Raw genomic sequence first — 144,179 nt, 5'->3', positions numbered from 1 at the left:
TTCAAACCCATATCTACTGATTTGGGCTGTATTTTGCTGCTTTAACATTTTTAGTACTTCCTTGAACTTCCTTGAAATAGTGATATTTTTTATCAGGTATTTATTGGTCTTCTTGTTCTTCAACTTCTTTTCCTTCATTTATTATAGCTTGCTTGCATCTGATCTTAGCATGTTGATCTTATTTTCCAATCTGATCTATTTTGGCAATGCATTGCTTGGCTTTTTTTGTTGTTAGTTTTGAATGCAATGTATTCAATTACAACTGCAGCTGTGTTATACATCAGTTGGTTTGTTTCTTGCAGTGAACTGGTATTATATTCAATATTACAGTATTGGCATAATACCTGTGCTGGCTGTTTTTTGTAACAAGCTTCAATGTAGACAATCTAATTCTGCTGTTTTGTGCTGTTATAGATGCTCAGTTATTTTTTATTTCAATTCTTCTTGTTTTTTAGTCAGAGAACTTTGCTGGTTTTGAGGAGAAGGTAGAGAAAAGGGTGCCTGGTTTGAGAATGAGAATGGCTCAATAGCAACGCTAGCTTCCTCTACTACCTCTACTGCCAACTCCCTCTGGTTTTTCTCTACTGTCTAAGCTACTTCTGGCAAGGTTTTAATTCCTTTGCTCTAAGTAGACCTTAGTACTTCTGTGAGTACTTTATTTTGTATAATGAATTGATATTGATCTACTAGCCTCTATTCTGTTATTTTTGATTTTGGATGTTGTTCTTTCCATTGTTTTCAGGTATCCTCTTCTCATTGGACTTCATTTGAAATAGCAAATCATAATTTCTTTCTTTTCAGTCTCTGTATTTTATTTATTCATCTATTTATTTCTTCAATTTCTATAGCCATCCAACTGACTTTGGGCGGCTTACAATTCTAACATTCTAAAACAATTAAAAACATTCAAATAGTAAAAACATCTACAAAATAAAATATTTGTAATGCGTAAGCAACTTTTTTGCTTACACAAATTTGGGTAGTTCAATTTATTTATTTATTTATTGGTTCGATTTATATGCCGCCCTTTTCCGGAGACTCAGGGTGGCTTACAATGCGTTAAGCAATAGCCTTCATACTTTTGTATATACCTGCTTAGTAGGGCTTTCGCCCCCCCCAAGCAGTGTTCTTTTTTATACAAAGTCAGCTTATTGCCCCCACAAACCGGGTCCTCATTTTACCTACCTCGAAAGGATGGAAGGCTGAGTCAACCTTGAGCCACATGAGATTTGAACTTGCAGTAATTGCAGGCAGCTGGTGTTACTTAACAGTGCTTTAGTCTGCTGCGCCACCAAGGCTCTTGGTGGCACAATCAACCAATCAACAGTCCCAAGCCCTGTAGCCCACTTGTCATCAAATATACAAGAACTCCAACACCTAGCATGGTCCCTGTTGACCTGGGCAATTACCCAATAGGTTTCTCTAAGTTACATCTCACTATATTGTGTATGGGAGACATACTCTTCATCGGACTCCTGTGATAAGGCCTGTCCAGCAAGGCTGAACTATTGCACAGCTCTCATATTCCTCAGAGCACACAAGCACCTACATTATGAATCATGATAGTGCAGTGGTTAGAATGTAGTATTGCAGGCTACTTCAGCTGATTGCCAGCTGCCACTAGTTCAGCAGTTCAATTCTTACTGGCTCAAGGTTGACTCAGTCTTCTATCCTTCTGAGGTGGGTAAAATGAGCACCCAGATTGTTGGGGGCAATATGCTGACTCTGTAAACCGCTTAGAGAGGGCTGTAAGGCACTGTGAAGTGGTATATAAGTCTAAGTGCTATTGCTATCAAGGTAGAGCCTCATTGGGGAGGGGGGGAGTTGTTGTTATTTCTTCATTCTGAAGCCAAAAAGAACTTCAGCTCTTAAAGAAAATGACTGAGTTAAGCAGCGGTAATTAAAAAAGACAGAGAAATTAAATACGCCTAGTTTCCTGTGGATTTTGGTTTCCTGCAGTTTTTCAAGAGGCAAATTTTAGAATAGTTTTTTGTGTGTCTACCACTTAATTATTTAATTCCGCCCTTACTATGATTGTATAATAACTGATTCTTTATTTTATCATGCAAGTTAGACCTTTAAAAAAAACTTTGATTTTTACCAATCACATAAAAACAAAAAACAAAAAACTATTCTGTACTGCAGAACCTTGAATTTCATTGGAAGATGATAATAAATGATAATAAATTTTATTTCCTTAGCATATGAAAGAATCAAACATTGCTGGAATCACTAAAGCTTGGTAGTATTTTTTACAAAAGTTGATTTGATTTTCTCTCTATCCTTAGCTTCCTGTGCGGATTTGATAATTTAACAGTTTTCTTTATGTATTCAGTTTCCCTATGTTTACTGAATGAATTTATGTGAGGTAAATAATAAAAAATATCAATCTGATTCAATTTCATGTACGACTTCTTTAAATAGAAATTTGATAGATAAATAAATATATTTATATATTTTATAAATATATAAAATATTATTTAATATATATTAAACATATATATATATATAAATATATATTTAGAACCCAATTTTTTCCTTTTAGATAAATGTTGCTATTCATCCCCAGGCACGTCACCTCAGAACTGAAGTACCTGAGAGCATCACTTGGTTTGATCTTGAGGGTACCTTTTCTCTCACAGATAGTGCTTGTTTAGTGGCTGCCTCATTTAGTCACTGTTCACAATTAGAATGATGATAAAAAGGTAACTTTATGACCAGGTCTTTAAAGCAAAGGAAAGCTGAAGTAAGATCATAAGCATAGTTGCTGTTTCATTTAGTCACTGATTTGCTTAACAGCCCAATTTTGTTCTCATTAATGGTTGCGAAATGAGGAGTATGTGCATTACATGAGAATTGTACTCAAAGACGTGTTCATCTTGATCCGGGTTCTCAAAAATGTATCCTCTAATATTATCCAACCTTTGCCTCAAGATTAGTTGGGCAGATTCTGCTCAGCGTTTACTTGGACTAGAATCTTTTTGATAGTGAAGATTCTACTGTGGAAATCTCTAAGAAATCTCTCTGTGCCACTGAATTTCAAACAACAACTTAAAATATGCTTTTTAATCCAGATGTTTGCAAGAATGAAACCGGGCTAGAACTTGATTTCCTTTTAACTTAACCTTGTTTTTAATTCTTTCACTGGCTTGTTTTGTGATTATACACAGAGGGGGGGGGACGTGGTACATTATTTTTGCCTTTGCTCTGTTCTCTGGTGCCCTCGTTATAAATGTAATGACCTCAAGAATAAAAAGTTATCTTCACTGTGGACAGCTCAAGTAGTCTTTATACTCCAAAATGCTCAGCTGACCTACAGGGGAAGGGCTAATCTGTCCAAAATAGTTACTTCCCATAAAGATTACTGTAATACACATTATATTTTAAGGGAATTGAGTGATTCCCGGTATGCCTCAGGACTGAGTTAAAGATACTAGCAATGATTTAAAGCCCTCAGATCCAGAGCTGAGCAACCTTTTTATTTGCAGTAGAAAGTCACATTTCCTTCAGAATAAGATGTGAGATTGATAAAATTGATGGCTGGAATTAAATAAACAGAGGGTGGGGGAATGACATTTCTGTTTTGCTCTTCTACTTGTTAATGGTCCTGTTTTTCCTATCACTGGGAATAGTACATTATGTGGACATATTAGAAGGAATCTTGCTATGATTCCAAGATTAAGGGATGGTATGCTCCTGCAGGCCAGACTGGGCTCAGTATTGATTTAATTAGAATGTCAAGTAAGTTTGTTTGTTTGTATAGCAATAACACTTAGACTTATAAACCACTTCCAGTGGTGGGTTCCTCCCATTTCGGCCCGGTTCTCCCGAGCCGGTAGCGGTGACGATATGACATCACCGAACCGGTGATGTCTGACTGGCCCTGCCCCCATATATTCTCTGCCTCCCAAATCCCAGCTGATCGGGAGGAAATGGGGATTTTGCAGTAACCTTCCCCTGGATTGTGGAGGGAATGGAGATTTTACAGTATCCTTCCCCTGGAGTGGGGTGGGAATGGAGATTTTACAGTAGCCTTCCCCTGCCATGCCCACCATGCCATGCCCACCATGCCATTCTCACCAAGCCACACCCACAGAATTGGTAGTAAAAAAATTTGAAACCCACCACTGCCTGAAGACTACCTAAATTTGTATTGGTTGCAGTTTTAAACTCCATTGTAGTAGTGTAGATGAGATTAGATGTATTTAAACAATAATATTAGCATTTAAATGTAAGATGTTTTTAATACTGTCATTTCATGGCTTTTCATTGTATGCTGTCCAGAGTAATGTTTTGTGGGATAGGCGGCCATATAAATATGATAACTAAATAAATAAAATTAATAAACAACTTTGAAATACTTAATATATTGGCAAGAATTAAATACAGGATAAATAGGGTATTTGGATTTTAGTTTTCAGTGGCATTTCCTCACCTTGTGCATGATTGGAGCTTTAGAGGACAGACTATCATATTTATAATATTATTGCTTCAGTGCTATTATGATTGTTATTATCATGCCTCAACTATCCTAATTTGTAGGTGAGCCGCCCCCAGCAATTTTTAAGGACAGCTTGAAGGAGCTAAAGCCTGCTCATAGAGTGAGATTTATCATTTGTTTCACTGGGGGAGGAAAGGTCAGGGAGAAAGAGGTTGGAAAAGTAGCTGTTTGACTTGTCTAAAAAAGGTCATTAGTGATTTTAGTAAGAGCATCTCTGTTGAAATGAAGTGTCTGAAACCCAACAGGAGAACCTCAGAGACACAGAAATTAGTTCAAGAGACCAGGAATAAATTCATCACGAGAAGACAAGAGCGGCTAATAGGACATAGTAACCCCGAGAATGACAGGAAAGGTTGAGAGAGTAAAGCAAAATTGCTCAGGTACTAGAAATATGTTAAAACCATTGGAGTAAGAAGTGTTAAAAAATTTTTGGTGTGGAAAATTTTCAGAGTCCTAGAAAAATTATCGTTTATCTCAAAGTTGGTATAATTTTGCTTTTCTACATTCACAAGCACAATAACAGTTGAAGTGAAGGTAACTTTTATGAAAGGCTGTTTTCTGGGGGTGAGATTGTTAGCTGTTCTCAAATAGACCTAGTTAGTTATATATTTAAGTCAATAATCAAAAACATGGTTATTCATTTCTTTTCATATTTGGCCATCACTTAAGCCTCTAAGTATCATGTGAGCTATGTGTAATGATGTAGTATGTAGAAAACATGTAGTATGTAGAAGACCTAGGTCATACCCTTCAGTTCCTCAGTCTAAATATGGCACCATGTTTCCTCAGAACCCCCAACTAACTGGACCACAGCACTGCTGAGCAAGTGGGCCCTGGAATGACAGTGATACATTACAGACCTCACGCTGGGCTCTTGACCCTCTTTTGCTAGCCCTATGATGGGTACAAGACTGAAAAATGAGCTTCCACTTACTTGTTTCTTTTTGCATCAAATCTGAATGTTACCAGAAACAATTATCTTGGGATCAAATAGAATGTAGAAAGTCAGGTATTCCCATCCAAATTTTAACCATGCTGTACTCTGCTTAGCTTCAGAGCCCAGACTAGTTGGCCAGGTGCTGCCACCTGCTGACTCTGTCTGGGTAGGGTATAGGTTAAAAACAAAAAATGCTAAGCGCCATCACAGAAAAGCAGGTGAAAGTACAAATATTTATCTTGCTCTTCTTACATGGAGAGTGGTTAGCAAAAATCTGTATTTATAATCCTCACAACAAGCATGTGAAACAATCTAGAATGTGAAAGAGTCTAGCCAAGTCCATTCTGAAGCTGAGTGGGGATTTGAATTAGAGATTCCCTCACTAAGAATCACATCATTATGCTGTACTGATTGCCTCATCCATTAATCAACAGTAGTTAAGTGCAGTACAGTTGTTTGACATTATAAATTTCAACTATATGCTGGCTTAACTGGTTCATCAATTCTTTACATAAAAAGTTTTAATGGCATTATAGAGTTTATGGGGATCTAACATTTACATCATCATCATTACTAATAATAATGCAGTCTATAGATATGCAAATGTGAACAAAATTCACTGAATATATTTGTATTCAGTGAATTTTGTATCACGCAGAAATGTGTCATGCAGCTTAATATGTTTTTTAATTGTTAAAATCATATTTACAGGAAAAATATTCTCTCTCTCTCTCTCTCCTTCCCTCCCTCTCCCCCCCCCACTCTTATCATCTATCTATTTTCCACTAGAGGTAAGAGGCTACATTCAGCCTTTTGGTAAAATTGTACTGTGATTTTATAAGCAATGAAGTGCACTATGTGTATTGAATATGAATATTTCATTATAATTATTAGGCAACTAGTAGCTGAGATAACAACATTGTTTTCTAAGCCAAAATTTTTCATTGAGTAGTTCACATCTTCCAAATAAATTGGAAAAAAATGCATATTACATGCATATTGCTATTTCATTTTATTATGTGTGGAAATGTTGCTGTAAGAAGATATTTAAATTATTTTCTAAGTAAGGAATCCTTGTATTCTCTGTACTTACAAAGACTTTAAATGCAATGATTTTTCTCTGTCTGTAATTGTCTCCTCTTCATGCACAAACTTCTAAGTACCCAGGCAGAAAAAAGTAAGTTTACTGCTTCTAACACAATGGCCCTCTTCACTTTTAGGTTTGGGGAGACCTGGGTGACCTACGAAAGTTAATTAGAAAGCTAACAAAGACTAAGGCAGAGTAGAATACATTGCCTTTCCTCCAGCCTAAAATGTCATCTATTAATTAGGGAAATCGTTAAGGTGGCCTTTATTGAATCCATTGAAAATTGGCAGTTGGCGGTCGACAGTTTTGATCAGATTTTCTTCTCCCCAATAAAGCTGCCTTTAATGATATGAAAAGCAGAAGATCTAAGGATGGTGTACTAGTAAAGAGAAGAAAAATGAGGAATGCAAAGGAGAACAGGGTGGGTTCTAGAAATATGTGTTTCAGTGACATTACAGTGAAACGGCCTCCAATTGTGAAGCCTTTGATTCTCAGGCTACATGGCATACCTTCTACATGATGTAATCTTTATTGAACCTCAAGTTTGAAGGAAAACTAGCTGTTGGATGTAAGGAGCCCTGGTTTTTGGTAATATGGTCTGTGTTGCTCATTTTTCCTGTTCTGAGCTCCTTGAATTCAATTCTGGAATATTGTTTTCAAGACAGTCCTTTAAAATTATCAACACACTGGTTCTGTTATTTCTTATTTCCTTTATTTATTATGTTGTTGTTGTTTTCTTGTTTTTTCTTTTGTTCAATGAACATTTTCAAAGCATTTTGTGATTATTCATTGAGAGTAATGATAATTTATAGTCCCACTCCATCATTTTGAAATAATGTTAGATTAACTGATTGATAAAGTAAGAGTTCCAATGGGACAATTGGAGCTTGAACAATGCTTCTGTTTACATGTTTGTTTTAATTAAATATTTTTCACCAAATTTTAACTGTATCTCTTACAGCCCTTAATACACTCAAAACTCTGATGGCATCTTCTTGTAATATAGTATACCAAAGTCCACTACATCCCTATTTGTCAAGCTGCACAGACCTCTTGTATCTAAGCAACTTTTCATCTGGGAAGGAGAAAAATGGAGGGTGTCACTTTGCAGGGAACATAATACAGGAAAAAAATTCTTCAGAGTTCCATGTTTACCTTGTAAGAATTGTGGCTCTAATCCTATGAAAGCTTTAAGTACTCAAAGACTGACCGATCAGACAGTATTTGAGTGTTTGTACAAGTGTACAACTTCATTTTCGGAATCTATGCCAAAATGTATTAGCAAATTAATTTTATTTTTCTGATTATGAAAATAACAATGATTGATAGCATGTCAAGACTGCAATGCTACTCACTTACTAGGAAGTATATCTCAGTCCCACTCAATTCAGTCTTTCTTACTTCTGAGTAGATATTTTTATTTTGTAATGTGGTTTCTTATATAAATGGAAGTTTAAATTTTGCACACCAAGGTAACAAAATTAATTCATTCAGTTTTATAGCCAATCTGTGAAATCATATGTATTTATCTACTTTCTTTACAATGAGTTTAATGACATTAACTTGGAACTCAAGACAACATATTGTACATAGGGGTTGCTTGTTATTTCATCCCAACAACAATTCTATCATTAAGGTTGCCCTGAAAGTGTATATCTGACAGAGTCTTTGTAAATCTGTGATGAAGTTGGACATAAATCTGGAACTCCTCAGTCCAAGTCCAGTGACTTTACAAAACTGAAATATTGCGGGCAGAGAAGAGAAGCTCTGCTTGTAAGATATGAAGCTATGAAAGATGTTTTATCTTTGCAACCATTTCAAAACTTCATCCCCTCCAAGTCAATGCAAAGTCAAAAGGAAAGAGAATTAAACTTTTATCTTGATTTAATATTGGGTGAAATGTTTTCTATTTCCATTATTCAAATTAATGTTTTATCTATTTAGGGATGCTTATATCAAACAATCCTTGAACTGAATCAACTTCACAAACCCTGTCATCTTTCATTCTAAAAATAATGATTGGTCCTTATCATCAAGGGCAATTGTTATACCCTAACCCAGTTTAATTGTGCATCCAAGTCCCTGAGAATGATTATTTAGTGATTCATTGTCGAAGTGTGATGCCAATCACAGCTGGAGCTTCTCTGGAGAAGAATTTGCTATCTGTGGATAAAATTGTTCTATGTACATGTTCATTCCTCTATATGTTTACTGTATTTTTTTTGTTTCTAGTAAACGTGTTCTTGAAAATTACAGTAAAATTTGACTTTACAAAGTCAATCTTTAGAACTGTGCAATTTTAAGAAATAAGTTATCTGAGTTTTAGTGTTTAATTTCAAATGATTTTAACAATAAAGCTATTTTTATTTGTATTGTCTTAATGTACTTATAAAACTATTCATCTGGGTTTGTCCTGCAAAGTTAACTACTATTCTTATGTTATTGAAATACTTATCTGCTGTCTTCCTACATATTTGCAAGTCTAAAAATTGCTTACAGCAGTTTTAAAAAACAGTTATATTCTGCAACAAATTAATATAAATAGTGTTATGTAAAACTAATATAAAAATGGAACAAAATCCATGTCTAGAAGGCTAATTAATATTATTAAGACATGTTTTAACAAGTGAGAAGAAATTAGATGGTGCCAAATGATCTTTTGAAAAAAAGAATTCTACAGTTATAGCAAAGTTCTATATAGTTTGGCAAATCTGAGTTTCCTATCTCCTATTTAATTACTAGTGATTTAAAAAGAAGTTTGAAAGTCCTGTCTGACATTATTATCTTGGCTGCAGAACAGAAAATCCTACATGAATTCCAGTTTCCAGCAGTATGCACTTGTGATAAATATTCATATCTACACACACACACACACACACACACACACACACACACACACACTTCCCCCCAGGCGGCAGTAATTGCAAATGCACATCTATTATATACCTTTATGAAAGTGTCATACATACCCTTCATAAAATGCAACAATGTACAAAAACACAATCATTAAGACAACACTATAGCTCTCTACCGTGCTTATCATTTATTCAATGTAGGAAAATACTTGTCCATTTTGTTTGTTTTCCCTTATTTGCCTTTGCTCATTTAATTTGGTATTCAAAGTCTTCATATAATGCAACATCTTATTTTTCACCTTGCTTTTTTGTTTTGTTTTGCTGGTTTGTTCTGTACAATGCACACTTCTCTATGAGATTTTTCTAATAGTTTTGTTCAGTGTTCCATGAAAAATTAACAGGATGAATAGTGAAGGAGTAAGTAAGCAGCACTTAAAAAGGTAGAAGAACCTCTCTATTAGCATGCATTGGTATGCTGGGTAATTTTAGATTTTTGGTTGAATTCTTTTATATGGAGCTCCATCTTTAGCTATAAGTACGCATTTGCTTAATTTACTTTAAACGTAGTAAAATATGCTAGCATTGCTAACTTTTGGTCCTTTCTAATTATTCTGCTGAGTGGACTTTGGACATGTACTTCAAAGTCTTGTCCTAACAATGCTATTGTTAGCAAGAATTAGCTCTTTGTTGGATTGATGTAGGACTTTGTCTTATCTTTGATATAATAATAATTCTACAACAATATAGCTGGATCTAAAATGTGAATACGTAGTTTCATGAGGTCATAATGTCAGGAGAAAGCTCACTGTCTATGGTCCAATATTATGGAGAGCTGGAGGAAAGATTCCTAATAGTTCCCCAAGAGATACAAACTATTCTACCGGTACATTGCATTCAAAATTGGATAATCTAGTGACAAAAGGTACTAATCCCACAAAGTAACTCTGAACCTGTCACAAGTTCCTATGACATACAGTAGCCCACTATACTTCGATTGTCTGACTTATTAAAAAGGCTCAACAAGAGAACAGTATACACTGCTTGGAGCTTCAGCTATATAAACTGGAATATGAATGCAATGAAAAACCAAAACCAATAGTTGATTTCGTTACTGGATATACATTCAGGTATTCAATGGAAAAAATATCAAGATTGTCTAAAAAAAATCAAATAAGAACATAAAATTCAAATTAAGGTAAATGTAATAAAAGCAAACATTGATTGCATTATCCAGAATTCATTACTGGAATGTTATTATTTGTTGTAATATATAAGATATTTATATGCTGTCCTAGATCCTTCAAAATATACATTTGGTTACTTATTGATTCCTACATACCATAATTGTTGGTCCAGATAAACTTTTATAAATTGACAAACTGAGCTGGGCTTCCCCAAACTACAGTATAAGAAGAGAAATCCAGTTTTGAAAAGAATAAATAGGTTGTACAAGGATTTCAGATCCGAGCAGGAAATTAATGCATTGATATTATTTTCTAATGGATTTTTTTATTGCAGGAAGGCAGGAGTTTGGGGAATATTTAGCTTCTATTTACAGAGCAGGTTTCAAGAAACAGCATTGCAAGGGTTTTGGTCAGCCCCTTGGCAATCTTGTTGGATAAACTTCAAGGTAAAAGCTTGTTTCCAGTGCTATTTAACACAAATTTAATATCAATATGATGTCACAAGTTGTGCATTTGGAGGGACATTCTAATGATATCCAGCTCTGTTTTTCTATAACAAGTGAAGCTGAAGTTGTTATATGCATGTCATAAACAAGTGTTTATATGTTGAAATCTAATAAAATGGAAACACATGGATAACTGTAGATGATTAAGTTGGTTAATTGCCCACTGCAACTGTATTTGCATTCTCCCTGAAGTTACAACGGAAGAATATTCCTCGATTAGTCATTTTGATTGGAAGAAGAAATTATAATTATTATAAATAATTATGTAAGAGCCTTGGTGGCGCAGCAGACTAAAGCACTGTTAAGTAACACCAGCTGCCTGCAATTACTGCAAGTTCAAATCTCACCAGGCTCAAAGTTGACTCAGCCTTCCATCCTTTCGAGGTAGGTAAAATGAGGACTCGGTTTGTGGGGGCAATAAGCTGACTTTGTACTGTATAAAAAAGAACACCGTTGGGGGGTGGGGCGAAAGCCCTACTAAGCAAGTATATACAAAATATATACAAAAGTATGAAGGTTATTGCTTAACGCATTGTAAGCTGCCTTGAGTCTCCGGAAAAGGGCGGCATATAAATCGAACCAATAAATAAATAAATTTCTGTAGCTTGGAGTGCCTACTACCAACCTAGGCTGTTGTTTCAGCTGTACTTATTTCCAGAACAAGGATTGTTTGGTCACCGTGATTCATATTGCTATTCTTCTTATTCGTTGACATTTCAGAATGCATAACTGAATTTAAACGATCTTTAGATGTAAAGTAGAACAAATTAGGCTCTAAGGGCTCAAGAAATAAAAAGATCCAACAATTCAAATAGATGAATTCACAGTAAGGCAGGGACTGTGCACTACAACCAAAAATTCAGTTGTTTCCAGGACTGACATTCTTCAGAAGTGGTAATTATGCCTTGTAGTGGTTGGGAGAACCAAGTCCTGAAAAGACTTGACCTTAAGATGTCTTAAGTCACTGCTACTGCTGCCAGGTCTTTAGCTACTGTTGGCTTTCATATGCATTGAGTTCTTCTCAAGAATCTAGAATGTCATAATGTATTTACATTGTACATGTGCAGATACACATGTTTTTATACACATGACCTTTCATAATTGACAAATTTATTTATCAAATTTATTGGCCGCCATCTTACCAAAGAGTAGCTCTGGAAATGTTGTCAATGCACAGATTTTCTAAGTGATGTCCAAGATTTTTTGGTATAGCATCTAGTGTGCTGGTCACCAATGGAACCACCATGGCCAGAATTCTATAAACTTTCAACTTTGATTTTCAGATCTTGATACTTTCTGATGTCCATTTATTTGTCTTCTATTATCCCCTGGATTTGCCACATCAATTATGCACATTTTCTTCTTTTCAAACACAGTTAAATTTGATGTGTTATGAGTCAAAATTATTATTATTATGGTTGTTACACAGTCAGCCAGATGTTTAGTTCTTCCCAAGGACCTGGAATCGACAGATGTTGGTTTTTTGATGGTTTTAAAGATATAGTCACAGGATGTAAGCTGTTCCAAGTAAAGCTACCATTTTAATTGATGGGTGGTGATTTTGTCACTGCTGTTGCTGTTCAAGTGGTGCTTGTTTTGGAATTGCACCCGATATGCCTATCACTATTGGTATTATGTTTGCTTTTTTTTTTTTTTTTGCTACAGTTGTTCTACTTCCATTTGCAGATATTTGTATTTTGTTATTTTCTCCACTTCTTTCTCTTCTATTCTGCTGTCTTCAGGTTCTTCAGTATCCACTATACAGACTTTGTCTTTCTTAAATTAAGTATGAGATGCTATGTGCCTTATCTGTTCGAATTCTAAAGTTCCAGAGCACGTTAGTTTCTTCTTTTTTTCTTTTTTCTTTTGGTCTATTTTGTGATCCACTAGAGTTCTTTCTTGCAGGCAAATGGTATTTTTTAGATATTCCAATGCATCATTGTTACTTTGTCAATAGTAACAATTGTTGATATTTGTTGTCATCTTCTGGCATCTTCTTGCAGCCGATAACTAGAGTGGTCCATTGTTTCTTCAGCTTCTTTGCAGAGGCATTTTATTATTTAACACACAATCTCAACAATCTCAAACCAACAAATAAAAACTTACGAACTTAAAAAAAATATAGGATTAGGTCAAGCCAATGTTGGTTACTTATAATGCCTATGAATTGCTTTGATTCCTCCTCTCCGATATATGCCGTATTTTTCGGAGTATAAGACGCACTGGAGTATAAGATGCACCTACCTTTTTTGGTGAGGAAAAGAAGAAAAAGAAATCTCCCTCTGCCTCTGAGCAATTTTGCCTCGTTGCAGCAAACAGCAGCCTGCTTTACTTTCATTTTCGTTTTCAGCATTGCTTGATTAGCACAAGGAAAAAAAATCTGCTCCAGCAATTTACCTCTTTGCAGCAAGCAGCAGAGCCCTGCGCAAAACAGCTGAGAGCAAATCAGCAGAGAGTCGGGAGGCCGATCCAATCAACTTGTGCTAATTAGGCTGTGCTGAAGGTGAAAGGAGCTGTTTTTTCTTGCTGTTTGCTTGCAAGGAGGTAACTGCTGCGAGGCAGAGGCTAAAGGGTGGGGGCCAGTGGGTGGGCAGGGCTACATTTGGTGTATAAGATGCACTTAAATTTTCACCCCCTTTTAGGGGGGAAAAAGGTGTGTCTTATACTCCAAAAATACAGTAAAATTTCTTTCTAAGCTTTAGTTAAACATTGCTGCTATTGAAGATCAATGTCTGCATTTCTTTGCCTTTTTGCACCAAAAATAGAGCTACAAGGATGTACTCTAGAAGATCATCAGCACAATTTAAATTGGATATTTTAATCTCTCCCTCCTTTTCATATACATACATACACATACGTACAAACATATATACTCAGATACAGATAACTCTTAAGATTTATTTAAGATTTAACAACCTGTTTTCAAGGAAATCCTCTTTTTTAAACTTAGAATTGGCTTATATATATAGTTTTCTAGTTCTCAGTCTTGTGTGTCTTCTGTTGAAACTGCACCTTTTCCAAGTGCTAATTTTAAAATGTTGTATGCCCATTCAAAAAACTTAAGTCTCTTTTCCCCCCAAAAAATGAGTTGTTGCCCTCAAATGTCCCAAAATGTATAATTTTGTGTTTCATTGCTTTGCTTTACTGTGTTTACATGTATACACATTCATGATTTAAAAAAGGTATAAATGAATTGAGGGTACATTTGGCAGCCTGTCATCTCCTCTAAAGTGTCTATAATTAGGAATTAATCAAAGCCAATGATGAAAATGAGTGAAATGTTTTGCTGATACTGCATGCTTGTCTAATCCTGCTCACTTTCACTACTGATGAGAGTATATTTGTCCAATAGTGCCAGCAGACTATTTTCTTCTACATCAACTTTCTTTCCATAAATCTGATTAGTCTTGTTTATTACTTTGACCAAATGTTAAGATAAATCACAAACTGTATATTATTGCTTATCTGGAATTAATATTCTTCTTTTCTAAAAGTAGTGATATGCAAGTAATCCTTTTCCTCTAATGCTAACAAGAATAAAAGATTAGTTCACACCAGGGATTGGATTGGTGGAATAAAAATATTGAATAATTTTATGAACTGCAGTCAGTAAGGAGTCAGATGTATTAACTGTAAGAATCTGAAGGACTAAATCATATAAAAATTGGACACACACTTATTCCTATGAAATAAAATCAATTTAATGTATTGAATTTTTTCTAGCAGCCTTTAGCGTTTATATTGCTATTGTTCCCATTTTTGACATTTCAGAATGCATAATTGAATTTAAAGGATCTTTAGATGTAATGTAGAATAAATTCGGTGTTGAGAAATGCACTGATTTTTACAATGAAAATGCAACTAAGCTCCTGTTTGGTTATTTGGACTATAGATAACAAGAGACTTGAAAAGTATGTTTATAATGCTGAATACATAGAAGGCTAACACAGCTTTCTAGAAAGGACGTGGAACTGGAAACTGTTTTGGCTATCAATATTTTACCTAAATCTTCATTCTTATCTTCCCAGGCCCTACTTTTCCATAGAAGGTGCCTGTTTCTCTCTGTTTAGTTAAGAGAAGAGAGAATGGCTGGGGAAGAGGAAGGGTGGGTGATGTAAGAGAAAGAGAGAGAGAGAGAGAGAGAGAGAGATTTTCTTTCACACGAGCCCTCAGAATTACAGTTCATGAACTATTCAGTAAACTGACCGGCCTGAACCTCCCCTTCAACGGCCTAATCTAAGGGGTGGATCTATGTGTTTTGTTGCTTGTCAAAAACAATCACTCCTCGGCCCATTACATTTACAGCACGTCGTCCTTTAATTGGTGTAACACACTGAGGACTGAAAGGAAGAAAGTCCTACAAAAGAGCCCGAGTGAATGAACCCTGACTCACACAAAAATACTCTTCAGAAGTTCAGAGCTGGGCACTAACAAGGAGGTAGAGAGTTAGCTAGAAAAGAGGTTAAGTTCAGAAATGTGCCACCTTGAAGATCCTCCCATCAAAGCCATGATAACATTGACAAGATGAAGGGGGGAAAAAGTTAATCATTCTTGGGCTTCGAAGATTTAACAAAGCAGAAGATGGGGGAAAAAAATCTCCTTGCCCCTCCATCCTCCCCCTATCTATTCATTTTGAAGGCATTTTTTTTCAAAAGTTCTGAGTGTTTCTGTGCTTTTTTCACTTCCATATATTTCCATTGCTGCTTTTATAGTCTGATTCTTCAGACTTCCTCTAATTAATAAATAGTTTATTCTTAACATTCTTAAAACTCACTTAAAATGTTTTGTTTTAAAAAATGGAAAGTGTCTGGAGCAGTCATTAAAAAATGGGACAGAAATTTAGAATGACTTTAAAGGCTAACTTTATAATGATGGAAAAGAAGAAGAAGGAGAAAACCGCTAAACTTGAGGGGAGAGACTGAGAAGAGAATAAATAGTAGGGGGTGGGGGTGGAGTGGAGTGGAGTGGAGAGAGAGAAAAAAATCGAGTCCTTTCTCTGACAACTTTGATTACTGTGATCTGCATGGAATAATTACAACATATCTTCTGTGTCACAAAGTTCCAAAGACTTTTCTCTTTCTGAACTCCCAGCCATTTCTTTGCTTAGTAGCTGTCAACGTATTGGTGAAAGGGAGGTGGTGCGGGGAAAGGATGGAGGAGATGGGAGAGTGGAGTTTTTTTTTAAAGCTTCAGTTCAGCGGAGCTGAAAAAGTCAGATTCCAGCATTCTCTTCATTTGTTGCTAATGTTCAAGGATAAGCGTCACTCTGGAAATTCCCTGTCAAATGAAATTGCTTTGCTTTTTTTAAAAAATAATTATGTATAAATTTATTTGTTATTTAAGGTGACAGATTCAAAGTTTGGGAAACAAGATAACCTATGATTAATGGCCAAAGATTGTCCTTAATGTATTTTTGCAGTTCTTCCTTGTGTATAGGATAAAATGAACTAATGAGGAATGTCAATGAATGCAGTCACATTTCAATGAAGTCAGTGGAGGATCAGGCCTAGTTAAAGACACAGAATTTGTAAGTAAGAGGCAATAATACGATGGAAGAGGGGATTTTCTATTTAGGGAGGATCAATGTGTTTTAGTGAAACTGTGCTCTTACTGGGGATAAAGTCAGCTTTCTCCCCCCTGCTTCTCAGCTTTAATGAACTTTGTCCAGCACTCTATTCCCAATCCAGATCTTTCTTTCTTTCTTTCTTTCTTTCTTTCTTTCTTTCTTTCTTTCTTTCTTTTTCTTTCTTTCCCTTATTTTGATGTAAATGACATCTTTTGGGTGGGTGCCTGTAACGATCCCTTGGACTGTTCTTTCATCCCCCCTCCCCTTTTGCTCTATTTTAATAAATTAATGCACCTTTCATTACTTCTCAAGCATCAAAATCTCAGCTTTGTGTTTTGCTGACTGACCCCCTCCTCCTTTTACTTTTGTGGGTGAGTTGTCCTCACACTAAAGCTGAGGGAATTTTTTTTTTTTTGAAAAAAAAAAATCAGTCCCTTAGTCCTACTCGGGTTTGTAATCCGTCAAAAAGCCGTTGATTGCTGCAAGCGTTACTTTTCATTAGGGAAACTTCGAAGCAATTTGAGAGAACCCTGCGCAATGAATACATTTACCCCCCAAAGCTCCCCCTCCTTCCCTTCATTCTTCGCCTGTACTTGATGAGTTTCTCTGGCACAAATCAGCCCTTACAGGCACAGAATGGGCAATCCCTTGATCCCCATCAATTGTCATCCAGAGTTTGGGCCACTTTGACCGCCAATAGTGGGGAAGTCAGAGCTAATCCTTAGAAGGAATCACGGGAAAAGAAAGGCAACAATAACCAAGTCAAGCGTAAAAAATGAAAGAGAAATCTCTATTATCACCCACTACATTTCCCAGCGATGTACTGAAAAAATCAGCTCGTTTGTCATTCGAGTCAGACACCCAGAGAAGAATATGGGGTCGTGGTGGGTTGGTAGACTCACACGACGTAAGGAGCAATATTTGAGAGCAAAAGGCCTCTTCATTTGCCAAATCCTCCTCACATCCGCCATAACCATTAAATACAGACTGACTTTATTCTGTATGAGAAGAGCAAGGAGGGGGAAAGGAGCCCTCCGCCACATATCTAGACACAAAAAGCCCAAACAGCTAGGCATAGGCAGGCGAGGCGGAAGAAAGCAGAAAGCTCGCAGCCTAATTGAATATCTGGCTCTGGATGGGCGCGAGAAACCGAGAGAGCGAGAGTGTGTGCCGTGGTACGTGGGTCGGTGTGACACGGCGTGCATGACTGGTATATCCTTTTGGGAAGAGACGTTGGGCGCTTCCTCCGAATAATGGCGGGGCAGGAGAGAAATTGCGGCAAAAAGCGCGGGAAAGTTTCGTGTGGGGGGCGGAGTAGGGGAGTGAGTGGAAGTGAGAGCGGAAAGTGCGTGGCCGATATTTTATTTCTGGAAAGGAAAGTTACATCCCGTAAGACGGAAAAAGATTGAAAGGAAAAGCGCGGGAAACTCTCTGTATCTCTCCCTCCCTGTCCCTCTCCCTCTCTCTGTCTCTCTCCCCCCCTCCCCCGGGAGAAAATAAGTTCAGAATGTGGTTCGTCAGAAAGTGCATTTCTGCACTGTATTAACAGCACGTGACTTGTGACAGAAAAGCTAAAGTTAGGGGGATGGATGTACATTTATTCATTCCTCTCAGGCAAGGCAAAAAAAAAAGCTATTCAGATATTCACTACTATTGCAAAGCCCCCAACTTTCTTCTCCCTTCCAATGGAATCAATGGCTCTGGGTGGCTGTGAGAGCCGTGGGCGTGTAAAGCTGCGTTTATGGCTGATAGAGACCCCTCAAAGCCGTTGACCTGTTCCCAGGAAGCAAGGCGAAATACTCAGTGGAAGAGAGTATTCCGCCACCATAAGGGGTGGTTGAAGCCCGGCCACGCCGTGCGGAAGAAATGAATAAGGGGGAAAAACAGCTTGAACCTTCAGGGACAAGAAGTATAAAAGCAGGAAGAGAGTGGGTCGTGAATTGGGGGTCGGGGAGAGGAGGCGTATTCGGGGAGGGGGGGAAGCAATCAAACTTATGGGTGTAGAAAGTTAGGGTGGTCGTCACTGAAGGTGGCTCCTAAACTTCAAAGGAATTTATGAATAAACTTCCTTGACTTTATTGGGTCTGTCTGTGGTATGGTTATCACTAAGCATGGATCTCACTGACTCTGGCTGCACACAGGCGTAATATGCGTGTAGGAAGGCGAGGATAATCTAGGAGTGGTTGGAGTGGACACTGGCCGTATTTGATGGAGACGCCATTTCTCCAGGAGACTTCGAGGGCGCCTTCCAAAGATTGTGCATCTGGGCCAAAAGCGAGGTCGAGCGTGTAACTTCGCCAAACCCCTTACAAACGAGGAAGGGGGTGATCTGGATTTTTCTTGCTAAATCAACGTCTCCTTATGCAGAGATGAAGATGAAGACTAAGACAGTAAAAACGTGCGGGGGGGGGGACACACTGAAGAATGCATTGGGCATAATACTGCATTCATGACCCAAATAAATAAATACTGTCGTTATCTTGCACGTTCCAACTTCCCCTTTTAAGCCTAGTGGGTCACTTGGAAGGCTGGGGGGGGGGGGGAGGGAAGGATTAGGGGGTCCCGAGGGGATCTACCTGCGCTCGCGCAGATTTTTATAGTTTATGAGAGGGAAAAGAGAAATGAATTGAGGGAGGGGGAGGGTAATTGGATAGCCCCTCCCCATGCTAGCAAATAAGTTCGGTGGGACCCAAAGAGAGGACTTTCTTCCAACCAGGACTGCCCTGGAAGCGCCTCTGGTGGGCGGGATCCCAGGGGCTCGCTCGCTCGCTCGCCTGGCCCTTCGCAGGGATGGCGGCAAGCGCTGCTTAGACTGCGAGCTGGAGGGGAGGGAAGCGGTCTCGCAATGGTAGAGAGACGGCAAACATTGCCGTTTTCCACGCTGACACCTACAATTAACTAGTCTAAGGGCGTGATTCCTTTGCTTCGCAGCCAAGCAAGGGGCGAAGTTAGCACTAAATAGCCGGCTGCCAAGCACTGGGGGTGAATGGTGGAGGTTGCGGGTGAGACAAGTAAACGGCTTTTAGAGCCTGGAAGAAAACCCCAGGCTGATTATCGTCCGTGTTTTTTGGCCATTGTCTCGGGCGGGGTGGGGGGGAGTGAGCTTGCCTCATCGGCCTCGTCAGAACCAAGGATTTTGCTTCTTTTGAGCGATGCCAAGTCCACAGCGCTTTGGGAAAATGAAGGCAGGGAGACCTTGGAAAACAGAGCACTGATTTCTATGGATTGATCTAACAGAAGCAAATAATATTGTTAACAGCATGAATAATTCTGCTACCAGTAAACTTCTGCTATGTTAGCTAGCACCTTTATTTTATGAGCCTACTGGCTGTAAATACACAAATTAGATATGAAAGGGAAAATGTTTTCAGGAAGCCTCGTCTTTTAAAGCTATTGGATACAACAATAAACGTGCAAACCTGCAAACGGGAGAAAAATACATTGAAACACCTACTACAAAATATTAATCCGTGGTAGACTTAAAATAGATATAACTCTAAAAGGACAAACCCTATTTAACTGTTGTACCTCTTAATTTTCAGTATGACTCTGGGCATAAGTATTTGCCCCTCACTGTTACTCTATAATATATGCCTTATGTATGCACATATTTATTATAATTGAAAAAAATGTGAAACTAGCTCTGATAAGAGCAAGTCCAATGCTGCCAAGTACTGCATGATACAACCATCTTGGCCAAAACAGACAGAAAAGAATACTATAAATAATTAGGCCCTTGCCTCCAGCATACAGGATTGGGACACCCACATTATACATGCCCCTGTCCAGGGAGGAGTTCTCTATATTGTGAAATGAATCATGTCCAAGCTCCAGACATCAGGGTTGTCTCCTGAACATGTAAATGTGTGATTTGGGATGAGTCAGAATTGTTGCAGAGGTCAAAGGCACCATTTCTTATTCATTCTGACTTATTTGGGATAAGATATGTCTATGGGCCAAAACTGACCATATCAAGCATATGCAAATATACTTAATCTCTTTAAAAATAGTGCCCTGAACATAATTTGGAGTGGCCAAAACTAATTGTTGGGAGAGGGAAATAAACCTCAAATCTTTTACTTATTATATGGTGTTATCCAACAATGTGTGTGATTTTCTTTTTGTGCAAACCAGATTCTTACAGGAAATCATTCTTTAACTTTAAGGGAGGAAATCCTGATTAAGAGATGCATGCATCCAAAGTTCACTTACGAACTTTACAGTTTACTTATATGACCTTACTTTAAAATTTTCACTATTTTTAATAGTAAGGACCTGGGAACTAGTACTTTTAAACTTGGTATCATGTATTAAAGAAAAATGCTGGGTTTTTTTAATCAGATTAACTATTGTTAATGTAAGATTGTGGCTTACTTTTTGCTTGATGAAGATTTTGGTAGGACTCAAAGGAAAGTATCCATCACTACTGCTGTGTGTATCCTCTGTGTCTGTGCAACATATAACCTTTTATTCACTTATTCTGTACCAAAAACATCGGTTTGCAATAGGCAAAGAGAATATAATGAAACTATTTTGAAATACAATTAATCTTTTGGCTTTGAAGTATGGCCAATACATTACATGGGGAAAAACAGTAAAGACATTTGGGCTTTTACAACTGTATCAAAACCAGCCCCACTCCTTTTCTCAGAATAATCAAACTCTAGCTGAGAAATTTCATTATTTTTCGACTCTCGCTAAACCCAAACTTCTGTTCCTGTATCCTGTTCTATCATAATACACAATATCTGGTAGCCTAACTGACACTGTTTGTTTTTAACAGCGAGAAGATGGCTGGGAGCCAGGCTTCGAGCTGCTCAGGAGTCATTTTTAGCAGCAAGGAAGTGGGAGTGGGTGGGAGGGAACGCTCCCCCCATTTTTTAGGAAGACAACCTTCACATCCCCTCACTCCTGGTAGGTGTTCTTGCTGCAGTTGAGCTGTCTCCTAGGTTGCTATTCGTCCAGGACAGGATAAAGCCCTGCTCCGAGGCAACCTTTCGCCGGCGCTGTCCTGATCCGGATTTACATAAAAGTGCGATCTTCGCATCCTCGCGGCTCTCCGAAGAGTGCTTGACGAGCACGGGAGGCACTCTGCAATCCCTAATTAGTGATTTTTGTCCTCTTGTTACTGGGCTCAGCATCTCATGCAAATGAACTCTTCAGCGCAGGCACCATCACCCTCTTCTTGCTCCAGAATTAACTGACTCTTATCTTTAATGATATGCTACTGAACTTCGCCGAGCCCGGCTAGCTTTTTATCTTGATTACTCTAATCAATAAGAAATGATAGAGTAGAATTATAAACTCTATTGGCTTTTTAAATGTTGCAGACAAGCCCTCTAGATAGAGGCGCTTCCTTTTCATTGTTATTTATTAACACGATCTTCAGCTAACTCGGGATGCAAATAGGAAAATGAACAAGGGGGGAATTATTACACGGGAGAGGTCCTCGTTGCCTCCTCCCCTTTCCTCTCCCTTGCACACGTAAATCTACCTGGTTTATTGGTGTCAAGCTGAGTGGGAGTGAGGCAGAAAACGGGGAAGTCAGGATAGGTGGGAGCAACAGAATGGGATCCAACCTTTTCCCTCTACTTCCTGACCCATCTCTCCAGATAATTGTCTTTGGCTGCTCACCAGATGTCAAACAACTCCATCTTGCCACAGTTATGCTGTTAAGTCACAGAATCTTCACTAGCTCTTGGTAGGGTACGCTAAAACACCCAAAATATCAACAAAAGCCAAGCCCAGTCAATTGATTATCTTCCAAATAGCAGATTGGCTGGATCTAACTTGATCCATCTGTAGAAGAAGCTAACAGAGGTTATTTGTTTCATCAATATTGGTTGATGAAAGTTTGCCTCAAGGTCAACATCACTCTTCTTTTTCCAAAACTGTCTTGATAATCATTATGACCCAGAATCTCCAAATTTCTGGTTTGTAGCAGCACCTGAAACAACAGATCCATTCCTTTATTAGCCATATGTCAAAACCAAGCCTTGGCCAAAAATTGAGAGGGGGAAATCACTGGCATGTGTGCCGCTAATTAAAACTGCTATTTGTTAACAATACAGAAAAGACCCCTGCTTTATTTATGTCAAAGCACAGTTCTCTGATATCCTTTACACATCTGGGAAAAATAGAGGAGGTGATGTAGAAAAGTGTATATGATTTCTGGCATATTCTGGCAGAATCAACTAAGTTATGATATTGTTAAAAAATAAAACTTGTAAAAACTAAAATACACCCTCCCCACACACAACTTCAAATTATGGTACAATAGGACAAATTCTACATTAAATGCAGATTTTTTAAATGTTAATCAGCCTTCACATTTTGTTTTTTGGCTGAGTATTCTAAAGCAAACATATGCAGAAGAGACAAATATATTTAAGTGCTATAATTACTATAAAAACACAAGTATCTTTACATCACAAGGTCTGAAATCAAACTCCTATGTTCACTTGCCTGGAAAGGGGGGGGGGTGTTAATTGAAGTTAATATGATTGACTCCCGAAGAAACATATAAGATCAGGCTGAAGGAGTTCTGTTATGGTAAATTCTTGGTTTGGTAAGACCTTTTCATGATATGCATGCTATAAGACATACAGATTTTGCTGCAAGAAACTAACTCACATAGTTGCAACTCTTTGGCAATTTCTGTAGCATTGCAGCTTGCTCATCCTGACTGCTTAACAATAGGCAGAAAGTTGTGCGGGTGAGAGCAGCACTCTTGAATGTGGGGGAGGAGGGATACGAAAGGCTTAATGTAGCCAAATCATGTAGAAATCTCTCCTCCTAGCAACATCCTCGTTATTAGGAATCAAGACTAAACTGCCAGAATTATTCTGGACTGGAAGTTATCAAGAGCCCACTAATTTCACATTAAAACCCATTGACTGCAACAGCGTGATTGAAGGGTTTTTAACAATTAACATAATCAGAAAATGAGCGGAGATAATTTTTATTCAACTCATTACTTTTTAATCATGTATTTCTTTTAATTAATATCGGCTCTGTGAAAATAATATATTTAAAAAAGATCTCCATTGCTGGTCCTGGCAGAAAGGATGAAATTAAGAACAAATGTCTCAGCCAATTCTAAATAGGAGTTGGTCAAAACAAGAGGCTGGATAGTGACCGACCTTGTCACCAAAGTCACATTGGTAGAGCTTACAAATCTAAGCGGGTTAAGCCTTAACTAAGTCCTACTGAGTTCAGAAGCCTTACCCATTGTATTTTGGAAATGTATTTAAGACGACAGCTTTAAAAGCAAACCATCTTTCCTAAAACCATAGATGAGATGCCAAAACGTTTCTGTGTAATTAGCTAAATCTCAGAAAAAGAATGAAGTGACATTTAATGAAAAGATTCTTTGTTAAAAAGATCCTAGAATTTATATGTTTTTATTTAGAGAGAAGGAGAGTTGGATCAGACAATTTACTAACAATCTGACCTCATTGCTAAAAGTGCAGTCCTATACATGGGGACTCAGATGTTTTATGGCATTCAGTGCAATCCAGTTGGTACAAGATTATATTCCAGTGTGAAATTTTCAAAGTCCTCACGTTCCTTCAAAGTGCTGGCAAATAATGTCTTCAGATAAACAAATTTTGAGATTACTTAAAGTGTGTTTTAGAGTGCTCTCACATTTTAGGGAACAGAGCAAGCATGTGGAATTCCTGTTCTGTCTTTGTAGAAAATTGTTCAAGCTTTTTTCAATCATGAAGGCTCTTTGAAAATTCTCCCTCCAAAAAGCACAATTCTGAACAATAAAAATCCTTCCATTTTAATCAATCCCAACAGCAATCCAATTAGATAAAAATGTTATCATCATCTTTCAAGTTACTATCAAGCAGAATTTTTCATGTATAATTTTGCATTGATTAACCAATTAATTCAATCAAATGCTAACATATGTACCATGAATTAGATTCTTGTCTTTTTTTATTTTCATCATATAAAGTCCAAATTAGGAAAACCTTTCTCTAAAAAGGAGCTTTGGAAGTTTTTTGTAGTTTGGGACCATCCAGATGGAAAGAAACAGAAAGAAAGAAAGAAAGAAAGAAAGAAAGAAAGAAAGAAAGAAAGAAAGAAAGAAAGAAAGAAAGAAAGAAAGATCTAACCAACTATCCTGCCTCGGCCAACCACAAACATAAACATTAGGACTTCAAAATTGTAAAAGAATGCTGTTCCTGATGTTATAAATGTTCTTTTCTAATAATTAAGTTTTGAATTTTGAGTAATTCATAAAACTGAACACCAAATAATTCCTTCTTATTGGAGCTTTTTGTGTGTGTGAGAGAGTAAAACAGACTATGTGGGTAACACATACAGAGTGAGTTTATCAAAGTGTATTAAAGCCCTTGTGCCACTGTGGTACAAAAGAGAAAGTCGACCTCTGGTGGAAAAAAATGGAAACGGATAATCTTATCTCAATTAAGGGCATCTATTCCTTGAATAGTTTTCATGTTTGAAGGAAAAAAAAATAGCAACCTATTATTTTCTGGAGATGATTCACAGAAGGAGAGAAGAAAATTAAGGCCTTTTTGGGAATTAAGTGAAAACTACATGTGAGTAAATGCAGGATCGCCTTGCCCTGTCTAAAATCAAAATGGACAATTCTCTTCCTGGATAAGACCTAGATTTTTAAAAAGCATTTTATGAGTAATTTGATTACATATTATGCTAAACTGTAATTATGCTGCAAATTATGAATAAAGCCAATATACAGCCTAAGGCCATTAAATCTTAACAATATTAATCTTTTGGGAAGTTAGGGTAAGGACTTCTAGCAAAGAGTCTCAGGATTATCACCTAAAAATAATTATCCCAGCAATAATATTGGTGTGTGTGTATGGGTGTTGTGAGGAAGGAAAGGAAATTGTCATAAAATTGATATATATTCTCAGCAATCATTTGTAAATCTAATTATTTACTGCTTTATAGTTAACAATGGAATTTCTGTAAACTCTATTAAATTGGGAGGATTACAGCCTACTGTATACTGTACAACTGAATGCTAACATACCTTAATGAATGATGTAATTAGGGAATGGACCTCATGTTCAGAAGGATGTTACCTGAGTTTTGAAGAGAATTTCAGTCTCACCAAAATACTAGTAAACAGGAGGTTGTGCTTCTGTATGCAATGTGTCATTAGGGGCTCAAAGTGCCTTTATATGTAGTTTCTATAATCTGTCATTAAATGGAGACAGTCTGGCTATATTGATATCCTGGTAACTTCTCAATTGGATTCTTGCAAAGAATTGGACAAGATAATGTATTTGAAAATATTCCCAGAAGTACAAATAGTGTAAAAGTTAAATGTTGTCAGATTCACATCTCAACATTTTGTTTTGGTTAATTTCCCATCTTTGATATGGAATCTAAGTACCTGAAGAAACACTGAGGTACTATATATATAGGGAGGAGGACAAGGCTTAAAAAACCCCACCAAAATAATGGATTCACTGATAAGTGGAACTATAAAAGTCTGTTACTAGTCAGGTTGAATCTCCTAAAACACTCCAGGTGTCTATCTTATTTTAGAGTTCCCAGTCTTGGATGTCCAGAATCTTCTCCCTTAAACCTCCAACCAGAAAATTAAATGGTAAAGATTTTGTTCTTTCCTTTCTCAAGGCCCAAAGTACCTAGGACAAAAGATTCTGAAATATCTTAAGAATGCAGGCAATAATCTAACTATGCATCCCTTTTTATGTATGTGTGCCTTTGAATAAGTTTTTGACTCTTGGCAATTACCTGGGCAAGTCTCTGCAGTTTTCTTGACAAGGTGTTTGGAAATGGTTTGTCTTTGCCTCCTTCCTAGGGCTGAGAAAGAGTGACTGGCTTTGTGCCTAAGATGCAACTAGACATCTGAGTTTCCCGTTTCTAGCCTGATGCTTTTAACTACTACATCAAACTGTCTCTCTGGGCAACCTTAATAAAGAATATAGATTTGATTAGTGAGAGTATCTCTAGATTAATCAGCTGAAAGTCAAGTTTGAATAAATTTACAAGGCTAAAATGTTTTTTTGCTCAATGCATTAGAAGTATGATACTTTTGTTACAAGAAGTAAGGCACCCAGAAAACTATTAATTTAGAATACAGTGGTTCAGATGAGTTGCAATACAACTTTTATATGACCTAATCAATAGCATTAAAGATGACAGATTATAGCAATTAAAATCCAACACAAGCTTATTGGGAGGTTGTAATATAATTTAGCTGTATTCACAAATCAAATTTAACCAAATGAAGTAAAGATCTAGTGGATCCTTATGGTTTATATCTCATGGTGCAATTGTTTATATTTCCTTGGGTTTTATGGAGTTCTAGAATGTCATGCAAATTCAGCCTGTTTAGTTAGTCTGCAGCAAGCTGCATTGGGAAAATCCAGAAAAAGGATTAATTCAATAATCAGTCTAAGCATGCTGTGTGACAGCTGCCCATGATCATGTGCCTTTGGCCATCTTGATGATTGTGGATTAATAGCTAGGAATTTTCACAAAACTGCTCCATGTCCATTTAATCCTAAAACAATAATTCTCGTGTAAATTCCTTATAACCTTCTGCAGACAAAAATGTGGCCTAAAGTCTTCAGAGGTAAAGAAAGATCAGAGAAGAATTTTGGGGAAGTGTTTTAATTTAAAAAGAGTGACAGATAAAACTTTCCAGCTGGTTAGCTAAAATTGGAATGAAGCCTTACAGGACTGCAGAATTCTCTGGAAACCTGAGTTTGCAGGCATGTGGACTAATTACAGAATGAATGCATGAAAATCTTTTCTTCTGCTATATTCTCTTTGTGTACTATAGCAAAACAGATGTTCAAGATAGGTGCTATGTTATAATAGTCTATTTAAAATAAACCACCCAAAAAACAAAACACACTGACAGCTCCAGGATTTTTCACTCACATATATACGTTATTGTATACACTGTAAATATAAAAGTCTTGTAATGAATTGTTAGAATTAAATCTTGCTATTTTAATTTTTAAAAATAGAAACAGGTCTATTCACATTTCTGCCATACAGTATAATGCTGAAATTGACTTTCAGATTAAACTGGCAATAAGATATTTTTCCTTTTTACTCCTGAAATCTCTGTGTTACATTTTATAGCTGTCTTCCACCAATGCCAACTTTTTCAAGTCGATTGGATGATTTCTGAAGAGTAAGAAAGGGGGAAAGTAACCATCCTTCCTTTCAAATGCTCCTGCACTTAAACGCCAACCATATTGTCTTCTCTATGGAATTAGAAATTATAAGATCAGTTCCTTCTTTAATTGATTTTATAAACAGTTAAGAAAGTTCGGGTATGTCAGATCTTTAGTGAAGCATGGTATACTTAACAGACTTTTCTATGCCCAGCTAAGAGAAACCATACATATTTTGTGAAAATAACTTCTTAAAATGAAAGTGATTGACATATCCAGTCTTATTTATGCCTGCTCAAAAATAAGATTCATTAGATTCACTTCCAAGTAAATGTTGCTGCTAGAGATTAACTAAAGGAACAATCTGATCTTTCATAAACAGAATATAGATCTAGATTTCACATTTAATAATGCTAAGCTTATTACATCCAATATGTCAAAAAGGTTCAACCATTAATGATGGGATGCCCAACTATTTTAGAACAGAAAATATTACTAATGTATACTTTTGAATAGTATACCAAGGGTCACACTTCAGAACTGAAGAGGGCCAAGCCAGAGCCTATATTTGATTTAATCTAACTCTAATTAAATTTTAGTTTTAAATAAACTAATAATTACCTCTAAGTTTACACTGAAATTTTTTATTTGCAATTCCCCTCCTAATGTTCAGCAATGTCATAAGAGGGCCCATGATGTTATTTTTCTAAGGGATCTCTTAAATCTGACATTAGTCCAAAAGCTTCAGGTAAGATTCATTCAGGTGTTTTTTACCTCCAAAAATTGTAATAATTGATCTACGACAATCACTTTTGCAATGATCTTTTAAAAATATTTACTCTTTCTAAATGTTTTTGGGTCTGATATAAATAATCACAGATCTCGGGAGAGAAAGCCCATTTTGCTTTCCTATCTCAATCTTGTCCTTAATGGAATCGTCATTTAATTAGTGCCTTAGATGCTTCTCAAAAATTGGAAGAGAAGCTGAAGTGAGCCACACTGGCTCTCCATCCAATATGTATCTCTCAAGTGACATGTCCCAGGAATTCCTAGTGGTGTGATTTGCTTAGATGAGTTAGTGAATGGCTATGAACATGATTCAGCCATGAGTGTTCTTGGGGACAACATTCATGCTTCAATGTTAGCAATATTGGGGTGAAAGATAGAATTCTTCCAGTAGTCTTGGGGTCAATCCTCATTTCCCCTCCAATTGCTAGTTAGGGAAGTCTAGCAAGAGGAGATTTATCTTAAGGAAAGAGGATTCACCAATGTTTAGACATGAACACAAACTGGCATCTCCATGCCAATTACTCTGGAAAATTTCATCTTGCCTGAATGCTGCTTGATGTTTTTAGTGTCATGAAATTTAGCCAAAATAAGGAGCATAACACTCAGAAGTATCATGTTTATTGCAATGAAGAGGGAACCCAAACAATGGGAAGGCAAAAATTATTGTTGAGATCTACAAAGACATGAAATTCTAGGGATCTGATTGCCTGGCCATTTTGAGAAATGTACCTTGGGCAGATTCTTGTCAATGTACCTTGGTCTATAGTTAGGCAAAACAGGGCCTTTCAGGAAGCAGCAGAGCTGAGTAAATTCATTGTGAAGGAGATGGAATGTTGAGATCATCAGCTGATGGAGGATGCAAGGTTCTGGTTTCTCTATATTGCAGTTTCCCTGTAAGGTTTGCCCTTTGATTGTAGTGTGAGCTGATGTACTGTAAGATGATGAGGCAGCTTCTATTATTTGGTTTAGATAGGATTGCAAGTGAGTTTTGTCTGGGGCAGGGAGGTTAATTTGGGTCTAAGGGGATTAGGAAAAGAGAGGGACAGACCCTGGTAATATCTATAAGATGGAGAGGGTGGGGGAGGAAGGGCTACAATCTCTATTTTGTTTGTTAGGTTTTTTTTTTCTTAGGGTACATCCTTTTCTAGTTTGTTTAAGTAGAGCAGAATGAGCATTCTACACTGTCAATTAAGCAAACAGAAAATGTTTGTCTTCACTTAGGAAACTCTAAGGAAACCTCAACCCAGGACTATCATGTCATTGGATCTTGGTTATTGTTGCTGAGCTAGGCTGAACTTCCTCCAAGGTACAACCTAATTTTCTCTTTTTGACTTGGATCACTTTTACACCAAGGAGCTATCTCCACTGGGACAAGGTTAATTGTCCCAGTGGTTAATGTTTCCTTTATTGTTGGGTAATACAGTCTGACAATCATAAATGTTTGCTTTTTATCCAGGACTTGGACAATTTCCTTCAGCATAAACTTGGGCTTACCTGTATTTTTAGCACACTGTTATCTTATTTTGTTACACCTATCAAACCCTGATTCAGATGTACTATGACAGTGATGCCTAACCTTTTTGCCATTGCGTGCCAAAAACGGGGGGGACGGGGGGTCATGGGCATACGTGCCCGCCCTGCCCCCCCGTGCATGTGCGCGTGACCCTCCTGCGCTCCCCCTGCTTTTGGCACGTGATGGCCCGGTGGGCCTGTTTTTTGCTCTCTCCAGGCTCCAGAGCCTCTCTAGGAGCCTGGGGAGGACGAAAATGGCCTTCCCCACCCTCCCCAGAGGCCCTCCGGAGGCTGGAAATGGCCCGTTTGCCGACTTCCTGTGGGACCGGAAGGCCCGTTTTTTGCTCTCCCCAGGCTCCAGAGCTTCTCTAGGAGTCAGGGAAGGGCGAAAATGGCCTCCCCCACTGAGGCCCTCTGGAGGTCCTCCAGAGGCCAAAAACGGCCTGTTTGCTAACTTCTGGAAGTCCCACTGATATGGCTCGCATGCCCACTGATATGGCTCCGCATGCCACCTGTGGCATGCGTGCCATAGGTTCGCCATCATGGCACTATGATATGGAGTTACTTGCATCTGATCCTATTCCAAGTAAATTCCAGTTTAATTTTAACTGCCATTAGATAATGAAATTATCCTCATGCAAAAAGCTGATTTCATGCAAAACTCATCTCTAGTTTGCAATTAATTTATTCAGCATTATCAATTGTTCATTTTAATTAGGATTCCAGGTGTTCTTCTGACTGGCTTTCTCAAACATAGGCTGTAATCTTAAAACTGCATGAACCAATACTATCCGTGTAAAGTCCCAGCATTGTCTCAGTTTTGCAATAGATAATCGGATAGAAAGGGGAACTGGGCTACTTCATTCTGTAGAGTCCAAAAATAGGGTTACAAAAATCTGGCCAGCACAGCATTAACATTCTGTATATTTCTTCGTTGCCATGTAGTGGTCATCCAGGTTTCTTTTTTAGCTCAGATCTGGTAACGATAACCCAAATTATGTTTGCTTTAACGTGAATGGGTTAAAACAAGGATAGGGAATATGTGGCCTTTTAGGTGGTAGCATTAAGTTCTTGTATGCATCTCCATCTTTTACAATACAAACAAGCAATATTCAGCCCGCTAAATATTTTTGAACTCCAACTCCTATTCTTTCTGGCTAATATGACACTGAGATAGAAAGTGCAGTTCAGTAACAACTGGAGGATCGTCTGTCATTTAAAGGCAAAGGCTTTTCTCTGTCCAGAGTCCAACTTTGGGGGGGGGGAGTGCTCATCTCCGGTTTTTAGCCGAGGAAGCCAGCATTGTCCGAAGATGCTTGTGGTCAGCATGACTACATGTCAAGGTGCACAGAACACTGTTACCTTCCACCGAAGTGGTACCTATTTACAGTGGTGGAATTCAATCAGTTTGCACCACTTCGGGAGAACCGGTTATTAACTTTCTGAACAGTTTGGCAAACTGGTTGTTGGAAGAAATCATTAGGGCACAGAATTGGTTGTTAAATTACTTGAATCCCACCACTGCCTATTTATCTACTTGCATTTGCATGCTTTCAAACCGCTAGGTTGGCAGGAGCTGGGACAAGTAACTGGAGCTCACCCTGTTGTGTGGTGCTTGAGTCTTGCACCCAGGCTGTCAGTTTTCCAGCTGACAAGCTCAGTGTCTTTAACTGCTGAGTCATCGTGTCCCCAGTTATCAGTCACTTAGCCCTTTCTGAAACAGCTATTCAACAATATCTAACTACCTTATATTATTGTTATGATTTAAGGTGGATAGCAAAATGTAGTTGTTTGCAAAAACAAAATGGCAGATTTAGATATGACTACCAACTTACTTTGGATAGTATACAAATCTACAGAACTAAAATATTTGAACTGAAGTATCATCTTTGAGAAGGGGGAAATTGCTTTTTTCCTATTTATAATGAAAAAGTCCTCAATAAAAGCTGGATTTTTCTTTGAAATATTTACATATAATGTTTTTTGTAAGCTATACACAATGAAAATGCCATTTTAATGCACCTGTTGGCTTTTTATTTTTTAGGAAAAAATAAAAGGATTTTTCTGTTCATGAAACCATAACAAGGAAAGAGTTCAGATATAATAAGCAATCCTACCATTTTGAAAAGATTCTTCTTGAAATAAGTTTATATTAAAGAAAATTTTACATCTGAGCAATTTAGAGGTATGTCATTTCTGAGGATTCTGAGAAGTTCCCGATTGCTTTACTTATATGGTTCTAATTAAATCATAATTGTGCTGTTCGCTACAAAATGAAAGAAAATGGTTATACTGAGTATCTTTTGTGACAATAGAATGAAATGATCCTTCCAAACAGACTAAAAAATAATGTTGGAAAAGGAATAAAGGAATGTGAGATTATGACTGACTCTTGAAAGTAAAAAAAGAATACTAGTCTTTGATCAATGTAAGTTTAAACAATAGTTTTAAACAATAATTTATGTTCAAAAACATACTTCTGAGTTATTTTTGAAAATGGTGCTATGGGGTCATCTACCATCTTACTTCCATAATCATGTAAGTAAGTATATTAGAAAAGATGCAGTTCATAACAATCACATGCTTTTAAGCAGATAAGATGTTGGTCATATAAATGCCCATCCTACAGTATGGTTGTACCCAGCAAAACTGCTTGAAGCATGCTTAAACTAGGAGAAAGAGACAACATGAATTTGGTGTCCTATTCTGATTGCGCTAAATTTAGATCCAAATATTTGCATCTTTTTCTAAAGCTTAACTAAATGGAAAATTAATATCAATGTCAATTATTCTATTTTCTAGCAAAATTGGATGAAACTATGCTAATTCCTCCTGAGGATATCATAGACAGAAGTGCAGGACTAACATGTTGGGATAACAGAAAATTGTTGGCTTCAGGAAGACTTTAAAAAGGGCAAATTTCAGCAATAGCAACAATTGGAAAACTTATTGCTGTGTCAGGCGCAACACTAGTTACAACAAAAACAAGGGTCAGTCCTCTCACCCCTTCTGTTCAACATTTATGTAAAACCGCTAGGTGAGATCATCCGTGGTTTTGGGGTGAGTGTTCATCAGTATGCTGATGACACACAATTATACATCTCCACCCCAGACCACCCCAATGATGCCCTTGCTGTGATGTCCCGTTGCCTGGAGGCCGTGCGGATCTGGATGGGGAGAAACAAGCTCAGACTCAACCCCTCCAAGACTGAGTGGCTGTGGCTTCCGGCGTCCCGGTATAGTCAGCTGGTACCATCACTGACAATAGGGGATGAGAACTTGCTCCCCACAGAGAGGGCCCGCAACTTGGGTGTCCTCCTGGATTCACGGTTATCTTTAGAAGATCATTTGACGGCCGTGGCCAGGGGTGCCTTTTATCAGGTTCGCCTGATCCGCCAGTTGCGTCCCTTTCTGGATCGGGACCCCTTGCGCACGGTCACTCATGCCCTAGTTACCTCCCGTATGGACTACTGTAATGCTCTCTACATGGGCCTCCCCTTGAAAAGCACCCGGAGGCTCCAACTGGTCCAGAACGTAGCCGCACGGGTGATTATGGGCGCAGCTCGTTACGCCCATGTAACACCTCTCCTACGCGAGCTGCACTGGCTCCCGGTGGTCTTCCGGGTGCGATTCAAGGTGTTAGTTATCACCTTTAAAGCGCTCCATGGCTTAGGACCTGGGTACCTACGAGACCGTCTTTTGTCACCAATAGCCTCCCACCGACCAGTTTGTTCTCACAGGGAGGGACTACTCAGGGTACCGTCAGTCAAATTATGTCGACTGGCGACTCCCAGGGGGAGGCCCTTCTCTGTGGGGGCTCCAACCCTTTGGAATGAACTGCCCCCGGAGATACGGAATATCCCTGATCTCCGTGCTTTCCGCCGTGCCCTCAAGACCCTGATGTTCCAACAGGCAGGGCTAAACATACAAACATGTGAATGATTTTTTAAATGTTATCTAATTCTGGGTTTTATTTAATTGACCAAACTAAGTAATAATTTTAATTAGCAATTTTATGATGTTTGTGTGTCTATATTTTTCTTGACTGTACACCGCCTTGAGTCCTACGGGAGAAAGGCGGTATAGAAATATAATAAATAAATAAATAAATAAATAAATAAATAAATAAATAAATAAATAAATACTGAGGAATGAGCACGTATTTTACCATAAAAAGTAACTGCTACCTCATCTAACAAGAGTTCATGAGACAGAGAAACAAATCCATGAGACAAAGAGACAAGTTTGCCCAGGATGTATACTAGTCTGTGATGCTAAGAAAACAGCTCTCATTACTTTGGAAGCTGATGGTAAGGATAGCCAAAGAAATGTTGAAAATTAAAGGTGTCATAGCTCCCATCTTTATCTGTCCAGATGGTATTGAAACATCTTGTGAAAAATTAGAATGGTAGTGGGATCATAAATAGAGGAACTACTCTGCAGTTGTGAAGAAAGTTTTTGCCAAAGGAATCTGGATTACATCCTACTGCTGCAAAATCAAGGGCAATGTCTATGGAGATTCTCAGTCATCCAGGTCATGGTTGTCCCAAAGGTGCTTTTTCAAGAGGCAAGTGTACTTTCTGGTTTTTTCTTGAAGACATTTTACTTCTCATCCAAGAAGCTTCTTCAGCTCTGACTGGATGGTGGGGAATGGAAGAATTTATACTCTTTGCAGACAGCTAGTTATTTGTATTCTTTTAGAGTTGTTGAGACCACCTGGAGACCACCTGGAGGTTTATCTGTGTCATCAGGGTCACCTGAATAGTGTAAATGGGTTCCTTATTGGAACTGTTGAAAGGACAGTGTTGTAGACTGCAGATAAATGATGTCGTATCCCTTCTGCTCTGTTGAGAGACGGCTGTTCAGTTTTAACATAGATGGCCTCTTTGACCCCTCTTTCAAACCAGCGATCCTCTGTCCAAAACGTGGATTGCTGTCTTCAGAAGAGTGGCCTTTGTCTTTTAAATGCAGGTGGACTGCTGAATTTAGTCCTAATGGGTTTGTTCTCTTATGTTGTGCAATGCATTTATGAAGTGGTTATTTTATTTCCCCAATGTACAGATCTGCACATGGCTCACTGCATTGTACTGGATATACCACGTTGCTCAGTTTGTGTCTGGGTGTTTTATCTTGGGGTGGACAAGCTTCTGCCTTAGTGTATTCTTGGGTTTGAAGTGTGCAATTTCAGTGAGCAAAGATGTGCCAACTCATTATCAGACACAGCATCCATTTGTGATCCTGTCATCCTCATTGTGTGTATCTGCTAATATATCATGTATCATGTTTGATACAGACTTGGAGAAAAATAAGAACCTCAACCAATACCGGTTCTACATGAACCAGAATAGATTTATACCAAAATAATGTATTTACCCAATAACAAGAATCGATTTGCTAAATTACAGTAAGATATTTGCTTTTATCTCCAGCTGCTGTCATTTATTTTCTGTATTCCATTACAAAATTCTTTTTTACTAACAATATTCTTAGTATTAATATGAGATCCTTAGATTCTCAATATATTTTTGAGCTTCCTGAAAGAGATCTGCATTTCAGAACCAGAGAGGAGGATAAAGAGCAATCTCTTTCTCACACATGCACACAGACAGCAGAACTCTGATCAGCCACATATTTTATACTGTTTGTTGTTTGGAAAGTCTGCGTAGAAAATATTAGCATCTTGTAATGTGAAGATCAGAAATACTAAGATGGTGCCCTACTTGATTGTTTGCAATATAAAAGAGATGTGAAGCTGTTGAATAGGACTTACCCTCTATAACATCTAATTTATTTCTCTCTTATCCACCAGAACTACTTATTAAATCTTGTCTCAGTTTTATTTTGAATTCTGTCAATCACATGTGAATTAGAATATAGATGTTACAACTAAAAATGATAAAGTACTTGCTTCAGCCTCTATAATGTTCCCACATATTTTGTATAGTAACAGAAGGCACCAAAGCAGGGTTCTACAAGTATCCTTTGCAAATTTTAAAAGAATTGGAAGACCTGGTATGACCATTTGATCATAGTCATTGGAATGGACTACTTGAAAACCTGACTCTTCAATAATAAGAATAAAAGCTGCACTAAGCTTTCATCGTGCAAAGTTGCTGTTCTGCAAAAGATCTATGGTCCTCCAACAGAGATTCATAGACTGATTTTGATCCATGGCTGGATCTGATGAAGAGATGGAAGTTCTTCCAAATCTGACCAATAGCCCCTGAAAGCCCCTGAATCCACAATGACGTACCTTGAAGTGTCTTGTAGAAGATATTTGAAGAAGTTTTTCACTGGAGCAATAGGGCTATTAAGATATATACTCTGGATCATGGTCATCACAATTAAGAGGAGGAGCTGAACACACATTAGTTATGGATAAAGATGCAGTTATAAGTTGGTAAAACTTAAGGCAAAACTGCAATGGGCATTAGCAGCTCGGAGATGGTGAATTCCAGTTTTTGTTTCTGAGGAAATGCTATCAAAATGGTTGCAGGCTTTTTCTTAACACCTGTCCAGATGTGTTTACTATCCTAGTACATCTTTCACAAATTGTAGCTATCAGGTGCATAAGAACAAAAAGAAACAGTTACATACCAATTGAAAAGTAAGGAGCAAGAATGAGAGAGAGAAAAAAAGAAACTATCTACTAAAGAAAACACTGTTTATTACACAGAATCTAAACTGCAGCTTTGTTTCTTACACCATTACAGCATCTTGCCAGAAAAGAAGCTTATTTCCCAGCTAGAAGGAATTGAGATAAACCGTGAGGCAAAGGAAGCAACAGGACATCAGGACAAACAATTGATGGCCTTATTAATGTGGAAAGTTGCATGGTTCTATGGCCCCTATTTACAGTTCAAACTGTTCAAAGACCGTGAAGGTAGCATTAGAGAGCCAGATAGCTTCTTGACCTGTCCTAGACACCTTTGTACCAGACCTTGTCATTTCATACCAAACATAACAGAGTGAATGACCACTGCAAATTGTAGCTTGCTGCCATATTGAATATATGCATACAAAATGATAAAAGCCCAAAGCATGGTGGGAACCGTTTGAAAATTACTAGTTGAAACCCATTGCTCATAGTTTCCAATATTCTCCAATGCCTTCCCTTTTCTCACTTCTCTCTCTTGTTAATGAAAAGCAAAATGATGAAGAGGAGAATCGATCTGTGAAAAGAAGTTGGGTTAAAAACTCTTTTCAGTTTTGAACCAAACAGATATATAAAGTTCCTTAAGATGCAAATATTCTGACAGCTGATTTTGTCAACTGCCCAAGAACCAAAAGAAAGCCATAGTGATCTCTGTGTGATCATTTGGAAGACAAGAACTACTTAGCAATAGCAGAAAACCAATACTCAAAGATTGATGAATAACATAAATAGTTTTCTAGGTGAGTATGTTTATAATTAGCATAACTATCCATTGAAAAAGGAAGTATATACCCAGAGGCAAAATTTGTGAATACTTCATGGTGTTCTAGAGGAAACCATAACAAAAATATTATAAAATGAGGATGGAATCACAAAGCTCACTAGAGGACATCTGATCCAGGTCATCCACCTCATTGCATGATATTTTGTTCAAGTCCCAGACCAGTGGCTGAACAGCCTATTGTATTATGTATGTAAAAAGGAATATATATGTGAATGAAGACTGTTAACAGAAATCCAATAAAATCTGTTACTTTATGCTGAACTTACATTAGTTACTGAATTTACTCATCTTAGTCCTGATCCCTAAGTACAGCTGCCCAAAGATGCTCAAGTTTGACCCATAGATTTCTGTTCTGTAACAATGGAAAGGAATTGAAAGGAAAGTAGATATTTTGTATTAGAATGCACACAGTGGAGATGGACTCCTATAGCTGTGCATTCTTAATTATAAAAAATTTGCAATAAAACCTCCTCACAGATTGTCTATGCATGATGCACAGAGGATTGACTGAGGAGATAAACTTTGATCAACAATCCGGTCCTCAAACAGAATGAGAAAATAACAAGTTATTAACTAATTGATATCAGCTTATTTCTGAAATAGTATAAATTTGAAAAAGTATAAAAAAATCTTACAGTACTGATAGCTTGCATGAGAATAGGTAATAATCCAAAACCTTCTGTTCTAAGCAGATGAAGCATAGCCCTAAAATATTTGTGTTTTGACACTCTTGTGTTATTCTTATTCTTTTCTTTAAATTAAATAAACCAATTAATTCCTTTGCATTACAAGAACAGAATTGTTAGAAATCTAAAAGGATTTTGCATTGGTATTTGGCAAATTTACATCAGAGATGCAACTTTTATATTTGGCAAAATATCTGTTGAGATACGTTTATTGAACAGATATTCCCATAATATCTTTTTTAAGGAAAATTTTAAGGGGACCCGGGAGGAAGGGAGGGGATTGTAAAAGTGGACCTGGGGGGGTCCAGATAGCGACTGCACGGGATGATGGGTTAATTAGCTGCAGCAGAGGGGTCGCGAAAGGAAATTTAACCGGGGGACAGGGGGACGATAGAAAGGGCTGTGTAATTGAAATCATGAGTGGGAGGGGCAGGTATGACGGGCGCAGGGGGTCATATCAAGTGTCGGGAGTGCGCACACGCTGTCTCCGAGCGATTGCGCACTCCGGCCCCCAATGCGTGACTCGTGTCCTGGGTTGTGTAGAGCCTCATGCCCAGGGTCTGCGGCTGATGTTATGTAATGCCAGGTCAGTGGTTAATAAGGCCTCCCTCATCTGTGATCTTATTTCGGAGGGGGGTGCAGACCTGGCAGGTATTACGGAGACCTGGTTGGGCCAAGAGGGGGGGGTCCCCCTCGTAGAGATGTGCCCGCCAGGTTTCCGTGCATTTCATCAGCCAAGGGCCCAGGGGAGGGGTGGGGGAGTGGCGGTGATCATTAGGGAGAGTCTTTATCCGAGGGAGACCACTGTTCCTCAGATAGCCGGATGTGAGTCCCTTTATGTGAAGTGGGGCCGTGGGGTGCAGATGGGTCTGCTGACTACGTACCTGGCTCCCTGCCACGTGGCAGCAACCCTGCCCGAGCTACTCGACGTCATTGCCGGGGTGGCAGTCGATACCCCCAGACTTATTGTCATGGGGGACTTCAACCTCCCATCCACAGGTGGGGCGTCAGAGGTGACTCGGGAGTTCATGGCTTCCATGACGGCCTTGGACCTGACCCAGTTAGTTCAAGGCCCCACTCACATAGGGGGACACACTCTGGACCTGATTTTTATCTCTGGTCAGTGGTTGAATGATCTTGGTAGAGGGGACCTAGACATCAAACCCTTGTCATGGACAGATCATTCGCTCCTTCACTTAGACTTTCCTACCGCTTTCCCCCGCCGCAGGGAGACGGAGCCAACCAGATGGTTCCGTCCCAGGCGCCTGATGGATCCCGAAAGGTTCCTGATGGAGCTTGGGCCGTTTCCTGAGACTCTAACACACGACTCGACTGAAGAACTGGTGGCCGCCTGGGAAAGGGCGGCCGCTGGAGCTTTGGACCGCGTCGTGCCTTTGCGGCCTCTGACCCGATGCCGATCTCAATTAGCTCCTTGGTTCTCTGAGGAGCTGAGAGAGATGAAGCGTCGGAAAAGACGCCTAGAGAGCATTTGGAGGACTAGTCAATCCGATTCTGACCGGACACTGGTGAGGTCTTATATCAAGACCTACCTAGTGGCGATAAAAGCGGCAAAATCTAACCATTTTTCCGCTCTTATCGCATCTGCAGAGAACCGCCCAGCTGCCCTGTTTAGGGTGACCCACTCCCTTCTTCGGGGGGGAGTACGGGAAGATCCCTTGCAGGGTCGTGCTGAGGATTTTGTGCAGTTCCTGCATGATAAAGTCGCTCGGATTCGGGATGGCTTGAACTCCGATTGGATGAGTCCACGGGAGGAGACCGGGGCAGGTCTTGAGAATGTTACCTGGGAGGAGTTTGATCCTGTGACTCCCGAGGATGTGGACAGAGTTCTGGGTAAGATTAGTGCCGCCACGTGTTTATTGGACCCGTGCCCCTCCTGGTTGGTACTGGCCTCCCGGGAGGTTACACGAGGCTGGCTCCAGGGGATTATAGGTGCTTCTCTGAGTGAAGGTGACTTTCCTGCCGCCTTGAAAGAGGCGGTGGTGAGGCCCCTCCTCAAGAAGCCTTCCCTGGACCCGGCTGAATTAGCTAACTATCGTCCAGTCTCCAACCTTCGTTTTGTGGCGAAGGTTGTTGAGAGCGTGGTGGCACGACAACTTTCCCAACACCTGGATGAAGCTATCTATCTAGACCCGTACCAGTCGGGCTTCAGGCGGGGGTACAGCACAGAAACGGCATTGGTCGCGTTGGTGGATGATCTCTGGAGGGCTCGGGACAGGGGTTGCTCCTCTGTCCTAGTCCTATTAGATCTCTCAGCGGCTTTTGATACCATCGACCATGGTATCATGCTGCAGCGGTTGAGGGGGTTAGGAATAGGGGGCACCGTTTTGCGGTGGTTCTCCTCCTTCCTCTCCGACCGCTCGCAGTTTGTGTTGGCAGGGGGACAGAGGTCGACCTCGAGGCGTCTCACATGGGGGGTGCCGCAAGGGTCAGTCCTCTCGCCCCTCCTGTTCAATATTTATGTGAAGCCGCTGGGTGAGATCATCCGTGGTTTTGGGGTGAAGTGCCATCTGTACGCTGATGATACTCAGCTGTACATCTCCACCCCAGACCACCCCAACGATGCCCTTGATGTGATGTCTCGCTGCCTGGAGGCCGTGCGGGTCTGGATGGGGAAGAACTTGCTCAGACTCAACCCCTCCAAGACCGAGTGGCTGTGGCTTCCGGCGCCCCGATATAGTCAGCAGGTGCCATCGCTAACTATTGGGGGTGAATCTCTGCCCCCCACAGAGAGGGCTCGCAATCTGGGTGTCCTTCTGGATGCACGGCTGTCTTTAGAAGAGCATATGACGGCCGTGGCCAGGGGGGCCTTTTATCAGGTTCGCCTGATTCACCAGTTGCAGCCCTTTCTGGATCGGGAAGCCCTACGCACGGTCACTCATGCCCTTGTTACTTCCCGGTTGGACTATTGTAATGCTCTCTACATGGGGCTCCCCTTGAAGAGCACTCGGAGGCTCCAACTGGTCCAGAATGCAGCCGCGCGGGTGGTCATGGGCGCAACTCGTTGTGCCCATGTGACACCCCTCCTGCGCGAGCTGCACTGGCTCCCAGTGGTCTTCCGGGTGCGATTCAAGGTGCTGGTTACCACCTTTAAAGCACTCCATGGCATAGGACCCGGGTACCTCCGAGACCGTCTTCTGCCACCAATAGCCTCCCACCGACCAGTCCGTTCCCACAGGGAGGGTCTCCTCAGGGTGCCGTCAACCAAGTTATGTCGACTGGCGACGCCCAGAGGGAGGGCCTTCTCTGTGGGAGCCCCAGCCCTGTGGAACGAACTGCCCCCGGAAATTCGTAAGATCTCCGACCTCCGGGCGTTTCGCTGCGCACTGAAGACCCTGTTGTTCCGCCAGGCCGGACTAACAACACAATAGTTTTTAAATTGGGATATTTAAATTTATTGGGGTTTTAAATCTGAGCCACTTATTTAATTATTTTAAATTTTATATTGTTGTTTTCTTTGTGTTTTTAAACAGGCTGTACACCGCCCTGAGTCCTTCGGGAGAAGGGCGGTATAGAAATAAAATTATTATTATTATTATTATTATAAATAAATGAAACATCTTCAAGGTGTCTGAAGATGCTCTTTTAGCCCAACTTTTCTACAATAAACCCTATTCATTCTTTAAATTCCAAGCAGGTAGAAAACAATTAACTATGTTAGATTTGCTTTTATTTTGTTTTAATTGTTTTCATGTTCCCTTGCTTTTCCCTTACACAATAGTCTTATTTGTATACATTAGGTAGGTTCACTTTGCTTTAATAAGCAATGATGTTGTTTATATAATTTTGACTTAGATGAAATATGTAAAGCAGACATAAGTTGATTACAAATCTCTTTCTCTCTCATACAAACACTCCTAGTTTAGTATTAAACTTGAATTCAGCTCCTGACATTTGGCTTCACCATTTAAATTTATGTAATTTCTCACAGTTTTCCTAATTTTTCTAACCCCTTAAAATAATTCAGAACCCACTTCACTTACAGTAGCAACCCACTTAAGGTCTCACTTTTTGGATTCTTAGAATAGAGTGAATCACAAACTAGTCAACCAAATTTTAGTCTAAGGAGTTGTGAGAAACCAGCCAAATGGGCAGCTTATAGTTCAGTGTATATGGAAATCCAAAAAAAAACCACCCCGGAGTAAATATTTCTGAATTAATAACCTAAGCATGCTATGCAGATGTAGACATTCTTAGCATTGTGTGTGGTATTCCTATGTTGCATTAAGATATAACATGGTTTATTTGGTTTTGGATTAGCAGCATGCTTTTTAAACTCAGCAGTGGTTGAACAAACAATGGCTTAGCCTAAAATATATCTGGCATGACTGAGTTCAGTTTACTATTCTACTTTGATTTTAGTATATGTTGTTCATATCCAGCCATTGATTTATGGCTCAGAAAATCGGACAATTAAACAAGCCATATAGGAAGTTACACGATCCCAAACCAGCGGGTCTAAAATGCACTTATCAGGCTTGATGTAAGCTTACAACAAGTGGGATTTATTTATCACTAAATATTCCAAAACACGCATGACATTAACTAAAGAATAAGCAATAACAGGAAAATAAAAGCATGGAAGTTTATATTCATATACTGGATAATTGGTGACATTTATAATGTACTAAATGTAAAAAAAAAAAAAAAAAAAAGTAAATCCATGTGGCGAAACTGATTTCGCTTCATAAATGCCAGTTTGAAAACACTAGCGCGAGCCAGTACGAACAAAAATCGGTTGATAGGTTAGACTCCGCCCCCAATAAACGGGCGGGTGACATCCCGGCCCCTAGAACGTCAAATCCTCGGGAGCCAATGAAACGCCGCGCTGGGCCCAGCGCCCGACCGTAATGCTGTAGTTCTTCAGCCGCACGTGATAATGTTCCTCAGTGGCAGCCGCGGAACTAGGAAGCGGACGGTTTCTTTGTCGTCTTCCTCGGCAGCTATGGGCTCGGCCACTCTTCTGCTGATGCTGCCCGGCGTCTTGCTGGGCCTATGTGCCGGAGAGAGCCTCATCCCCGGCCGACATTTGTGGTTTGGAAGACCTAGTGGTTTGGAAGACCTAGTTTTGGGAGGCCGGCACCCCGCTTGGCCCTGGGCCCTGGAGGACCTGTCTTCGCTCGAATCGGGGTTCTTAGGGGTTCTGCAGGAGCCGCAGCTGGATCCAGAGTGCAAGGAGCTCTTGAATGCCTTCGCCAATAGCAGCCTAAGATTGGCTAGCTGCTTAATCCAGAGCGCCCGGCCTGTGACGCTCTGCCAGAACTGCTATCGCCAATTCGGGGAAGTCATGCAGCAGTTCGAAAACATCGAGGTGCGTGGATCGGGTTCCTTAAAACACTGGGCTCAAGCGGTAGACTCTTTCAGTTTCTCCCGGAACATGGAAGCAGTCCCACTACTGTCCCGCAAGTACTGCTGTTGAAGCAATAAAAGATTCTTGTGGTGCCTTGTAACATTTGTTGCTTTTGTGGATTGCTGTTGCATCCAATGAAGTGGGGGGTGGGGGGCTCTACTTATCTATGTTGATTAGACTCTACCGTATAAAGGGTCTCCAAGGCTAGTTGTGCAGCTGCCACCGAGAATCGTGGCAGTCTTTGGGAAATTATAATTTGATTTGTTTGTTTTGGAGGCTAATGCTTGGGATAACACCGTGTGCTTTGTCTAAAAACACTGCCTATGGGGTTTTCAAAATTGTAGTGGTGGAACGTTTTCATCTGGGGGGGTGGGGAGGCTCGTCCCTTATTACTGTGGAATAAAACCTGGAGCCTGCTTCCTGTGGCTGATGGGAGAGGGAACTCGTGAAACAAGTGGGAGCTACAGTCAACCTATATAGCCTACCTTAGAGTAGAGAGGTTCTTTCTGGGATGCAAATTAAGAGTTTGCTTTCCTTGTCAGTGGGATTGCTCATAAGCATCTCTATCTTTGCAGCAAGGAGAACTAGTTGGCGTTATCTTTTGATAATATGTCTGGGCAGTGGTCAAGTTGTGCAGATTGATGCTTGGATAGTCAATTTCTTTCCCCTCCTCAGCAAGTGACAGCATCTGGCTGAAGTTGGCTGATCTGCAAAGATGAGCAGTGTCAGGCCTGCTTAGTAATTGGATAGGTAGGAGGACATCAGAGGAGACTAGGCTACATTTGGAAGATGAAAAATACAATGACCAACCTCTTCCTCATCGTGCCAAAATGCCCTGTGCCCATATAAGCATATAAGTCACTGGGAATGTGACTGAAAGGATAATTTGTTTAGGTAAACTTTGAATTTGCCATTTTCCATATTCATATAAAATAGGCAAAGGCTTGCAATGATCTATCCACATGTTTATTCTCTGGCTTACAAATCCCAGACAGGCACAAAAAACTCAATTACTGAATCCTTCATGGATTATCATGCAGGGTATTCAGTCTGGTGTCTACAAACTCTGAAAAATTAGAAATAAATCAACTGACCTAAAGGCTTGACTGAATCTGAAAAAAAAATCACATTGTCACTTTAAATTAAATTCAAAGGATAGAAGTATGCGGTCCATCATATGATTTTTTTCACATGTTAAAATGACAGAAATAGAAAATATGCAAGAACTGATTGGAATGGAATGTTCTCTTGCATTGCAGCTTGTAAATAGAGTTAATCAAATTGATGCAAATGCTTTTATTAATCAAGGATGGCTCAACTTCTCTTCCACTTACAGACCTGGTCTGGGTCGAGGTGACTTTCTAAAACAGATTTGGGAATTGTGTGGGAATTGGATGAAAGAGAATTCATTTGTATGAGTGGACCCACTTGGGCATTGATGAATTTTATCTCAGAATATTTTCATCAGCAAAATGTTTTCAGAACATCTCTTTGTTTATAGAAAAAAAATCACAAAAATATTTTCAAAATGTATGGATTTGATATCCAAGTTACAAGAATGTCCCAAATGTGCTTTTTCAAGAGGTAGCTGGACTTTCTTGTTCCAGTTGCCTCTTGAAAATACAGCTTTGAGACAATCATGACCTGGATGACTGAGAATCTCCATAGACATTAAGTTACAAGAATGTAGATATCTGGTGAAATAAATGATCTCTCAGCTTGTCATTTATATATTATAAAAAGACAAAGATATCTAGTGGAGAAACTTAACAGATGTTCTCAGCAACTGGTGGACTTCCTTTGAGAGAGCTGTTTCAGTTTCTGAACAATTTAATTGGGAAAAGATGCCAGGGCATCTTTTATGCCATTTATTTGGATAGTACATGTATGTCCCAATTTTATTAGGAAGATAACATGTTTACAATGCAACACTATATTTACTCAGAAATAATGATTTCTAACTCAGTGGGGCCTTCTCCAGTGGAAAGCTAGTTTATATAGGTTTGTAGCTTTAAAATGCAATCCTACAATACCATAGGTAATATATACTTGATTTCTGGATCTGCTAGCAAATGATTTCTATATGTGTATTTTCTCCTTTCAGAATACTACTAAGACTAACCGATGTGCCCAAAGTCTCTTGATGTCAGACAGGCTGCAGATGGTTGCGCTTGTGAACAAGTTTTTTAATGACACATGGATAAAAGCTAGCTGTTCAAGTATGTACTCTTTTTGTCTGCTTTCTTGTCTATATTTGAATATTCAAGATGAATAAAAGACAGTATATATTTTTCTACTTTTTAAAAGCTATTTATGAAGATAATACATAACACCTCAATATGCATGCTTCTTCTCTGGTATTAGTTTCAATATAAGAGATAATGGTTCCGAGAGCTAAGTAATTGTGTGTTCATTGTTCTCAATTTCTACAAATCCTGATTGGGTTCATATACTTCTGCCCTGGATAAGCATATTACAATTTATTTATTTGAGCCCATAGAACACACACAGAATAGTTTATAATTCACAGCAGCTGAGTTTATACAATATACTAAGCTAAAGCCAACCAAACATTGTAGCAAAACCAAAGTATAATAAAGATCTTATTTCTGGAATGAGATGTGAGGAATGGACCAGGTGAAGAGGTGCAGGTGAACAGAGAACATGGCAATCCACCATGCTTATATGATAAGTCTGTGTTTCTTTTGATGGAATGGCATATCCTTTTTAATGAGGTGTATAGTATGTGCTGGATTAGTCATACCTGTATTGCTTTTATTAGTTAAATGAACTGATTGATATTTTTGTTACATATTCATGTATTGCTTTTATTAGTTAAATGAACTGATTGATATTTTTGTTACATATTCAGCGACACTGTGTATTTCTCAATTGTTACTTTCATTCTATTCATTAAAATAGGAAGGGAAATTACAAGAGATGATGATGATTGAGGAAATATCTAAAATAATGTGCTGTTCATCATTGTTTAAAACCCTTAAGCTTGCATCATGTGTGTATACACACATACACACAGTATATATGTATACATATGTAGATACATAGAATATGTGTGTAGGAAAAGTGAGAAAAAAGGGGAAATACAGTATTTTACATAAATGTTTTGATAAACGTGTATGTCGGGTGTCAAACTCATGTCATCACGGGGTTGTCACGTGATTTATCGGGACTTTTCCCCCCTTCTCTAAACTGGGTGTGGGCGTTGCCAGCGCATGATGCATCTGGGCCATAGGCCATGAGTTTGACAATCCTGATGTATGTGTATGGGCTTTATTGATGTTTATACATTATGTTCACTGCCTAGAGTTTGTAGGGTGGACCCATAGATTTGAGAAATAAATAGGACAATTAATGCATGTGGTTAAGGTATGAGGTAGGAAATCATGAGACTATGAGTTCTAGTTCTGCCTAAGGCAGGGGTCCTCAAACTATGGCCCGGGGGCCAGATACGACCCCCCAAAGCCATTAATCTGGCCGCGCAGGACCATGAGGCTGCCCCGCCCACATCACCCTGCCTACCCGCTGGCCTCCACCTGCCTTCTGGAGGCCGGGGAGGCCGAAAATGAGATGCACGGAGGCCTCTGGAGGCCAAAAATGGGCCTGTTTTTTGCCTCCCCGGCCTCCAGAGAGAGAGAGAGAGGGAGACACACACACACACACACACAAACAGAAGTCCCTCATAAACACCCCAAGGCAGCCATATCCCTTCACTAACCTGCTTTCCACCCTCAGGAGTATAACAAATTAAAGTTTAATTTGTGTGTATTGTTTGGACTGCTGAATTGGCCACGCCCACCCAGTCACATGACCACCTAGCCATGCCCACCCAGCTGGTCCAGCCCCCAAACAATCTGAGGGACCGTGAATTGGCCCCCTGTTTAAAAAGTTTGAGGACCCCTGGCCTAAGGCATGAAAGCCAGCTGGATGACTTTAGGGTTCTCTGTCTCAGCTCACCTCGCCTCACTGGGTTGTTGTGGGGAAAATAGGAGGAAGGAGTATAGGTATGTTCATTGCCTTGAGTTGTTTATAAATATAATAAAGGCAGAATATAAAAATAATAAATATTGAACAGCCATGTAAACAATTTCAATGTATCATAATCAGCAACAGATAGTCTGCATCTGTAAGCAACTTGTTCATAAATTGCAAGTTGAATTAATTGCATGAAGCTTAATTATTTCTTGGTTCTTAATGCATGATTGTGTCAATATTTGTGGACTTGTTCCAGCAATTCAGTGCTGTCTAGAGAAATAGTGATATCCAAGAAAATACATTTTTACTGATACATACATGTAAATAGCTGTGTACAAAAGTTAGCAGGCTACAGCCCTGTTGTTTCAATTTATCACAAGAATGTTGGATAGCCACACAATTGACATAGAGTTGATGCACGTGATCATTATTTATTTAAATTTCTAAGGCTGTTAGGCCATAATAATTTGAAAAACAATTCAAAACAATATAACACCTAGGAAAAAAATGATGCCTGTAGAAACAATAAAATCCACATGTTGAATTCAAAACATGCCCATAAGAGGCCCACCTCATATACTAGTCCAGGGCCTGAGGAACAGCCAATTTTTGAGAGCCTATTTAAACAAGTTCAGGTAGGGGCCATACAGAACACTATGGGAGATACTATTCTCAAGGACAAGCACTGCAACAGCATATTTGTGTCTGAGTGTTCCTTTGGACATTGGATGTGAATATCCTTCTAGAATCTGTTTGTGTTAGCCCTTTATTTTCTTGTTGTAGCTTATAATAGTAGAATCTTGAAAGCCTGCCAGAGTTTTCCTCTGTCTCTCATATATCTCTTATATCATAAAGAATCAAGGTGGAGTTGAGTCTCTCTCTCTCTCTCTCTCTCTCATGCTCCCGTCTTTTATCATATTATGATGTTGTTTACATTCTCTCCTATCTTTTAAGGATTCTGCTAATTGCTCTTGCATCCTCTTCATTTTTATCCCTGCATTCTTCTACAGTTTGTGCTCTTCAGCTGCCAAAATGATGTTAAGTAAAATGTTCTAATGAACATACTTGACATGGAAGCTGATTTGAAAATCACCTTAAATTGTGTGTGTGTGTTTTAGATAAATAATGGCTAATTTTGCCAAGCAAATATACTGCCTTTTTTACTTGTACTTAACACAGACTTGTAAAGGTAAATTATAGCTCAGTGGTGTGTTGTGACAAGAATGACACATGGCTTGGCACAGCTGAAAGGAATATTCAGAAGCCATGTTTAATATTAAACAACTATCGATGATCCTAACTGTAGTTTGCAGTTGCCTTATTTCTAGAAGTCATAGTTGAGATTAAACCTCTATTCAAGAATTGGACACGACACTGAACTTCATTATTTTTGTAACAAAAAGTAAACTGCAACCTCCATAGTGGCACTAATGAAAAAGAGGAGAGAAAATAGCATCCAGGCACAAGGCTTGTTGGTATAAAATGGTGAAGGTTCATTCTCTGAACTTATGGGTTGGTTTCTGAACATTTCGTTACCAGGCTAGGTAACCTCTTCAGTAGAGTTTAGGGAATGCCAGTGTCCGTATTCTTCTGTTTATAGGGGCTTCAGGTGTGGGTGTGTCAAGGGTCTTGTGATGGGTCGTGTGTGTGTGTGTGTGTGTGTCATTCTATTACATATATCATATTATATTTAAATTGATACTCTCCTTATCACTACATGGCACTCAAAGTCAGTCTTACTCAGGAACAATTTATCAAAATATATATGTGAAAGAATAACTCATGAATGAAGGCAAATATATGTGTCCCAGGATAATGTTGCAGGATCCAATCTGGGTCAGTCACTGCAATTAGAGATATAGTCTTCCGAGCTTTTGGACTTGTGCTGGAGCCCATCCTCAGGGAACTTCTCTCCACCGGAACGTGTGCTTTGGGCTATTCCATGCATAGTATTTATATGGTGCCTGGTTCTCTGTGGCCTCTAGCTGTTGATTGGGTACTGTTGACCGACCATTAAGTCATTGGCTGTTGTTTCCTTGTGCTGCCTAGTCCTAGCCCAAAGCTTTAAGTGCCTTCAGTTGAATCAGTATAGAGGCCCCCTTCAGATCTTTACAATTCAGATGACATTCTAAGGGGACAAGGAAATAAAGCTTTTTGTGTATGAAAGAATAACTTTTTAAAAAATGGAACACTTTTTGAAGATGCCTTAAATGATAGTTACAATATCTTAAGCTAGTAGTGGACAATTTGATACTACACAGATTATCTGAGTGTGACTCCCACAGTCTTGCTATTACTCATGCCAATTGAGGCTGATGAGATTTGGATATTAAAGCATCTGGTATTTTAGCCCTCATTTGTTTCCTCTCTATGCTCATCTTTACACAGTGTTGCTTTATGGAACCACACAAAGCCACTCTGAGTTGTCTCAAAATCTACTTATGAGATCACTTTCTAATTTCATCCAATTGGATAATTTCAGATAGTATAAGGACTACTAGTTAATGTCTATATCAGTTTTAAGAGAAAATATAGATCATATGACAGAAGCCTGATACTGGGATGCCTTGTTAAGCCTATCCATTTATGTTCTCTTTGATGATTTTAAATATTCTCATCCTTCTCAATCTCACTGCTGCCTCTGATTCAACTGAGATTCTCTCCTCCCCTATTTTCCTTTGTTTCTAAACTTCTGCAATCCTAACTTCAGCAAGAAATTGTTCCACATGCTTAATCTATTCTTTTACAGACTGGGTTCACATGTATTTGGCAAAAGGCAGTTTGTTTCATTGTGGCATAGCATGTTATCCATGTAAACAGTGCATATTTTATAATCCATAATTAAACAAATCATGGATTAATGTGATTTATGAATTTATTGGATATTTCTGTCTCTCCTTCTCCTCCCCACCCCAAGAGCCTGTTGTTTCCTGTGCTTGTTTAGTGTCACTTATTTTGTGATGATACACATTCTATATCTACCCCTTCACCTTTGGAAATCGAAAACTGATTGTTTGGATGCCTCTTCCTATCCAAACATTTTTCCTTCCAAGCTGCCTTTTCCTTCACTGCTGTTACTCTCTGATAACATCAATATTACCTAGTCACCCCTACATTTCTGTATATTGTCAAATTATGATACTTTTCCTCTGTTAGTAAAAGAACAAACTTTTCCTTAAGTGAAAACTGTTGTCTGTGTCCTGGTCCCTCTACTCCCCCAGTTTTATCCCCATGTTCACTTAAAGCCATCTTGTACTCTACTATAATTTTCCTCATCTTTCTGATTAGCAACTCTACAATTTCCTTCAGTTTATTGTTTTTCTTTTCTGTAAGGTCACTTCTCTCATATTCTTTTGCTCCCTGTTATATCTGGTATAAACCCAGACCAAGCCAACAACCCTTATTCCTGCTAAGCTTCTATTCAAAACTCAGAATTTCTACCATTTCCCCCTATTTCTTTTATCCTATTGTCAGATTGAGCATCTTATTGCTTAATTTGGTAGTATTTGACAACAAACCTGCCTTGCAAAGTTTCCAAGAATTTACAACACCTTTATTTTGGAAGATATTTTTTGGGCCATTTTTGGGGCAAAAGATCTAAGGTCTTGACTTGTTACCAGGATACCAGCCTAGCCTCTCTTTTTTCCTCTTTCCCCTCCTCTTTCCTCCTAGCATCATCTTAGTGGAGGAAGAGTGCACTTAATGGGCAAGGATATTTCCCCTACTCTCAGTTCCTGGAGTGTATGGGATCTATTTTAGACCCTCTCTTTTTGGGGTGTTTTTTTTTTTTTTTTTGCGCTTTACAGAATTTCAGCAGCATACCATCAGAGAACTGTATAAAGAAGGGAGAGCTGTAAAAAGAAGGGGACTGCACCTGATGATGTAGTGTCACTGATTGTGAATGCCTTAGTGCAGCATTTGTCATCCTTTTCATTGCAGGTTCATAGATTATACTGTTTTACTTATATGACTGTAAATTTAAAAGTAGAATAGCTATCTGTAAAATAAATAAGCCTTTATCTAAAACAGCCTTTTGGAAGTGGATACTGGCAATTTATTAATGCTTTTGACTCTTCTTTCATAGATTGTTTAAAGAAGAAGAACGAAGGCTTATCGGCTGGTACAGTGACGTTCCTGGCCTTATACAATGAATCAATGGCATGCTTTAAACAGAACCTCCAGGTACTTAATATTGTTTATTAAGGGTATAGTTGAGCCCTCTAATTGTGTAGTGAATTTTCCCCTTTTTTTTCAGACCAAGGCGCTGCAAATATAATTTACCAACTCTTACACAGTTTAAGCAGATAAAACAATTATCTTTAAAATGCAGGTGTTCACTACTGAGAACAAAATGCATTCTAATTAATGTTCACCTCTATTTCATATGCAATTATGGCGCTGTTTTGGTTTCACAATAGTTGATAATTATATAGGAAGAGTCGTATAATCTCTTCATATAGTAAATCACTTTTTACATTATTCTAGGCCTTGCCACCTTCTGATGTAACTATATGGGTCATCTGGTATGTTATCATAGTATAAGTTTAGTCATGAGTTATTTAAAAAGTTGGTTTTTCACATATAGTATCTGCTATTAAAATCTTTCTAAATCTAGTATCACTATAAAGTTGGAAAGATGTGGCCAACGTCTAGGATATGATCCAGCCATGTTCAGAACTACTATGCCTTCATTATTCAAAACGTCAGACTTGTGTATGCCATGATGTAATTTATATCATCAGAGTGTTTACTGTTATGAAGGATGATAAAATTATAACCAGAAGCTTAAAATAGTCACTGTCGAAATTCAATTCATTTGTAATTTGCAAAGTATCTATCACTGCTCTGCTTTGGTTGTTATGTTTAGAACAGGAATCATATTCCTATTACTATACTAATGCTATGCTATGCTATTGCTATTGCTATTGCTATTGCTATTCTATTCTATTCTATTCTATTCTATTCTATTCTATTCTATTCTATTCTATTCTATTCTATTCTATTCTACCTGGCTTCCCTGAAAATAAGACATCCTCTGATAATAAGCCCAATCGGGCTTTTGAGCGCATGCGCTAAAATAAGTCTCCCCCCAAAAATAAGCCCTCCTCAAAAATATTTAAACACAGAGCAGGAAATCAAGTAACATGGCAAGAGGAGCCCCAACTTGCTACACGCACCCCAAAAATAATAAGACCTCTCCAAAAATAAGGCCAAGCGCTTATTTCAGGGTTCAAAAAATATAAGTCTTATTTTTGGGAAAACACGGTATACCATACCACACCATACCATAATTGAACTATAATGTGAGTGTTTTATTTATTCACAAAAATGAAATTTTTTTGGAACATTCTTTTTTCCTATTATATAGAAAAGTTGAATACCTATGAACTATTAGAGAAAGCAAAATAGAAGAACAGTTAGAGTCAGTGGAATTGTATAAGATTTTTTTTCATTACTGAAGAATGACTGACACAGATGAATTAAATGAAACATTGGGTAGAATCAGAATGAATTATGAGAAAACTCAGCTAAGAAGATTCTGAATTATAATAAAAGAAAGAAAAAAGTTATCGGGATAGGTATAGAATTAAAAAAAGTGGAACTGCATATAGAAACCTCTGTTCCCCATGTTTCCTTCTATGTGGAGGAACCCCCCCCCCACAGCCCTATACATATTTGCAGGAGGCACCTCAGTGTAATCTGCTGAAATTGCTTAAAAAACTCATTGTGATTGGGCACTTTTACCTTCAGGAGAAAGTGCAAATCTTTAAGTGCCTTCAGTTGAATGAGTATAGAGGCCCCCTTCAGATCTTTATACTTCAGATGCAACAAATTAACATTCTCTTAAGAGGACAAGGAAATAAGGCTTCTGTTTGTGAACACTGCCTGCTTTGCATATTTATTTTAAACACAGGGGTGAATTTACTCAATCTTCTATAATCTGTATACTCTATGGATAAATTGGAAATTCTCTGGTAATTTGGGATTTTTTGCTGATTTATTTCAAATAATATGACCGCCCATCTCAAATTCATGACTAACAAAATTTAAAATTAAAATTAAAATACCATCAGTAGCTGATTGTAGCTACAAAACCATCAACAACAATTAACCCAGTTACCGCATGGGCTTCACCCCATACCAATGACAGAACCATGTCTTTAAGGCTTTACAAAAAACAAGTTGGGTGGGGACTAATCCTGTCTCCAGGGGGCTGGTATTTCAAAGGACTGATACCATGAAAGAAAAGTCAGTTTTCTTGTATACTGCCAGATAATGTTCCCTGGTAAAGTCCCTCTGCTGCTGGACTTTATAGAACAGATAGACATAATTGGGAAAAAGCAGTCCCTCAAAGAACTCAGCCTCATGCCTTGAAGGGTTTTATAGGTTATTACTAACACCTTGAATTCAACCTGGACAAATACTGGTAACTAGTACAGCCCATGAAGCTGGGGTGTAACATGCTCTGATTGAAAAGTGCACATGCTGCTGGATTCTGCACCGAGTGTAGTTTCCACATAAAATGCATTGCTGTAGTCCATCTGAGAAGTGACCATAGCATGAGGGACTATGAGCAGGGTCTCTTGGTCAAGGAATGAACATAACTGGCACACAACACAAAATTATGCAGAGTTCCTTCTGGCCACAGCTATTACTTGTTCTGTGAACAGGAGCTCCAGTTGAACTGGAAGATCCCCAAAATGCACACAGGGTCTGTTAGGGCAGACAAATACTGACATTTTGCCATCCTTACCACCACAGACAAGGTCTTTAGTGGCACTAATTCATGCAGAGTTGAGTTCACTCTTTGTTGCCCTTCAGTAGCACTTTAATTTTCTTTCATCTCCCTCAAGACCTCTGTAAACCAAAGGAAATTGTGAGAACCGCAGGAGGAGAGAGTCCACACGGGCCTGGTCTGATCCAAAGCTCCACTACCCTCTCATTCTTGGATATAAGGAGGGCCTTGTTTGGTCCATGTAGCAGACTATCAAGAGCAACCCAAAGTTCCATTAGTTGCCTGGGATGGATTAGCCAAATAAATCCAGCCTTCCTGTGCTGGGGGATAGTGCCAGAAAACTCCATGGTTACCAGAGAATGATTTAACCATTAGGGGAGGAGCAACAGAAAGCTCCCTCAATTCCAGACTATGCTGCCACTGCTCTGACAAAGATCAGATCAGGTTGGGACCTGGGTGATCCAAAACTTTGCTCTTACTAGAAGTGTCCCAGGCAAGAATATATAACCTTGTAATGTTGTTTTTTGAAGATTGTGTATATTTAAATACATCCTCTGTATTATCCTTGATAATGAATAATGTAGTACTTTTCTGTTCATGTTTGTCTTTTTCTTCTGTTTTTCATATTGATCAGATATCAAATGTTAAAATGTGCTGTTGTGGTGGTGTTCTGCTATACCAAAACAAAGTACTGATTGTTGATGTAACAGTCATTAACATAACTGTTTTGCATTGATGTGAGAATAGTCAGGAGCTATTGAATAATGAGCATTGTCAGCAGGAGGTAAATGAAAAGAATAGCGGAAGTTGGACAAGAATGGATGTACTGACAGCTTGAAAACATATTAATTATTTTCACCCAACATCCTAGTTACTGCATTTTGGCAGCATTTATCTTTCACATCACATACTGCAATTTCTTCGTAACTCATACTTTTAAGTTATAAAATAACTCCATACCTCTGAGTATGATCCCTCTGGAATCAAATCCCTCTGGAATCAGCTGCCCCCAGAGATAAGGAGAATCCAAGACCTCGGTGCCTTTTGCCGTGCCCTTAAAACCTTCTTTTTCCAGCAAGCCGGGCTGGCCTAACACTTTTTAAAATGTTTTTAATTGTTTGTTATTGTTTTTAATCATGGGGCCAAATTTATATATATCTTTTTAATTGTATTTTAATGTTTGTAGTTTATGCTTTTACTTGGCTGTTCACCGCCCTGAGTCCTCAGGGGGAAGGGCGGTATACAAATTTAAAAATAAATAAATAAATAAAAAATATCTTCCTGAATTACTGGTGTGACAACTTGCCTCTCCTTAACTATTAAAATCATGTGCCTGTTAGTTTTAGAGGAAGGAGCAATCATGAGCTCAGAATTATGTGTCTTTGTGTATCTGTGTGCATGCATGGCCCTGCTTGCCTTCAAGTCCCTATTGACAAGTCCCTTTTCTTGCCAATGTTTTTGGAAGTGTTTTGTCATTGCCTTCTTCCTAGGGCTAAGGGGAAGTGATTGGCTCAAGACCACACAGCTGGCTTTGGGCCTAAGGCAGGATTAGATTAGTTTCCTGTTTCTAGCCTGGGGCCTTAACTACGGTACTACACCAAACTGGATCCATTAGTTCAGGAGTTTCCTATAAAAGGATGGTTATTACATCACAAGAATAACAATAATATAACGATATGAATATTCACTGAGAGTTTTAGTTAGACTTTCAGGTGAGATCCTGAGACTGATAAATCTTGGCCATAGTGAATGTTTGCTTAGATTTGCTCTATAAAATATTTATTAATGACATTGTATCATAAAGAATAACTAAACCAGGAAGCTTAAGGAACCCATCCATCTAAATCTTTATTTGTATTTTTTGCAGTGTTTCTTCAGTAGAAAATAGAGGTAGTCCTCAACTAACAACCATTAATTCAGCAACCATTTGAAGTCACAACAGCACTGAAAAAAATTATTTACAATTGGTCCTCACGTTTATGATTGTCGCAACATCCTTATGGTCACATGATCAAAATTTGAGTGTTGGCAAATGGCATATATTTATGACTATTGCACCGTCCTGGGGGTTATGTGATCGCCATTTGCAACCTTTCATGTTGGCTTCTGACAAGCAGTCAATGAGGGAATGACCATATGCTTCACTTAATAGCTGTGATTCACTTAACTGTGGCAAAAAGGTCATAAAATTAGGCATCCACCTTGCTTAGCAATGGAAATTTTAGTTGCTATTGTAGTACAAGTTGAAGACTGACTGTAGGAGTTTCTATTTTATCTTGCAATTGTTTTTTTGATAATTGTGGCAGTCTTTGGATTCAAACTCATTTTGAATTTTCTAACCTATTATTTAAAAAAATAATTATACTTCAAACTCATCTTGAATTTTCTAATCTATTCTTAAAAAAAATATTTTCTTGGTTTATACTGTATGGCCAGGAAGGTAACCTGCTACCAAGTAACTACTCAGTGGTCTGCAAGAACTGCAATGTTACATATAAAAACTTGAGTTCCCACTACAGTAAGATGCAGAGGAGTGAGCAGCATGAGGAATCTGGAGAACAGTTTCATTTGTGCATTGATATAGAGGATGCAGTAAGTCTTACTTTCTATTTTGTTTTCTGTATACTATCTACTCATTTGTATCACACCTCAATATACTCTAATGTCTCAAGTTGGCTTTTGTCCAATTTAGTTACTTCATTATTACTAATCTCATAAGAAAGATTAATTGTAGATAAAATTCCAGTGCAGTAAAACAGAATATAGAATTGATAAAACCATAGCATAGTGTCATTGTCTTTTGTGCCTTTTGGGAAAATACAGCTTTTTAAATAACACAATAATAAGGGTAGTTCCTGATAAAGGAAGCATTTTAATGTAGGTTGATAGTTTATATAGGAATCTGAAATGACTTGATGGCACTTAATCAATTCTACATATATTGGTAATAATTTAAATAAACCTAGTTCAGGCATTTTGGCACTTTCCAAAGCTAAATAGCTGAAAACCCACCAGTGTTTCATCTAACAATAAAAACATCTTTTTCTGGCTGTCCAGTTTTGTATTTTCGCCTCTTGAATATGCAGTCTCTGTTTACCCCACTGGCTGGTTTCTCAAAGGATCAATTGAGAGGGATGTCTTTTGCGCATATACTCTGATGTGTTAGCAGTGATGAGGCACATTGCTTAGGTCCCATCAGCCACTTACAGTACATTAACCTTCTGTTGTACTTCTGTGGACATTCTTCTGACATTTTCTTAATTTGGCTCCACTGTTTTGTTTTAAGACTTTCTTAAAGACACATGAATTTGGCATCTTCTATATAGCAACCAAATAAGCAGATGCTCTTATTACTGTATGAAATGATTGGATTGTGGTTAATGCAAATTCAAATGTTGAACTATGAAGAACACCTTAATAAAGCACTTGGCTGCTACATTTAAAGCTTTTCAGGCTGGATATTTTAAAATATACGTGAAAACCCATGAGATTGCTAAATTTGCAAGTGCCATTAAGGATGGCCTGATAATTATAAAAACCATGTTGCATCTTATCCAGGGAGGCAGGATTTGTACCCAGTAAAAGCTAGACATATTGATCCTTATTCAATGCAGAACTTTGCAATTTACTCAAATATTGATGATTCCTCAGATTTATTTTTTATTTTTTACAATTGTATCCTTCTAGATGAACATCACACAAAGGCTGTGGAGCACAACTTTTAATTGTTCTGTCCCCTGCACAGATACAGTGCCAGTGATTGCAGTTTCTTTGTTCATTTTCTTTCTACCACTTGTTTTCTACTTGAGTACCTTCCTTCACTCAAAGCAGAAAAAACGTGTCCTGATTCTGGGTAAGTAAAATCACCCCATCTTTATGGTTTCTATTTGGATTTAAATAAAAAAAGGTTACAATACTGAAAGTGGTATTTGCACCTAAATGGCATGATGCCCAGTGTTGGGTGCTTTGGAATTTGGGACTCTGTTCACAATCTGATTAGAATAATCTGGTTTGGAAGTCGATAAGGCATCATTTGATTCTGTCCCACTGTTGCACTCTTTGAGTGACTAAACAAGTTTTAACTGTCTTTATCAAGCCCTTCTGAGTCAAAGGTGGCAATCCAGATGGAACGAATCAGACAATTGGATGATTTTCTCCTATCTTTTTTTTAAAGTAGTAAGGATAGTCAGCTTACTATCTACAGTTAACTCTTTCTGAACAACACACCTAACATATTGTTGAACATCTGTGATTAGCAATATCATATTCAGTATTCTAGTCAACTATTTATTTATAAAACTATTTGGCTGCCATTATTTAAATAAATGATGTGAAGAAGCCTCTCTTCATAGTATGGTGAAGTTACTGTATATAGGAATAACTGTCTCATACAATTCAACTGAACAGGTGAAACTCGAAAAATTAGAATATCGTGCAAAAGTTCATTTATTTCAGTAATGCAACTTAAAAGGTGAAACTAATATATGAGATAGACTCGTTACATGCAAAGTGAGATAGTTCAAGCCTTGATTTGTCATAATTTTGATGATTATGGCTTACAGCTCATGAAAACCCCAAATTCACAATCTCAGAAAATTAGAATATTGTGAAAAGGTTCAATATTCTAGGCTCAAAGTGTCACATTCTAATCTAAGATAATTAAGCCATAACACCTGCAAAGGGTTCCTGAGCCTTTAAATGGTCTCTCAGTCTGGTTCAGTAGGAATCACAATCATGGGAAAGACTGCTGACCTGACAGTTGTGCAGAAAACCATCATTGACACCCTCCATAAGGAGGGAAAGCCTCAAAAGGTAATTGCAAAAGAAGTTGGATGTTCCCAAAGTGCTGTATCAAAGCACATTAATAGAAAGTTATGTAGAAGGGAAAAGTGTGGAAGAAAAAGGTGCACAAGCAGCAGGGATGACCGCAGCCTGGAGACGATTGTCAGGAAAAGGCCATTCAAAAGTGTTGGGGACTTTGACAAGGAGTGGACTGAGGCTGGAATCAGTGCATCAAGAGCCACCACACACAGACGGATACTGGACATGGGCTTCAAATGTCATATTCCTCTTGTCAAGCCGTTCCTGAACAACAAACAATGTCAGAAGCGTCTTACCTGGGCTAAAGACAAAAAGAACTGGTCTGTTGCTCAGTGGTCCAAAGTCCTCTTTTCTGATGAGAGCAACTTTTGCATCTCATTTGGAAACCAAGAACCCAGAGTCTGGAGGAAGAATGGAGAGGCACACACTGCAAGATGCTTGAAGTCCAGTGTGAAGTTTCCACAGTCTGTGTTGATTTGGGGAGCCATGTCATCTGCTGGTGTTGGTCCACTTTGCTTCATTAAGTCCAGGGTCAACGCAACCGTCTACAGGAGATTTTGGAGCACTTCATGCTTCCTTCTGCAGATGAGCTTTATGGGGATGCTGACTTCATTTTCCAGCAGGACTTGGCACCTGCCCACACTGCCAAAAGTACCAAAACCTGGTTCAGTGACCATGGGATTACTATGCTTGAATGGCCAGCAAACTCGCCTGACCTGAACCCCATAGAGAATCTATGGGGTATTGCCAAGAGAAAGATGAGAGACATGAGACCGAACAATGCAGAAGAGCTGAAGGCCGCTATTGAAGTATCCTGGTCTTCCATAACACCTCAGCAGTGCCACAGGCTGGTAGCATCCATGCCACGCCGCATTGAGGCAGTAATTGATGCAAAAGGGACCCAAACCAAGTACTGAGTACATATGCATGCTTATACTTTTCAGAGGTCCGATATTGTTCTATGTACAATCCTTGTTTTATTGATTTCATGAGATTGTGAATTTGGGGTTTTCATGAGCTGTAACCAATAATCATCAAAATTATGACAAATCAAGGCTTGAACTATCTCGCTTTGCATGTAATGAGTCTATCTCATATATTAGTTTCACCTTTTAAGTTGCATTACTAAAATAAATGAACTTTTGCACAATATTCTAATTTTTTGAGTTTCACCTGTATATGTTGGCTGTTTTGGTACTCAGAATAATTTGACAGTTGATAAAAATGAACAAATAAACATGTTGCCCAGTTAAAGTAGTGGTCCATCTTGTCATTTGAAAAAAAAAAAAGGATTCAGTTTTCATTTAAGCATGGACAGCAATTATCTCATTTTCAGATTAGTAATTTTGTGTATTCCTGGTTCAACTCTTTAATGTGATTTCCCAAGTTTAAATGGTGGCCAAAAGTATTTTTGCTCCTGGAAATTAGACCAGACCACAATGACATAGGCCTTTGTATTCTGTTGTATTCTGTTTGGAGTTTGGAGCATTCTAGATATTACTGCTTATTGAAGAACTTTAGGTAGTTCATAACATTGGCCACATCATTAACTAGAAACTGTAATAGATAGCATGTGATAGCCTTGTTAATGTCAACTTTTGATCTATTTCTGGCACACTTAAGACTGATAGCCATGATCTATGAAATCTTGCATGACTTGAGGTCTATTACATTAAAAGGTTACTTTCCACCCTTTGAACTTGTCTAAATTTTAAGATCTGTTGCAAAACCCCTTTTCCCTCTCTTGCCATGGGAAAATGAGGAAAGGTATTCTCAATAGCTCCTCATCAGCTTTGGACCTCTTTGCACTGATTGGCCAGACTAATTCTCTGTCCAACTCTAAAAGTATTTAAACCAAGGTTGTTTTTCTGATTGATTTGTAACTATAATTTGGGATTTTTTGCATTATCACTATTTTTTATATTCATTGTGAGAAAGTATGAGGTCTCACAATGCTGTTGTACAATGATGCAAATTTAATTGGTAATTCGATGATATCATAACACATATACTAACACTATGACTTGTTCCAGATGCATCTCCATTCAAATTATGTTGATAGTGACTTGGATTTCTTGCATGAATATGCTATGAACTGTTTTTGTGTGATTTTATGCTTTTCTTCTCTTTCTAGGTAAGCGAATCGACTCAAATGCCAGCTTTGCGAACATCCAAGATAAATCCAACTGAGCTTTGGGATGCAATGGGATATTAATTTGATTGCTCTGAAGACAATTATAATTTAACTTTACATTATGCTGTAAAAGACTCTGTGTCTCAGATAGGGGTATGCACTATTGTGCAATAGTTCTTGGGGATGATATGATCTCCAGAGACGAAAAAGAAACTATATTCCCTCCTTCAATCCTTGAACTCTTGTCTTACTTCCTGATTGGTAAAGTTTTTATACTTTATATAATGGATTAATAACACTTACTTCCATGTGTGATGCACTTACATGAACATTCCTTTCTAATTCTTACCTGAATGCTGATTTATTTAAAAGTTATCATTATTGAAAAATGAAAAAAAAAATGAAAAAAATGAATTCAATGGCTTAATATTTATCAGCAGACAAATCTTAATGTTTAGTCTACATTACTACTAAAAATGCTCATAGAAATAAGCTTTGAATTTTATATACTATATTGCAGGCAATAAAAGTGACTATTAGAATTGTAATAATTACGGAAAAATGTCATGTCTTGATATTTCTAGTGTAGTATACTTGAATAAGTTCTTATCTCTATTGACTGGTTAAAAGCAAGATTAAACTAATGGAAACTCTGTTACTTAATTATTCTCTACCCCTAAAAGTATTTTTTATGAAGTGGCTTTTTATGTAAGGGTACATAGTATATTTATTAGAATTTACAGACAGTATTTTATTGCATTTGCTTTGGAAAAGTTATCCAAACTAAAACAAAGAAAAAAAAAGCTGAACAGGTTGTGGGGGAAATTGGGTTAAGAGAATAGAAAGAATTAACATGTACATTATAGGGAAAAGTTATTTATTTGGTAGAATAGTTTCATAGTATTTAAATAACAAAGTATATTGATAGATTTGTCTATCATTTTTTAAAGAAGTAAATATGAAGACAATTGCTGGCTCTTGGTGTCTGTTTGCAGAAGAACTTAATGATTTAACAAAAAGTACATTTAGAATGCATTCTTGGGGTTTCTGGGAGGCCATAGAAATACTGCACATTTCTCTCTCTGCAGGTGGAGAAGAAACTGCTAAAATAGTGTTTTCTTAAATAGTGTGGAATAGTCCTCAGCTGAAGTTGCCTTGTCCAGCAGTAACAAAAAAAGAAGGCATTGGGGAAAAGTCAAGGGTGTCATTGAACAAGATTTAGCTGGGCTCATACATCATATTGAACTGTGATTCTTTTAAATAATACTTTGTTCAGGAAACCAAAATTGACTTGGTTTACATAACATGTTATACCAGGGTGAAGAATCCAATCCCACATTACCTCATTTGAGGATTGGCTAAAATTTTGGGAACCATTTTTGGAGAGATTAAAGGTATCCTTAAAAATTCTAAATCCCCTGTAATAAACCATTGTTTCCATTTTGGGTGAATAAGCCTTCTTAATCATTGCTCTTGGTGCTGGAATAAGTGAAGAACTTCTGAAGCTAGTGTAGTTATTATCCATCTCTTTAGATCTAATGAAAAACAAGATTAAAAGTAGGGGTTTTGTTTAAAAGAAAATTTCCTATTTCCTCCCCATATCTATATCTGCTGAATACAACATAAGAATAATTTGCATATGGGTTATGCAGTATATTCAGGAAGGCAGTTGTTTAATCAGTTATTTCTGCGCAAGAAGGCAAAAGTTGTTGTATGGCACTCCTAAATAGTTTGCAGAATCTCTTTTTAAGTAGCTTGGTGGAAGCAACAGTAGGTTACTGTTGGAAAAGTAAGGGCTTAATACCAAACAGTTTCTAATGAATGAAAAAGGCATTGGGTGTCGGGTGGGATTGAGGAATATATCCAATTATGAAATGTCATTGTTTCATCCTAAAACTAAATTTTTCCATCTGAATCACAATTGGCTCATGATACTTGTTTTTTTTTTAATTTGATTTATATGCCGCCCTTCTCCGAAGACTCAGGGTGGCTTACAATGTGTTAAGCAGTAGCCTTCATACTTTTGTAGATTTTATACAAAGTCAGCTTATTGCCTCCACAATCTGGGTCCTCATTTTACCTACCTTAGAAAGAATGGAAGGCTGAGTCAACCTTGAGCCTGGTGAGATTTGAACTTGCAGTAATTGCAGGCAGCTGATGTTAATAACATGCTTTAGTCTGCTGCGCTACCAGGGCTCTGTATAGTGCAGATTTGGAAAAATCTGCACTGTATTGTTCAGTGCAGATTTGGAAAAAGTTGGGGTGTTAAGCCATTCTTAATCAAATGAACTGCTCTGATTGATGCTGAGTTGCTGGCTATATTTTAATGAGATACACACACACTTATGACTGCATAATAGTATTAGTGACAAGCTAATTATATTTGATCAGCAGGGCTAAGCTGATTTGAAATAAAAATATGCTGACTTCAAGAGAGTTCTGGATTTGCGCCAGAATTACAAAATTGAGCAGGTAATGATTGTAGAACATGACCTATATGTTGGATGAAATAATAAAAATAAGAGCAGATGCAGCATAGGTCCTGAAAAAGATTTGTATGTCACTGTTACAGTAATCTGCCTATTAGCATGTTACCTTTTATATTTTAAGATAGCTATTTTTCTATTCAGATTTCAAGACATGTAGATTTAGCCATGTCCTGCCCTTTAATAGCATTACATTGATTTGATGGGGAATGGTTCAAAGCAATCTTTTATTTATGTTGTGAGAGATTTTGTGCATAGAAAGGCACAGAATGACAGATTGGCTTATTAGCATTGGGTTTTTAAAGACATTTGCACTAAATATGTCTGAAAGTCACTACTCTCTTGGATGGTGGCTAAGCACTTTTCACAAAAGGTGTTTTGATAGAGTTGGTTTCATTATTTTCTTAGTTTTTGAGCCAAATGGAAATAACTTTCTATTGTTTTTCTGTATAAATGTAAAAAAGGAGAGACCTGTTATTTTTAAACTTGAAGATAGCTGTTTTATGATACAATCATGTATTTTTCATATTGTTTAAAATTGTCCATGATATATACATATCTTGTTAATGGATTTTCCTTTGTCTTTGGTTTTAATTTTAAACTTAATGTACATGTAAAACTTCTCCAATAAACAGCCAGAAAAAGTGTAATAAAGGCATGTTCTTTACAATTACTTTGAATTTTAGATTAACTGTATTTAATTTACTGAGAGGATGGCTGTTAAAAAATAATATATATCGGTATATTTTTATCCGTGACAAAAAGATTCTGTCCCAATAGTGGGTGTCAGAACTTCTACCTATATAATGCAACATTTCATTTCTTGTACGAACAGTGACCAAGTGTGTCATTATATACAGAAAAACATAATATACAGTATATGCAGAATGTCATTAGATATAGAAAAACAAGATGGATTCCTTGTTTTGTTGTGTACAGCACCATCAGTCCAACATGAGTATTCTTGCTTGGGATGATGTGAGTTGTAGTCCAGCATGTCTGCAGGACGAAAAGTTAAGAAAGACTGATAAGATGTTTTAGGGCATCCAAAATCTGGTTCTATTCATTTTTCTCAAATTGATTTTAATTCCATTAGCCATAAAACATGCTAATCTCTCCGTATATTTCTGTGAAGGTAGTTCATATATTATACAATTAAGTTCAGTCTAATTGTGAAGTATGAATGCATTTGATATGTACCAGTTGCGCTGTTGTAAATTTTCTGGTAGCGTGCATGTGTAAAAATGTCAAGGTAGTAAAGCATGCTTGCCATTGTACCATTGACACAAGGAGACTATTCCTCTTCTGTGTAATACATTTAAACTTTTGAGATGCACATGATAATATCATTGGCTTAGATAATATGTTGGTGTAATTGGTAAATGGTTATTTTGCACACAAAACAAATGTATACAAATATATCTGCTGGGAAATGCTCTTTCCAGTAGTGGAGAAAGTCAACATCCACTGGAACTTTCCTTCTAGAGAAAGGCAACAGTAATTTTTTTAAAATTCCTCTTCATTCCTGTCCCAGTAACATTCCTCATCCACAATTCTGGAGACGTATCAAATTAAAAAATGTTTTTGGGAGCATGGAGAACCACTGGGTGAAAATAAATGATCTAAATTCTCTCTGCCCTCACATTAGACTAGTGGAGTAACTCACGTGATTTCATTCTGTGCAGCTCTGGATCAGCCCCCTTTATTTATAGTTGGACCTACTTTATCAAATATTTTTGATAAAAATCTAGAGATTGTCTTTCTGGACACATTTAAATTGAAATGTATCCTAGTGCTTATCTAACAACTAGTGGAGTATAGCATAATACTTCTAACAAATGGGCTCATATTTCATGCTGGGCTAAGTCATTATGCATTATGCATTAACCATAATATGTGACTTTGGACATTGTTCTTGTACTCATTAGGAGACCAAAAGTCTGTAGACTGCAAGAAAATGGGAGAAAATAGGGTGTCCACAATTCATAGCCTAGTCAAAATAATACCATTTACTCTGAAAATACTCTTCCTGATTAAATTGCTTTTGCAGTGCTTCATTCTTGTGGAATGCAGTCCTAACCATTTTCAGGGATTACAGATGTCCCTCTATTTATGAACAGGTTATGTTCTGAGATGCTGTTCGTAAGTCCGTTTTGTCCATAGGTAAGTCCAAACAAACATTAAAATCACTCGTGCCGAATTCCAGTTATTCACAATTGCTGCCGTACACACCACATTCAGTCACTAAACAACTAAACAGGGAACAATATGCAAGCAAAAGTCAGGAGAAGGTGGGAAAGGGTTAGTTTATAGTGCACCTTCTGACTTCCAGGATCTATGTTGGCATTGCAGGCAGGTTTGTTCTTATTGGTGATAAAAATTCAAACATAAAAGTTTGTAAACAGAATGTCTGTAGACTTAGAAGCCTTCAAAGAATAGATTGACTTATCAATTTTTACTCATTTAAATAGTTTTAATGAGTTTTTAAAATTAAAATGTTTAATGTTTACATTCATTGAATCTACAGCAAGTTTTAATATAAATAAATTGCCCTAAACTATTGCCAAATGGTCACAACCCCAGGTTATCCTTGTCCATTTATTAAGAATAATGTGCTAATAATTTTGAGAAGAAACAAAAGAAAAATTGAGCCTAGTTACAGTTTGATCTCAACATTCCTTTAATTTTTAGAAAATTCTGATTTTTATTGAACTATTTTATCTGAGAGATACAGGGAAATAATGGAACAATTCTTGTTCCATAAGGTTTATAACTGGCATCCTTTCTTTGTATCTAGGGTTCTAATAGCCTCTGAACATGAAAGAAATGGATAGTGTAAAGGATGGGTCTTTCTTTTTTAAAAAAATACATTATGCTTTAAATATTGTTTTTAATGAATTGACACATTGTATGTGAGAGCAATTTGTCCTTCATGTTTGATGCCTAATGTATAACCATATGGCTTCAGAAGAGACTTAATGGTATGTCTGCCTCTTATGGTCTCCTTAATCAAGTGCTCTGATTTATTTCCTCTTTCTAATTCCATTCCTTATAAAAAGAGAGGGAAGCTATGAAGTACCATTTCTGTTTTGCACCAATTATGCTCTTCACATGGAGTATTATGTTTTTTAGAGAAATGTTTAGGAGATCATTGCACGTAAATGTGACAATTTTATCAACTGCTTAAAGATACTTATTTGAAATGAAATGGTTGACTCTTAGTATCTAACTTTGTTGCCTTGGATCCCTCTGTGGATAACCAAGTTTAACTCAGGTAACTTTGACACAGCTGCTTTCGGGATCACTAGAAGTAATTCACTTCACCAGTGCTTATAGTATCTGCATTTATTTTCCCATATTATTGTATCTTCATTTTTAAATGCTGAAAATATGTTGTTGGGTTCAGACTGGGTTCATGTATGACTGCTAATGTGATTTCTTGAATATTATGGAACTTGTGGCAAATACAGGTAGTCCTTGATTTATAGCCATTCATTTAGTTAAGAGTCCTGTCAATCCCAATCAAAGGCTATGCTATAGGTCAGTGATGGGTAACCTTTTTGCCATCGCATGCCAGGAGCGGGGGGAGCGCGGAGGGGGAGTGTTGCACGTGTGCTCACACCCATAATTCTATGCACCCGCCTCCGCACATGCGCGCACAACCGGTCCCACCGGAAGTTGGCAAATGGGCCATTTTTGGTCTCCGGAGGGCCTCCTGGGGGGGTGGGGAAGGCCATTTTCACCCTCCCCAGACTCCTAGAAAGGCCCTGGAGCCTGGGAAAGAGACCCCCCCCCGAGGCCCCCCTGAGGCCCCCCCCGAGGCCCTCTGGAGGCAGGAAACAGCCTGTTTCCCTACTTCTGGTAGGCCCAGAAGGCCCGAAAATCAGTACGCACCAGAACTGAACTTGCGTGCCCACCGATATGGCTACGTGTGCCACCTCTGGCACATGTGCCACAGGTTCGCCATCATGGCTATAGATGTAGAGCAGAATTTTAGGGCTTTGTGAGAAATTTAGACAGTCATCCCCACCAATGCTTGCTGGAGTGTTCTTTGGGGAATTGGTTGCTTGAGGAAGTATATTATGTTAGCAGAAGATATTTTACTTATAGCTTCCTCAAGTCTGGGGAAGGACTTGAAAATGATTGATATTTTCTTGGTACCTTTTCTTCTCAGAAGAAAAAATCCTTGGCATCTGAAGATGATCAGAGAGCAGGTGAAAGCCAAGATCTTTTGTACTTTTTAGAGCAGTGTTTCTAAACCTTAGCAACTTCTAAGATGTGAGGATTTTAATTCCCAGAATTCCCCAGCCAACTTTCTGGGAGTTGAAGTCCTCACATCTGAAGGTTGCTAAGTTTGAAAAGGACTGCTTTAGAGAGTAACTGCAAGCCAGTGTAGAACATGACAGATAAATAATGGGACAGGAAATGGCAGCTTCCTTATTGTTTTGTCTTGGATTTTGTACAACCTTTTAGCGTTTAGATATGGATACTCAGAAGACAAACCTGTATTTTGCTGATGCTTTACAAATTTGTAGAGATATAAGCAAACTTTCCTGTTCTATCTTTACTTGACCAACATTCCTTTCTCAATTCTGGAGCTCAAGTTGTCTAATTCATGATATTTAAGCCTCCTCTGTATTGTTTTGAGCTGGGTATTCTTTCACTGATGTCAAATCTGCTTATCCTCTTAACTCTTAACCCTCTTAATGTGCAAAATACTGAGAGGTTTTTGCAGAGGCAAGGCAGCAGTATTATCTAAATTTAATTTGATTATTCTGTTTCCTATCACCCTTCTTTCTTTTTAAGCCCTTATACTTCATAAAAGTATATATGTGTGCATTGTAGTCTCAGCTATGACAATAGATTAAAAAAGGACTGGATTCTCCTTGTTCTGCATGAAAGCACAAAATTCTTTCTTCGCCTCCGGTCCTCCTAATGACCTCCATTAATTTGTATAATCTTTTACTGGTGATTGACTGACATTCTTTATTTAGTGGTGGTTAACATTTGTCTCCACGTTTTTGAATAAAGTCTTTAGACCACTTGTGACCAAATTGCCGAACATCATCTATCCTAGAAATAAAAGTTGCATTGCTCAGTTGCAGAATGGCTGCATACTGAAAATGTGACGTATTGACCCATAAGTAAGCTGTTTCCTTAATTTACTGCTATTGATTAGATGTCTTGAACAATCTTTAATTCATCTGTATTTAATGTTAGGAGTAAATTCTTTAAATACATAATACTAACAGGGCTGTACACCTGTCTTTTCCTGAGCTTGCATAGCAATTTCAAGAGAGCACTGTGCAATCCCAAGAAAAAAATGCAGCAATTGTGGAAAGATCCTGTGTGTGTTTCCCTGCATGCTCCAAAATCCCATTTTGTCTTGCACTTAAAATACTTCACAGACCTAAATAATAGTGAACCAGCATATGACTGTTGCAGCTTTATATATATTAGGATCAACTGACACAGACAAGTACGGTAGCTACAATCTTTCTACTACTACACACACAGACGCACCCACCCACCCCATGTATGTGATATAGATAGATATAGCTTTCAGGTCGGTATTAATTCCAGACAATTGAGGTCCCTGTAGTTTTAATATTAAATATTTAAGTAATAATAGATACTCTTTTCAAAATCTCACATAGGAAACATTGCTGAGTAATTGAGGAACTTCTCATATCTAAGTGACTGGAAAAGATGTTTTTACACAGAAGGAAATTCTCTTTATTCATATATAACAAAATGTAAAAAATGGGAAGAGGAAATGCAAGCGTTATCTTAAAACAGTCTTACCCAAGCAGTTCCAGAAAACTGTTCTGTCCTGAAAACTTTTAGAAGATTGGGCACCAGGCATTTCTGTCCTTCTGGGCTTCAGGACTACCCACCAGACAATGGTATTTTTAAAATATTAAAATAACATGGAAAGAAATTCTGTTTCACAAAAATACATATTTTTGGGGCAAATATACTTAACCTTTGAAATCTTTCTTTAAGCTCATCAAAAAGAATTTGATTTGCAAATAGGTTACGACATTCCTCTTCGAAAATTGAGCTTTGGATGAGACTTAAACGCAGGTGATAAGGGGATTCACTATTCATGACTCCAAATAAAGTGTGTATGAACTAATAAGAAAAAAAAAGGCCTTATTGCAGCTTTTTATTCCAGTGCTTGCATATTGGGTAACTCAGTGTGACTCTGATTCACCAGTATTCATAGATGTGTGTTACTGCAAACATTTTAAAGAGGCTTCTTTATTGAACAGTTAACTGACACTGAAATATGCTCCCTACCACTTCTAAACTTTAAGAAACAAGAAAGTTTAGCTTCTAGCTCTCTCTCTCTTTTTAATTTTTATTGAAAATTATTAAAAATTATAGAAAAAAAATATAGCAATATCTATAGAATTGCAGAGAGTGATATAATACATATAGAGTTTTAAAGCATCAATTTTCGCCTAGAAATAGTACAAACCTCCATTAAACCAAAACATCAGAAAAAGAAAAGATTATCCAGAAGAAGGAATTCTCAGCTGCCATGCAATATTCCTATAAATATTTACCCACAGTAACACTAAGATTATTATTTTACATTCTTCCTAAGATTTCTTTTTTGCAGCCAAGCATACCACCGGTCCCAACTCATATATAGCCCCGATTCTTGTCTATCTCGCAGAAGTCTGGTAAGCTTGTCTGCCTCTGCACAGTCCATGATCTTTGCGGTTAACATAGCCTCCGATGGGATATTTTTGGATTTCCATTCTTGCGCAAACGAGATCCTGGCTGCAATGATGATGTGGAGAGCGAGATACCAATTAGATTTGTTTAAGTTCTCTGGTTTCATGCCTAGTAAAAATGTTTCTGGGTTCAATTTTATCCTACATCCTATGATTTCTAAAATCCATTTTTGAATTCTGGTCCAATATTCTCTTACTCGGGAACAGGTCCACCAGATATGAAAATAAGTTCCCATAGCGGCGTTACATTTCCAACAAACTTCTAGCTTTCTTCTTTGGGCAGAATAGTTACACTTTTATAAGTTTCACATCTCAGAACTAACAAGGCCTTGGGCAATATCAAGAGCATTGATATGAATTTAGTGGGGCCCCAGGAAGTTCTTGTCATCTAACTTGCTAATGACAGGGTCAGGTTTTATAGCAGAAGGTCCAACCTTGGCAACTTTTTTTTTTTAATTTTAAAACAAAACTTTATTCATTCTTAAAAAACATTTAAAACATACAAGTTTCTCTTAATCAAAAACAAGTACACAACTTCACCTACTGACTAATTTCTATTATTATATATACATATACACACACACAGTGACTTATTTCCTTTTCTATCCATCTGACAGTGCTGTTTTTAATTGAATTGATTTCTTCTGGATTTCATCTTTACCCATTCCCCCTCCTCTGGTTTATCCACTGGTACCATCTATTCCATATTATAAAATATTTTGAGTCTTCCTTGTCCTGTAACTCTAAAGTTAAATTTGTCCATTTCTGCGCATATATAGATTTTTTGTATTAGCTCCTGGTCGGTTGGCAAACGATCTATTTTCCAGAGTTGTGCTAACGCTAGTCTAGCCACTGTAATTATGTGAAGTATTAAATATTTTATATTGTTTCTAATATTCTTTTTAATTATGCCTAATAAAAAGACTTCGGGTTCTAATTCAATTTTGTAATCTGTTATTTCTACTATCCATGTTTTTATTTTGTTCCAATATTTCTTAATTTCTGGGCAAAGCCACCAAGCATGGTAAAAAGTTCCCTGTGTTTTTTTACATATCCAACAGGCTGGATTTACGTTTGGGTACATTTTTGCTAACCTTGCGGGGGCCAGATACCATCGGTACCACATCTTATAGTGATTTTCTTTATAAGCTACCGATTTTGTCATGCTGTAATTGTTTTCCCATGCTCTTTCCCATTCTTCTAACTGTATACTGTGCCCGATGTTCCTCGCCCACGCTATCATCTGCCCTTTAACCAATTCTTCTGCCAAATCATATTCAAGTAAGTATTTATAAATTTTTGAAATTAACTTCCCTTCTTTAGATTCTAGTAATTTGTCCAATCGATTTTGTTTTAAGTCTATTCCTCCCTCCTCTTGGTCCTTTCTATATCTTATCTTTATTTGTGAATAGGGCCACCAGGCTATTACTATTCCTTGTTCTTTAAGTTCTTCCCTAGTTTTCAATTTTCCCTGTACATCTACTATTTCTCTGTATCTTCACATTTTTTGTTTTGATAATATATTGGGGTGAGTTATTGCTTCTATCGTTGATAGCCAGCCGGGAATTTTCATGTAGTGTTTGCATTTGATTTGTTGCCATGTGTTGATTAAAGATTTCCTGATAGTGTGGTTGTTGAAATGTTTGTATATTTTATTTCCAGAGCTCCATATAAAGGCATGCCATCCCTTCATTAAGTCATGTCCTTCCAGATTTAACAGTCTTTGGTTATCCAGGATTATCCATTCTTTGATCCATAATAGGCTTGCAGCCTTATAGTATTTTTCCTATGCCGGGAACCCAAATCGGCCTCTAATTTTGTCGTTTTGTAATATATTTAATTTTATTTTTGATTTTTTTCCCCTCCCACACAAATTTTGTAATTATTTTGTCCAAATTATCAAAAAATTTCTTATCTAATTTTATTGGAATTGTTTGGAATAAATAAAGGAATCTTGGAAGTATGTTTGATTCTATCGCTGCTATTCTCCCCAACAAGGACAGTTTTAATTTCCCCCATTTATCTAAGTCCTCTTTTATTTTCTGGACTAAAGGTTCATAATTATCTTCTTTTATTGTTGCAGTTCTAGCCGTCAAATTTATCCCTAAATATTTCACTTTTTAAACTGCCTGTAATCCTGAATCTTTTACTAATTTCTCTACTTGTTTTGTTGTCATATTTTTTGTTATCATTTTTGTCTTTTCTTTATTAATTTTTAGGCCTGCTACCTTTCCAAATTTTTCAATCTCTTTTATTAATTTCGGGGTTGTTTCTATTGAATCTTCTATGAAGAAAACAAGGTCGTCCGCAAAAGCTTGGACCTTGTAATCCTTTCTCTTAATCTTTACCGGCTGGGCAATTCTGGGAGTTGAAGTTCACAGGTCTTAAAGTTGCCAAGGTTGGACATACCTGCTCTATAATCATGTAACTTCAAAACAGATATCTAAAGAGATTATGGGAAACTCAGACAAAAACACTAGAGTGCTACAGGAGGAATAAATGTATATGATGGTACATAACAATTATTTGTTTCTCAAAGCATTATGCTTGAACACCTGCAGAGTTATTTTTAAAAATGCTTTATTCCATGCAATGCAAAACATGGAAGAGATTAAATATAAAGAGAACCTTTTGCTCTCATCTACTAAGGAATCAGATCAATGGCTTTTTTTCAATGCCTTTTCTCAGAAGCACATAAAAAGTCACGGGCTGGGAATAAGAGGTGTTATAGGACCAAACGGTGCCATTATTATGATCAGGTGCTACAATATTGCTGTCAATGAACTGAACCTTAGATCCTAATTAGCTTTTCAAATGTAAGGAGAGGTTTATATCAACACAGTAAATACAGTGCTAATTTAGAAATAGCTCTGGGCAAAAAACTGGGTAGCAAACTAAGCTGCATCCCCAACTTGGAAAAATTTGAATCAGAGAAGGTAGAATCTTACCTATAGATTTAATCCTCACAAAATTATCTTTGTTTATACCTTCAAAAGAATAGACTATCTTTAAAGAGCAATCATTGTCAGGCATATTTTCAGAGGGGAAAAGATTTTGTCTGGAAAGGATAAGGGCAGGGGTGAAATCCAGCAGGTTCTGACAGGTTCTGGAGAACCGTTAGCGGAAATTTTGAGTAGTTTGGAGAACTGCCAAATATCACCTCTGGCTGGCCCCAGAGTGGGGTGGGAGTGGAGATTTTGCAGTCTCCTTCCCCTGGAGTGGGGTGGGAATGGAGATTTTGCAGTATCCTTTCCCTTCCATGCCCACCAAGCCACACCATGCCCACCAAGCCACGCCCACAGAACCAGTAGTAAAAAAAAATTGGATTTCACCACTGGATAAGGGGTTATCTATTCTCCCCACTTTTATCCCATGTATAGTTTGTTCTCAAAGGATTGATTGTATATGGATGTTCTCTGGCACATAGTTTTTCCCCTGCCCATTTAATATTCACAAATGGAGTTTGGGGAGGGGGTGGTCACAAACAAAACATGGCTGACACAAAGAGGTTCACATCTATTCTATTCTATGGCTCCGAGTCCTCTGCTACCTGAATTCCTTGAACTTGAACTTGACTCTTCTTGAGCAAATCGATGATTTTCAATCTGCCCAGAATTACTCTTCTCATTTCCTTGAATGCTTCTTTCTCTTCATCTGCAGAAGAACCTGAATAAAACACAGTAAGTCACAAAACACATACTGTTTTATAAAATTTATAGTTTTCCTGTTCCAAGAATCATCAATTTCCTTGGCCAGAAACTCATACTGCTTCCACATACCATATTACAGTGAGCAGTTTTGTAAAAATTAAAGAGTATGGATATGAGAGAATTAGTGGATCCAGAAGAACTCATAAAGAGTCTGTTGTTAAAATAAGAGATGCTGGGTACCAGCGAAACAAGAGTTGGAGTTCTGGAGGAGAATATTCTGGAAATCAGCCAAAATAAAATATGCTGGAAATCAGCCAAACAATAGTTGGAGGCTGGGAGGAGACTATGCTGGAAATCAGCCAAATAATAGTTGGAGGTACGGAGGAGATTATGCTGGAAATCAGCCAAACAATAGTTGGAGGTATGGAGATTATGCTAGAAATCAGCCAAAATAACAATATGCTGGAAATCAGCCAAACAATAGTTGGAGGTATGGAGGAGAGTATGCTGGAAATCAGCCAAATAATAGTAGGAGATATTTTAAAAGATGTAATGGGAAATTGTGAATGGAGCTTGTTAAAAAAATGTAAGCGATTGTACCTATCTATAACCGGATCGATATGTTTTATGTTTATGTTTGGAAAAATAAAAAATATTTTTTTAAAAAAGAGTCTGTTGTAGTGGAAAGTTGTAAGTTATAAGTAGTCCTCTGTAAATGGTACCTGTTTCTGGGATGCAGCCACGTGGCCTACGGATGCCAAGGGAAGGAGGGGCAGTCTTTCTTCCCTAATGCAATGTCCGAAGCTTTTCAGAGATCTTTAAAAGGTAAGTGCACAATGGGGTTGGGGGGACTGAGTAGGGGTCTGCAGGATCTGGTGGGGTGGGAAGCAGGGTCCAAGACTTGTGGGGAGCTGGTGGCATGGGTTGTGGGGGAAAATAAGTGGGGTTGGTGGGGCTGTAGCATTCCTTCAGTCAGTCGTAAGGGCAAATGACCACAAGGAATGCTGCAGCGAATGTAACTTTGAAACCAGGTTGTAAGTAGCCATCCGTTGCAACTTTGAGCAGTTGCTAAGCGGCCAGTCATAAGTTGACAACTACTTGATGAAACCATTTCTTTCATTATTTGATCTATCTGAGCTCTTTCAATTCTGTAGGGAATATCTGAAAAAGCAACTGCTTTTCTCTTCTCCCACACATTCCAGTTCTCAGTTCAGCATCTGGAAAGGAGCAAGATGAGGAGGGCAAGTTATTTTTCACATGGAACACGGAGATAATTTGGGCATTGCAAGTTCTGTGTCAATTTTTTTGGCGGGGGTGAGTTGCGTTTGATCTGGTAAATGCATTGAAACATTTAAGTTATTTGTCGCTAGCTATGACAAATCTGTAGAATCATAAACCTTGGAAGATTGCAAATGCTTTATATTTTTGATGATTTCTTTTCAAAGAAAAACACGCCAAAGCAAGGAAAGGTCCTCTGGATCTAACTGTCCTAACAATTGGGGGTAAATTGTTTCAAATTCAGGTAGTTAAAAAACAATGCAGGGCATGGACTAGAAAAATTATTACTTTGAGCTGTTAAGAGTTATTGGAATAAGCTGTTAAGTAATTTGTAATCTATATCGATACGTGTATTTCACTACAAATGTCCCATTACAAAAGTTAAGAAAAAATATCTCAGATATGCAGTACTTAAGAATATTTAAAAGCAAAGTTGCATGCAGTTTTTAAGATAATGCATCCTGAAGACAAATATCCTATAGAAATAGGTAGATCTAAAGGTTATTCTGGGACTTTATTTGCAGCTAATAGGATTTTATGCATTAATTTCTACAAATTATGTCACCTTAAATGACATTTTCCTAGCACGGTGCCAACGTAAAGTACAAATCTCATCTTCCCCAATTGGCATAGCCGTATGTCTCCTGTCTGGGAATGGAAGGGAAGCCAGCATTTGGAGGCATAAAGAAAAGTTCATTATGTTGATCTTCCTGCAGCAGTTTATAACCTATACTCAATATGAATTTCAATCTAAGATAGCAAGAGAATTGGGTTACAAAGATAAAAAAAATGGACAGCAAAGGGATACAGAAAACCCACTCTCTGCTGCCATCTATGGGTTGTTCTGATAGCCCAATATACAGTACAGCGAAGCAGTGACAGCCACACAAGTATTTTGAGTTAATTATGTGGGTTCAGAAATTATGTTAGTCCCGTGATTTTCTTAACCACAGTTTACCAGATTAAGCCATAAATATGTCTAAGCATGGTTTACAGATCTCAGTGGATGGGTACTTCTAACCTATGGGAAGCCATCCACTTCCAGAAGAATGAAATATTTTGAGAAATATTAAAAAAGGCAGAATATTATATTTCCCTAAAGGAGAAATATGTTTTTAAAGGCAGAAAACAGCCCCCAAGTCTTTCTTAATAGCCCCAGCAGGACTGGGCCAGCCTATCTACAAGACAAAAGGCCTTCAACTCCAGGGTGATGGGATTAAGGCATGACCGTCCAGGACATAATAGGATTAATCCACTAGCAGCAGAGCTCACTACATTGCACAATCTCCTAAGAACATTGCATCAGAGTTCAAACTTCAACCAAACCTGAGAGCTGAGACAACCTACAGAGGTATGACACCTACAACAGCCAATAGAATACATGTTCTTGCACAGAAACAGGAAGTTCAAGTGCAAAGTCCAAGAAAAGGTATAACCCTCCCCCCCCTTAACTCCATGTGGTCAGCTACCCAGAATCACATGTGCTTGGTGGTTCTGCTTCACCATTAAACCATCTTTCCAATCAGCCTCCATCAGTGGTTGGTTTCAAAAATTTTTACTACCGGTTCTGTGGGCGTGGCTTGGTGGGCGTGACAGGGGAAGGATACTGTAAAATCTCCATTCCCACCCCACACCAGGGGAAGGTTACTGCAAAATCCCCATTTCCTCCTGATCAGCTGGGACTTTGGAAGAAGGGAATAGATGGGGCGGGGCCAGTCAGAATTTTTACTACCGGTTCTCCAAACTACTTAAAATGTCCGCTACTGGTTCTCCAGAACTGGTCAGAACCTGCTGAAACCCACCTCTGGCCTCCATGTTTCCAGTGTCTTTTTCCCGCCTTGGAACTGAACCAGATGGATAGTTCTTCCAACAAACCTAAACTAAAATCAAACATATTATGGCTTAATGTGATGTGTAAACCAAGCTTCACAGTAACTCTCACTTAATGCCAAACAACTGATCTAGCACATGCCATTCATTATACAATGGGAGGTGTATCCTGTTTTATTTTTTGTTCTCTCCTCTGTCACATCTGATTTTATTGTTGTGTTTCATTCTTTCTCTTGCTGGAATATTTTCTTTCCCAAAGAAAGTCATCTGGCACGATTATTTTGCTCCTTCCTTTTTCCTTAGGGCCAGTGATGGGCGCCTGTGGTTTCAGTCTAGCAAAAGCGTGCCCTGTCACAAAAGAGATTCTTCAGCTGAGAAAGATGGTTCTTCATCTTAAAGCCCTCAGCTGCTCATTGAAAGAGGTTCTGCCATGTGATCTTGTGACTGGACAGGAGGATGCCATCAACAGCTGACCTATCACAAGACCTAAAGGGGGAAAAGTCAAAGCAAGGCTAATTTGTTAGTGCACAGCTTCCTGCTCTTGATGTCTGGAAACATTCTGACTAATACAACAGAATGTTCTTGTAATCTGCCATAATACCATAAGCTAGAGGCCCGCAGACTTTGACCTCTCACAGGTATAATAATAAACTCTTTTCTTCAGCAGCACATGTTTTCTTGGTGGGGGATTTCTGTTTCCTCTAAAAATATATCCAAAGCATATGTTTTACCCAGAAACAAAGCATTTTATTCATTAGAGGAATCCTATAATCAGATTTCCTTTTAGGAGTCAGTGAAGGAAGAATGAAGGAGTTGGTATTGTTATCATACTGTAACAGTTCAGCTCCCTAATCTGAAGATTCTATTAAAATTATAGCAAAATTGTTCTCTAATGTACTTCAGATTAAAGGCTTTGTTAAACATATTTGATACACATGCTTTTTAAAATCCAGGTCTTTATGACTCAGGTATAAAATGCTCACAAACACATACTGCCACTACACTCTTCCTTTTTTTGCATCACCAACACTGTGCAAAATGCTGCAGGGAAATAATTAGTAAAGGTCCCTGTCCATGAGATAAGGAGAAGAAAATACAGTACTGTATAACTCAATCTAATTTCTACCAATACCATACCCTCAACATCTCCATAAGTTGCTTCTATCACATCCATACATCTCCTCATATATTATTTTTTTGGTTCTGAAATGTCTCACCCTTCTCTTTGGAGAATCTCATTAGCTCCTCAGTTATCCTTGACCCATTGACTCTTCCTTCATCGGTTTTGCAAATCACTCACCTATTCTCTCTATATGACAAAACCGCACCAATGCACTTTTTATACCAGTCACTCTCTTTTGTATTAAATCTGCATTAATTTAGCACTCATTCATTTTATCTGCCTAGAGTAGCCCCATGTCAAGATAGGCTGCAAAAATTTAATATTTTTTTTTAATTTATCACATGCAAACTAAAAAAGTAACTCATTCCAACTATATTTATCTTAGTTTTTGGCCCTCTTGATATACCCAACTCTCACTTCCATGAAACGGAATGGGCAAAAACACAATTCTATACATACTAATTTTTACTTCTTTCAACATTCATTCCTCATGATATATAAATGCTGTTCGTTATTTTGCACTTGTATGTCTTAAAATTTCTCCATACATGTTTCCCCTTTTAGTAAATATTCTACAAGATGTACATATTTCTTTTATCTACCCCACCACCCCATTTAGTTATAGGTTGCAATTGTTCATTTCATTTTCCTTGTCAGATAACCAGTGGCCTTTGATACTTTCAGAGCCATGCTCTTTGTTGCAACATACAATCTATCTAACATTTGCTGGAAATAATCCAAGTCCTCAGTCTACAACACAGCATCATATGCATATAAATGTACTTTCTTAAACAACCATAAGCCTCCTCGGAGGCAAATGACAAAAAGCATGTCATTATGTCATGACACAAATCCAGTGAATTAGCTAATTCAGTCTAGTTTGGTACAAAAATGTGAAGTTTCCATTATTATGTCACTGTATGCATGTTATTATTTTTGCATTCTCTTGTCTAGCTGTGCTATCTATGTAAACAAGGCACCACAAACATAATCAAAAGCACCCTTTATACATTTATTCATAAATACATTAAACAACCAAAGAAAATCACGTATTCTTGTCTTATGTCCCGCTCAATATTGACCCATATGTAAGGCATTCCATTTATTATCATGCATGGTTTACTTACATATTGCTCATTGCATTCAACAATCAATCTTCAACTATACACATACACAGCCTCACATTCATACATTACCTCCTGCAGAACAAAACCTGGTTTGTACACCCTCTGCACAACAAACATTGCATTTCTGAAATTGTACTCATTCTCACACTTTGTACCGTTTTGAACAACATTCTGCCAAACAAGCTCCCAGGTATGTTTAGCAAACTAACACTCCCCCATCCCCCCCACTATAATTGTTGTGTTCCTCTTTCTATTTGTATAGAGAACAATAGCTTTCTTTCAGTCGTGACGCACAGATGCAGTCTCCATACATATTTAACAAGTTACACAATCACTCCATAAGCAAACTACATCCATATTTGAATTGATCCAGATGCACTAGCTACATCTGAAACCTTACAGATTTTTTTTTTGATGTTTTACAACATTTATGTCTTCTTCTTTAGTCATTTTTGTTGGGTATTAATCTTTCCAGAGTTTGCTTCAATTCCGTTCTTCAATACATCACTAGAAGGCCAATACAAACTCCAAAACCATTTAGCATTGCCTCATTTTTCCCTCTCAAAACATTTATCACCCTTAATATGTATCCCATTCACTTTGCTGGAGGTTCCTTTTTTTAGCCCTCTTCACCTGACTTTCCCAACAACATTTGATTTCCATTATTATGCATTTTTCCACCTCTTCTAATTCTTCCATGCTCTTTGACCACATTTCTCTCTATTATGTACTACTAGTATGTTTCACCCTCAATGAATATATATTTGTCATCCATAGTCTTTTCAAGTTATCAGTTATGAAGTCTTCTATTTCAGGTTTTCATAATTCTACCCATTTCTCTCTACCCATTCTATAACAGTGGTTCTCAACCTGTGGTCTATGGACCCCTGGGGGCTGTGATGTTGTCACAATGGGTCCATGAAGGCTTGAAAAAATGTTATGATTTAAATTTTGAGTTAAGTCTTTGGAAGCCCTGACCATGTTCCGTGGCCACAAAAGGTATTTAAAGGGGCTCTGTGATGAAGAAAAGGTTGAGAACCACTGCTCTATAACATTACTTTATTTTTTCCACCTGTTTGAAAACACCTTCTACACCTTCTTTTCTTATATCAACCTTCCATCCATCCTGTTAGGAGATTAATCTACTTTCTAACGCTTGTATCTCTTCCCACAGTGTTTTACTTTTCTTCCAGATTGTTTCACTTTTTTTCTGACTGCTCCACATTTAAAACATCTTTTGAAGATACAAATTTTTGTGGAACAGCTTCAATCTTGAAAGACATAACAAGCTTGGTTAACATTTACTTATTCTTAATACCTCATGCTACTACACAAGAGTTACTTCATGTAGATTAAATGTAATGCTAATTGAACTCTTACTGATTCTATCCTTATTGCAATGAAATTATAAGCCTTGCCTCCTTATTATTTAACTTCTAGGTTAATTGTATTGTTCAGACTCTGTCAAATAATATATTACATCCCAAAGGGCTGGCACACAGGCCCATCCCTATATTACTATATGCTACTAAGATACGTTTCATACTTTCTGAGCTACAACTCAGTCTTTCAGTCATAATTAAACCTACATCTTCATTTCCCTGCATGTGTTGATCGAGTCCACTGTATAAGATCCGGCCAACTTCATTCAGATCTATTATACTTGAGTCCATTTTTTAAAGTTTCACAGGTATATAATGCACTTATTTTTCTAAAAAATAAAACCCATTAATTAATTCATGCTTATCAACATTTATTCCTTTACATTCCAAATCACAATTTGGTATATGCCATAGTTTTTACCAGATGATATTGTGAATACTGGCTTCTATTGCCCAGCATGGCTTTGGTCGATGGGGACTTTCGCAGTGTTTTACTATTTACTACGTAGGTACAAAATGTTTTGCTTACTAAGATAGAAAAGGTGTGGCCTAGTTTGTGCCCATGTCAGATCAAATCAAAACTTTATTGAAGTCATTGACTAGAAAACCAACATCAGATCCAATACAAGAAATACTAATAAACTAATATTAAAAGGCTCAACTACTTCCATACATGAACAAGGTTAACTCTTGTTAACTCAAAATTTTTCTACAGCTTAGGCAACTTTAGGATTTTATCAGCTGTAATTTACGGCACATTAAATTTTTCAGTACAACTTGGAAGATTTTTAAAAAGTTGTATAAAAGGCCCACTCTAGAAAAAAAAACATATTCCATGGATTCAATGATACTTGATCTACGTGAGTACTGCGCCTTTGCAATCCTGGGATGTTTTAGAAGCTGCCTTCCAAGATGCCCCAATGGAGAGCTTTAAAGCAAGCCCTGGAAAAGGCCCATCTATAATTGGAGCATGTAACTGAGTACAAATGTTTTGCAGGTGTGAACAAAACCTCTGTATTTCTCTTAATGGTTGGGAGATCTTTTTCCTATGGCTTAACTTGTTTTGTAACTCTATATCTCCAATCTGTTCTCTAATTATTTCTTGGCCCTGCTTGTGCCACGACATGCTGCATTTGGTGTAAGGGCTGTGCAAGTAAGGACTGGCACATTTCAGCAATAACCAAAACCCAGTTTTACTCCATGCATACTCATGCTATTTTATGTAAGTCACGATTGCTCAGTGGAGACTACCCTGTATGTCAACATATTTGCCACTATCACGACATGTTGTTGTCAAAATCACATATACTTGCAGCATATCAAGACACAGTGTGTGTGCATACATGCCCTATGCATGCCACTAATGTGAAGAATTTTAACCTTTAGATGGAAGAGAAATGTGATTCTTTTCTCCTTAGTAAATCCACTGGTATTTTTCCTCAGAAATATGCCTCATATTTGACAGTTCATTATGTTGACTGATTATTGTATACAATTTGAGAAAACCTCAACAAATATTTGGAATTACTTAAATTATATAAAACTCATAAGCACTCCTAAAATAAACATACTTATGTATATTTTCTCCCCCCAAATATTGTAGTAGTATGTTTATTTTCATTATTTTAAAATAGAATATCTCACTGACTGTAGTCGGTAAGATATCCCTTTACCATGTTTATCCTTTAGCACATTTCAGAAGATTTTGATAAGTTATTTTCTAAACAATTCAAAACTCTCCCATGACTGCAGCTGGCCATTTCTTGGCAAATAGAACACACCAAGTGTCTACTAATACAACTTTCCTCAATCTCATAACTCAAAAGTTTGAAATGACAGCCTTCAGAATCTTCAGTCTGGCAGGAGTTTCTCAGTTGGGAATTCTGGCACTTGTCTTAGCCTGTCTGTGGAGCAAAGACTGGGAATGGTCAGACTCAAGTGTTTAAGTAAGGATTAAGTTCTTCATGAATTAATAGACTTTTTTTGACAACAACATAGAAATGGATTGTTCTTGTTTTCTTCTTGGTTGTGTCTTCATTTTCCAGTTCTAGCCTATAGTCCTTTAGAGAAGACATAGCAACCAGTAGTGGGTTTTATTTAGCTTCGCTACTGGTTTGGAACTGTGAGTGCGTGTGCTCGCTCGCTTCACTTGCACGCAGTACTTTGCACATGGGTAGAGCATCCATGATGACATCTGGGCAGGTGGTCGGAGCCTCCCGCCCCCGCTGCTACCAGTTTGCCCAAACCAGGGCGAACTAGTAGAAACCCACCACTGATAGCAACCCCATAACAATCCATATACAAGGCAGATGCTAATTCCCCAGTGCTATTAATCACTGATTGGTGCTTTCTTATATTTTCCATGCAGTTTTACAGATGCAACGTAACAATTTATAGAAGGAAAAAAGAATCTGTAAAAGAGGTATTTATACAGTATGTCCTTAAATGCTTGGAAGCATCAATTCCTTTGTAACTACAGTATAATGCCATTAGCAGGTTTTCAATACAGTCTATGTATTGTCCATTTTTAGAGATAGAAAAGTTAAAAAGGAGCTGGTTTTGTTTCTTACAGTACACAAAGAACAAACCAAAAAAGATATTTTATTTACTGTAATAAGTCATGATCCTATTTGGATACAAATGGCAAAAAAGTCAAAGGAAAACATGAAATACAGCTTTTTCTATGAGAATGGTGTGTATCATGGAAACAAGTTTGGCAATTCTGAGTGTACTGATGTGATGATCTATTTGCATAAAGACTCAAGCATAAAATAAAACAGCACTAATATTACTTTTTGGAGAAATATAAGCATTTAAATAAGTATTCATTGCTGATTTAGAGAAAGGAAACTTCTTTGACCTTCCTGACAACAGCAATGGCATTAAGAATGTAGTTAGGCTGCCATCTGCTGATCACAAAGAGTTTCTGAAAATCTGAAATACAGAAGCAAGACTGATGCTGGACAATTAGTCAAAATACTTCTGCTTTAGTCAATGTACAATGTAGTCCCTAAAAGATTGCCCTCTTTTCACTACATTCATTGGGAATTTATATCCTAGCACTATAAGCAGTATAATTCCTTCTTGGACCACCTACAATATGTGGAAGAAAGCAAATATTAGAGAAGGAGGTGTAAGAAAGCCAGCAGTGTGAAAGAAAGATTCAACAAAATTTGGCTCTAAATCCTAATGCCATCATAACAAATGTCTCCTGCAATAATGCTTCCCTTAACAAACATTTTACCCTAACTATTAATGCATGACAACCCTAGATTCATGTGCCTTCCATTGCGCTGGGATTGATAACAATCTGACAATAACAATGCTTACTGGAAAAGATTTAGACAGTCTTGAACAATGGATTGAAACACCCAAGGTGAAATTGAATAGAAAGAGACCTAAACTCCTACATCTGGGAAGACAAAAAAAAAAAAAGTGTGTGTGGGTGTGTGTGTGGGTGAGTGGGAGAGACAAATAAAGTATATGGAGAATGAAACAGATCCAGGTGTTATAGTAATCACAAGTAAAACACAAGCTAATAGTGCAATGCAACCAGGGGTGAAATCTGAATTTTTTTTTATTTTTTATTTTACTTTTAAAAGCATTTTTTCTACAATTTCTTTGGCTGAAGAGGTTGCAGAAAAAAAATGCTTTTAGAAGCCTCTGACGATCCCAGCTGAGCTGCGTGATCATCAGAGGCTTTTTTTTTTACTTTTAAAAGCATTTTTTCTGCCGAAGAGGTTGTAGAAAAAATGCTTTTAAAAGTAAAAAAAACAGCTTCTGATGATCTCGCGGCTCAACTGGGCATGGGGTGGGGGGACACAGGAATTTTTGCTACCGGTTCTCCGAACCACCTGCCGCCATCGCTACCAGATTGGGTGATCCAGTCCGAACCGGGAGCATTTCACCCCTGAATGCAACCATTAAAAGCAAATACTAGTTTAGGATGCATTAACAGGAGTCTGAAGTCCAGACCGCAGAAAATAATTGGTACACTCTAGTCCACATTGATCAGATCCCATTTCAAGTAATATTTAGTTCTGGGAATAGCATCTGAAAAGAACATTATTGAACAAGAATTAAGTTCATAGGAGGGTTACCAAAATGGAGATGTAGCCAAAAAATCCTATATTCACTATGCTGCTCCGAAGAGAGGAAAAGATAGCGATAGCAAAGACTGTGAAGATGTCTCCTTCACTGCCCCCAGCACAGAGAAGTAGATATTATCCCAAAGACAGATCTTCCTAATGGTTCTGGTAATAGAACATTCTTAACCTAATCCAATTTCTCACTGATATATTCTTACTGGTAATGTAATTATACTGGTCAGAAGATACGCCTCAAGAAATAGAGTTCTATTCTTCCATCTACTGATCCCTGAGAGAAGACTGTCAAAGCTTCATGGGTCTTCATCCTCTTCCAGTTTTTCAGGCAAATAGATATTATTTGGCCACCTCAGCCAAACTTTGGGACTACATTTTGTGCTGCCAAGCCTTATAATGAATTTGATAACAAATAGAATTGCTTTTCAGTTCTCTATTCTAGCTCCCCGCACCCCAAGGATTAGTTATGTAAAGCAGATTGGGTTCAGATGCTCCCATGGTACAATCACCAGATAGAATTAAATTTAATTAAATAATTTAAGCTTATCCATGACATGCTGTTTCGGCTTAAATTTAATGTCTTTGGAAGTTAGTTGACTTGGTCAATTGCCCATTTTCGGATGCTTCCAAGTTCCACAACATACTAAGCATACCTCATTTATTTAGTTAAGGTTGCTATGGAAAAAGCCAATAAATTTCCATATTCCCTGTTAACTTCCTGGGGATTGTGTGTTAGTTACAGATAATGCAGTTTTCTTTCTCAATGACAAAGACTAAGCAAATTGTGCTCTCCTTCGGTTTCATTTCTTCATACGGACATGGATTCAGTCATTGTGCTAAACAATGCTGTAGTTATTTTGGTTGTGACATAGCATGTTGTATAATGCATCCTTTCAGTGGTGGCTTATTCAGTAAATCATGGTTCATCAAATCACAGTTTTAATACAGTTAACGAAGTAGTAGAAACTAAAGATGCTAAGTGTGGGAAAGCAAGACCAGGACCTTCCAATTTTTGCAAACAAATAAAAAACAGTGTTCACTCTAACTTTGTACAAGTAGTAGTTATGGTATTGGTTCGAAACAAACTTGAAGCTTCAAAGAATCCTGAACTGTATTCAAAACAGTTGTCAGAGCTGAAGAAGCTTCTTGGATGAGAAGCGAAACACCTTCAAAGAAAATCTAGTTGCCTCTTGAAAAAGCACTTTTGGGTGTAGTCAAAACAAGCTTGCAAAACAATTGGTGAGGACAGAAAAAACTGCCTTGGAAAATGTAAGAAATGACTTTTTCAAAGCCTAGATTTTAAGAGAGCTGAGTTTCTAGATTTATAATGTTACTCTGAGTAGCTGATCAACTGTTTGGCCAAGTTGTGGAGAACTTCTGGTACAAACAAGGTTCAGCTGTATCCTGCTGTTTTCTCCTGGAGGAAAAAAGGATGGCTAGAACTACAGGAAAGGGGCATGCCAAACTAGGATGAAGTGTCTAATAAGTGCTAGGCTTACCCCGTCCCCTACTTGTCACTTGACGCTCACAGGTGCATCAGATTTTCATTGCCTTGACATTCCTGCAGGTTATTTTAAAACCAGATTGGCTAAGAAGAACTTAAGCCTGTCTCACAGAAGGGCTGAGGTCAAAATAAAGCCAATTTTATGGGGATACAATGCAATTAAAAAATGCCAGGGCATGTTTGTATTGTGATTAGAGTGAAATCACAATAGACTGCCAGCACAATTAATTAATATTTTACATAGACTGCCCAACAGATGCTGGGAAATTACAGATAATCCACTCACAAATAATTTGGAACTGTAACAGTTTAGAAACAGAGTCACAATTTCCAGTTTGTCAGCTGGCCTAGAAAGTAGTATATTCAACCTTGTTTCCTCAGCAGTTCCCTTTCTCTTAACAAGCAATCTTTGGAATCAAAAGAACAAAATGGAAACAATGAAATGGAGATTTTTCAGATTACATTGTTAAAACAGGGCTTGCTTGTGGCTTAATACATTATACAATCTAGCCAGAATGGTTGGTAAACCAGTAAACCATGTTTACAGCTTAATATGTATATACTGTAAACCCAATCAAGCAGTCTGTGAGATTGATATGTGATTGATGTGGACTAATATAATTGATGTGGTCAGCTAATACATAAATAAATAAAAATAATAGGTACTACTGTGAGAAACCAGCCTTTGTAGTTTCTTAATGACACATTGTGCAAACCTAAACAACTGGTTGCAGCAAATAGACACAGAAGGAATTTGTCTCCGGTGCATAAGCTCTTAGTGTACATACAAGCAACAAGTGATAAATCATGATCATAATCATACAATCATAAAAGATAAGATAGGACACTCAGTGATAGTCGTAAGATACTAAATAAAAGCAATCAACACAAATCATAAGATACAAATGTGTTATTAAAACAGATCCAGAACTGATTCAATTGCAGAACATTTTCACGCTGGCAAGTGGTAAAAATACCTAGAAATTTCCAAAGAATACCAGAGCTCGACTAGAGGGGGAAAATAATCTCACAAACAGGCAGACCACTTCTTAACAAGGAAGCTGCAAGTTTGGAAGGAAACTTAATTTTTTTTTAAAAAAAAAACCCCACACCTTCTCCACCCACTACTATGACGTCACCTGAAAGCAGTCACACCTGCTTGGGCGTTCTTTCGAACTCTCCCGCCGGACCCTTTCCCCCCCCCCACCTCCGCCAGCCAATCGGGCGAAGAGAAAACCCGTCGGCTCATCCAATCCTACTCGGGACCGGCCGAGGACCCGGAAGCGCCCCTTGCCGCTGAGACGTCACAATGGTTGCGATGGCGCTTGCGCAGTGACACGTCGCCTTCCTTGTGAGGAGTGTGTCGGCTTTGCCGGAGGCGAGCGGGAGGGGGCGGGGCAACAAAAGCGTGAACTGGCGCCGAGAGCGGCCGGCGGGGCGGGCGGGTGAGCGAGCCAGCGAAGGGTGCTTGCTCTTCCCGCTCCTCCTCCCTCCTCCTCCTCCTCCCTCCTCATTCTCGCGGGATCCTTGCAAGAGGCGGCCGCTGGGGCCGCTTGAAGGAGCGAGCACGCAAGCCGAGCGGGGGGGCGGGGCGTGCGGGCAGCCATGGCCGGGCAGCAGTTCCAGTACGATGACAGCGGCAACACTTTCTTCTACTTCCTCACCAGCTTCGTAGCCCTCATCGTTATCCCCGCCACCTACTACCTGTGGCCGCGGGACCAGCACGCCGGTGAGTACCTCCGCCCACGGATCTCGGCTTTTCCCTTCGAGCGGTGGCGGTGGCGGCAGGCCCCGGAGCCCTCAGGCTTGCCTCCCCTTTTCGGTTCTCCCTTCCTCTAGCCTAGCCTAGCCTAGCCGGGCCTCGAGAAAGGGACGCCGGGTGGGGGGTTTCCCCTTAACCGCCTCCCCGCGGAGCATTGCAGGGCCTTCGCTTCTCTTCCCCCGCCACCCACCCTACCCCGGTCCTGGGTTCTCCTTCCCGGTCCGAGCAGGTGGGAAATCCCAGGTTAGTTAGAGGAGTTGTGGCTCGGCTTGGAGTAACGCCTTGCAGGTCTTTCTCTCCTACTGTTTGTGCCGTGGAGGAAGCGGTTGGGTGAGTTCTTGGTGGTTAATTCAGCCCCTGATTCTCAGGTTAAGTGTATCTATTGTTCAAAACGTTCTTAACGATCTGTCTCATCCTGGGCACCTTTTTTTTTTTGTTGGAACTATTATTATTATTAATAAAAACAAGGACAAATAGGCTGAAAAACAGCTTCTGTCCCAGGGCAATAACCATACTGAATTCTACGGTGTATATATATATATAAGAGCCTTGGTAGCGCAGCAGACTAAAGCACTGTTAAGTAACACCAGCTGCCTGCAATTACTGCAAGTTCAAATCTCACCAGGCTCAAGGTTGACTCAGCCTTCCATCTTTTCGAGGTTGGTAAAATGAGGACCCGGTTTGTGGGGGCAATAAGCTGACTTTGTATAAAAAAGAACACCGCTTATTGGGGGGGGGGCAAAAGCCCTACTAAGCAGGTATATACAAAAGTATGAAGGCTATTGCTTAACACATTGTAAGCTGCCCTGAGTCTCCGGAAAAGGGCGGCATATAAATCGAACCAATAAATAAATATAGTGCAGGGAGTCTCCAACCTTGGCAACTGTAAGACTTGTGGACTTCAACTCCCAGAATTCATCAGCCAGCAAAGCTCCAAAGGTTGGAGACCTCTGGTAGAGTGCAATATAATAATAACTTTATTGTCATTGTATGTGTATACACAGTATACTCATACAACGAAATTCACTTAACACCCAAAGACCAGGTCCAACACACAACAATCCCCAAACACACTTCCACCCAGCACAAATTCCCTACCCCTAAACCACCCAAACATCCACACAACAGACCAAGCAATGCTGTCCAACAGCTCACTGATGATGGCCCTTTAGTTCATTGTTAAGTGCAAATATATAGCTCTGGGATAAAAACTATTCAGAAAACATGTGGTCCGAGTTTTAATTGTTGTGTATTTATTTATTTATTCGATTTATATGCCACTCTTTTCCAGAGACTCAAGGAGGTTTACAATGCGTTAAGCAATAGCCTTCATACTTTTGTATATACCTGCTTAGTAGGGCTTTCGCTCCCCCCCTAAGCGGTGTTCTTTTTTATACAAAGTCAGCTTATTGCCCCCACAAACTGGGTCCACATTTTACCTACCTCGAAAGGATGGAAGGCTGAGTCAACCTTGAGCCTGGTGAGATTTGAACTTGCAGTAATTGCAGGCAGCTGGTGTTACTTAACAGTGTTTTAGTCTGCTGCGCCACCAAGGCTCTTCTGCCAGAAGGCAACAGTCCATTGGGTTTTCAATTTCAATTATATAGTATGTAAAGGATGTATGTTTGTGTTTTTATTTTTGTAGTTATAATGTACACTAAAGACGGCATTTAATTTCGTTGTACCATGTGCAATGACAATAAAGTAAACTATATAAACCATTGAGGGATGGAAAGAGCAGGAACTACACCTGAGATTAATCCCACAATGTAAAGAGGCTTGTACAGGTAGTCCTCGACTTGCAACAATTCCTCCAGCGAATGTTGGAAGTTATACCGGGGCTAAAAAAGTGACTCATGACCATTCTTTCACAGTGATGACCATTCTTTCACAGTCATGGCCCTTGCAGCATCCCCATGGTCACCGTGATTTACATTTGGATGCTTGACAACTGACTCACCTGTATGATGGGTTGCGGTGTTTCCGGAGTCGTGTGATTTCCCCCTTTTGCGACCACCTGACAAGCAACGTCAGTGGGGAAGCCAGATTCACATAACAGTTGTTTTATTCATGTAACAACTCCAGCGATTCACATAAAAAATGTGGCAAGAAAAGTCGTAAAATGGGGCCAAGCTCACTTAACAAATTTCTCACTTAGCAACATAAATTTTGGGCTCAGTTGTGATCATAAGTCGAGGACAACCTGTACTTCCTCTTGCTCTCTGCAGAAATCCCAACAGGTGATTGTTAGTCTCTAGTTGCTCCATGGATGCTTAACATCTCTTGCTACCTTGTAGTTCTTTCTAACATTTAGCTAGAATCTTCTCTTCATTTCAGTCCATTGACTCTTGCCGTGTTTTCCATCGCAACACAGAACAGGCTTGTCCCATTTGCACATGACCTCCTTTTAGGTATTTGTAGATCATTATCATGATTCTCTTTAATCTCTTTTGCCAACTCAGCGTGTCTAGTTCCTTGGAGAGCTTAATTTCCAGACTCTTTAACACCTTGATAGCTTTCTTCTGAATTTTCCCCAGCTTTATCCTGCAAAGAAAAGAAAACTCTAATCTGAGTGCTGTCTGACTAGTGTCGAATGCCATAAACTGGACATAATCTAATACATTTCTTGCTCATTTTCAGCTGGTAGTCGCCCTTAGACCATTTTCACACAAATTGCCATCATCAAGCATCCCCAGTCCTGTATCTATGCACTTGATTTTTCATACCTAAGTACAAGGCCTTCCACATGTCACAATTTATCATTACCTGCTAGGTAATATCCCCACTGGGTTGGAGATATTACCTTGTTTTATGGTTTTAATTCAGAAATATAACACATTTCCCTAGCTTGGTACCTTGCAAAGAGTAAGGCCATGCATTACTACTTGTTACAGAAAATAGAAGTGTATCTGAATGAAAAAAGAACATGGATGTATGTGCATTGAACAGGTTATATGCCAACTTTTCCCAATGAAGTACAAAAGTAATTCTGACTAGGGTTGATGGCTCTGTATTGATAATGGAAAGCAGGCATCAGTGTGAAGATTATAAACTTTGTCTAGGTCACAGTGTATACTTTTTGTTTGAAGGGGAATTACTAGATTTTATGTTGAAAGGAAAAAGTTTGTATTATTGATTTTAAGTATTACAGAGCAAAAATATTAATTAAATGACCACAACTTGAAAGCATAAGGTTGTAGTCATAGTAATCTAGACAATTTGGTGTTTTTTTTCTCAATGATTTTTATAGAATAGCATTTGGATATCAAGCTTTCTTCCAGTGTAGCTTTTGTACATACAGAAAAGCATCTGCGATATGTATTGGAATCTCAAGTAAGTGGGGCATATCTTGTCCCTGCCATGGCACCCCAATGTTCAGCTGACCATATAATTTGTTTTTGAATGATATTGTAAATGAGATGCATTCTTTCAATATTATTTTTCCTTACTTTCCGTCATAATGAAAAGAAATAGATGCATTTGTCAGTGTTTATAATGTGCAGTTATTTATATCTCTCATTGCGAGATAATTCTGTAAATTCTTGGGGATGAGTGGATTTAGTACCTATCAGATATTTTATGTTTGACATTTTGTCTTAGTGTAAAAGTAGAATGGATATTTGGGAATAAAGAATTTAGTATTTCTAGATCACACACAGGATGATTTTATAAAATTCTTTTATTTCCTAATACATGAAAATTATTTTGTAGAATTTTTCCCTTAATATGTAAGAAAAACATGTTTTTCTTGTATAAAGTTTAAAGTGATTATTGCATTGAGGTAATATGAAGTAGTTATACATTTAAAACATTTTGTCATATCCAGCTTTTTAATATCAGCACCAAGAATATTAAAAAATGATCTTATTCCCAAATATTGTCTGAATTATAATCTCTTTTATCTTTTAACACTGCATTTGATACCATTAGTACAGCTCTCGGTACTGTTTATCTGTTTTTACAGTGTTTTAAATGGTATAACTGTTGATGAGATTGCAACAATTTTTATATAAAATTATTTCTGGGTTTAATAAATGTGATCTGAGTTTTAAGAGGCCTCATTTATTCCTGCCTATCTTAAAAATGTTACTCTTGGGTCTGAACAGGATTTATTATTTTGAATACATATACCACTTCTATTTTGATATCTTAGCCTTATTTTTGCATGCAGATTCCATCCCTTAATTTGCTGTGAAAAGTTGGTTACTATGTAATTTTTGAACAATTATATAATGAGCTGAACATAACAAATCAACTAGCAAAAGGTAATCAAGCATTTACAGTATTTACAGAAGTTATCTAACAAACCTGGCCCCAAGCTGCTGAATCTTTTAAAGACAACTAGGCAACCCAATTGGGTCATTCTTTCAGGGATATTTGCTCATGAGATTCTTCTGTGCCTTTAACAGTGACACAATTTTTAATGTATTGCCTTCACTGGAAAAATTGCGATACATTCAGAGATGTATCCACCTTGAAAATAGCCCATGTTGAATTGTATAGCACAATCAAACATCAGCACAGGAAATATGTTATGACATTTTGTATGATGTCATTAACTGTTTTATTATAATTTTTATGTCATAAAATGATTTATAAAATTTGCTAAGTTTCAGTTCTGCAGGAGTCATGGGTCCTGAATTTGGGATGCATTCTATAAATTAGCCCATTTCAGGTACCTTGGTTTAAAAATTGTTGCCCGGTGATACATGATTTTGCTCAGCTAAAGATTCTGGGAATGAGAATTTTAGTAGTATATAGATAGCTAAATGAGCACCTTGAAAGGTTTAGAAATATAGTAGAATCAGTGTGGAGCCAGTTTGGTGTAGTGGTCAAAGCATTAGGTTAGAAACTGGGAGACTCTGAATTCTAGTCGTTTCGTAGGTAGAAAGCAAGTTAGATAACTTTGGGCCAATCATTTTCTTTCAGCCCTAGGAAGGATGCAATGGCAAACCACCTCTGGAAAATCTTGCCAAGAAAACTACAGAAACTTATTCAGGCAGTTTCTGAGAATTGGACACTACTGAATAATCATAATAAAAAAAGTCAGTGCAAATAAGGAAGCAGTACAGTTGCATGCTTCATAAGACTTTTTGAAAATTGCACTTTTCAAACATTATTTGAGCACTGGACAAAGTGAAGTTCAGCAATTTAACTTACATTCAGTTAAGACATGCATAGTCATAATTAGATTTGTCTGCAATAGATATAGTTGGTAAAATAGAAAAATCTGTGCAAAACTATGCCTAGTGTACCTACTGTAAAGTTACGTCTATGTACATATCCAAATAGCTCCTTTCAAGAATAATTATGCCTACCATCTTGCTGAAAGGTGACTCTATCTTTGTATTAGGATGGGTAGTGGCAGTGGCAAGAATGTCCCAGATAAAACAGATGATGCCTTGTTGTTGTAGCTAGCTATTAATGGTCAACCTTCAAATTAGAATTTGTATTTCTGTGTAGTTTGCATATTCTTTGAAAACAGATGTGGTCAGACATTTGAGATTGAATTTAGATGGAGATATATATTACAAATGCAGATGCTATATGTTCCATATTTATAGTTCAGTATTTAAACAAATTTTTATTAACCTAATTCAGAAATAACCATCTGATCAGAGGATCTGAAGGCTATATCTCTAAACCTCATGTCCATACTTAGAATAATCTGTCATAAATTAACCATAGTTGTTTAAAACACATTAGATATATAGTAGATTCTTATTCTTAATCCTTACAGTAAGTCATATTTCCTTGAATTCGATTTAATCTCTGCTCCTCTCCACAAGAACATTTTGTCTCACATATAAAAGAAGAAATGTTGCACTCGTAAAATCCAGGGACGTTTATTAATACTGAATCAGAGTTTGTTACAGCCAAAGTAGTCCATGTTCTGCCTTCCTGTTTAAATGATTGTAGTAGTTAAAATAAAGTAGCTCTCTGTTTTACTGGTAAAATGACCAGAGTTTTCAAAATTTTATTGTTTGCTTAGTAAGACATAAAAGATTAATGTACACACACTAAATTATAGTTTAATGTGTTATATGGAATCTATTTGGCATGTGGTTCTTTAATTTTTGAGGTTCAACCTTTGAAATAAATAGTATACAGTATTTATTATAAATTGCATCGTAAGAAAGAAACTTAACGCACAGTTCTGTGTATGCTTATCTATGAATAAGGTTCACTAAACACTGTGGGATTGTTACAAATTGAGATGATGCAAGATTAAGTAGTACCACAATACCACAATAACGGTCTAAATTTCAATAGAGGACTGTTTGCTTTTCCCCTGATATTTGTAGGTTCTTACTTCATGTTAGAGAGTGAATTTGTTAAAATATTCTTAACAAAGAAAGTTTGGCCCCAGTAAAAAAATAAAACTGTTGCATATTCAGAACTAATTCCCATTTGTTTCTTATTCCCTTTTCTTTAAAAAAAAATCTGAAAAATAATTTCTCTAAAGTTTCTATAAAGAATGTACTTCCCCAGTCTTATTGATGCTGAATAAAATCTAGGTATTTTTTTTTTTTTTTTACTATAAAAAGAATAGCTTGTTGGCAGTATAATTTAGTTGGCAGAGTGTTTGACTTGCACGTAGTATTTTGCTGGTTTGGGATTTTTGAAAAAAAGTATAAACTGTGGCTTGTAAATTTGAATGTAGAAGCCATATTATATTGTAGTGGGTAAACCATAATGGTGTTGCAGAAGCTATGGATCCTGGTGAGTCAGCTCTCCATCTCTCTTCCCACACCCTCATTTTAGGAGCAGAATTTCTGTTAAATGTTAAACATGTTAAGTTTTGGAGAGCTGTAACTTATAGACCAAATGTTGTAGTGCCTTTCTGTGAATAGATTACATTGTAGTACATTGATTAGAGTTTCGATCTAATCAATTCACTAACAAACAAAGGGGAATGGTAGTTTTCACAGATGCCTTGCATCTTTCATAGTATTCTGAATGATCCTCCAACTTTTGGACCTGGAGTACAGGCTATATAGAGGAGGAATTGCTAAAAATCACTTTTCCATTCATGGAGATAGGTCTACTAAGTCCCTTATCTGAACAGAAGGATACAATCTTAATACCCACTAAATTCTAACAGACAATGTTAATTGTCAGTGTTGCAACGCAGTCAATACAGGTAGTCCTCAAGTTAACGACCACAATTGAGCCCAAAATTTATGTTGCTAAGTGAAACATTAGTTAAGTGAGTTTTGTCCCATTTTATGACTTTTCTTGCCACAGTTGTTAGTGAATCATTGCATTTGTTAAGTCAGTAACATAGTTGTTAAGTGAATCTGTCTTCCCCATTGACTTTGTCAGAAGGTTGCAAAAGCTGATCACATGACCCCCAGGTCATTGCAACCATCATAAATGTGAACTGGTTGCTAAGCACTTGAATTTTGATCATGTGACCCCAGGGATGCTGCAACAGTTGTAAGTGCGAAAAATGGCCATAAGTCACTTTTTTCAATGCCGTTGTAACTTTGAACTGTCACTAAAGGAACTGTTGTAAGTCAAGGACTACCTGTATTGAGTGGAAGGTATATGTTGCCCAATGTTGCTACTGCCAAGCCAACATCACCTCTGTATAGTCGTCTTTTTTTTTGGTAACTTTTAAAATATTTGTGTTAGCAGGTGTATCACCAGGCTAACCTGGTTTGAAAGCTAAGTTGAGTTGTGCCTGGTTAATACATAGATGGGATTTTTACCTTGTATTATGATTATGACTACTGACAAGTAAAAAAGGAGGTTTGGGAAGCTAGTTCAGAAAATAGATGGTTCATATTCTGTTCATTTGTATAGTAGAAGGTAAATGATGCTGGGGGGAAAGATGAAATACTTGCCTCTACAGCAAGGGTGTCAAACTCAGTTTCATTGAGGGCTGCATCAGGATTGTGTTTGACCTCGGGGGCCAGGGTGGGCATGGCCAGCATGACATCACTTGTGTCGGCGAGAGCCTGTGATGGCCCGAGTGCTGTGCCAGTGAAAACAGGCTCCTGAGCTCCGTTTTCAGCTGGGACAGCCTCCTGCAACCTTCTGCCAGTGAAAACGGATTTTTTTGGGGGGGGGGGTACGGATAGCCCTCACAAGCTCCATTTTCGCTGGCAAAGGAACTGTGAGCCGGTTCTTTGCTATTTCCAAGGCGGCCCCGTGGGGCAGATCTAAGCATTCCGCAGGCCGAATCAGGCCCCTGGGCCTTGACTTTGACACCCCTGCTCTACAGGTAGTATTGCGAAGTTTTTCCTTTAAGATTTGAACAGTTTGAAGAAGAAAGCCTAATGTGTAAGATACTTTATTTTTATTAAATAGTAAAATTATCTTCCCCAGAGCAAATTCGTTTAAAGAATTTAAGAAAAGTTTATGGAAGATGCCTGTGGTATCGATTGCGATTGTTAAAGCCCCAGCAGAATATAATTCCTACAGTAAAGTAAGTATAATTGGTTTCTATTTTATGGGGATTTTTAAAAGAATTTTAATAAAAGCAGATTATTTCAACATTATAAAATGTTTAGAAAAATGATAAGATCAGCATTTTACCAATAACTCCTAGGAGATGTTAATGAAGTTTTAATTGTAAAGAAATTGAAAATGATTCCAAAGTCATGGATTGAATTTCAGGTAATGAAAGAATCTATTGAGAATCCAAAATGCAGTTGTTTGGGATTCACAGTTCTTCCTGCTTTGGGGGAAAAAGAGAGATGTGTCGTCTGTGATGCAGTGTTTTTAAAAATTATATTGTGGAAACCCTAGAATTCTTTATAGGCTGAGGATTCCTCAGTGGGAAGTGGGAAACTTCACTGAACAACAACAAAAAGCCAACCCACCAAGCAGTTTACCTTATGGAGAATTGTTGAGTATACAGGTAGCCTTGACTTACAACCGTTAATTTAGTGACCATTCAAAGTTACAACAGAATTGAAAAAAAGGATATGACTGGTTTTCACACTTATGCTTTGCAGCATCCCCATAATCAAGTGCTCAAAATTCGGGCACTTGGCAACTGGCCTCCCAGGGTCATGTGATCATCATTTGTAAACTTCTGACAAGCAGAATCAATGGGGGAAGCCAGATTCACTTAAAAACTGAATGATTCATTTAACAACTACAGTGATAAAATGAGGTGCAACTTGTTTAACTTCCTTTCTTCCTTAGGAACAGAAATTTTGGGCTCAGTTAAGGTTGTAAGTTTAGGACTACCTGTATGGTTTTATTATTTAAGACTCATCAATTAAGCTGAGTGCCCATTACAAATACTGGATGGGGCTGTAGAATATTGGCAGAAAGCAGTTGACATACTTGTATACTGTAATTTCTTTGGTTTTGAGAGATGGCTAGAGATTATTTTGGTTACTGTTTCCTCTGATGTTAACTCTTCTTTAAATGTACCTGGATATTTTGATTGCATACGATTTCTTTCTAAAAATTTAACTATTTAAAATTGATTTCTCTTTCACTTTCAATTTTACAGAAAAGGTGTGTTGCTTGCTGGATGGGCACTCTTTTTGTTTCTTGCTTACAAAGTGTCCAAAACAGACCGAGAATATCAAGAATACAATCCATATGAAATACTACAGTTAGACCCAGTAAGTAGCACCATTTTTCAGTATTTAAACTAAATTTGACACTAAATATTTCACCAGGGCCCTCAGTGGAATATCACATTCTAAGTCTATGTGTCTTTATTTCACTCCACAAACCTTCAAAAGACCGATTGACTGACACATGGAAAAGGGAGGGAGGGAAATCTGTTCTGCCAGTTGGGTTTGTCTTGTGACAACAGCAGCATTCAGCCAGCAGATAAATGCTTATTTTTTTTATTTGAAAAGTCATGCCCGGTAAGTCTACATATAAACGATATATTACATTTTAAGTATTTCATTTTTGAGTTAGTCACATTTTGAACTTTTGACAAAGACTGTTGTTTGAAACTACATTGAATATCTGGCACTATTTCATAAAATGATGTAAATATGCAAACAATATATTTACTAAACAATGCCATTTGGTATTAAAACATAGAAAGGCTTTTCTGGCCTAAAGAAAATGCCTTATAAATTAAATATATTTTTAAAAGTTTTTGTTAAAAAATACCCTCCTATAAAGCAATGATGCATGTCTCTGAAATAATAAATGGCATTCAGTTGTGCCTGTCCATGTCAGGACTTTTTTGCACCTTTGGTTGTAATAGAAGGAAGTAAACCTTTCGTTCTTCTTCTATGTTAACAGGAAATTGGGGAATACTCCAGGATAATAAAAAAGTGGGACAATAGGAAGAAAAAAAGGAAGTTAGCAAACAACAGCACAACAATATAAAAGCATTGGGGTTACTTCATCACATCCTCTTCTGTAATTAGAGGAATCTTCTAGAGAAAAATCCTGTCTGCAAATAGAAAGAAAAGAACTAGTTACAGTTTTACAATGGTTGTGTAATTTAATATGCTGATCACCAAAATTATTTGATAGTGGAAAGCAAACTTGTATATATATTCTTTTTGAAAGTTGAATTGTTTATTTAAATGATACACTTTAAATAGGTACAGGTCAATTGAACTCAGTTTTTCCTATGTTCCTGACTTCCTATATTTATGTAGGAATAGAGGCCATTGAACAATTTGGTAGTTATTTAAACATTTGGAGAATTTTTCATTTTTTAAAAGTTACATTTATACACGCTTTCAAAAAAAATTCTTAATGCTTGGGGCTTACCAGATGGAATTTAAAATTTGCTTTATAAACTTTAAAGAAAGCAGTGTTAAGAACAGCAGATTAGAGGGATCATATCTTAGAATTTCCATTGGATTAGATCTATTTTGGGACTGTCAGAGCTTTAGATGACAGGACTACATGTAGTGTTTACTGAACAACCATTGGTTTACAGAAAATAATAGCTTACAATTGGTCTGCACTTACATGCTTACATCCTTGCAGGGCCCCGGGGGTCACATGATTCAGATCTGATCACTCAAGTACCAACCTGGATTTCTGGCTGTTGCAACAGCCCATGGCTACGTGATCGCGATTTGTGACCTTCCCACCTGGCTTTCGATAAGCAAAGTCAATGGGGAAGCCAGAAGAAGGTTGCAAGTCATAGTCGCATGATGATAATCTTAACAATCATGGCTAAAAGGTTGTAGAATTGAGTGTGGTTGTATGATGCCTCACTTAATGACCATATCACTTAACAGTGATTTTTCTGGTCCCTATTGTCATAAATTGAGTTCTTACCTGAATGCCAGTAATTGAACATGTGGTTGTATCCCTGTTGTTTTACTGGCTTTCTAATGATTATAATAAGTTGTAGCTATCTCAAATGATTGTCTGGGGGTAATGATGAATTGGAAGTGGGATATGAAGCTAAATTTTACAATAATTCAGGCAAGCCAAAGGTCTTTTGTAAGTAGTATTAGTGGTGGGTTGCTCCCAGTTCGCACCGCTTCGCAAGAACCGGTAGTAAAATTTTTTAGTAGTTCAGAGAACCAGTAATAACATTGGCTGGCCATACCCCGGAACCGGTCCCTGGCCTGGTCGCCGCTCGCTTACCCTGCCCACCTCATCAGAGGCTTTTTTTTTTTTTTTAACTTTTAAAAGCATTTTTTCTACAACCTCTTCAGCGGAAAAAATGCTTTTAAAAGTAAAAAAAAAGGCCTCTGATGATCCCGCGGCTCAGCTGAGATCATCAGAGGCTTTTCAAAGCATTTTTTCTTCAACCTCTTTAGCTGAAGAGGTGGTAAAAAAAATGCTTTGAAAAGCCTCTGACGATCTCAGCTGAGTTGTCTGATCGGCAGAGGCTTTTCAAAGCATTTTTTTCTGCAACCTTTTAAGGTTGTAGAAAAAATGCTTTTAAAAGTTTAAAAAAAAAAGCCACACCCACCTGGTCACATTACCCCCACCAAGCCATGCCCACAAAATAAGCCACACCCACAGAACCGGTAGTAAAAATTTTTAGAACCCACCCCTGAGTAATATATTATTAGTATATTGTGTTTGAGGTTTGTTGTGAATAATCAGAAACAAGGTATAGTGAGTTCAGTGGAAGTTACTTTCAGGAAAGTGAAGGTGATCACATCCCTTATGTATTTCAAATAATTAATTTGAACCTCTTATTTTAATAGGGTGCAACAGTGTCAGAAATTAAAAAGCAATATCGTTTGTTATCGCTGAAATACCATCCAGATAAAGGTGGCGATGAAGTTATGTTTATGAATATTGCTAAGGCTTATGCAGCGTAAGTTTTTTCTGGTCATGGGGGGGGGAATGTTATTGTAAGCAACATGAATATACACTAATACCATTTTCTATATGTTTCAGCCAGTTTCTCTACTTACAGCAGTTGTTACAATACAGAATTGATTTTGTTTTCTTGTATGTATATAAGTTGATTTGTGATTCTGGTTTATAAAACAAGCAAAGATCTAAGGTCTCCTAATCACTTAGAGTAGATTTACAGTCATATAAAGGCTTCAGAGGAAGAGAAAATCAGTTTATTATAAATTATTTTCTCCCTTTTGTCATCGGAAGCGCTCATTTAGACCTCAAAGGAGCCTTTTTATCACTGAGGATAATGCTGTCTCACTCCCATTTCAAACTGTTTTTTCTCCTTTCTTGTCCTATTTGGTTGTTATCAACAGAAGTTATTGTACATCTTGGTGACATTTTTGCATGGTATTCTTGTATGTACACTCTGCCATGTCTGTCTGCTGTGCTATTTTGGTATGGATCATCCTGAGGATTTTCAGTTTTTATGTAGCAAATTTTAAAGCTTTCCTTTGAGCAAGGATAATGTGTACTCTAGAAACAAGCTTTCTAACATAATTGTGCCTCTTATTTTAGTTTAACTGATGAAGAATCTCGAAAAAATTGGGAAGAATACGGCAGCCCTGATGGACCACAGGGTAATTCTATAGTTTATTGTACCAAATCATAATTTATGTAGCATCCTGACTTTTGCTCTGTGATTTATTCTATCAGTAACAGTTTTCATTTTGTATACTATGTTTGTACAGTAATGTGATTTATCTTTATAGCTACGTATTTATGAGGCTCACTTCAATGTCACTCATGCCTCATTCCAATGTTCAGTGAATAGTGATTTACATCAGTGAATCCCGTTATTCAGAGATCCAGCTTCTCAAACCTTTAATATATTTATTGGCTTGTTAGATTACAATCCTACATAGAAATGTTGTCTAATTTGTCTAATTTACATTCTTGCTTCCTACATGGGAATAGCAGTTCTTACATACCTGCAAAATCAGACTGAATTCTGAATATTACCAGGCCAAAATTTCATGTTATGAGAACATTCTGGAGAATTTGGAATATTTCAATTTCAGTGTCATACCTATTGTAAATTCATAGCTACTGATATTTCCAAACCAATCAACAGCTTTTCCTGGAATAATTATAGAGCTTCCACTCCCTATGGGTCAGTTGAAGGGAAGTTGTTTACATAGGCATGAAAGTCAAGGTTAATGCACTGTTGTGTTGTCCTGAGTTGGCCTCAGCAGCATGATGAACTTGCCATAAAGTTACTCTTGATAGTAAACTATCCAGTTATGCATAATTCATTCAGTTTGTCTATCTTCATCAAGAACATATTTGCAGTTCTTACATCCTTCTAGGGATGTTTCTTTAAAAGTGATGTCACAAGGTTGGCTCTCAAAATCGATGGGATTGTTTTGTTACATAGAAAACAGTTTGTCACCTAACACTTAGCTTGGGTTGTAGTTTTTTACAAATAAATAAAGCTTTTTTTCATGCAGTGGGTACCTCTTGATTTTAAAAGAACCTTGTCCTATCTGTGAAGGAATGTTTATCTTAAGATCCTATGCAGATTAGAGCAAGAAGATTATTCCTTTAGTTCTGCATCCACGTATGCACCATAGATAGAACTTATTTTTTAAAAATAAGATCCCCCGCTTTTTTTTAAATAAGGGAAAGGTTTGGTTGAAAAGATGTATAATTTACCCAGCTTGTATGACTGAAGAAATGTATATATGTTGACTATATTGCCATATTTTGCAACCTATTTTTCCACGTTTCTTGCAGCTACAAGCTTTGGAATTGCACTGCCAGCTTGGATTGTGGATCAGAAGAATTCTATTTTGGTAAAGCAACTCCCAGTTTGGCTGTATTAAGCTGAAAGCCTTAGTGCAGTTGATAGTCTACAGAGGTTTTTTTTTAAAACAGTCATTTAGAGAAAAATGATAGTCAATTGATGTACGTAAACTGTTGCCAGCTTTGGGAAAGTTTGCATTTAGTCTACTTCTAGGCTTGTTACAGTTTGCGGCTTGCTTCAAAAAGTGCACTTTGCCTATGATTTAGTTATGGTGAATCCTGGAAGCTTTCTTTTATTACTGTGAGGCAAGGTAATGTAGCAGATTTCAGTGATAATTTGATTTTTCTTACACTGTTCTGCAAGTTTCAGATTTCTGTAAACACATTGAAACACATTCTGTAAACACATTCTGTTCAGATTGCCCTGCTGCAGTGAACATAAAAATACCCGAATTGCTGGGAATCCCCCCCCCCCGGAGATTTAGTTTGAGGTGTTGTTGCATAATTTCCTGAGGTTACTTAGAATAATCTAATCTGGTGGTTCTCAACCTTGACTCTTTTAAAATGGGTGGATTTCAACTCCCAGAATTCCTCAGTAAACATGCCAGCTGGGAAATTCTGGAAGTCCCCTCATCTTAAAATTGTTAAAATTGCTAAGGTTCAGAAACACTGGTCTTATCTATGGTACTTGTTCTGATTTTACACCCCCCCCCAATCATCATACCAGATATCTTCTCCAGCTAGAGACACTAATATATTTTTGAAAATCAAAATAATGCTGGAAACTAAATACAGCTGTACTGGCAATTGGCTTCTTGTAATATAACATTAAAATGATATTTTAATGTGGAAAAATGTTATTGTAACCTTTGTCATAATTAGTAAGAGTGTTTTTTGTTGTTTATTTTCAGTAGTTAAACATTTGTTAAGAAAAATAGTTTCTCTTTATCAGATTGAAAATCTAGCGAGGAAAATATTGGAGTCTTTTAAAATATGACTTCATTACCTATTTTGTTACTGAAAACTTTCAGTACTTATGTTTTTATACAAAAAGATGTCTCTGCCTATGTGAGCATTTCTGATTTTATTACAATGTTTCTGTTATTTCTTTTGATATTTCCTAGGTTTTGCTGGTTTATGGATTAGCATTTATGGTTATTCTTCCAGTGGTTGTAGTAAGTATTATTTTAAATCAAGGGTGAAAAGTACATTTCAAAAAATATAAAGTATGTACATACCAAATCTTGCTTTCACAAACTCAACCATCCCAATTTATGATGATAATTTTCTGATCTGGCAATTTGCATTTACATATCAGTGTGCCAAATTTGTGTAGCAAATTTTAACTATGTCCATGATTATTCAGTCTCTAAGGTTTCCAATTTTTTGAAGATTGTTCATATGCTATATAGGTTCTATTGCTGGCTAAAGCAAAAGGACTAGAATTGGAATTCTGAGTATTCAGAGATTTTGAATTCATGAGGAAATGTTCTATATTGTTGCACTATGTAGCTTACACCAAAATACAGAAAAATGTGTTTTGGATACTTCTTTAACATACAGATGTTGAAGCATGAAAATAGGTGCTCAGTTCTTTGCTGAGCAGCATTGACTGAAACTATTATGCCTTTTAATGCAAAGGGTTAGCATTTTAAGTTTGCAAGTTTGCATTTTCTTCTTTGCAATCATTTTGTTTTCTGTTTTTCCTGCCCCTTGGCACTGTACTACATGATTTAAAACTTTTATGCAACACAGATTCTTTGTATCTTTCAACTTTTGATATTGTGAAGTCATCTGTCATCTAAACTGCTAGAGTTTCTGTAATTCATTGCTTCCACAGGATTTATGCTCTTGAAATCACAGAGGTTCAAGACTTTAGATAATAGTAGTATTCATTGCATTTATGCATCATTAATACCAATATTTTTGTTTTAAATGACTTAGGGTTCTTGGTGGTATAGATCAATTCGTTACAGTGGAGACCAGATTCTCATCCGTACAACGCAAATTTATACCTATTTTGTTTATAAAACCAGAAATATGGATATGAAAAGTAAGCATTTTAAACCGGTTTAATTCTAAAATATAAATTTGTGCTTCCTTTGTAGTTATTTAGAGATAGACCTGCATTCTGCAGAATGTTTAAACTTTATGCATTAATTTTTCTGTGGTATGCTACTTGATTTCTTGAGAAGAATGTGGGATTAAGTTACTGGGTCTATGAATGGGCTGTAACATTTAAGGTGGAATTGGTTAAATTAAATTTTCTCTTACGCAATTTTCCTCATTCTAGGAAGATTCTTGTGTACATTCTATAAAGCATATTGTGTTGTTATGGGAGAATCAGTTATGAGAACCCTCTTCCTCCAGCACTTGGTACAAGTAGGATACAAAGACATAAGGAACCTTTAACTCCCTCTTTCCTCCAACTCTAAAAGATCCAAAAATATTAGCTTTGTCATGGTGGCTCTAGTGTTATCATAAAATCATCAACCATGTTCTTATAGCCTCCAGGCCCAGCAAGAGAAGGAAGTGTTTCTCACAAACTAAAAAAAGTTGTCCACCCCTGCTTTAGTATATTGAAAAATCATGCTAAAATTCAACATTGTTCTTATTCAAGAACTGCTGCTGCAGTACAATGCCAGTTCTTTCTCATATTTCTGGGACAAGGCCAGCACCTCTTGCCTCCTAACACAATTCTCTGGATAGAACTGTGCATTTAGTTTTTAGTAGCTGCATGATTAGATGGAAAGAATTCTATGATGCTAACATCATAGCTGGCTTTCAAATAATCTTCAGGTTTAAAAATGAAATACAAGATACCAACTGAAGAACGTTAAACAGGCTAAATTATACACAAGTAAATGTAAAGAAGATACCTATTTATAGGCATTGTAGTGTACTCATACAACTTTATGTTGATGAAGAATAATGGGGTATTAATGTTGCCTGTGAAGACACCATATATTGATATGAAAAGGATGGTAACAGACAAAATTTTAGCTGCTATTTTAATTGTCATTGATGTTGTTTCGTAAATCAATGTACCGTACTTAGCTACCATGGAGAAAGTCCCATTGTAAGATTTCTGAATACCCATTCATGAAAATAGTTGTCTAAGGTTAGTACTTGCTTCTTTAGTGAAAGAGTAATCCTAAGGTATTTGAATTATGCTTAGTTATTTGTTGTTGATGAGTCTCTGAAGAGAAAGTGGTAAATAAAAATCTTTCTGGGACAGAATTTGAGAAAGTCTTTGTATATATCTTAATACTTTTTACATACTAATACTACATTTATTTTTTTTCTCTGCAGGACTTATAATGGTTTTGGCAGGGGCTTCTGAATTTGACCCTCAGTATAATAAAGATGCAACAAGCAGACCTATAGACAATATTCAAATACCCCAGGTTTGTTATTAGTGATATATTTTTCTTTGTGTGTTGGTATCAAATAGTCTTTGACTTGTGACAGGTCACTTAGTGATCATTTGAAGTTATGATGGACCCCCCCCCCCCAAAAAGGTACTTACAACTTAATTCCAAAGTTCCAGTGATTGTGCACACCCCGTCACATGATCATATTTCAGGTGCTCAGTAACCAGCCCGCTTTTATGGCCGTTAGTAGCATCCTACTTCTGGTTTTCAGCAAAAATCTCCCATAGTGAACAATGGGTTCCCTTAATTATTGCAAGTTCACTTAATTATGACAAATTCACTTAGCCATGGTGATTTGCTTAACAACTCCACAAAATAAGGTAGATTCAGGTTGGTCATGTGATGACTCACTTTACAATCTTCACGACTTATTACTGTAATGGGCAAGGGTCCATTATGATCATACGTCGAGGGCTACCTGTTTCCTACAGTTGCATTATCTTTTTTTTTCTTCCTCATTTTCAGCTTATCAGAGAAATTGGCAGCATTAATTTGAAGAAAAATGAACCTCCGCTTACTTGTCCGTATAGCTTGAAAGCCAGAGTGCTCTTACTATCTCATCTTGCCAGAATGAAAGTTCCTGAGACACTTGAACAAGGTATTTGCTTTTGGAAACCATGAACAGATGCTTTTGGAACCATGAACAGATAATTTGAAATTATCTAATTGAATTATAAGTTTCATACTTGTTTTGTATGAGCTAGTATTTGTTTTGATGGCAAATAATTTGTTTGATTTTTTTAAGTTCACAAAAGGAACTCAAGTCTTAAATTGTGCCTTCATCACATACCTATTTTCAGTAATCAGCTACAGAAATTTGAATTGTATCAAAAACTTCAAAGAAGTGGTTGAAATCTGTATGTTTCTTAAACTAGGTTATATTTTGAACTAGTTATTTCTGCAAACCATTCCCCTCCTGCTTCACACCTGTATGAGAGAAGTTCTCAGTACCATTCCATTATTGGTAATGGACAAACAAGCTATAGTAAATGGTTATTTGATAGCTATTGGGTTGCTCTCAGTAACAGAAAATGATGCTTAATTATGACTTCTGGATTTTTCCCCATTACTTGCTTAGGGGAAGAGTCATGGCAGCATAAGAAATGTCTGTCTGTGCATGCCCAAAAATATAGAGTTTATGCATATCTTGGTTTACATTGAGATTTGAGTGTTTGTGTATGTAGATATTGGATGAAACTCTTACCTGTGTCCATCAATCACTGAAAAAAATGTTGCTGGTAGAGAAATTCCTCTGCATTCTCTTGGGTGCCCCCCCCCAAAATCTGCTCTAGAGCAGTGGTTATCAACCTGTGGTTCACGGACCCGGGGAGGGGGGGGCGCAGTGTCATCACAGTCGGTCTGCAAAAACTTGAAGAAATGTTATGATTTAAATCTTGAGTTAAGTTGTGGTGGTCCTCGTGGCCATTGTCTGTGGTATTTAAAGGCGGTCCATGGTAAAGAAAAGGTTGAGAACCACTATTCCAGACGATTGAACGATCCTTCAGAGCAGATTTTGAGATAGATTTTTGAGTTAGGTATGTGAAAGGTTAGGGAAGATGGGATGACCATTAGCACAAACAGAAGCTTGTTTGCATGATGCCATTTGGAGCTTTAACGCACATGACAGGTCTTTTGGTAGCTATATAATAAGAAAGGAAAGACTATAATCATGTATAACATTCACTTTATGCACAGAATTGTTCAGGTTTTTTTCCCCTTTCTTGTAGATCAACAGTTTGTCTTAAAAAAGTGCCCTTCCTTGCTTCAAGAAATTGTAAATGTAATCTGCCAATTAATACTCATGGCACGTAGCAGGGAAGGTAAGTCCTAACATATATTTGTGAATACTACCTCTGTACTGCTAACATACTCTTTCCTGTAACTTTGAACTGAGTGAAATGTTGCACTATAGGGAAAAATGTTTTGAATCAAGGTACATCAAATGGTCTAATTTACAGAATATGTCCAAAATCCAGGACCCATTACTCCTGTGGAATTGAAAATTGGCAAATTTTATAAAATGTTGTGTGACATAAAATTATAAAACATTTTATCATATAATACAAAATCTCATAAAACTTTTCCTGTGCTGATGTTTGACTGCACTATACAGTTCAACATGGGCTATTTTAAAGGTAGATACATTTCTGGATATATCACAGGTTTTCCATGGAAGACATTGTTGAAGGAATTGAGAAATGTGGTAAGGAAATATCTCTGAAAGGATAACCCAAGGGTTCATGGTTTGTCTAGTAATATTTAAAATCCTATAACTTTTCTATGGAAACAGGTAACATGTAAAGGAGGAGTAACATTGTACTGGTAGTTCTCAACATACAACCATTCATTTAGTGACTGTTTGAAGTTAGAACAAGTTACACTGAAAAAAGTGGCTTATGATTGTTTTTGACACTATCCTTACAACATCCCTATGGCTATGTGATCAAATTCAGGCGCTGGGCAACTGGCATGTGTTCATTGATGGTTGCAGTGTCCTAGGGTCATGTGATCCCCTTTTGCGACCTTCTGACAAGCAAAGTCAATGGGGAAGCCATATTTACTTAGCAAACATATCACTACCTTAACAGCTGCAGTGCTCACTTAACAACTGTGGCAAGAAATATCGTAAAATGAGGCAAAATTCATTTAATTTCGCTTCACATTTGCTTAGCAATGGAAATTTTGGACTCAATTGTGGTCACAAGTCAAGGATTGCCTGTATTTATTTTAACTGTCAGGGTTTACGAGTTGATACATTTAGGCAGTCTTAAACTAGAACAAGAGATCTGATAGTATTAAGGTTATTTCTTCTCTGAGTCCATTTTCCATCTTCACTAAAGTAGCTAGTACTACAGTTCCGGGGTCAGAGGTGGCATTCAGCTGGTTCACCCGAACCGGTAGCGGAAATTGTGGGTTGGCCTGCCCCCCCGCCCCGGCTCTATGTCCTATTTAGGGATATTTTTTAGGCCAAGCGCATTTGTCAGTGAATGACAAATTGTTCAGTGACCATTTGATGTTGCAATGATGTTGAAGGACTGGTGGTTACGGCTAGTCCTTGAAACTGATATTGCAATGATGCTGAATGAGTGGTGGTTAAGACTAGATCTTGAAATTGACATTGCAAAGATGCTGAAGGAGTGGGTGGTTACGACTAGTCCTTGAAATTCCGGCAGTCTTGGCACTCCTGCAGTCACTTGATCCTGATGTGGGTGCTTGGCAACTAGCTGGCACATACGATGTTTGCAGCGTCATATGATCGTGATGTGCAATCTTCCCTGCTGCCTTCCTGCAAACTGAGTCAATGGGGAAGCTAGCAGGGAAGGTCGCAAGTTGCTTGGGTAAGCCTCCCCTAGCCACATTGGACACCCACACAACCTCGTACTCTCTCTCTGAACCTCGCCCTTGTGCTGCACCTCCAGGCCAATCATGCATCTTCCTCCGGGCCCCACTGCACTCATGCCATCTCTTCTCGGCCACTCGCCCACTCGTCCTGGTCACTTGCTTTCTCTCACGCGCTTGGCAGCAGCCTCTCCCCTTCTCCGCTGACTTGTTTGTGAGTTGCCTTGGGTTTTCAATTTTCTGCCAGCTTGCCCGCTGACTCTGGTTGTTGGCAGGAAGTTGCAAGGAGGTGATAGCTTAACGATGCACACTCCTTGCTTAACTACAAGTAGTGTGGTCACATGACATTGTGCTTTATGACTTCATTGCTTAGTTGTGGAAATTTTGGTACCCATTACCATTGTAATTTGAGGACTACCTGTACTGTATATTGCTAATTAATACTGACAATTGAATATAAATATTTCCCTGTGTTTCTCCCTCAGAAAGAGAATTTCGTGCTCCCTCATTGGCTTCTTTGGAAAACTGCATGAAACTTTGTCAGATGACCGTCCAAGGGCTTCAGCAGTTTAAGTCTCCACTCCTTCAACTCCCACATATTGAAGAAGATAATCTCAGAAGGGTGTCTAATCATAAAAAGGTAGAAGAAATTGAGATGATCTGTAGCTTCTTAGAACTCATTTGATCTGACCACATTCTGGAAAATGTTTATTCTTTGAGACACTTGATTGTTTGGTGTAATAGTTATGGAACTGGCCTGGAAACTAGGAGAGTATGAGTTCTAGTCCCACTTTAGGCATGAATGCCAGCTGGGTGACCTTGGGCCAGTCATACACTTTCAGCACAATCCATCTCACAAGGTTGTTACTGTGGGGAAAATAGGAACATTATGTATATTTGCTGCCTTGACTTAGAAAATAAAAAGTTAGGATAAAAACAAACAAACAAATGCATACAGAATTTTGTCAAGAAGGATTATATTTCAAAGTAATAAAAAAAAGTCTACAATAACTGTTGGCCCAAATCCCCAAAAAGCAAACAGCTGCAGGTAATCCTCAATTTAAGACCACAATGGAGCCTGGAATTTTGGTTGCAAATTGTTGTGGTTGTAAGTTGAAGCAAGTTTGCAGACTTGATTTTATGACTGTTCTTATGACATTCATCGTTGTTGTTAAATCAAGTGGTTGTTTGGTGAAACAATTGGTTGTTAAATGAATCCAGCATATCCAATGGGGCAGTTTTTGCCGTTTTCTGCTGGAAACTGGCAAAAAAATGTCACAAATTTGTCATGCCACTGTGGGATGTTGCAACTGATTGTAAATGCAAGCCAGTTGCAAAGTGCCTGAACTGCAATTCTCTCTCTCTCTCTCCCTTCCCCCCTCCCTTTCTCCCTCTTTCTCCCCTCTCCCCTCTCCCCATCTGTGTGTGTGTGTGAGAGAGAGAGAGAGAGGAAAAGAGAGAGAGAAGAGAGACAGTCATAACTTTGAGATGATGTAAATAGCTTTTTTGTAGTTCATCCTTAAGCAATCTGTCATAAGTCTAGGACTACCTGTACTTGTTAAGCGTCTCAGAGCTACTAATCACTCATTCTGATAAAACTATCACCAGCCACATGACATTAACCTGACTTTGAATGCTAGAATGCTACTTACTGCTGCACAGCCTTTTATAGTGCAAATTTACTGTCACCTGATGATGCTTAGCTTTCTGTTTTTTAGCAAATGGCATTTCTGAGTAGATGGAAAGGTGGAATATAAAGTAGATAGAAGTTTGACAATTTGAGGCTAGTTATTGAGTTGACTAGGGGAGCGTGGATAGGAAAAAGGAAGCGATATTCATTTCCTACCTTCCTGTCTCCTCTCTCGTTTGATCTCAGTGATTATCCAGTTGATCTCTATGTTTAATTAATTAAACATTGCTCCGTTTCCAGAGAATCACATATAGTGATTCAACATATTTTGCAATGTTTTTGTAATAATTAAAGTAAAAGCAAACTTGATATTTGATACAGTTCATGTTCTTGATCATTCATGTCTAATACTTAGAAATGTATGTTTTGTTTTGCTTAATGAAAACAGTACAAAATTAAATCTATCCAAGACTTGGTGAGTTTGAAAGCTTCAGATCGTCACAATTTACTTCACTTTCTTGAAGATGAAAAATATGAAGAAGTTATGGCTGTCCTTGGCAGTTTTCCACATATCATCATGGATATAAAACCCCAGGGTAGGTGGTGTGTGCTGTCTTAGTGAGTTGATCAGGATTTCTATTATCAAATTAATGCTATATATTTAATAGTAATAGTGAATTTACACTGTTAATCCCTTAGGAATTTTAAGATCTCTGGCATTGGCTGTCTTAGATTTGAGGGTCAAATAAAGAGGACATAATAAGCTTCCATGTTGACAGGTTAATATGTATAAGTCTGGACAAGGGCTGTGAAAAATGTTTCAAGGTTGGAATTTCCCCAATTGCCCTATTTGCAAATATGAAACCACTCTGGAACAGGCTACTCCAAGCACTGCAGAAGAGTTTCAAGCTTGAAAAAGCTATTCTCAGTATAAAATGCTTCCTAGCTGATGGTTTTCAAGCTTGAATCGTTTAGAACAGGGGTGTCAAACTTCTGTCATCACAGCAGCGTCACGTGACATATCACAACTCCCCCCCCTTCGCTAAACTGGGCGTGCCCAGTGTGTGATGCATCCAGCCTGTAGGCCGCAAGTTTGATATCCCTGATTTAGGAGGATATTAAGACAACAGTTTTGTTTTTGAAATGAGAATGTTGTGAAATTTCATATTCAAAATGGTTCAGAATGAAATATATTCTGCAACTGTGATGGAAGACCGCAGTTTACTAAGTGTTTCTCATATAAATCATGACGAATTTTGACACAGCCATGTTCAATTAATGCTAGCTGGTGTGTAAACAACCTCTTGCCTGAGCTGTTTTCAGGAATAGACTGAATTAATACCAGCCTGATATAGATTATAAATTAGTCATACATAGCATTGCATTTGTAGTAATTCACTGCTTGTACACAGATTTTAAGTAGAAACCTTAAACATTTTTCTGGGTCTTATTTTCTGTTCGTGTTCCTGGGTTTGTTTACTTTTCTGAGTTTTTGAACACTCATTGGGGGATGGATATGTACAGTATGTACAGACATGCACACATACCCCTGTTTTGATAATGCATCTTTCTCCCCTACTAGGAAGTAACAAGGATTCATTGTTTCCCAGAATTAACATATCAAATCTTATTTGATTTTTAAAAATGTACCCATTAAAATAGGCTTGGTTGATCTAAATGGGCAGTAGTCATTCAATTCATTTTTAAACCTAAGTACATATGAAGCTGTAGATGTTGATTAGTATCACTTGAGGATACAGTCCCTTTTACTTGTTAAAGAGTTCCTGTGAGGAAATTTGATAATTTTAAAAAGAAATTAGAACATCTTTCTTTTTCCTTAATCCATTAAACCTGTTTACCTTTGCTTAATTGAAGCTCTTACTATTACTTTTTAAAGATTTGTTTTTAAAGAAGTGGTTTGATTTTCTAAACAGTTAAATTAAGGAATTCAGTGTGATCTCTAACTCCATGCTCCCCTTTCCATTTATGTGATTTGATGGGTTATCTTTGCTTTATTTTACTATTCATTTGCAACCTAGACCATTATTCAGACCAGCTTGTCCCAACGTATTTCCCTTCAGATATGTTGGATTTTTTTTTATTTGATGCCAGTTTATATGGCAGGTATAATCAATGCAGCAGTCCTGCACATCTGGCAGTCATCAGACAATGCCAGGGAGATACAGTACTAAAAATACAGTTTTAGATTCCTTTGTTATTTTTTTTTGTTATACATTGAGCTATCTAAAGTCCTTTAGTTCCAAAATAGGAGTGTACATAACAATTTGAATTCAAAATGTTTGGAATTCGAAATACCCGGCTCAAGTATGAAACGCCACATTTTGAATGCAAAACTGTTTTGAGTGCAAAGCAACTATTTCAAGACTGAAAACAGAGATGGTTCAAATATGATATAGTCCAGATTTGGAACATTTTACACACCTTTATTCAAAAGTATGCATTTTAAACTTTTTAAAAAGAGGATTCTGTGCAGAGTCTTTGAAGTAGAAATTGAATATATACAAATTTGTCTTTGAGCAGCTATCAAAAGCCTCTCTTATATAGTCTGGCATTCTTCCTTTGTCCTTCAATCTGCAGCTGCTTGTGATGTATCTTTAAGGTCCTTTGAGTTTTATCATTAAATGAGATGGTTGGATAAAATCCAGATGAGAGCTCAAGCTGCAAAAAATTAGCTTTTTTGAGTCATGCATTTAAAAGTTGAGTAAAACCTATTCACAAGAAAGCTATATAATTGGGGAACCTTTATTTCAGTTTTGGATGATGAAGACAGTAATAACATCACTGTAGGATCGCTAGTCACAGTTTTGGTCACCTTGACAAGACAGACAATGGCAGTAAGTATTTATATTGATACGCACTGTTCTTGGGTTTATTTATGCTATATCCGGTCATATCCCTGAATGCATCAAGAAGCAAACTGCACAAGGCTGTGGAATTCCCTATGACTTCAGTTCATGCCAAAATCCCCACTTGTAGCTTTTTTATGTGGTATATGAAGGGAAACTTCTGAATTTGAAGCCCTCTGCTTCAAATTAGATATACTTACTGATTACAGGATTTGTTCTAGATCCCAGTCTAATGACTCAGAAAACAGCTCAATCTGATTTGTGCCAAATCTGAAGCTTTGTTTCGATGGACAAGAATTGTAAATATATAATTATAATAGACAAATATATTATGCCATATGGGGACAACTAGGGCCCCAAATATAATCGTAATTCTATTAAAATGTAAAACAGAATCTAATGTTATTTGTGGCCTGGTTGTCCCTTCCAGATAGAATAATCCTGCAATCAAGTTTCCAGTAAATAGTTTGGGGAGCACTTAATAATTTAGTCCTTAGCTGTTCTTAAAAAGTTCCCCTACTCCATCTGTCTTAAGTATTTCTGGGTCAATTTTAAGGAACCATGAACTGTGGTTTGATAATCTGCCATAATTCAACAGGGCACAAATGCAGCTTTTGGGCTATCAAAGGTGATTTGGGATGGGGAGCGACCTTTGGTATCCAAGAAAAAAATTACAGGTACTTGTGCTAAATAGGTAATTCAATGCTAGGTAAAGAAACTTCTCCTGATTAAAAAGAGAGATACAGTTTTTTTGCCTCTCCCTTACAACTCACATCTCTAAAATGTTTTTTGCTTAGCATTAGAACAAAAGATTTTACATTCACTTTTCACTTTGTGAAAGTGGATACTGTTAATGCCTTTTTGGAAATGCAGATAACTACAAGAAGGATACCCAGTATTGTGCTTATTGACTTTTTAAATGAAATAATCTTTCTGTATCTTTTTTTTAATAGCATAGTTTGCAGATGTGTGTTTATCAGCTGGGAGATGTAACACTCATTCATCTTCACATATGGTCAAAAGGTAGATCTCTGGATGATTTCTAGTAGATCTGCCTGTATGATATCCTTGCAGTTCCTTTACAACAGTGATAATGAAGACATTTTCTCCTTCATTTTAAATTAGACAAAAGAAAGAAAGAAAAAGAAGAAAGAAATTTATATTGCCCAGAGTCACCTTATAAAAGAGATGGGCAGCATAAAAATTCAATAAATATGTAAAAAGAACTGCAAATGTATGTCTCAAAGATGCTCTCTCAAAAGACACCTTTGAGACAATTATGACCAAGATGACTGAGAATCTCCACAGACAACTGCAAATGTAGTTCTGGCATTTCAGACCAACTCTTAATGTAAGCCATATGCACACACTGTTCCTTAATTCTTCCATTTGCATATTTGCTTTCAACAGTTATTTACAATTAAATTTAAAAATATCTTGTAGAAAGCCCGTAGTCTTTCCACCAATTGATTAAAATTTCCCTCTATTAATAACTGGATTCTTCATCTTGAGAAATACGAACCAATGTTTCACTTTCTGTTCATTATTAATGTTTAATTGATCAGTTTTTCATGTTGATACAGAGAGACTAAGGTAATTTATTTCTCCCTTTATTCAGGAAGTGTTTGAGAAAGAACAGTCAACCTGTTCAGCTGAAGAACAGCCTGCAGAGGATGGCGTAAGTTCAAAACATAGGTGTGGATGGTTGTGTTGTAATTCCTTGAAGTTTGTTTAGTAACCGTCAAGGTTTTCTCTTTGAAATGAGTCCTGTTGCTAAATTGCAAGATTGCCAAATAACTTATGATCATTTTAACCCTTGGAAGGTAAAACCATTTGGAAGGTTAATTTAATCTGATTTCTGTGCTTACAACAGGCGGTCCCCTACTTTTTTGGTACCAACGACTGGTTTCGTGAAATACAATTTTTCTACTAACCGGGGTGGGGGAATAGTTTCGGTTTCGCTCGCTGCTCTGCCACTCACCTTCACCTATGCAGATCAGTTCCTAGCAGGCTATGGATTGGTACTGGTCTGTAGCCTGGCAGTTGGGGACTCCTGGTTTATAACATAAACTTTGTGTAAAGTATTCAGCGGCTTTTGTTGAGAAGACAACAAACATACATGAAACGATAGCCAGGTGGGGCTTTGCTGGTGTTGTATTTGTGATAACTGTGAGCCAGCTTCTGTAGAGCCAGCTGTTCCCTCTAGAGATGCCCATAGATATTAGTGGAGCCCTGGTCACTTGCTTTTATCCACCAATGCCTGATATTAAAAGGTCTGCGTTAATTTCTGTATACTTAAAGCACTTGGGTGGCTCAAGGACTGAAGTGTAACCATTTTAAATATTATTACCTTTGCAGCAAGGAGACCTTAATAAATCGAAGAATAAAGGATGGCAGCAGAAGAACAAAGGAGCAAAGAAGACTTCCAAATCAAAGAAGAAAAAACTTGTGAAAAAGAAGCCAGCTCCTGCTCCTTTGATACAAACAAAGCAGCTGAAGCAAAAACAAGCTAATGGGGTTGCTGGGAATGTATGTGTCAATCGAAATAGATTGGAATTTTTGTTTTTAGGCGTGTTGAAGTACTTAAATTTCAGAGAAACTGTGGACCAGTTTGTAGTTTAATGAAAAATGGAGAACAATACCAAGAAAATGATGTGTGGATTGTAAGCTGCAAAATAATTTGATTTCTATGAGACCTAACACCTCTGTTTAGAACTCATAGATTAAATTTCATATTGGTTAATTGTAGCCTGTAGAATACAGTAGCTGAGCATTATGAAATCCTGATAAGTAATGAAGGGAAGAGGTTCTTTATGCTATAGCATATCCTTCCTGTTTTAAGTACAGTATCATTTGGTAGCGTGCCTTTATTTTTATTTTATTTTATTTTTCAATAAGAGAATGTCTTAAATTTTGCTATAGGTGATTATCCAAAGCAAGCTAAGGAAGAGGCTAATAAAGATGACATATTCATGAGTTGAAATAATCTAATACAGGGGTGTCAAACTCAATTTTATTGAGGGCCACATCAGTGTTGTGTTTGACCTTGGGGGGCCGGGGTGGGCATGGCAAGGTGGGCATGGCCAGCTCGACATCACTTGTGTCAGGTGCCCCTGTGGTGGTCCCAAGCTCCATTTTTGACTGCGACGGCCTCCTGGAACCCTCTGCCAGTGAAAATGGAGCTTGGAGGGCTGCCTGTGGCCTTCGCGAGTTCCATTTTTGGCTGCAATGTCCTCCTGCAACTGTATGCAGTCCTCCTGAGCTCCGTTTTTGCTCACAGATGCATCACGGACTGGTTCTTTGCTGTTTCCAGGGCAGCCCCGCAGGCCAGATCTAAGCATCCCATGGGCTGGATCCGGCCCCCGGGCCTTGAGTTTGCCACCCCTGATCTAATAGATCAAAGGCAAAGGATCCTTTGACTCAAGTTCAACTCTTGGTGATTGCGTAGACACATCTGTATTGTTGCTAGTAAAAGAACATGGAGGTAGTTTGACACTGGCTTCTTCTGGGTTCTTGTTTGTATCTGCATCCTAGGACTAATCAGGTTTGATCCTGCTTAGATTTTATAATTGATCAATCAACATTGGCTACAATTTGCCGCCTGTGATAAATTAGTGTTGTGAGCATGTCTGAATGTAAAATTACCCTTTTTAAATTTAGGAAATTGTCAAGGATGATGATTACGATGTTTCTGATAAAGGAAGTGAATCTGAAGAAGATGACACCAATCGGGAATCATTAAGTGAGAAAGATGATGGCAGTGACCGAGACTCTGACAGAGAACCAGATGAAAAGCAAAGCAAGGATGACGAAGCTGTAAGATTTATTTTTAAAAATTTGTTGTTATTATTTTTATAACAATATAACAATACAAGACATACAACATTTATATGAATACTCTTTTTACAGCTATTTCGTGATGGTCTTTCTTTGTTATTTACAATTTAGAAAGATTTATTTTTATTACCTGTTGGAGAAATACCAGTATGGTCATTTAATCTAACCCAAAACCTTTCCTACGATAAGACATTTTCATCAGTCCATTCAGTGGGGGTAAAGGGAGGGATAGTATTTTGTAGTTAGTAAAACTAAGTAAAACACAGAATTGGAAAGCTTTTGTAAAATATATGAGCTTCCTGTTTCTCTGTAACATGTCTACTAATATAGTAAACCATCCAAATGTTTTTATTCATACAATGAAATTGGTAAAATGCATTTAAAAATTGGTAGTTCTTTTCCTTTCCAAATTATTATTAAGATACAAATGCATTCCTATTTTAATTTATATACCCTTCTCAATCTGCAGAAAAGTTATTTTCTTGAGAAAGACACAAATAAGCAGAATATTTTTCTTTTTCTACTAGGAGTGGCAAGAATTACAACAGAGTATACAACGAAAAGAACGGGCTCTCTTGGAAACCAAGTCAAAAATAACTCATCCTGTTTACACTCTCTACTTTCCTGAGGTCAGCAAAAAGATAGCTAAATATGCTTGAGATGAACTGAGATGAAGTGAATGCAAAATTTCAGAATAGTTTCTATTTGGGCCTTAAACATTTAATTCCTCGGTAATACCTTCTGAAAAGCAAGGTAGATTTTGAGTCTTAACTAGCATAGTGCTTGAAATTGTGCAAAACCTGTGGCTGTTCTTATGCACAGCTATGCTGTTTTATGCATTTCCATATTCACTAGAATGTGGAAGAACATTATCCTGAGAGTATACCCAGTATATTTTGTTAAGATTAAAGAAGATGCTCTAACCTGTCAAGTTTCCCATCATTTAATGTTGCCTTGTTATTTTTTTAGTATTCTATTTTGTGTTTTTGGCAGAATATTAAACTAGATTTTAACAATATACCCTAGTTCGTGATCATGAGCTAATATAAATAATCCACATAGTTCATCTGTTTTTGTTCCTCTGTTCTCGTAAGCATCTAAATACTGAAAGGAGGAGGAATTTGTTATAAAATGTGAACCTAAATATATGGCTACTTTTGAAGAAATAATGATTGCATAAACTGCTTTAAATCAGGCTAGGGTTTTGCTATTTTGGATGATTCTTTTTTGAATCATGTGCAGTGCCTTTCCCTTCCTGGTTTCTTTATCTATAGTTGTAAAGTCACAGCGCATAGGCTGTGTGCAGTGGTTGGTAGACCATTCACATTTATTTATATAAATTAGATGAATTTTTATTTAATCAGTCATTGAAATAAGAAAGATTGTTCTAATGTTCAACTTGTCACATGTGTATATTGATTCCCTGGCATGACTCCATTTAGTGCCCTAAGAACATTGCCCACTTGACGGGTGCAGATCCATTTTAACCCAACATATGCTTTGATGTTTAAAGTTTTACTTTCTGTAATACAATTGGTACCTTCACCAAGAAAAGTTTTACTTTGTTGTAATGCAATTTCTGCCTATTTATTTATTTATTTATTTAATTTTTATACCGCCCTTCTCCTGAGGGATTCAGGGCGGTGAACAGTTAACATAACATACATATAAAATGTGAATATAAGATGATTAAGCCAATTTGGCTCATCGGTTAAGAATTTTCAGCATAAAGATTTAGAACAATGAAGAGATTTATGCCAGTCCAGCTTGGTGAAAGAGAAAGGTCTTAAGTGTGCGACGGAAAGTACGAAGATCTGGGATCATTCATATCCCTGGGGGTAACCTGTCCCTATGTAGGGTCACATGTCTGATACCTGGAACCATGTTATGCTTTTTTTCAAAATTATGACTAATCATTCCATTCAGCCTATTTCCATGACTATTGGAAGTTGATGTTGCCCTGTTGAGTTTTGCTTCAGACAAAATAGAAAGAAACAACTAGGACCCTATGAGAAAACATTGTAGTACATTTTCATTCCTTAACACCGGCACATCTACCGTGTTTCTCAGAAAATAAGACAGAGTTTTATTTTCTTTTAGACTTGAAAATAAGCATCTGGGCTTATTTTCGAGGCGGTCTTACTTTTTTTGAGGTGCAGCAGGCCAGACTCAGTGAGCTGTACGTGCCGTGGACGCACCACCTCATTCTGAATCTTCAGCATTGAGAATGGAGGCTTTTTGGTGAACGGGAGGAAAATGGGGAGGGGGTTTTTCCTGCCTGCCATCCTTCCCTCAGTTGTGCTGAGCTTGAGGAATGGATGACAGGCAGGAAAATTCCCCTCCCCATTTTCCTGCCGTCTGTCAAAAAGCTTCCATTCCAAGGCTTTTTGGAGAGCCTCCCAAAAAGAGGGAAAAAGCCTCCCAAAAGAGCCTCCCAAAAAAAGGGAAAAAGTGAAGCAGCTGGCCACGGAGCAGCCGGCTTTGGGGAAGCGGTCCAACAAACAGAAGCGCTGCGCCCAGAAAGAGAAGGGCAAAAGTGGTATTTGCACTGCCCCAAGAGGCCAGTGGGCTGCAGCCGGACAGTTGCCTCACCCGTGCCACCACTCATGCTGGCCATGCCCATCCCCCCTGCTTGTTTTTGGGGTAGGGGTAATATTCGGCCCATCCCCCCAAAATTAGGGTTGGGATTATTATTGGGGTGGGTTGTGTTTTCAGAGAAACACAGTAGTTAGGATGTCAGATTCTGTGTTCTAATCCAGAATGTGGCTCAAGCCTGGCAGTTGTCTTCACTTCCATTTCCAGATGTATTCAGCATTCCACAACAACAGAATCTTGCACTAGGTAGAGTTTTAAATAGGTTAATCCTAAGGGCATATCCCAATGCTTACATCCTATGATATTATCTGTCATCCCCCCGCCTCCGCCAAAGAGTAATGTGTGCCTGAAATCTTTGAGCCTTTGGCCAAAGTTTGCTTTGTATGAGATGGTGTAACAGTGAAGCTAACAGAACTTAATTTGACTGTTTCTCTTGGAATGAGCCAATTTACAGTTTCTGTTCCAAAACTTCAGTTACAGATTTGGTTGATGAAAATCACATCAGGATTGTGATCTTTGCTGTCTCTTTCTTCCCTCTCTTTAATAGGAAAAACAGGAGTGGTGGTGGCTATATATAGCAGATAGGAAGGAGCAAACACTAATATCAATGCCATATCACGTGTGTACACTAAAAGACCAAGAAGAGGTGCAGTATTTCATTTCTTTCTTTTTTAAAAAATAAATTTTATTAATTTTCTATTTATTACATTTCTTAGTGCTTAATAAACATTGTGTTGTTTGGGTATTTAAATTGCTTAGCAATACAAATTCCCTTCTTACTCTCCACCCCTTTTTCCCAACCATTGGTAAAATAAGTTCCATGTTTGATAATATTCTGTGTCTTCTTTTTGTTTGATTTTGAATGTAAGTCTATCCATTTCTGCACAATCTAATATCCTCTTAAATATCTCTTCATCTTGTGGTATTTCTTCATTTTTCCAATATTGTGAAAAAATAATCCTTGCTGCTGTTAGTATTTCATTTATTTCTGATTTTTAAAAACTGGGATGGCTTGGTGGTTTTTTGGGCTCTTTTTGGCTGATAAAAGTAGGCAATATGGAGCTACAGTCAGGTCCAGAAATATTGGGACATCGACACAATTCTAACATCTTTGGCTCTATACACCACCACAATGGAGTTGGAATGAAACAAACACAATGTGCATTAACTGCAGACTGTCAGCTTTAATTTGAGGGTATGTACATCCAACTCAGGTGAATGGTGTAGGACAGCAGTTTGCATATATGCCTCCCACTTGTTAAGGGACCAAAAGTAATGGGACAGAATAATAATCATAAATCAAACTTTCCCTTCTTAATACTTGGTTGCAAATCCTTTGCAGTCAATCACAGCCTGAAGTCTGGAACACATAGACATCACCAGACGCTGGGTTTCATCCCTGGTGATGCTTTGCCAGGCCTCTACTGCAACTGTCTTCAGTTCCTGCTTGTTCTTGGGGCATTTTCCCTTCAGTTTTGTCTTCAGCAAGTGAAATGCATGCTCAATGGGATTCAGGTCAAGTGATTGACTTGGCCATTGCATAACATTCCACTTCTGTCCCTTCAAAAACTCTTTGGTTGCTTTTGCAGTATGCTTTGGGTCATTGTCCATCTGCACTGTGAAGTGCCGTCCAATGAGTTCTGCAGCATTTGGCTGAATGTGAGCAGATAATATTGCCCAAAACTCTTCAGAATTCATCCTGCTGCTTTTGTTAGCAGTCACATCATCAATAAATACAAGAGAACCAGTTCCATTGGCAGCCATACATGCCCACGCCATGACACTACCACCACCATGCTTCACTGATGAGGTGGTATGCTTAGGATCATGAGCAATTCCTTTCCTTCTCCATACTCTTCTCTTCCCATCACTCTGGTACAAGTTGATCTTGGTCTCATCTGTCCATAGGATCTTGTTCCAGAACTGTGAAGGCTTTGTTAGATGTTGTTTGGCAAACTAATCTGGCCTTCCTGTTTTTGAAGCTCACCAATGGTTTACATCTTGTGGTGAACCCTCTGTATTCACTCTGGTGAAGTCTTCTCTTGATTGTTGACTTTGACACACATACACCTACCTCCTGGAGAGTATTCTTGATCTGGCCAACTGTTGTGAAGGGTGTTTTCTTCACCAGGAAAAGAATTCTTCGGTCATCCACCACACTTGTTTTCCGTGGTCTCCCAGGTCTTTTGGTGTTGCTGAGCTCAACGGTGCATTCCTTCTTTTTGAGAATGTTTCAAACAGTTGTTTTGGCCATGCCTAATGTTCTTGCTATCTCTCTGATGGGTTTGTTTTGTTTCTTCAGCCTAATGATGGCTTGCTTCACTGATAGGGACAGCTCTTTGGATCTCATCTTGAGAGTTGACAGCAACAGATTCCAAATGCAAATAGCACACTTGAAATGAACTCTGGGCCTTTTATCTGCACATTGTAATTGGGGTAATGAGGGAATATCACACACCTGGCCATGGAACAGCTGAGAAGCCAATTGTCCCATTACTTTTGGTCCCTTAACAGGTGGGAGGCACATATACAAACTGCTGTAAGTCCTACACCGTTCACCTGAGTTGGATGTACATACCCTCAAATTAAAGCTGACAGTCTGCAGTTAACGCACATTGTGTTTGTTTCATTCCAACTCCATTGTGGTGGTGTATAGAGCCAAAGATGTTAGAATTGTGTCGATGTCCCAATATTTCTGGACCTGACTGTATGTGTTGTATGGTCTGTTGTCCCCATCTCACTCCTATTCCTTCTCTGGATCTCAATTATTGTCTCAGCTTCTGCTTTTCCTAGGGTCTAGACCAATGTTTCTCAATCTCAACGAGTTGAAGACCTGTTGAAGACCAGCCAATTTAGCTGGCTGGGGAATTCTGGGAATTGAAGTTCACAGGTCTTCAACTCGCTGAGATTGAGAAACACTGGTCTAGACCCTGCCTGACTCATAGCTTCTCATTCAGCAAAACCTGCTTAGCCAGTACTGACAAAGACGTTTTTCCTTCTGCAGGCTTTAGCTGCTGCATAAGAAAAGCCTAATTTAATGTTGTGTAATGTTAAAGTGTTTGATGAGGAGCATTGAGAAATTAGGTATTTTATACTAACAGATCACCTGGAATTTGTTGTAATTGGAGAACAACTATACAGTTGTAGCATATTTGATATTCAGTGCTGTCAGTAAATTTTTTTCAAGCATTTTTTTTTGACCATAAAAAGATTTTTCCTCCGTTCTCGCTAAATTTCAGAAAGTGGATTTGTTAAGCCACAGTACATAGCTCACTGAATATTATCAATTCAGCACTAGAAAGATTGAAGCCTAGCACTTTCTAAAGTTGTATGCTGTTTGTTTTACTGAAGTCATTTCATTGTTCTGCTTTTATAACTTGAGCTGAGTGATTACATGTATTTCCAGGTAGAACTAAAATTTCCTGCACCGGGTAAACCTGGAAACTACCAATATACCGTTTATTTAAGATCGGATTCCTACATGGGCTTGGATCAGATTAAACCATTAAAGGTAGGTTTCTCACACAGATGGGTTTGATGGAGAGGATTCTACAAGTTTAGTAGAACTTGTGTTGCTGTATACCTCTTGTATCTACAAATTGTCCTGTACAAGTAGTCTTCAATTTGTGATTTGTGGCTTAATGACAGTTTAAAGTTATGATGAACCTTCCCAAAGCTACATATGACCCAGTTTTCAAGTTCTGACGCTCCCCTACCCTGTGATCACATAATTGCATTTTGGGTACTTGGCAACCAGCTGCGGAGTCCTGCAGTCATATGACCATTTACACTGTGGGTTTTGGCCAGAAACTGGTGTTTTATTTCACGTTTCTGGTGAAAAATACCCTACTTAACTGTGATTTTAACTCGACTGTGATTTTCACTTAGCATTGTGACATTTGCTTAATTATGACTTTAAAAAAAAAAAAAGGTTATAAAATTGGTCATAGTCACATGATGACCTACTGGGATGGTTTATGACCATAATTCCATGTTGTAAGTAGAGGGCTATAATGCTGAGTTTATTTGAATATTTTGATTGGAAAAAAATTAAGCTAAAAACTTAAGAGCAAGGACTGAAAAATCTTAATTTGTGAGGCAGGGATCATCAATATAATACCAGCAATGTAAGTCATCTGCAGTGTGTGCACACATAGCATTGAATTCCTGTTTGATAATAAAGGTGGCTGGAATAAGACAAAGTGCCTGTAATCCTCAATTTACAACCATTAATTCAACAACTGTTTGAAGTCACAATGGCATTGAATAAAATTATGACTGGTCCTCACACTTATGACCATTGCAGTATCCCTATGGTCAAGTGTTCAGAATTAGAGCATATTTATATCAGCTGTAGTGCCCCAGGTCATGTGATCTCTATTGATGGCCTTCCCAAGGGGCCTCCGACAAGCAGAGTCAATAGGGGAAATCAGATTCCCTTAACGACTGCATGATTCACTTAACGGCTGCAGTGATTCACAATCTCCATGGCAAAAAAGGTCATAAAATGAGACATGACTCACTCAGTAACCGCTTAACATTGCTTAACAATGGAAATTCTAGTCCCGATTGTGGTCGTAAGTAGAGAAATACCTGTAGCTAAATCTTTCAAGACTTCTTGTCTGAGAACAGCCATTTTAAACATTTTGGTACCTGTGACATTGAGCAGCTCTGCTTAAGGAAATAAGTACCCACATTAAATAATGGTCTTCTGAGGGATAAGGATTTTTTTCTGGGTATTTTGACCCATAAATATATAAGCTATGCCTGATAAACGATTAATGTGGAATCTTGCAGAGGATGGAGAACAACTTGCTTATTATATATGCAAAATATTTTGCAGCTTACTCTTTACTTTAGAGTGCTCTTGAATTAATCTATAATATTATGTAGATAAACTTTAATAACTTCCCTCAAATGATAACATTTAAATTATATTTTCCCCCTTCCTGCTTCCCTCCCTTCTCCAATCACTTGAACTCTCTGCAGCTGGAAGTTCATGAAGCTAAACCTGTGCCAGAAAATCATCCACAGTGGGATACAGCAATAGAGGGAGATGAAGACCAGGAAGACAGTGAAGGTTTTGAAGACAGTTTTGAGGAAGAAGAAGAGGAGGAAGAAGATGATGACTAAATAGTATGACGAATGAACTGTGTGATACGGGATATCTCTACAAACGTGACCTGGGAAAAGATAAAAACAGTGCAGATGAACTGAAGATTTTTTTCAAGTTTCTTTTTACCAATTATGAATACTTCATGTAATTTCCCAGTGGAGGTCTGTCAGTCAGTTGGGTATATAACCTGGGAGGTGCTTAAGGCTCTTCACAGCCTTTAAGTATAGGATGCATTTATTCCAACTGAAAATAAAAGCTTTTTTATTCTAAATGTCCAGAAGTGTGGGCTACATTGTTTGATCAACTTTTGGTCCAGTATAGTAACAGATCCTATTATTAAATGGAAGCAATCATTAAACCAACATTTCATATTAGGCAATTTGTTTTACAAGTTCTGTTGAAATTAACATCCACTTGAGTTTCTATGTTGGGAAAATCTGCGAGATCTTTTTCAGTGATGTTAAGAACATTGAGCTAAGATTGCTTATAGCTTTCAGTCTATTTTGTTTGCTTTGGACTTGGTATCTTACCCTGAGAGGGGTACATTCCATATTGTCACACACATAGGCTTATTTTTTGAGACTTAAATCTACCTTTAATGGAGGGGAGTTATTGCCTCTAATTTTCATGCAGGTTATAAATCTATATTTCTCAATGGCTAAAAATATGTCTAAGCACCTACTATCTAGCAAATCATACAGTATTTCTTTTGATAAACCTGTATGTATATTAAGAGTTTGGGGACCATATGTTATATCAAGCAGTGGCAATATCCTTTTCTAAATATAAAGATATCAGATCTATAATTCTTGGCTTTCAGTCTACTTTATTTTGTCAGAAGCCTTTTAAATCAGACACACTGACACACTAAGATATGTTTTTTGTATTTATTCAGAACCATTCAAAATAAACTGGATTAAATTTGATAAAAGTATACATTGTAATAGTTCATTTTTCCTCTCTACTGAGGATATTAATGTGGACTATATTCCCAATACAGTTGGTTTTGATTAAATATAGATCACAAGTTTTCTTGTGAAGGAGAAGCAAAATCTTGCAATAAAGTCTACTGTTTCTTCCCATGTAATAAATACAATTATTGATGTGGTAAGGAACTGTAGAAATACATTCAGATGTCAATCATGTAGAAAGATTTTTTTATAATTAAATGTTAAAGAACTATACAATTAAATACTGTAAAACCCTTGACAAAAAAATGCTCATGCAGGAAGATTTTCATAGAACAGAAACCACCCACAGGCCAAATGAGCTGCTCCTTTATTTGTGACCCTGTTTATGAAATAATAGACTGTCACTTTCAATGCAAACTTACATGGATATTTCTCTTTGTAATTGCAGTAGTTGCAAATAAAATTTAAAAACATCCTGCATGTGAAAATGTTTTATTAAGAAAAGCAACTGTTGGCATGGTAAGTTTGGAATTTAAAACTTAGATTGTAATATAATAGCTGCCATCCACAACATTATAATTATGTACCATTCAAGTATTATACAGAAAGATTTGTCACAGACAGGCAATGTTTTGCTTTTTTGGCTCACCACATTCATAATATCAAACTATAATATGAAAGTAATTTCTTTTTGAAAACAGTGCTGCCAACAAAATGATTTCCAATATAGTTCGAGCAGTAAATTATTTATTGTATCTAAAGCCTAGAATAGTCCAAAAGATGAAATTTCCCTCAAGTCAAATTTGAGGTATAAAGGTACACTCATGTTGTTTTCTGGGAAGCAATAGGGAAATGATTTGCTATGGTTTTCTTCAAGTTTTTCTTTTTATTCCACCCTACAGCCTTGTTTATTTTTCTATTAATGGTCTCACAATTATCTATTAGCCATGTTTGACAAACACTGCATATGCTTTTAAGATAAGACATAGGTGCTTAAACCTGGGTATCTTCCTTAACTTTAGACAAGAGATGATTTGTATCTCATATGTCACAGGAACAACTTGAATTTACAGCTTTTGCCACATTGATGAGTTCTGACTTATTGATCTTTATTTTTTTCCTTTAAAGTATCAAAAAGGATATGATAAAAAGTGAGCTGGAACTCTCTTACTGAACATTCATCAGACTCTTCCAAGCAGGAGTTTGAGTTAAAGGCAAAGATTCTTTTTAATAGCATATTTTCTCAATAAAGAATGAAAAAGGATATATTCGGGTTCTGACATTAAGAGCTAGAAAAAAACATTTTTGTAAAGTGAAACCGCAAAACACTTTAATCTGTTATTTTCCCTCATCTGGCATAAAAAGGAAATTCTGGAAAATATTATTTGGTGGGACTATAGCAGCCCCATTAGTTGTCTTTTGGGTGGAGCACTTGACAGATTTAAGAGTCTATATTAAAAAAGTGCATAAGGGATTCTGCCAGGCATGTGCTTGATACGAAGCATTTCTCTTTATGTGCTTTTACTAAAGCTAAAGCACTTTTTTCCAGATATCATTTCCCTAAATATTAGGACATTTTTAAAAAAATAGTAACATTTTTACTGCGTCACCCATAGTACAATGCTGTACATTGTTCCTCTAAAAGCTATGTAGGCTACAAGTGCAGTAAAGGAGAACCAGAAGGGTCAAGAACCATAATAAATCCAGGAAACTCAGAACATTTAGAATAGTTGTAAAACATGCTGTAACTGTACTCACTCATCTTGCTTGGTGCCCTGCCTTATGGGTATCTGGTTGGCTACCATGGAACTCGTACTGTAAAGTATCTTGGAGACTCAAATGGACTTTTTCCAAAATCCGATCTAACTGGGTTCTTCTTAGTACTTTTTCATGTCAAGGTTTTGTTTCAGCTATTTTATTTCAAGATCCTTTCCCATATATACCATGCTAAACCGAGATTTGCCACATAATGTAACTTTTCTAGGAAGCAACAGACTGTTCTAACCCTCTGCTAACCTTCTGCACATGTTCTGGTGCATTTGGAGAGACTACCAAGCAATAATGGCAAACTGTTTCCCAAATTTGGAAAGATGTTAACAGATCCATGCATCATGCATAAATGGCTAAATTGGACATATATTTTTCAGATCCTTTCTGGGTGATCTCCACCGCTTGGCATCTTTTCCACTTGCAATGTAGTGATTGTAATTTTTTTCTCCTAACATCCCTGCTGCACATTTCTCCAGTATACATTATAAGACACTTGATGCCCTGCTCATATGGATTCCTTCACTGGATCCATCCTAAAATTAAGGAGGGGGATAGGGGTGGCTAATCTTGTTAACGTGCTACTTTTCGATTTGCTAACCTTTTTAAAAAAGTTTTTATTGTAATGTCACCTTCCTTTCCAGAAGGGGGAGACAAGTGCATAACATTATAATCACAACAAAAATGTAATTTGCTAAAAGAACAAACCTGAAAGACATTCAAACACTATGTATCATTGTATTGCTTCAGATAAATTCAGCAGATTCTACCAAAGCCAGTTATTTGGCTTCTTTAAAAATCTTTATATTCTGTCTTGTCACAACAATAAAGCAGCTAAAAGAGCAGTTTAAAATACATAATTTTAAACTTGACCCATATAGTTAAAAATAAACCCTCTCATGTCTAGTACTAAGTTTAAAAATAAAAGTCCTGCTGACAATGACCTGCCTCTTTCATATACACTATTCAAAACATACAACTGAATTATTTCAGCCAAGATAATGTTTAAAAATGGAAAATTAAATGTATGCATCATACTATGCATTCCTGTTATGTTATTCCCTTTCAGGTTAGAAGTTTTATGCAAAAGAAAAAAAAGCAAAGAAAATGAAAGGAAGGAAATAGAGAAAAAAAGAAATAAATATAAATATATTTATGTTAAAAATTTATTCCTATCTTTCTGCTTTGCAAACAACCATTATCTCCACCAGACCCATACACTGATTCAAACATCACTTTTTGTTCTTTAATCTCACCATTTTATAGATCTCGTCGTCTTCTAACCATGATCTTTTCATCATCATCTTTCCCTTCAACCAGTTCATTCTTCCTTTTTATATTTATTTTATAATTCAATCCTAATTTGTTCTCTGTATAAGATAACCTCCTTAGCATTATCCAATTCAATCCATGTGCATTCATCCCCCATTTCTTCTTGAATTCTTCTGTTCATATCCTACCATGCACACATTTAAGTGAACTATTTTCAGTGTGTGGAACTTAATTTTATATTTTCCTGACCTAACTCCCAAATAAGGGTAAAGAAGCATGCTTTTTACAAAGCATTTTTCCTTCATTGGCGAACAAACAACTAAAGCAAAAATCACATGCTATCCACTATCTTTCTAACTGTATTTCCATTTTTTAAAAAATTCTCCATCAGTGTTCTCGGATTTAATGATCACTTAGTACTAATTTATTATTTAGTTATTTATTTATTCTGCTTCTATATATCTTGCAATTCTTCCCTCCATTGCCTGTCAAACACAACTACTTTGATACATTAAGACTGCTCTTTCTGATGTCATATTACCTATCTAATATTTTCTGCAAATAATTCAGTTTATGAGCCAAGAACCTTTCATCTACCTACATCTACCTACCTACCTGCTTTTCAAGATGGCAGTCTGCATGCTAGCCAAGTTGAACTCTGAATGAGAGAGCAAATGTTATTTGGGTGTTTAAATGTTTGGTGTTCTTTTGTTTTATTTGATAGATTATTTTGTGTGGATTATTTTATATTTAGTCTCTTTTGAGACAAGTTAGATAAGAAGGGCACGTCTGAAATGTGGTAAAAGAGAATCGTAGACTGATTCATGAAACCATGAATTCTGAACCAGTGACCAATTTTTTTGGAAAATTTGGGCTTGGGTTGTTTGCAAAGAGCTTGTTGCTAGAGGCTAATGTACCAGGCCTGCATGAGGGGAGTGAAGAATCAATTGGGGGGCAAGCTGCAAGAATCCAACTGTGACAGCAATTATTACAAGACATTCTTAGAATGGTGGGCTGAAAAGTAATCAGGTTGATGAAGCAGCTTGCATCAACCTAAGCTACAGCATACAGCCCATTCTACAACATTGGTGGTTGTGCGAAGGTATTTTGGAGAGATTGATTCTGGAACCTTACAGGAAACCTATGGTCAAATATGGTGGGACACAGGGCTGGGATCTGGAAGTAGAATCTGTTTGGGATTCTTTGACTAGCGGGGATATTTGCTCAGATGTTGCTTGGGAAGGACAACTTGGCTGATGCTCTGAGTTCTCGGGTAAAACTCCTGACAGAACAATCAATAGTGGAATGACTTGCCTCCAGAAGTTGTGGGTGCTCAAACACCGGACTTTTTAAAGAAGAGATTGGACAACCATTTGCCTGAAATGGTATAGGGTTTCCTGCTTGAGCAAGAGGTTAGATTAGAAGTCCTCCAAGGTCCCTTCCAATTATGTTATTCTTCAATGTCCTCTATGTTGATTTGCTTTGGAATATCATCTAAAAAATGCAATTATAAAATGTGCTGACTCTTTTGCTGACTTGCATTCCTTATGGTGATCATATTACAGCTATGTTGTTGGCCCTTTAAGAATAGATTTCAGGATGCAATTGTAAGTGCTAATTTTGACTTATAATGTGTATATGACTTAGACACAAGGTGTCCAGAGGACTTGCTTGCTTCAGTCTGCATCCTACCAAAGGAGCAAAGGGAAAATTTGCTACTTGGGTCCAATTTTGTAGGTTGAAGAGTGCGGGAACCAGAAAACACAATTTCTTCATCCAAGCATGATTTCTCTGGAATAGATTTCATGTAGAAGCTAAATTCTTGATAATGAAGCTTATGTTAAATATTAGATATTAATGAAGTTTATCTAGCTAAATAATGGCCTTCCAAAACGTAGTGCAAAAAAACTTTTTTTTCCCAGGGCCCCCTCAGGGAATGATAACTCAACATTGTATAATGTAATTGTAATTTACATTTCTTTACATTTTCCTATGAAGTTTTAATTGCCTACTTTGTTATTTGGGAATGTGAATTAATTTTATTGTAGATATCTTTGCTGTAGGCTGCATAAGACTGGAAGGATTTTGCTGCATACATATTTAGTAAATAATCAATCCCACACATATCTAGCATCACCACCAGCATTTTGTATATATGTATTTATAAATACCTTATTCCCTGGCTCAATGAGCCCTGTTTAGGGTGTCCTGCTCCCTCCTGAATCGGAGGGAGGGGGAGGACCCTCTGCAAGGGCGAGCCGAGGAGTTTAGTCAGCATCTGCTGGACAAGATCGCTCAGATTCGGGATGGCTTGGCCTCCGACTGGGCAGGGTCAGACGGTGGGGAGGCAGCAGGTCTTGTCATCTGGGAGGAGTTCGATCCTGTCACCCCAGAGGAAGTGGACAGGATCGTGGGGAAACTGAGTGCAACCACATGTATATTGGACCCATGCCCGTCCTGGCTGGTTTATTCGACTCGGGAGGTGTCACGTGACTGGATCCAGGCAGTGATAACTGCTTTATTGGGTGAGGGAAGCTTTCCTGCCACCTTGAAGGAGGCAGTGGTTAGGCCCCTCCTCAAGAAACCTGCCTTGGATCCAGCTGTTCTGAATAACTTCAGTCAGGGCTCCAACCTTTGCTTTCTCGTGAAGGTTGTTGAGAGCATGGTGGCACGTCGGTTCCCGATGGCCCTGGATGAAGCGGAATACCTTGATCTGTACCAATCGGGTTTCAGGCCCGGCTACAGCACGGAGACAGCATTGGTCGCACTAGTGGATGATCTCTTGAGGGCTTGGGACAGTGGTTATTCCTCTCTTCTGGTCCTATTAGATCTTTCGGCGGCTTTTGATACCATCAACCATGGTATGTTGTTGCGACATCTTGAGGGGTTAGGAGTGGGAGGCACTGTTTTGCGGTGGTTCTCCTCTTACCTCTCGGGTCGTACACAAGCGGTGTTGGCGGGGGAGCAGAGGTCGGCCATGAGGCCCCTCACTTGTGGGGTGCTCCAGGGTTCGGTCCTCTCACCTCTTCTCTTCAACATTTATATGAAGCCACTAGGTGAGATCATCCGTGGTTTCGGGGTATCAGTATCTGATGATACCCAGCTTTTTATATCCACCCCGAACCAGCCCAGTGATGCCCTCGACGTGATGTCCCGGTGCCTGGAGGTGGTATGGGTCTGGATGGGGAGGAACAGGCTTCGGCTCAACACTGCCAAGACCGAGTGGCTGTGGGTACCGGCATCCCGGTCCAATCTAGAGGTTCCATCTTTGTCTATAGGGGATGAGGTGTGTCCTCCTGGATTCACGGTTGAGTTTAGAAGATCATATAATAGCCGTGACCAGGGGAGCGTTTGCCCAGGTCTGCCTGGTGCGCCAGTTGCGCCCTTATTGGTCCGGGATGCCTTACGCACAGTTACTCATGCGCTAGTCACCTCCTGTATTGACTACTGCAATGCTCTCTACCTAGGGCTGCCCTTGAGGACCATCCGGAGGCTTCAGCTGGTACAGAATGCAGCCGCGCGGGTTGTGATAGGTGGTTCCTGATACGCCCATGTTACACCTCTCCTGTGCGACTTGCATTGGTTGCTGGTTGCCCTCCGGGTGAGATTCAAGGTGCTGGTGATGACCTATAAAGCCCTACATGGCTTAGGTCCAAGATATTTGTCAGACCATCTGCAACCAGCAACAGCTTCCCATTGCCCGGTGCGTTCTCACAGGAAGGGCCTACTCAGGGTGCCGTCGGCTAGACAGTGTCGACTGGCGACCCCTAGAGGCAGAGATTTCTCTGGGGGTGCTCCCACCCTCTGGAACCAACTCCCTCTGGGGCTCCGGTTGGCCCCTGACCTCCGCACCTTCTGCCGCGACTTAAAGACATGGTTGTTCAGCCTGGACTGGGGGGGGGGGTTAACATGTATTTTAACACACTTTTATTCAGATATTTTATTGTTGTGAGCCACCCTGAGTCCTACGGAGATAGGGCGGCATATAAATAAAATCAAATAAATAAATAAATAAATAAATTTACTAGCATTCCATTTATCATATGCATTTTATTCCATCATATGCTGCTCTTATCAAATTCAGCAACCAACCATCAACTCCATGGTCTCATAAAAGGTTCCATAGTCCAGTCTCTTCACTTTAATGTACACTTTCTCTAAATCATCAGATGTGCAATAAAGTTTTTCACATTTATGTTTCTCAAGACCTTGCTGAAGAATAAAAAAAAAAAATGATTTGCACTCTGTGCCTCAATACAGTTTTTTCATTGTCACCTGTCATATTTTTCCAATCAAAATTCTGCCAAACACCTTCTGAGGAAATCTTTTAACAAATTAATCTCTCTGTGGTTTTGCATTAACCCTTATCTCTCCTTGTATTAGGAGACAATATATATATTCTTCCAATCATTAGATATGGATTCAGTCTCCACTCACACATTAAAGATGCTGCATCCTTACTATTTTTCAACATTCCTACAATATAGCATTTATTTATTATTTATTTATTACTATAGGACTTTTTTGTTTTTAGCAAAAATTGTATCATTCATTTCAGCTCCATTCTTTGATATATCACTATTATTTCCATACTGTACAAAATACTAAAACACTATTCCTAGCAATTCATTTTTTTCCACCCCAACCATTAAGCACTTTTATTTTCAATGCTTTTCACTCTGCTGGAGACATTTGTTTAGTCCTCTTCAAGTAATTTTTCAATCAAATCTCTTCTGTATTTTCTGTGCCTCCTACTGTATTATCTTAATCACTCTTTTACTTCATACTACATGTTTTCTCTCTATACACCTTACGCAATATCTTTCCTTCATCTCATTTTTTTTGCAATTTCTTTTCTTATATACAATTTTTTTCTGATCCCCAACCTCTTTCATTTCATAACTCAATCAAGCATCTTTTTTTAATAAATCCCATTTATGTAACACTACACACTTTAGTGCACTTTGTAACAAAACACCTTTTCCTGTTTTTCAAAGCGTCTTCTGTATTCTTTTTCTTACATCCTCTTCATTTATTCTGTTGGGAGATTAATCTAGTTTGTAATCAGTTGTGCCTTTTGATTAATTTCTTTTCCAATGAACGCATGGACAGACTTATGATTAAATGAGGTATTCATCTAAGCAGATTTTCAAAGATTACCATTCTCATTCATTCTTAGGTCTTGGCCCAATTGCTTTGTCTGTAGAAGTAGTCTTTGACTTATGACCACAATTGGCATGGGAAAATTTGTCATGAAGCAGTGTGGTCATTAAGTGAGATATCACATGAGCCTCCTGATCCAAGTAGGGTCGCAATTGGTGCACCAGGTGAACCTGTGCAAAGATCCCCCTAGCCACAGTTGCTAGATCTTGCTCTAATCTTAGCTGTGAGTCTAGGAGGACACCCAAATTGTGAACCCATTCTGAGGGGGACAATTTCTCCCCCCCCAGAACCAGGGATGGACAATCGACATAGTCTTTAGGAGGCAATACCCACAGCCACTCGGTCTTGTCTGGGTTAAGTCTGAGCCTGTTGACTCCCATCCAGACCCTAACAGCTTCCAGGCACCGGCACATCACATCCCCATTGACTTTGCTTTCTAGAAGCTGGCTGGAAAGATTGCAAATGGAAGTTGAAACTCTTGAGTTACAAACTGATCATTCAAATATAAATATTTGACAATTTCTATAATCCTTCTAACTTCAAAGTATCAGACTATTTTAGGGTAACTGAGATACTAAAACAGAGATATTTTTGGCAATGCTATTTGCTTTTCCTATGTGCAACATAGGAAATGATTTGTCCCTTCATATATCTCGCCTGAGTCTTACTCAATAATCCAAAAAATGTTGAAGTTGCATTCATATTAAACTGTTTTTGAAGTTCATAAACCATTTCCTTTTTGAAGTTGTTCCCATTTATCCAAGAAGCATCTAAAAGCCAAATATTATTTCTTTGGAAGGGCTCCCTAGTTGTAAGAGACTACAACGCCACACCACCAGTTATTTTAATGGGTCTTATATGACAATTTATTTCATTTTGAAACAAATATGGGAAAAAGCTTGAAATCAAGCTTGATGAACAGCTTGATATACAGAAAATGAAAGATGTAATTTATTTTAGTTGGATGCAATAGATGTTACATATCAATCAAAGCAGCAATTTCCATTGTTAATCAAAAATGAAGGCTGTATCTTTTTAAGTAAAAACCTTCGTTGAAGATTGCATTAATTTCATTAACATCTCAACTAATTATCAGCAAACCATGTCTGCAGAAAAAATGGCTTAAAAACCATAAAATATTGTACACTAGGAATAACTAACTTAGTGCTGTGAGCTTTTTTTTTAAAAAAAAAAAGACTAGAAAAAAATGTTATCCTGTGTTAATACAGGCAATAACCTCTCGCCCTATGCAAATTTGTCATATGCAAACGAGTGTATTAGCAGGATTTTTCTGTATATGAATTTGCCTTATGCAACCCTCCAGTCTGAGTAACATTGATATAGCATTGTGGCACAATTGTTTGTCTCACAAGATCTGGAGAGTCACGTGGTCTGAATCTGGAGTTAAGATGACTCCAAGAGAGTTGTTAGGAGGTGAGTGAAGAGGGGTGTGTTGCTAAGACTTGGAAAACCCTGAAGTCTGATCTTCACTACACATCAGAAGTAATTGTTTCGTCTCTCTGGTGCCGTAGTGTAGCATGGTTCACCTGGTGCATTTAATTCAGTGGCCAAACATTTAATTATTATGCCCAAATATCCTCATTCCAACTGACTAGGCTGTGTTCTGGCTTCAAGGGCCATTTTGTGTTGCGCTGGTGGGCATGAAAAACTTGACCTCTATTTTGCTCTTACAAGCACAATTTGATGAAATGCTGGTCTTTTTGTTTTTTTTTGTTTTTCTTTTCACTGGGTGAATTTGACAAATTTTGCCGAATTACCATTTCTGGCTCAAGTGACTGGAGAAATGGGAACCCCCCCATTGTTTCTTTCGCTAGTCCTCAAATGGCATGCCCACCCAAAGAAAAGCCATTGATGCCTGTGTCTTGGCACAGGTTCAGGGGTGAACTTACCTTCCCTACTGGTTTGCAAATGTGCACACGCCGCACATGTTCTCACTTCACTTGCGTGCCATCATCTGCGCATGCGCAAAGCCTTCTGCGCATGTGTAGAGGCTTAAAATGTCACAAAAAAGCGATATCATGACGTCAGTGTCAGTGGTGGGTTGCTACCCATTTGCCCTGGATTGGGCGAACTGTTAGCGGTGGCAGTGGGAGGCTCTGCCCACCCGCCCAGACACTTCTGCCCATGTGCAGAAGCATTGCGTGAACGTGCAAGCGCACAAGAGCCCACAAGCAAACTGGTAGCGATGGGTTTTGAAACCCACCCCTGGTCCGCGTGGGTGGGCGGAGCCTTTCTCACCCCCCAAGTCCAAGCCGGATAGAACCGGCTGAATTTCATCCCTGCACAGGTTGGAGGGGAACAAAAGCAGGGGATCCCCACCAATTGCAAGCCTTGTTACTTGCAAACCAGACAGAACTTAGTTATCACCATAGCCAAGAATGAGTTAGTTCACCAAAGGATTTCTTAAGTTGTCTTAGTTTTGAACTGGTTTATGTGTAAGAGAAAAGCAGCTGAAAGCTGCAGTACAAAAAAAAAAGGCCTTAATCACTACACCATACATCTTCAATCAAAGGGTTGTGGGAAGACATATAATACAGAGACAGAATATTGCTTGCTGGAAACAGAGTATTTCTATTATCTGTCATAGATTACTATTGGTCCTAAGATTAGCAGAAGAGGAACAAAAAATAATTTATTTCCTCATCTGAAGAGGCTATGACTTTTGTCCTTCTCTCCTGATCCTCCAACTGCAGAGGCATCCAGACCAAGTTATTCCTGCAAAGTATTCCTGGTTTATTTAAAAACGTACAAAACATTGGATCAGACCTAATCTAATCCATCATGCAGTATCTGTTGCCACAGTTAGCAATCAGATGTCTTTGGTACAGTTACAAGCATGACAAAAGGGCAAAAAAAAAAAACCCTCTGTGATTCAAACCAACCAGTATAGAACTATTGTTGTAGGGCAACTTAGAACCATCATGATTAGTTGACTGTAGTATCTTCATGTTCCGTGTGACACCAAGTAGCTGTATGAAGCCATTTCTGGATCCTAGAGTTGCTATAATATAATTATGACCTCTCCTCAGAATCAACAATATGGCACCCATCTGATCCCTCAAAAGGCCTTCCTTTCTCAAATACATTATTTTATTTATGAAATAATTTATATATTCTAAAACCTTGTGAGACTTTTGGTCTTCTCAGATATGATATTTTGATCACTTTGCAAGACATTTTATACAAGAATTGGGAAGTTTTGGGTGAGATTACTGAAAAGTCATATAATTTTGTTTCTTTTTAGAGGTTGCTGCCTAGAAAAGATTCCTGTCAGTTGGGAACTAGGGGATTCCTTTTACCAGTCCTTAAGCATTACAATGTGAAAATTACAGATCTGATACAATTTATTTACACACACACACACACACACACACACACACCAAGAAACATTAAGTCACCAGGCAACTCTGATTGAAAGATCCAGGGAGATCCAGTTTTAAGAGACAAAGTCATTTGCCTTCCTAACTTTCTAACGAAAAATAATCACCTCATAATCTCCCCTCCAGCATAATTTTTGTTTAACATAAATGAATTTGGTGCCATACTAACCTGGTCTCTGCTATTCTCTGTTTAAGTGACAGGATTTAATTTAATTATTCCTCATTTCACTGTTTGCAACAATGTGAAGTGTAACTTTATATAATTAGCCCCAGTTGGCTCAGAGTTTATATTAAGAGTCTCTTTGTTAAAGTCTGTGCCCTGGCTTGGCAATAATTTCAAACTAGATAAATAAATATACAGCTTTCAAACACCTTTTTTTTACATTTTGGCATTCCATTCAGAGAATTTATGTTTCATGATGGGTACATATATTGAAAACTCATCTTGAAAGCATCTCTGCAGCTTTTGTTTGAATGGAACCTATTTGCTGTGGCGTTACAACAGATTTGGATGAATTTGTTACTCTGAATGAAATCAGATGGAAGTGTGACTAAATGTTCTGACCTAGGCTTCCTGATATAGTAAAAAGTACACGATTAGTCCCAAAAATCCATTTTTTTATTTTAACGGCTGTGAATTCCTTTCATTCATAGCATGTGCTGAATCACCAAGCGTTTATAAATAGTCCAACAGAAGTCTGCCACAGTCCTTCGGATAAGGCTGGTAAACACCCACCTTTAACTTCTTTGACAAGCTGCCAAAGACCTAATTGGCAATTATCTTGGCAAGGCCACACGGAAACACAGAGTCAAAAACGGAGCTTCGAAGTACAAATCGACACCATCCACAACATTGCTTCCTGCAAAGGCCCACGTGCCTTTGCTCTTCCTTTTTGTCTTATGGGAGAGGCCAATCATCTCCAAACCTTACTCCCGAGTCATCCCTTTTGTTTTAACTGTTCTTGCCTTCTGGCAGTTCTGTGCATGCACACACTAGGAACAGGCTCCCCCTGTTCCTCTGACTTTCTTATCTTTCCGACTCTGGAGGTTCCGGAGTCCGCACATAACTCCCAGATGGCCCTGGCCCCATCTCTGCCTCCGATGCAGAGCCCTCGTCTGAGCCTTCTCCAGACTCCAGGACTGGCCCATGTTCCTCCCCAGGACTGGCCCATGTTCCTCCCCAGCCTCCTCACTGTCCGATTCTGCTGCCAGCTCCACAGATTTAATGTTGTGGCAGACCACAACATTACATCTGAACTTGAGCCTCATAAATTTGCTTTAGGGATTCAAAAATTGGATCACGGAGATGAATAAGATATTTGCAAAAATATATATGTCTCTTCAAACAATCAGTGCAGATATACATGTACTATAGAGTGGAGAGGAATGAGAGAGAGAAAGAGAAGAGGGCATTAAATCTTATGACTGACAACTATATTGCAATAATACTATTAGTGCTCTCCAACCACTATGTTTATTCAATCAGGGCTTTGAGTAAACATTTGAAAAATACTGTAATAAATTATATTATTGGAAAATAATCAGAGGAGCACTACAAGCCTCAACATATTTGCAATACACGCTTCGTTCATAGCGGCACATTTATTCTAAAGCTTTACTTTTGTTTTTCCCCCTCTCTTTTGTACTATCAAACAATACTATTAAAATCTACTCCTTCATAATTTAATTAATTGCCCTGATTTGTATTCATGTGAAATCACTGATTTATTAGCTTTCAGGTTTCTGTAATTACTCCGTGTAAATCAAGTTTCAAAAGATTAGGATGTAATGGCTGAAAATGTACATAATTTGTGACACAGCAGAGGTTGATCACACTAGAGAGGTTGTTTAGTTAATGATTCGAATTCTATAAGATACAATGACAGCACACAATGTCTCTGGGCAGAAAACAACATCTGAATGTGTGGATCCTGGATGTGTTTTTTTTTAACTGGATAAACAGGAGGCCTTAAGTTACTGTAAATGGGTTTGTGCAATTGCTTATTTGAATGGATGCAGGGCTTTTGAAAATGCAACTGATTGAGAACAGATGCCATAAATTGGGAATTTGAGAAGCAAGGCATTTGTTTTGGTAACAGTAAGATTTCCACATATCTGAAACATATTCTTCCAATCTGGTTGCTTTTAAATTTTTGATCAATTTGAAGACATGTGAAAATATGCTCAATAAATGAAAGAGAAAAGAAAATCATACCAACTCTGTATGGGTCATCATTCTGTGGAATTCCATAAGGAATTAATACTGAATGCTTATCAGTGAGGTCTTCCTTTTCACTGGAAAGAGTGTCCCCTGAACAAAATTCCTCTCAGAATTCTTCCACTTGCCAAAAAACCAAAATAAAATGAGACAAAAATTGCGGGAGAGATGCCAATCCTTTAATTGCTCCTCACTCTTGTAATTCTTTGCATCAGCTTCAACCTGGTTCCAGAGTTCTCTCTATCTTCTGAAGCAAATTTGGGAGTAACATAAAGATTATTCCATTTCACTAATAAAGAGTTCTCCATTGGATTAGAAACCTGATCTGAACAAAACGAGATCTTCTCTTTGCAAAAGACACATATTCTAGCTCCAGTTAAAATATCTAACATACTTAATGCAAGCTAAAAATCCAGATTCACTTAAAATGCCATTCTCTCTATCTTCTTACTGTTTCTGAAACAATTATTATCTCCCATAAAAATTAGCCAAGAAAAAGGCTTGAAGATGAAAAATACTATGTTTTTTTTATTAAGTTAGTCTTTTTTGTCATTCATTTCTGAATAATTAAAAAAAATAATATCTTCTTTTTCAGTGATGAATAAAATGAGATGACATATTTATATACTGAAACACTGTATATAAAAACACTTTACTTTCCCAAAGATAGTAGCTGGAAAAAACCCCCCGCATCTCAATGAATTTTCAACACAAGTTTAACACAAGTTCTGCTTAGGACATTCAAGTCGTCCCTGATCTGACTTAAATTATTGATTGGATCTGGTGTTTCAATTGGAAACGTCACAGTAATTCAGTTTAGAAAATCAATCTGAACAGTCAAATCAAGTCAGTTAAAGATTCCAAAAACAGTGTTTTTGCACATGGGCAAAAGCCATTCAATCAATGTGGTTTGTAGATTTGTGTGAATCGCCTTCTGGCAGAATCTTTTAATCAAATCTTTGTTCAGCTTTAATTCTTATGCTTAGGACAAATAGTATTTGTGAGAGCAAGCTGTATTTCTACTTCACTGCTATTTTTACAAGAGACAAGGACTCAAATGCTTCTTTGATTATAGGTTCCCGCCTTCACTTTTATTGAGGCTGAAAGATCTATTTTTGTCCTCTTACTAGTGTTATAGTAAGTCTCAAAAAATGACTGCAGGGCAGTGGATAGCAGTCCATTTATTCTCAAAGAGATTAGATTAGAAACAAGGGATGAATTGTCCTGTTTTCTTGTAACAGAAAAACATTAAAGATTTGAGTTTTGCAGGGAGAACTCAACCAATCATCCCCACACACCCCCAATATTACAAATAAGCTGCACTTTGAACCCTAATGCACCCAATGTGATGATTTTGAGAATAACATTTATACATATACATGTGTATATTTGTGATGACTATTCTGCTAAGCAAGCAAAAGGCACTAGAGTTAGGAATAATCATTTTTGCTGCTTGAATTTTTTTTTTCCAATTTGATTTATATGCCGCCCTTCTCCGGAGACTCAGGGCGGCTTACAATGCGTTAAGCAATAGCCTTCATACTTTTGTATATTTATACAAAGTCAGCTTATTACCCCCACAAACTGGGTCCTCAATTTACCTACCTTAGAAAGGATGGAAGACTGAGTCAACCTTGAGCCTGGGGAGATTCGAACTTGCAGGCAGCTGAATGTTAATAACAGGCTATTAGTCTGCTGCGCCACCAGGCTCTTATTGAAGTATTTGAAAGAATTAATTCCCAGGGAGCCCAAGAGAGTTTCACAAAACAGATATGCTAAACCAGGTGAGATAGTCAATGGCTCTTCAACTCTCAAGGAGTTAGGGCTTTTGTCTTTCCCAGTATATGAAATCTGGCCCTGGCAGGCTGAGTGGAGGAGACTGATCAATAGTCCCAGAGTCAAGAAGGCAGGACCAGAAGGTGTTGTGAAGTCCTAAGAGCAAAACAAAACACTTAGTCCTGCTCACCGACTGAAGCAGGAAAGCTCTCCAGCCATAATGTTTCTTTGTACTACTGGAGTGAGATGGGGGTGGGGAGAGAACCCTGTAAGATATTACCGAGAGAGTGATAATTGATTAGCTAATTAATAGTGTTTATACACAAGGTAATTGTCCAGTGATAACTAAGGATGACAAAGAAATGAGTTAAAGTGAAATGGAACAGTTGTTAAACACAGATTCCACAGCAGAATGCATGGCAGCAATGCACAAAATCCAATGACATTAGAATAGAATAGAATAGAATAGAATAGAATAGAATAGAATAGAATAGAATAGAATAGGATAGGATAGGATAGGATAGGATAGGATAGGATAGGATAGGATAGGATAGAATAGAATAGAATAGAATAGAATAGAATAGAATTTTTATTGGCCAAGTGTGATTGGACACGCAAGGAATTTGTCTTGGTGCATATGCTCTCAGTGTAGATAAAAGAAAAGACATTCATCATTTTTGAATTCAAACACTTACATAAGATAGCACATGTTGGTGAGAAAATTTTCTTTTTCTTCTCCCAAAGAAACGTACATCAAAGACAAATGTATTTTTAAAAACCCATGCATTACAAAAAGCGGTATGTAAAAATTCACATATATAGTTTTTTTTTTTAAAGTCCATATCAAGAGTTGTGGAGGATGACCAACATCAAGTGGTAAAACTCACATATCAACTTGTATTTATTACAGAAACTTTCATATAGCAACACTTCTGGATTTACTTTTGGAAGTTGGTAAAAAAAAATCCCAATACATCTGAGAGAACAGAGAATTAAAGGAATATATGTCATACTAACATTGACCAAATTTAGACTGATCTGTATGTCCTTGATAGCACAATTGTTTTGAGAATAACCATTGATGAAAATATAGTTACCACTTTTTTTCTTTATTATGCAATAGATCCCTTTGCTTTTTGCTTCTCATCTAGCAATATTCAACCTTCTGGCCTGATTCATTAGTAAGGATTTTTATTAAACCGGTAGCTTCTGCTTTACATAATAGTTGTTTTTTTAATGATCAGCCTAAAATCAGCAGATCTGACTTTATCAGCATCTATATACTTTTTAAAATTAAATTTCTCTCTTTTTAAATATATAAAAACATCATAACATTTAAATTAAAATGGCTGTGGGATATTTCAGGCCAATCTTGCAAAACTGAAAAAAATAAAATAAAAAGGTTTCTGGAAGCCAATTAAGAAGGGAAACACTCATTAAGCTTATGTTAGAACCATAGGATTCAATAGCTATTCTTTTACTACTCTTGGGAATATGCTGTTTGTTTGCTAGCAGAGGTTATTCTGCAGACACCACATGTTGTGAAGCTGCGATGGACCAAAAAAACCCCAAAACACATCAGAATATTGATACTCCTGGTTTATATTCTTGATAATTAATACAAGATGATGATGATTTCTATGAAGACTTTTCTTGAAGGATCACATGATGCCTGAACTATCCAAACTCTCTATATTTTGGTTGGTCTCTCTCTCTCTCTCTCCCTCCCTCCGCCCCCTGTCTCTGCATCTCTGTCTCTGTCTCTCTCTTTCTGAATGAAAACCTGAAATGAATTAGTACCTTTTGTTTAATTCATTTTCCATTAGCTAACATATAAAAGGAAAAGTTCCCAATGGCCATATATTCATGTAGAACTCATCTGTTTTCATTTTTTGAATGGATCAGGTGGGTAAGAGGTAGAAGTTTATTTTGTTTGTTGGACACAATTAAATGAATTTACCACAAGGACAAAAAATGCATGAACTTTTAGAGAGAAGTTAGATGTGCCCCTCTGTAGTTTTAAAAATTGCTCACAAAGACATCCATGTCCCATTCCTATGAAACTGATGGGTCAGATCCTTTGGAGTAGAAAGCCTCATTATTTCATTACTGAATGAGAAACACAAACACTGTATGGATTAGAATAGTGGCTGGGTTTCCAGTCAAAATCAGTGGGAACAACAATAAAACCACACACAAATAATAAAGATAAATTAAATGTTAATAAACCAATAGTTGAATATCATTATAATGTATGAATTGCAAAACAAATAAAATTGGTAAGACCCACATCCATGTGTGTGTGAGCGTTATAGTATCAAAGGCAAAAAAAAGTTTTGGAACAGAGATGCAAACATAGCATCTCTCTGCAATTTCTTAAATCCAATGCTCCCCACCCTCAGACCAAGCAACAGGTGTGAAAGTCAGCTGTGAGATTCCAGGAGATTCCACACTATGGGGTCCTTCCTTCCTTCCTTCCTTCCTTCCTTCCTTCCTTCCTTCCTTCCTTCCTTCCTTCCTTCCTTCCT

The 144,179-nt window shown here is 37.8% G+C and overlaps 2 protein-coding genes and 1 long non-coding RNA gene across 5 annotated transcripts; 2 read left to right on the top strand and 1 right to left on the bottom strand.

The window, feature by feature from the left end:
- The first annotated feature begins 43,043 nt into the window (after window positions 1-43,043).
- OSTM1 (osteoclastogenesis associated transmembrane protein 1) lies at window positions 43,044-64,410 on the top strand. Its single transcript, XM_034409114.3, has 6 exons — window positions 43,044-43,547; window positions 45,691-45,805; window positions 51,664-51,761; window positions 56,752-56,907; window positions 58,003-58,168; window positions 61,271-64,410. Exons 1-6 carry the CDS (start codon window positions 43,116-43,118, stop codon window positions 61,324-61,326), a joined length of 1,023 nt encoding a protein of 340 aa, XP_034265005.2. The 5' UTR covers window positions 43,044-43,115; the 3' UTR covers window positions 61,327-64,410.
- Window positions 64,411-70,181: 5,771 nt separating this feature from the next.
- LOC132711094 (uncharacterized) lies at window positions 70,182-87,738 on the bottom strand. 3 transcript variants are annotated; one of them, XR_015731395.1, is made up of 3 exons: window positions 87,655-87,738; window positions 74,053-74,168; window positions 70,182-70,548 (listed from the first exon to the last, which is right to left on the bottom strand). It is a non-coding gene; the product is annotated as an uncharacterized LOC132711094 (long non-coding RNA). The 3 variants fall into 3 exon arrangements; XR_015731394.1 differs by having other exon boundaries at window positions 87,639-87,715; XR_009621881.2 differs by lacking the exon at window positions 87,655-87,738 and adding an exon at window positions 77,233-77,312.
- A 144-nt stretch (window positions 87,739-87,882) lies between these two features.
- SEC63 (SEC63 protein translocation regulator) lies at window positions 87,883-125,414 on the top strand. Its single transcript, XM_034409113.3, has 21 exons — window positions 87,883-88,228; window positions 96,596-96,695; window positions 97,737-97,851; window positions 100,381-100,493; window positions 101,099-101,160; window positions 102,317-102,375; window positions 103,450-103,500; window positions 104,270-104,378; window positions 105,638-105,732; window positions 106,225-106,357; window positions 107,487-107,579; window positions 109,584-109,738; window positions 111,177-111,324; window positions 113,501-113,583; window positions 115,214-115,273; window positions 115,954-116,124; window positions 117,256-117,411; window positions 117,960-118,061; window positions 120,575-120,673; window positions 123,434-123,538; window positions 125,017-125,414. The coding sequence occupies exons 1-21, from the start codon at window positions 88,105-88,107 to the stop codon at window positions 125,158-125,160; spliced, it is 2,277 nt and encodes a 758-aa protein (XP_034265004.1). The 5' UTR covers window positions 87,883-88,104; the 3' UTR covers window positions 125,161-125,414.
- The last annotated feature ends 18,765 nt before the right edge of the window (window positions 125,415-144,179 follow it).

Source organism: Pantherophis guttatus, chromosome 1 (assembly GCF_059756535.1).
Source record: "Pantherophis guttatus breed Tessera chromosome 1, ASM5975653v1, whole genome shotgun sequence".
NCBI classification, from domain to species: Eukaryota; Metazoa; Chordata; class Lepidosauria; order Squamata; family Colubridae; genus Pantherophis; species Pantherophis guttatus.
The sequence above is the reverse complement of the archived record's forward strand: the minus strand, read 5'-3'. Positions and strand labels throughout refer to the sequence as shown.

What these genes read in the sequence shown, in the direction of transcription:
- OSTM1 (XM_034409114.3), top strand. Translation starts at nt 43,116, where the DNA reads ATGTTCCTCAGTGGCAGCCGCGGAACTAGGAAGCGGACGGTTTCTTTG. An exon ending in GATAAAAGCTAGCTGTTCAA is followed by an intron (nt 45,806 to 51,663) that starts GTATGTACTCTT and finishes CTTCTTTCATAG; the next exon opens with ATTGTTTAAAGAAGAAGAAC. An exon ending in AAAACGTGTCCTGATTCTGG is followed by an intron (nt 58,169 to 61,270) that starts GTAAGTAAAATC and finishes TTCTCTTTCTAG; the next exon opens with GTAAGCGAATCGACTCAAAT.
- SEC63 (XM_034409113.3), top strand. Translation starts at nt 88,105, where the DNA reads ATGGCCGGGCAGCAGTTCCAGTACGATGACAGCGGCAACACTTTCTTC. An exon ending in CATGGATATAAAACCCCAGG is followed by an intron (nt 111,325 to 113,500) that starts GTAGGTGGTGTG and finishes CCTTTATTTCAG; the next exon opens with TTTTGGATGATGAAGACAGT. An exon ending in AACAGCCTGCAGAGGATGGC is followed by an intron (nt 115,274 to 115,953) that starts GTAAGTTCAAAA and finishes TTACCTTTGCAG; the next exon opens with CAAGGAGACCTTAATAAATC.